This window comes from Macaca fascicularis, chromosome 16 (genome assembly GCF_037993035.2).
Source record: "Macaca fascicularis isolate 582-1 chromosome 16, T2T-MFA8v1.1".
Classification (NCBI taxonomy): Eukaryota; Metazoa; Chordata; class Mammalia; order Primates; family Cercopithecidae; genus Macaca; species Macaca fascicularis.
The window spans coordinates 20,352,825-20,494,497 of record NC_088390.1 but is presented as its reverse complement, the minus strand read 5'-3'; the positions used below and the strand labels follow the sequence as shown (position 1 = coordinate 20,494,497).

The 141,673-nt window shown below is 48.8% G+C and overlaps 3 protein-coding genes and 2 long non-coding RNA genes across 15 annotated transcripts; 1 reads left to right on the top strand and 4 right to left on the bottom strand.

Moving 5' to 3' along the window:
* Positions 1-40,472: 40,472 nt before the first annotated feature.
* Positions 40,473-41,217, bottom strand: LOC135967965 (uncharacterized). Its single transcript, XR_010582340.2, has 2 exons — positions 40,916-41,217; positions 40,473-40,532 (listed from the first exon to the last, which is right to left on the bottom strand). It is a non-coding gene; the product is annotated as an uncharacterized lncRNA (long non-coding RNA).
* Positions 41,218-41,705: 488 nt separating this feature from the next.
* Positions 41,706-84,966, top strand: USP22 (ubiquitin specific peptidase 22). Of its 8 annotated transcripts, none has more exons than XM_074018834.1 (15): positions 42,443-42,922; positions 46,436-46,561; positions 47,441-47,491; positions 56,183-56,315; positions 63,019-63,132; positions 65,001-65,102; positions 66,298-66,467; positions 68,532-68,679; positions 71,470-71,575; positions 73,060-73,218; positions 76,886-77,012; positions 77,900-77,991; positions 79,866-79,928; positions 80,486-80,635; positions 81,471-84,966. In XM_074018834.1, exons 3-15 carry the CDS (start codon positions 47,480-47,482, stop codon positions 81,511-81,513), a joined length of 1,419 nt encoding a protein of 472 aa, XP_073874935.1. In that variant the 5' UTR covers positions 42,443-42,922; positions 46,436-46,561; positions 47,441-47,479; the 3' UTR covers positions 81,514-84,966. The 8 variants fall into 8 exon arrangements, with proteins under 8 accessions (XP_005583192.1, XP_065388962.1, XP_073874935.1 ...); XM_065532891.1 differs by having other exon boundaries at positions 68,532-68,778; XM_074018835.1 differs by lacking the exon at positions 46,436-46,561.
* On the bottom strand, positions 82,869-94,915 carry LOC102142918 (uncharacterized). The gene is given in 16 exon segments (XM_065532190.1): positions 82,869-82,968; positions 83,209-83,334; positions 84,991-85,145; positions 85,147-85,312; positions 85,314-85,335; positions 89,411-89,439; positions 89,441-89,558; positions 89,928-90,028; positions 90,493-90,557; positions 90,900-90,931; positions 90,934-90,993; positions 91,512-91,588; positions 91,693-91,811; positions 91,880-92,028; positions 94,199-94,384; positions 94,849-94,915. Coding segments are annotated over 16 exon segments (1,572 nt in total).
* Positions 94,916-104,057: 9,142 nt separating this feature from the next.
* LOC123569381 (tumor necrosis factor receptor superfamily member 13B-like) lies at positions 104,058-113,317 on the bottom strand. 3 transcript variants are annotated; one of them, XR_010582339.2, is made up of 4 exons: positions 113,014-113,317; positions 109,618-109,863; positions 104,611-107,342; positions 104,058-104,512 (listed from the first exon to the last, which is right to left on the bottom strand). XR_010582339.2 is itself a non-coding variant. In XM_065532889.2 (3 exons), exons 1-3 carry the CDS (start codon positions 113,069-113,071, stop codon positions 107,317-107,319), a joined length of 330 nt encoding a protein of 109 aa, XP_065388961.1. In that variant the 5' UTR covers positions 113,072-113,317; the 3' UTR covers positions 104,058-107,316. The 3 variants fall into 3 exon arrangements, 1 of the variants encoding a protein (XP_065388961.1); XR_010582338.2 differs by having other exon boundaries at positions 104,058-104,847; positions 105,094-107,342; XM_065532889.2 differs by having other exon boundaries at positions 104,058-107,342.
* Positions 113,318-118,852: 5,535 nt separating this feature from the next.
* LOC102128308 (uncharacterized) lies at positions 118,853-133,464 on the bottom strand. 2 transcript variants are annotated; one of them, XR_012425378.1, is made up of 4 exons: positions 133,380-133,464; positions 130,624-130,957; positions 122,115-122,305; positions 118,853-120,625 (listed from the first exon to the last, which is right to left on the bottom strand). It is a non-coding gene; the product is annotated as an uncharacterized lncRNA (long non-coding RNA). The 2 variants fall into 2 exon arrangements; XR_012425377.1 differs by lacking the exons at positions 130,624-130,957; positions 133,380-133,464 and adding an exon at positions 122,592-122,651.
* Between the last annotated feature and the right edge of the window lie 8,209 nt (positions 133,465-141,673).

Genomic DNA, 141,673 nt, shown 5'->3' with positions numbered 1-141,673 from the left:
GTGGGAGCGGGGTGTGGGGGTGGTAGACAAAAGTTTCTTAGGTCAGAAAATAATAATAAAGTTAGTTCTGGTAAACTTTACTACATTAAAACTGCACATCAAAAGCTCTATTAAGAAAATAATTTGGCAAGCCACGCAGGGATCGGGGGAGTATGCAAAAACGTGTGTAAAAGGACTAATGTTACCAGTCAAGGGTCTTGACTACAAGTCATCTAGGTTCTTGACCTTTTGAATAACACTGGGTCAAAACGCACAAATAAAGCAATGAAAGAATGAAGCAACGAAGGCACAGATTTATTGAAAGTACACTCCACAGAGTTGAGAGCAGGCTTGAGCAAGCGGCTCAAGAGCACTGGTTACATAATTTTCTGGGGTTTAAATACCTTCTAGAGGTTTCCCATTGGTTACCTGGTTACACCCTCTGTAAATGAAGGAATGGCCCACGGACCAGTCTGATTGTCTGGAGAAGGCGACCAATCAGAGGCTGAGGTGAAGTCACAAAGTTACACCCCTGTGCATATGAAGACTAGGCCCATGACCAGTCTGATTGGTTGTGGGAGGCGACCAATCAGAGGTACTTTCCATTTTTCATCCACAAGGTAATGCAAACGGAGTAGCCTCGGATTCTTCTGTTACTTTGGTATGGAGAGGTAGGATTTTCCTTTTGATTCAGCTGTAGGATGTCTGTGCTTATCCACCTTAGGTTCCCTGTCTCCAGACCCCATTCCCCTGCCTCATACCCAGTAGTGGAATTGCTGGGTCATACGTTGATTTTTAGTTTTTTGAGGAACCTCCATACTGTTTTCCATAACCCTGTACTAATTTACATTCCCACCAACAAAAGGGAAAATGATTCTCTTTTCTCCACATCCTTGTCAACACCTGTTACCCCTTGTCTTTCTGATAATAGCCATTCTAACAAATGTGAGGTGATAGCTCATTGTTATTTTAATATGTATTTTCCTATGATTAATGATGAGAATTTTTTTTTTCATTTACCCATTGGTCATTTGTATGTCTTCTTTGAGAAGTGTCTATTCATATCCTTCCCCTATTTTTTAATTGAGTTGTTTTCTTGCTATCAAGTAGGGTTCTTTACATATTTGGGATATTCACCCATTATCAGATGTACAGTTTGAAAATATTTTCTCTACTCTACAGGTTGTCACTTCACTCTGTTGATTGTTTCCTTTGCTGTGCGGAAGTGTTTCAGTTTCATGTAATCTCATCTACATCTTTTGCTTTAGTTGCCTATGCTTTTGGGGTCATAACCAAAAAGTTATTGCCTAGACCAGCGGAGTTCATGGAGCTTTCCCCCTCTGTTTTCTTCTAGGAGTTATACAGTTTCAGATATATTTAAGTCTTTAATCCATTTTGATTTTTGTATATGGAGTGAAATAAAGGTCTAATTTTATTCTTTTGTGTGTGGACATCCAGTTTTCCCCACACCATTTGTTGAAGAGATGTCCTTTCTCCACTGTGTGTTCTTGGTACCTTCACCAAAAATCAGCTGGTTATAACTGCATTAATTTATTTCTAGGCTTTCTAATCCTTTCCATTGGTCTATCTGTTTTTATGCCAGTACCATGCTATTTAGATTACTAAGCTTTGTAGTATATTTTGAAGCCAAGTAGTGTGATGCCTCCAGCTTTGTTTTTGTTGCTCAAGATTGTTTTGAACATGCAGCATTATTTTGTGTTTCCATATGAATTTTTCTTTTCAAGATGGAGTTTCGCTCTTGTTGCCCAGACTGGAGTGCAATGGCACAATCTTGGCTCACTGCAATAGTTGCACTCTGCCTCTTGGGTTCAAGAGATTCGCCTGCCTCAACCTCCCAAGTAGCTGGGACTATAGGCACCCACCACCATGCCTAATTTTTTGTATTTTTATAGAGATGGGGTTTCACCATGTTGGCCTGGCTGGTCTCAAATTCCTGACCTCAGGTGATCCATCCGCCTCGGCCTCCCAAAGTGCTGGGATTACAGGCATGAGCCACTGTGCCTGGCCTAGTTCCATATGAATTTTACCATCATTTTTTATATTTCTGTGAAAAAAGTTGCTGGGAACAGGCCCCCCAAATCTGACCATAAATAGACCATGAGAAACTGCCCCTAAACAAAATCTCTGAAGCACTGTGACATGCTTGTGATGGGTATGACACCCATGCTGGAAGTTGTTGGTTTCCTGGAATGAGGGCAAGGAACACCTGGCCCACCCAGGGCAGAAAACCACTCAAGGCGTTCCTAAACCACAAACAATAGCATGAGCGATCTGTGCCTTAAGGACATGTTCCTGCTGCAGATAACAAGCCAGAGCCTGTCCCTTTGTTTCCTGTAAGGAATGCTTTTAGCTAATCTATAACCTATAGAAACAATGATTGTCACTGGCTTGCTGTCAACAAATATGTGGGTCAAACTCTGTTCGTGGCTCTCAGCTCTGAAGGCCGTCAGCCCCCGATCCCACTCTGTACTCTATTTCTGTGTCTTTGTCTTCATTCCTCTAGTGCCACTGGGTTAAGGTCTCCACGACTGAGCTGGTCTTGGCAAGTGGCGCCCATACGTGGGGCTCAAACCTGGGTTGAAGGGTCGCCGGAGCCACAGTTGGAGAACGTGGAACTACACTGGAGAGCACCCGAGGACTCTTAAGCAATCCCCGTGGTGAGTAAGAAGGCGAGCTCGGAAGCATCCGGGTAACAATGGGACAAGGGTCGAGCAGGCACGAGGCTTATGTGAGTCTGCTTCAGCAGCTCCTCAGAAAAGGAGGAGTGAAGGTTAGCACTAGCCGACTTATGCAGGTTTTTAGTGTGGTAGAGAAATATTGCCCCTGGTTTCCGGACCAAGGAACTATGAATGTAGAGGTCTGGGAAAAGGTAGGCAGCGCACTGAAAAAGGCATATAAGGATGGTGCTGAGGATATTCCTATAACTACCTGGTCAGTGTTCTGGTTTGTTCCACCTTAGAGCCTTTCCACACAGATGACGAGGAGGAGGAATCAGAGGAAGGAGAGTATAACGAAGTAACAGAAGAGGTGACACAGCAGGTTTGTTTGCCAGCTAAAGCAGCAAAGGAGGGAGAGGCTTGTCACTACCCCTCTGCACTCCCTCATTATTTTGAAGAAAAAGAGTGGCCTGACCCTCTGGATCTTTCTTTTCCAGAGGACACTGGACAAAAAGTAGTTGCCCCAGTGACTGTTCAAGCAGCGCATCAAACGACCGCTGTCAGTTCTATTCAAGCAGGAATCCAGCAAGCTAGACGGGAGGGTGATATGAATGCATGGCAGTTTCCTGTTAGAATACACCCACCTGATCAACAGGGGAATATTATAGCTACATTTGAGCCTTTTCCTTTTGAAATACTTAAATAATTTAAACAAGCTATTAATCAACATGGACCAGGTTCTCCTTTTGTAACGCAGTTAACTGCTTTTGTAAAGCAGTGAAAGAATGTTGCTTTCTCCAGTCAGATGATTCCTACTGACTAGGATGCTTTTACTCGAGCTTGCCTGACTCCTGCTCAGTTCTTACCATTTAAAACTTGATGGGCAGATGAAGCTTCCATTCCGGCTGCTCGCAACACCCAGGCCCAACCTCAAATTACTATAACTGCAGACCAACTTTTGGGGGTCAGTGGCTGGGCTGGTTTCGATGCACAAGTGGTCATGCAGGATGATACCATAGAGCAGCTTAGAGGAGTGTGCATTAGAGCTTGGGAAAAAATCACTTCAGGAGGAGAACAATGCCCTTCCTTTAGTGCTATAAAACAGGGACCAAAAGAACCATATGCAGATTTTATAGTTCGGTTAAAGGAGTCTCTTAGAAAGGTGATTGCAGATTCTGCTGCTCAGGATACACTGTTGTGGTTACTAGCTTTCGACAATGACAATCCTGAGTGCCAAGTCGCTCTGAGACCTATTAGAGGGAAAGCACATTTAGTTGATTATATTAAGGCCTGTGACAGTATCGGAGGTAATCTGCATAAAGCTACTTGGTTGGTGCAAGCCATGGCAGGACTGAAAGTGGGTAAAGGAAATACTCCAATTCCTGGAGCTTGTTTTAACTGTGGGAAGCATGGTCATATTAAAAAAGAATGTAGGAGGCCGGGTGTGGTGGCTCAAGCCTGTAATCCCAGCACTTTGGGAGGCCGAGGCGGGTGGATCACAAGGTCAGGAGATCGAGACCATCCTGGCTAACATGGTGAAACCCCGTCTCTACTAAAAATACAAAAAACTAGCCGGGCGTGGTGGCGGGCGCCTGTAGTTCTAGCTACTTGGGAGGCTGAGGCGGGAGAATGGCGTGAACCTGGGAGGCGGAGCTTGCAGTGAGCCGAGATCACGCCACTGCACTCCAGCCTGGGAGACACAGCGAGACTCCGTCTCAAAAAAAAAAAAAAAAAAAAAAAGAATGTAGGAAGAATCAGCGAGTCAGGCTGCCACATGGGGGGAGAAAAGAAACCTGCTGAGCCTGAAATATGTCCAAAATGTAAAAAAGGAAAAAAATTGGGCTAATCAATGTCACTCTAAGTTTGATAAAGATGGGAACCCGATTTTGGGAAATGCCATGAGGGGCCCGTCCTGGGCCCTGTTCTAAACTGGGGCATTTCTGGCTCAGGCCATTCCCTTACCCCTGTACAATGCCTGTCCCCCGCCACAGCCAGTAGTGCTGCAGTAGAGTTATGCTGCACAAAAGCTGTGAGCCTTCTGCCTGGAGAACCCTGCAAAAAGCGCCAACAGGAGTCTGTGCACCCTTGCCAACAGGGACGGTAAGATTACTTCTAGGTAGGTCTAGTTTAAATTTAAATGAAGTGCAAATACATACAGGAGTCACTGATTCAGATTACAATGGGAAAATTCAAATTGTTGTGTCTACTTCCGTTCCCTGGAAAGCAGAGCCAGGAGAGCGCATAGCACAGCTCCTGATTGTGCCATATGTGGGAATGGGGAAAAGTGAAATTAAAGGAACAGGAGGATTTGGAAGCACAGATAAACAAGACAGAGCAGCTTACTGGGTAAATCAAATTACCGATAAACGTCCTACCTGCGAAATAACTATTCAGGGAAAGAAATTTAAAGGATTGGTAGATACAGGAGTGGACATTTCAATCATTTCTCTACAGCACTGGCCATCCACGTGGCCAATTCAACCCATATTTTTAGAAGCAGCATTCCCTTTCCAGTGGCAAAATCTGTAACGGTTCCTAGGGCTTCCATAATAAATTGCCACAAACTTGGTGGCTTAAAACAACAGAAATTGATTCTCTCATGATCCTTGAGGCCAGACGTTTGAAATCAAGATTTTGGCAGGGTTATGCTTTTGACAGCTCCGTGAAGAATCTGCTGTTGCCCCTTCCTGATTCCGCTGGCTGCCAGCAATCCTTGGCATTCCTTGGGTTGACTCACCCCAACCTCTGCCTCCGTCTTTACATGGCCTTCTTTCTGTGCACCTGTTCGTCATCAAATCTCTCCCTTTGTGAGGAATCAGCCAGCGGATTTAGGGCCCATCCTAATCCCGTATGACCTCATCTTAACCTGTTTACATCTGCAAAGACCCTATTTTCAAATAAGTACCAGAAGTTAGGACTTTAACATATTTTGGTGGGGGTGGACACACTTCAACTCACAACAAAAATATCTGGATCTCTGACATTCTGCTGCATCCTGCAGCTGGCACCCTCCATCGTCTGTTGTGATTTCTTGATGCCAACAGTTGGATGGACACAAACCCAGATACTACATGGCTTTTTGGTCACTATCTCCTCAAGACTCCAAATTCTTTCTGCTAGCCTGGACTCCCATTTCCCTGCCTGGTGCGTATATTAGCTATTTGTCCTAACTAGCATCCCAGCTCCCAACTCTCTTGTTTTGTTTTGTTTTGTTTTGTTTTTTTGAGGCAGGGTCTTGTCACCCAGGCTGGAGATTAGAAGAGTGATCACAGCTCACTGCCACCTCAACCTCCCGGGCTCAAGCAATCCTCTTGCATCTCAAAGCACTGGGATTACAGGTGTAAGTTACCACACTGGCCTCAACTCTCTCTTTCTGATACGAGTAATTCTGGGCATCCTCCTTCCCGCTCAGTGCAGCTGTGTGGGGCCTGCTTGTCAAGGTGCCTCCCCTCCCCTGGCCAAGATGGGCTGGGTGACTCAAGTTAGCCAATCAGACTCTTCCTGCTAGGGCTTTGGCACCTAGGTAGAGTAGCAAGATGATGGAAAAATAGATGGGATGAATTCAACTTTGCTGTGGGGCCCCCAGGCCACTCTCAGGTTTCATGATTCGCTAGAAGGGCTCACAGAACTTGGAAAAACTGTTATGTTCACAGTTACAGTTTATTACGGGAAAAGAATACATCAAAGACTTGCCAGAACTTGGGGATAAAAAGAATACAGATTAAAATCAGTGTAGAAAAAAAGGACAATAGGGCAGAGTTCAGGAGAAACCGGGAGTGAACTTCCAGGCGTTCTCTGCAGAGTCACAGGGACAACACTTAATCCTCCCAGCAACAACGTGTGACAGTGCACACCAATTACTGTCAACCAGGAAAGCTTACCCAAGTCTTGGTGCCGTGATTTTTTTTTTTTTTTTTTTTTTTGAGACAGAGTCTCGCTCTGTTGCCCAGGCTGGACTGCAGTGGCCGGATCTCAGCTCACTGCAAGCCCCGCCTCCCGGGTTCACGCCATTCTCCTGCCTCAGCCTCCCGAGTAGCTGGGAGTACAGGCGCCCGCCACCGCGCCCGGCTAATTTTTTTTTGTATTTTAGTAGAGACGGGGTTTCACCGTGTTAGCCAGGATGGTCTCGATCTCCTGACCTCGTGATCCGCCCGTCTCGGCCTCCCAAAGTGCTGGGATTACAGGCTTGAGCCACCGCGCCCGGCCTGTGCCGTGATTTTTTTTTTTTTTTGAGACGGAGTCTCGCTCTGTCGCCCAGGCTGGAGTGCAGTGGCGCGATATCGGCTCACTGCAAGCTTCACCTCCCGGGTTCACGCCATTCTCCCGCCTCAGCCTCCGAGTAGCTGGGACTACAGGCGCCCGCCACCACGCCCGGCTAGTTTTTTTGTATTTTTAGTAGAGACGGGGTTTCATGATGTTAGCCAGGATGGTCTCGGTCTCCTGACCTCGTGATCCACCCGCCTCGGCCTCCCAAAGTGCTGGGATTACAGGCTTGAGCCACCGCGCCCGGCCTGTGCCGTGATTTTTAATGGATGTCAGTCATATAGGCATGGAGCTCCTGTCATATAGACATGACCGTCCTTAGCCATTTATTCCCCAGTTCCCCACCCATCCAGAAGTCAAACAGATACAGCATGGCCCAGGGCTCCCAGCAAATAAAAACAGGTCTTCCCCATAAACCACACCGTTAGCATAAGGGGTAGGCAGGGCTGAAGTCTCAGGTCACAAAGGTGTTCTCCTCAGGCATATTCCAAAGGGCCAGAAGTTATCTCCCCAGAGCTGGTCAGGGGCCAGTCCTTCCTTTGAAATGCTCAGGATTTGAGCAACCCAGTTCCACTGAGGTAACCCTTTTTAGCACACACTTATTCCCTGATACTCAACATTTCATGAGAGGATAGGGAGTTTCTACTCCAGTCCTCAGAATGGAGATTGGTGGGGAAAACATACATCTTACGCGAGGCCGATGACTTACCTGATTGCGGGAGTTTGAGAGACAAAACTGAGTTTGTCCTGTTCAGCGCCCCTTAGGATCCCCGCGCAGCACTTCCGGCTTGCTCTCTGCCATGTTGGATCTCAGGCTTGCCCACCCATTCTTGCCTAGGGACTTTTGTCCTTGCTGCTCCTTCTGCCTGGAATGTTCTTCCTCGCGCATCTCCGTGGCCTCCTGCACTTCTTTCAGGCTTCACTAAACTTTACAGGAGCCAGTGTACATTTTCCTCATTATCGCATTTGCTGGTTGTTCCTAATAGAAAAACAGGTCAGCAGCCTCGCTGGAGGGAACTCGGCAGCCTTGAGTCAGGGAACAGCATGTGTCCGTCACAGCTTGGCTCTCACTGCTGCTGTAGAGCCACTGCCTCCAGGCCCAGCTGCAGCTCCTTCTGTTAATTAATCTTCTTTCATTTGTTGGAGCTGAACAAGGCCCACCCACAGACCATATGGGCCTGAGGATGAAATGTTGTGTGATGCAGAAAGATTTCAAATGGGAACTAAAATGTCCTTGACAAGTGGAATAGTGGCAGAAAAGGCTGGTCGTAGGCCATATCCATTCTCCCCTTTAACTCTTAATGTTGTAATAAAAGAATCCTTGAGTTTTAACAAGGTTGGCAGAGGCTCAAGGTTGTGGGGAAAAAAAAGGCTACAGACTCATAATTCAAAAGCAAGACTTTGCTGTTTATAAGAACTGCATCATAGTGAGGAGAGGGATGTTCACCATGCAAGAGTGGGGACCCCAGGTCTCAGTTCCTTACACACCAAAACAACAGGCTTTCTTCTACCCCCGAATATACCCAGGATCCCCCTATGGTCAGTAGGGGAGGAGGCAGGACAGATGAGACAGCAGGAGAGAGAAGGGCATACAGAATTATTTTTGCATTGTCAATTTCCTTTTTTTTTTTTTTCTTAACCACCTGAAGCCATCAGTTAGATTTCAGTAAGCCTTGTTTATTAAGAATAAACAATCACGAGGCCGGGCGCGGTGGCTCAAGCCTGTAATCCCAGCACTTTGGGAGGCCGAGACGGGCGGATCACGAGGTCGGGAGATCGAGACCATCCTGGCTAACATGGTGAAACCCCGTCTCTACTAAAAAATACAAAAAACTAGCCGGGCGAGGTGGCGGGCACCTGTAGTCCCAGCTACTGGGGAGGCTGAGGCAGGAGAATGGCGTAAACCCGGGAGGCGGAGCTTGCAGTGAGCTGAGATCCGGCCACTGCACTCCAGCCTGGGCGGCAGAGCGAGACTCCATCTCAAAAAAAAAAAAAAAAAAAAAAAAAAAAGAATAAACAATCAAACATAAAAAATCAAAATGTCGCCAGCTGAGACTGGGCGTGGTGACTCACGCCTATAATCCCAGCACTTTGAGAGGACGAGGCAGACGGATCACCTGAGGTCATCAGTTTGAGACCAGCCTGGCCAAAATGGTGAAAACTCATCTCTACTAAAAATACAAAAATTAGCCGGGCGTGGTGGCGCATACCTGTAATCCCAGACAATCGCTTGAACCCAGGAGGCAGAGGTTGCAGTGAACCAAGATTACCCCCACTGCACTCCAGCTTGGGTGACAAAGTGAGACTCCGCCTCAAAAAAAAAAAAAAAAAAAAGTTGCCAGCTGATGTCTCGGAATCAGCTGACAACATTTCAGAAGACAAGTGGAAAAAAGAAAGAAAGCAAGCCCTCATCTCTAGGATTGAAACCAGCTCGGGCAATCTGTTTATACCAAGTGCTCATACTCAGAAATCAAAGCCAACTGGCATTTCAACCACCTCCAGTATTTTTCTTTAATTTACAAAGGGCTACGCTGTCTTGCTTGTGCTGTCTCCCGTGTGGATGCGCTTTGCAAAGGTTGTGGATGGAAGCAGATACCGTCTGTGTGAGGCATTCCCGGGCTCCCTGAGACAGCATGGGGCATTCCCTCCCTTCTGCACCCATCTCCCACTTTTTTTTTTTTTTAGATGGTGTCTCGCTCTGTTGCCCAGGCTGGGGTGCAGTGGCATGATCTCAGCTGACTGCAACCTCTACTTCCTGGGTTCAAGTGATTCTCATGCTTCAGCCTCCCAAGTAGCTGGGATTACAGGGTTACGCCACCAGGCCCGGCTAGTTTTTGTAATTTTAGTAGAGATGCAGTTTCACCATGTTGGCCAGGCTGGTCTTGAACTCCTGACCTCAAGTGATCCACCTGCCTCAGCCTCTCAAAGTGCTGGAATTACAAGTGGGAGCCACCACACCTGGCCCCATCTCCTGCTTTCTATACTCGCTTCTGCATGGCACACGTCAGGTTCTAGCTTATGTAAGAGTTACTGGCATGCATGGTTCTTTCTTCATGGACTGTGAATCCCTGAGAGCCAGGAATGGAATGTCTTATTCACCTAGTATCTCCTAGTACCTAGTCTAGTTCTAAATAATAACAATGACTCCCATTTGTCATACCTTGCTATGTACCGTGTACCATGCTAAATGTGCTTTCAGTATATCATCCAGTCATCATATCCTTCTGTCACAGATAGCATAAGGGACTTTTTTTCCTTTTTTGGCTGGCCAATATCCAAACATTCTTCTTATTTGGGGGAATCTTCTGCTGTATGGGGATTGATGGGAGGCAAGGTCTCCTACTCACCAGGGTGGTGAAGGGGACCCTGGTGTTCTAGGATGCAGCATGTGATCAGGGCTCAGCCACCAGAGACCCCCACCACCACCACCAGCTGAGACGTGGATTCTGAAGGATGCTTTAAAGGTGCAAAGGTTGGGAGAGATTGTTCCAGGCAGCAATGCAGACCTGGGAGTCTATTGGTGTCTGCAGAGGGGCTCCAGGGACTGTGGCATCAGCACCAACATTCTCACCAGTAGTGGGACCAAGGCTGACAGCCTGGCATGGAACCTGGCACTCCAGCCTGACTGTCCATACTGCGCACTCTCCCATGGCCTCCCAATAAGGTCTCAGCCTACGTGAGCCTTTGTCAGTCCCAGAAACTGCCTCATGTAGGTACATACCATCATAATCCCCAATAGACACTTAGGAAAGTGGGAAAAGCAGCACAGCTAAGTGACTTGAATGTGGTCATAGTGGATCTTGGATTTAAACTCACGCCATCTGATGCCAGAACTTGAGCTCCAGACTCTGAAATATTGCTCAATATGTGCTTCGATCAAATCGAGTAACTGGACATTGTTGGTCTGCTTGGCCAGGCAAAAAATTATAAGAATTTGTTGAAACTCCCTGCTCCATAGGTTCTCAACATGAAGTCCTCCTTCGTGACTCTTGGTGACAAAATGCATTTGGGGGCTATGCTATTTTCAGTGCAACCTATCTTCTGACACTGATGCCTCTGAATATATACCACTTCAGTAAAACAAGCAGTGAGATAAAAATGAACATTTCGCTTATAGGGATTTTATACACTGCAGTGAGTAGAACTGTGTCTCCCAAAAAGATACACAATGTGACTTTATTTAGAAATAGGGTCACTGCAGATGTAATCAAGTTAAGGTCATACTAGATTAGACTGGGCCTAATGTCATCATAAGAAAAGAAAACAAAGCTGGGTGCAGTGGCTCATGCCTGTAGTCCTGGTTACTTGGGTGACTGAGGCAGGAGAATTGCTTGAGGCCAGGAGTTGAAGGCTAGTCTGGGCAACATAGCAAGATTCCATCTCAAAACAACAATAAAAACAATGAAAAGAAAACAGAGACATAAAAGCTCATGGACTGACACAGCACGGAAGGCCATGTGAAGATGGAGGCAGAGGTTGGGGTGATGCAGCTGCAAGCTGAGGGGACCAAGGAGCATGGCAGCCTTCAGAAGCCAGAAGAGAAGCATGGAACAGTTTCCCTCAGAGCTTCCAGTAGGAACTAACCCTGCTAACACCTTGGTTTCACACTTTTAGCTCCATAACTATGGCGGAATATGTTTCTACTGCTTAATTTTGAGGTGCATGATAAAAAAAAAGTCTAGATTGTCTTGAAGGGATTGTTGCTAGAAACATAGAAATTAAAGGTGATGGCCGGGCGCGGTGGCTCAAGCCTGTAATCCCAGCACTTTGGGAGGCCGAGGCGGGTGGATCACGAGGTCAGGAGATCGAGACTATCCTGGCTAACATGGTGAAACCCCGTCTCTACTAAAAAATACAAAAAACTAGCTGGGCGTGGTGGCGGGCGCCTGTAGTCTCAGCTACTTGGGAGGCTGAGGCGGGAGAATGGCGTGAACCCGGGAGGCGGAGCTTGCAGTGAGCCGAGATCACACCACTGCACTCCAGCCTGGGAGACACAGCGAGACTCCGTCTCAAAAAAAAAAAAAAAAAAAAAAAAAAAAAAAAAAATTAAAGGTGATTCTGGTGAGAGAGCTCTGGAATAAGTGAGGAGAGCTGTAGAGAAAGTTTCCATCATTCTAGAGAATACATATATTGTCATGAACAGAGTGTTGCTACTGCAGCCTGGGATATGAATGTTAAAGGTGATTCTGGTGAGGCCCTAGGATAAAATGATGGACATGTTATTGGATGCTGGCAGAAAAGCAACCTTTGTTATAAAGTGGTAGAAACTTGTCTGAGTTGTGTTGTGCTGTTGGGTGGAAAGCAAAACTTGTAAGAAATGAACTTGGGTATTTAGCTGTGTATATTTCCAAGCAAAGTGTGGAAGGTGCATCCCGGTTTCTTCTTGATGCTTGTGGCAAAAGACAATAGGAGAGAGAGAAATTGAGGCATGAGCTGTTAAGCAAATAGAATCCAGAGCTTGAAGATCTGGAAAATTCTCAGTCTATCCAATTACAAAAGATGCTAAGGCAGGCACTGGCAAGAAAGTGTGACTGGATGATCTTCCGCTGGTGAGATTAAGCAGATGCAGATTAAAATCAGCATGTGTGACTCATGGATCCAGTCAGCCATCTTAGCAGAAGTCAGGAATTGGAGCAGGTTTATCCAAGAAGGACCTGTGGAGGACCCTTTTATTTAATGGAATGGATCCCTCTTGACATGCACAGGAGACCACAATGATTTGGAGAATGTTACCTCACCAAAAATACTGCCAGCTTGGATTGAAGGGGACAGAGACAGGGTGAAACCAAGGAAGGCTGTCAGACTTCTCAGATTCTATGAGTAGGAAATGGGCTGATGGAGCTACTCAGCTGCAAACATGCGTTATCCTTCAAGAAAAGGGAAGAATGGCTTCTCCATGGCAGCTCAGAGGTTGGTGGGGACAGCCAGGTTTCTGCCTCTGCAAGCAGCCCGGAAGCCAGGGCCAATGTAACCTCCATGGCTGGCCCAGAGAGCAAAGCATCAAGCCGCAAGAGATTATTGTCAGGACTTGAATCCGAATTAAATTTGCCCTGCTGGGTTTTGGACTTTCTTAGAACACATGGCTCCTTTATCCTTTCCAATTGATCCCTTTAGAAATGAGAATGTTGATTCTATATCTGTCCCACCATTATATTTCAGAAGCAGGCAACTTATTTTCTAGTTTTCTAGGTGAACAGATGGGGAAGAATTTTGAACCTGGGATGGCCCATACCCAGAGCCTCACCTGGGCCTGATTTAGAAGATGAGATTTGGGACCTTAGCCAGGTGCAGAGGCTCACACCTATAATCCCAGCAGTTTGGGAGGCTGAGGCGGGTGGATCACCTGAGGTCAGGAGTTTGAGACCAGCCTGACCAATGTGGAGAAAATGGTGAAACCTCGTCCCTCCTAAAAGTACAAAATTAGTTGGCCGTGGTGTTGCGTGCATGCAATCCCAGCTATTTAGGAGGCTGAGGCAGGAGAATTGCTTGAATCTGGGAGGCAGAGGTTGCTGTGAGCCAAGATCGCACCTTTGCACTCCAGCCTGGGCAACAAGAGCGAAACTTCATCTCAAAAAAGAAAAAAGAAAGAAAGAAAGAAATTTGGGACTTTTGGAGTTGACAGTATTTAGATGAGATTTTGTAATTGGAGTTGATAATGGAATGGGTTCAGACTTTTAGGGGTGTTGGAATAGGGTGACTATACATCGCAAATGGGAAGAACGTGAATTTATGGGAGCCAGAGGGTAGACTATTTTGGGTAGATTCATATCCCTCAAAAAGACCTGTTGAAGTCCTGTCGTTTTAAGCCACCCACTTTGTGTTGATTTGCTTTGGCAGCCACAGGAAACTACTCCTGTGTGTGAAAGCGGTCAGTGTGAAAGGGTTGTCAGCGGGAGGCCAGGCTCCAGCAGGGGCCAGCATGCAGGAGGCTGTTCCCCAAAAGGGCTGTATGTGCAAAGTGGCCCCCAAATGCCAAAGGAGCCAAGAAACCAAAGAATGGGGCAGACAAATTCAGTTGTCGGTATAGGCTGATTTATTAGCGGCATTTACAGACAGAAGCGTGGTCTTGGGTGGCCACAAGACAGGTTGATCCTCACGTTGCAATCCCCCAGATCCAGGACTTACATCTTGGGTAAGAAGCATAATGCTGGCCGGGCGCGGTGGCTCAAGCCTGTAATCCCAGCACTTTGGGAGGCCGAGGCGGGTGGATCACGAGGTCAAGAGATCGAGACTATCCTGGCTAACATGGTGAAACCCCGTCTCTACTAAAAATACAAAAAACTAGCCGGGCGTGGTGGCGGGCGCCTGTAGTCTCAGCTACTCGGGAGGCTGAGGCGGGAGAATGGCGTGAACCCGGGAGGCGGAGCTTGCAGTGAGCCGAGATCACGCCACTGCACTCCAGCCTGGGAGACACAGCGAGACTCCGTCTCAAAAAAAAAAAAAAAAAAAAGAAGCATAATGCTCTGGAAGGAGCGTGTAGGTGGCTGTGGGCATCACAGCCTATGATGTATGCAGCAACATTCAGGGTTGTTTTGGAAGAAAGGCGAATCTTACAGTGACTAGGTGTGTCTACATAAAGAGCAATATGTCAACCAGACATTTTGGAGGCATTCCTGGACTCAGAGTTAGTCAGAAGTTGTGTGGTGGATTAGTATTTAAAATAGAGTCACGCTTGTCCCCACAGATGAAATGCAGGTCCCTTAGGTAAGAACTTATAAGAGCAAGGCAGGCTGGGCATGGTGGCTCACACCTAGTAATCCCAGCACTTTGGGAGGCCGAGGCAGGCAGATCACAAGGTCAGGAGTTCGAGACCAGCCTGGCCAATATGGTGAAACCCTGTCTCTACTAAAAATACAAAAAAACTTAGCCAGGCATGGTGGTGCATGCCTGTAATCCCAGCTACTCAGAAGGCTGAGGCAGGAGAATTGCTTGAACCCGGGAGGCAGAGGTTGCAGTGAGCCGAGATTGTGCCACTGCACTCCAGCCTGGGTGACAGAGGGAGACTCTGTCTCCAAAAAAAAAAAAAAAAAAAAAAAGTAAGGCAAAAGTCTCAGTCCCAAAGAGCCTTGGTCCTAGGGTGCCACAAACTACTGTGGCTCACAGATGAAAATAAGGCCGGGCATGGTGGCTCATACCTGTAATCCCAGCACTTTGACAGGCCAAGGTGGGAGGATTGCTTGAGCCCAGAGGTTTGACACCAGCCTGGGCAAAATAGCAAGATCCCATCTCTACAAAGAATTTGAAAAATTAGCCAGGCATGGTGGTGCACACTTACAGTCCCAGCTACTTGGGAGGCTGAGGTAGAAGGGTGACTTGAGCCCTGGAGATTGAGGCTGCAGTGAGCTGTGATTGTACCACTGCACTCTAGCCTGGGTGACAGAGCCAGACCTCATCTAAAAAAAAAAAAATCCAGGTAACTTTCAGTGTCTCTTATGGCTGGATGTTGCCACGTGACTAAGTTCTGACCAGTGAAGATTTGAGCACAAGTATCCTGTGTTCCTTTTAAGTGCGTACCCTTTAAGGGGCAGGATGGTACCTTCCCTGCCCTTTCCCCTTCTCTCTTCCTGGTGGCTGTGGCTGGAGGTGGCAGTGTGCAGGGACACCGTGCAGACCCGGCCATGCTGCAGGGATGATGGAGGCAGCCTGAGTTCTGGGCACTGACGCTGCCTCTCTGGCTCAGACTTCTTACACCCAAGGCGGCTCTGAAATAAACAACTGCCTTGTTCAAGCTCTCTTGTCTTGTGTTGCTATTACACATGGCCAAAGCTATATTCTAATACATAGAGACCTGGAATTGGGGTGTGAAATCCAGGCCAGATGGCCTAGGGAGTAGGGGATGTGGTGGGCTGGGTGGCTCAGCTGAGGTGGCCGGGGGGTGGCAGGCAGGGTGGGCTTGGAGCCCAGGCATCGGTCATGTGGAAGGGATGGCTGCAGGAGCTGCCGGAGCGGCCTTAGCTGTGGGCCTAGACACAGTTCTTAGGCTGAGTGGGACAGGAGCCGGGAGCAGGGGTGCCTCTCTCAGGCCTGGATCTCAGTTCGCCCTCCGCCCTGCATCAGTCCTAGGGCCTCACACGTCCTGAGGTCCTGTGTTTTCAAACTACAAGTCAGGACTCAGTAATGAGTCAGGAAATGAATTTAGAGACAAATTCTAATGAAATAGAGGAGAAGATACGAGAGAGTATTATACCTAGTAGGCATAAGCACTGCTTTGTGACATCATTATTTCAGTTATCGAAGTCGGCCCTCTTTATCCACAAGTTCCACATTCTCTGATTCAACCAAGGGCAGATGGAAAACCTTTGAAAACAATAACAATAAAAAATAACATTTCAGGCTGGGTGCAGTGGCTCACACCTGTAATCCCAGCACTGTGGAAGGCCGTGGCGGGTGGATCACGAGGTCAGGAGATCGAGACCATCCTGGCTAACATGGTGAAAGCCCGTCTCTACTAAAAATACAAAAAAACTAGCTGGGCATGGTGGCGGGCGCCTGTAATCCCAGCTACTCGGGAGGCTGAGGCAGGAGAATGGCGTGAACCCGGGAGGCAGAGCTTGCAGTGAGCCGAGATCACGCCACTGCACTCCAGCCTGGGCGACAGAGCAAGACTCCATCTCAAAAAAAATAATAATAATAAAATAAATAAATAAGTAAATAACATTTCTACAATAAAAAATAATATAAATAAAAATACAGTATAACAACTATTTCCACATCATTTACATTGTATGAGGTACTATAGGTAACCTAGAGATGATTTAAAGGACACGAGAGAGCCAGGCATGGTGGCTCACACTTGTAATCCCAATACTTTGGGAAGTCGAAGCGGGCAAATCACCTTAGGTCAGGAGTTCGAGACCAGCCTGGCCAACATCGTGAAACCCTGTCTCCACTAAAAATACAAAAATTAGCCAGGCTTCGTAGAGTGGCCTGTACTCCCAGCTACTTGGGAGGCTGAGGCAGGAGAATCGCTTGAACCCGGGAGGCAGAGGTTACAGTGAGCCGAGATTGTGCCACTGCACTGCAGCTTGGGGGACAGAGTGAGACTCCATATCAAACAAACAAAAAACTACACAGGAGGATGTGCGTGGGTTATATGCAAATACTATGCCATTTTATATCAGGAGGCAGAGGTTGCAGTGAGCTGAGGTTGTGCCACTGCACTCCAGCCTGATAATAGAGGGAGACTCCATCACAAAACAAAACAAAACAAACAAACAAAAATGGCCGGGCGCGGTGGCTCATGCCTGTAATACCAGCACTTTGGGAGGCTGAGGCGGGCAGATCACGAGGTCAGGAGATCGAGACCATCCTGGCTAGCACGGTGAAACCCCGTCTCTACTAAAAATTAGCCGGGCATAGTGGCAGACGCCTGTACTTGGGAGGCTGAGGCAGGAGAATGGCGTGAACCCAGGAGGCAGAGGTTGCAGTGAGCCATGATCACACCACTGCACTCCATCCAGCCTGCGCAACAGAGCAAGACTCCGTCTCAAAAAAAAAAAATCTGCAAAGTGCTTAGTATGGGATGTCGCACATAGTTAGCCTGTCTTCTGCTTCCTTCTCGTTATCATTACCAATCACAGTAATAGTAATTAGTGTTACATTTGTTGGACTTAAAACTTGTGGGGAAGAAGTATTATTATTATCCTTGTCAGTTACACCTGAAGCAGATAGGGAACATTTCCTCTCTGGAGACTAAGAATGCAAAATACATTTATCTAAAACTACAAGTCTAGGTTTGGGATCGGAGGCTTGTATTGATGTTAACCCAATTGACCTAATGCCCTCTACTGCAACCTTTTGAATTTGTGTTTGACCTGGAGGCTTAGAGAGCTCCCTTATTTTATAGGGGGCCCAGACAAGGGAAGAGATTTTCCCAGCCCAGGAGTTGAGGGCCCAGCACAGCCAAGAACAGATCTGTGTCGTGAGGCCCTCCTCGAAGCCCTCTCTGGAGGCTTCTCCCACCCCAGCCCTGCAGTGGCTGCTGTCCATGTTCTTGGTCCAGACCCGTGGCATTAACAACACAGCCCGTTTGCCGTCCTCATGCACACTGCCACTCCTTCCTCCCCTCTTGAGGCCCCAGGACCAGGACATGGGTGGTCTGTGCCCTTGGGGCTTATTCCAGGACCTTGCCCAAAAGCATCGGAGGCCACTCGTAGCCTCCCAAATTCATTCATTCTGTTTGCTTCTCTTGGTCACTTACAGTCAGTCACTCTCGAGGGAACAGAATGACAAAGAGTTGGTGAACAACCGTCGGGGGCCTTTGCTCCCTTGCATTTGGTGGCGAGTCCCTCTGGCTAGTGTCTCTGCGGGGTCCTACCTGGCCTCCTGCTGACTGGCTGGTCCGGAAGGAACATGCGATCCTTTCCTATGGCTGCCGTAACAAGCTACCACAAGCTTAGTGGCTTAACACATTTAATCTCAGGAGAATGTTTCTGGAAGTCAGAAGTCTGAAATCAGCTTCACAGGGCAAAAGTCAGGGTGTAGGCAGAGCTGGTTCCTTCTAGAGGCTTGAGGGGAGAACGAGTGTCCTTGTGTCTTTCAGCTTCCAGTGGCCGCCTGTGTTCCTAACTGAGCCCATTCTCATGTCACTGCATCCCCTCTGTTGTCACATCTCCTGCTGCTGCTCATCCTGCCCCACTTTGATGAGGCCCTGTGATTACACTGAACCCACCTGGTTGGTCCAGGGTCATCTCCCATCTCAAGTCCTGGGGATTAGGATGTGGTCCTTCTGTAACCGTCATTCAGCCTGCCACTTTGGAGGGCTTTGGAATTCCAGGAACTGGGGGAGAACTTTTGCTCTGCCCCTTACCACTCCTGCTGTCTGAACTCCTTCCTCAAAAAGGAAGCAGAAATATTAACATCTATCATTTAACTAAGTGAAATGAAATGATGCTGGGGGCAGTGGCTCACACCTGTTATCCCAGCAGCTTGGGAGGCCGAGGCGGGAGGATCGTTTGAGGCCAGGAGTTTGAGATCAGCCTGGGCAACATAACAAGACCATATCTCTAGAACTCTACCAAAAAAAAAAAAAATTAGCTGGGCATGGTGGCACACGTTGTGTAGTCCCAGATTCTTAGGAGGCTGAGGTGGAAGGACCTCTGGAATCTGGGAGTTTGAGACTGCAGTGAGCCATGATCAGGCCACTGATTCCAGCCTGGGCAACAGAGCAAGACCCTAACTCAAACAAACAAACAAACAACAACAACAAAAAGAAAAAGAGAAAAGATGACTCTGGATTCAGGAGACCTGGGGAGGAGGCAGGGTCACTGTCTGTGGACCTGGCAATGGAGGTGGAGAGGAAAGGAAGTAGATATTCTCCTGGGGAGGAATGAGCAGGACTTGGTAATGGATAAGAAGAAATAAATGTGTGAAAGCCGGCGGAGCTCCTGGGGCAGACAGAATCATGTGAGGGGGTGGCCGGGCGAGGTGGCTCAAGCCTGTAATCCCAGCACTTTGGGAGGCCGAGACGGGCGGATCACGAGGTCAGGAGATCGAGACCATCCTGGCAAACACGGTGAAACCCCGTCTCTACTAAAAAATACAAAAAACTAGCCAGGCGAGGTGGCGTGCGCCTGTAGTCCCAGCTACTCGGGAGGCTGAGGCAGGAGAATGGCATAAACCCGGGAGGCGGAGCTTGCAGTGAGCTGAGATCCGGCCACTGCACTCCAGCCCGGGCGACAGAGCGAGACTCTGTCTCAAAAAAAAAAAAAAAAAAAAAAAAAAAGAATCATGTGAGGGGGTAAACGGGAAGCATTTACGAGTATTTACTGAGGGGCAGGCACCTGCCTATAAAGGGAGAGAGAGAACAAACATGATAAAAGTAATTTGATGTGGACACATAGAAAGCAGGTTAAAGGGAATCTGAGATGCTGAATGAGGAGGTGGTGCAAGTTTAATAGAATGGTCAGGAGGAGCTCATCGAGAAAGGGACGTTTGAGCAACTTGGCAAGGGAGCATGCTGTATCCAGGGAAGAGCCTTCCAGACCACAGGCAGTAGGTGCAAAAGTCCTGGGGCAGGAATGTTCCTGGTGTTTTGGAGGAGCTGGAAGGAGTGGGAATGTGGCTGGAGTGGACAGAAAGGGGACAGTGGAGGAGATGGCCATGGAGGAATGGCTGGTTGTAAAGGCCTGGGTTTGTGTGTGTGTGTGTGTGTGTGTGTGTGTGTGTATGGTAAAATATGCAAAACGTAATATATTTATAATTTTAACCACTTTATGTATATATATATATATTTGTTGTTGTTGTTGTTGTTGTTGTTGTTGTTGAGACAGAGTCTCACCCTGTCACCCAGGCTGGAGTGCAATGGCGTGATCTCGGCTCACTGCAACCTCCGCCTCCCATGTTCAAGTGATTCTCCTGCCTCAGCCTCCCGAGTAGCTGGGATGACAGGCGCGTGCCACCACGCCTGGCTAATTTTTTGTATCTTTAGTAGAGACAGGGTTTCACCATGTTGGCCAGGCTGGTCTTGAACTCCTGACCTCGTGATCTGCCTGCCTCAGCCTTCCAAAGTGCTGGGATTACAGGCATGAGCCACTGTGCCCGGCCCCACTTTTTATAATTTTAATGCAATACTTTAAAACTTTTTTTATTGAGGTGAAATTCACAGAATATAAAACTAACCATTTTAAAGTGTACAATTCAGCGACATTAAGTGCATCCTTAATGTTATGCATCCAGACACTTTCATCACCCCAAAAGGAAATCTCGTTCCCGTTAAGACTGCCCCTTTGGCCGGGCGCGGTGGCTCAAGCCTGTAATCCCAGCACTTTAGGAGGCCGAGACGGGTGGATCACGAGGTCAGGAGATCGAGACCATCCTGGCTAACACGGTGAAACCCCATCTCTACTAAAAAATACAAAAAACTAGCCGGGCGAGGTGGCGGGCGCCTGTAGTCCCAGCTACTCGGGAGGCTGAGGCAGGAGAATGGCGTAAACCCGGGAGGTGGAGCTTGCAGTGAGCTGAGATCCGGCCACTGCACCCCAGCCTGGGCGACAGAGCAAGACTCCGTCTCAAAAAAAAAAAAAAAAAAAAAAGACTGCCCCTTTGCTCCTCCCCCTGGTCCCTGACAACTACTAATCTACCTCCTATTCTGGACATGTTATATACGTGGAATTGTACAACGTGTGGCCTTCTGTCTTGCTTCTTTCACTCGGCATCACGTTTTCGAGGTTCATCCATGTCGTAGCAGGCATCAGTACTTCATTCCTTTTTATGGTAGAATGATATTCTGTTTTATGGATATACCACATTTTGCTGATCCATTCATCTGCTGATGGATGCTTGGGTTGTTTTAAGGACTTTGCTTTGATGCTGAGTGAGGTAGGTGACATTGCAGGGTTCTGAGCAGGGAGGGGACAGGACCCGGCTAAAGTGAAGAAGAGACAGGGAAGGAAATCTGTTAGGGTTTAGAGCAGTCATCTAGGTAACAGATAAAGGTGGCTTGGCCCAGCACGGCAGCAACGAGGGTGCTGGATGTATTTCAAGGTACAGTGGGATTCGCTGCTGGCAACCCAGACGCCTGCAGGGAGAGCCTCCCGCATGCACTGCGAGCCCCTCCACCCCGTGCCCGGCTCTGCTCACTGTCCTGCCAGCTCCTTAATCTGCTGGGGTGCCATCTAGGTGCAGAGGTGAGTGCAAACAAGGGAGAATGGAAAACAGAGCCCTTTATCATGTGAACAGGAATAATATCTGACCTGCAAGGCACATCTGGAGGATAGAAATGAAAGCCAAGTGCTCCATCTCCGTTCTGGAGATCAGCTGAGTCATCTGGCCTAAGACTGGTGGCCAGACCTCTCCCGCCTCTCTGTCCTGCACCGCAAAGCTGGCCCCTGAGCTGGGTAGACCCTGGAAATTCGTGACATGGTGTGCGTCTGTTCAGCTGCCATCACCCTTGGGCCTCAGGCATCCTGATGCCAGAGAGCAAGGCACCCAATGTAGGGCTTTACCTTTGTGGTTCCCTAGCAGAAGAGAGTAAGAGCTGCCTCCTCACCCTGGTGGCACATCTGAGGTCACTGGTGCCTTGCAAACACCAAGGAGTGGCGTGCTGTCTGGTTCCCGCTCCTCACTGAGCAAGACTTTCAGTGTCTGAATAGCCAAGTGTCAAGAACACACTGAGAATGCCCGGCAGGAGGGGGCTGGAAATTTCTGGGGATCTGACTTCTTGACCCCTCCAAAGCTCCCAGTACGGACAACTCTGGTGCTACAGCCCCGGGAAGTGTGAAGTTGGCCAAGTTTGGCCTTGACAGATGCTGTCCCTACTCCTGGGTTAGGAGGCAGCTACTCAGCTCCCCTCCCTGTCTTGCCTAGGGCTTTTGGGGTTACCTTCCATAGGCAGTTTAAGTTTATCATGAGACAATTATGACATTAACAGGAAGTAAGAAAATCAGAGAAACAACCCATCTCTGGCCCACTGTGTGGCAGAGCAGCAGGCACACTGGGAAGAACTGGTGTTGGGGATGTGACATTGTATGAACTTGGGCAGATTGTCTGATTTGCCTGGCCCAGATCTCCTCATCTGTAAAGTGGGGTTAATGACCGCCCCCCGCCCCATGGAATGCCGGATCTCACACGCCTGACGTGATGCCTGGCACACAGCGCTCGCTCAGTCCAGGCTGTTGTGGTGGTGAGGAGGATGCTGGTGTCCATAGGATCCCTTCCAGCCTGTGTCTGTGGACTTCTGCATCGTGTGGTGCATGTAACGATTGGGTCAAATGTATTAAGGGAGGGGACCACCCCTCATACTGTCTTATGCCCAATTTCTGCCTCCAAAGAAAGAAGAAGTAAAAACTAAAAGGCAGAAGTGAAATCCACAAGCAGACAGCCCAGCTCCGTGCCCTGGGCCTGGTAGTTAAAGATTGACTCCTGACCTAATTGGTTATTTGCATTAAAAAGCACTGTGAAAATCCCTGTCCTGTTCTGCTCCTTTCTAATTACTGGTGCATGCATCCCCCAGTCACATACCCCCTGCTCAATTGATCATGCCCCTCTCACACGCACCCCCTTAGAGTTGTGAGCCCTTAAAAGGGACAGGAGTTGCTCACTCCAGGAGCTCGGCTATTGAGACGGGAGTCTTGCTGATGCTCCCAGCCAAATAAACCCCTTCCTTCTTTAACTCAGTGTCTGAGGGGTTTTGTCTGCAGCTCTTCCTGCTATAGTATGATTCATGTTACCATGTGCCAGATTGCCCTAAATTCTGTTTTTTGTTTGTTTTTTGGAGGCAGAGTCCCACTTTGTGGCCTAGGCTGGAGTGCAGTGGTGTGATTTTGGGTCACTGCAACCTCTGCCTCCAGGTTCAAGCTGTTCTCCTGCCTCAGCCTCCCAAGTAGCTGGGACTACAGGGGCATGCCACCACACCTGGCTAATTTATTAATTTTTATTTTTATAGAGATGGATTTTGCCATCTTGCTCAGGCTGGTCTCAAACTCCTGGACTCAAGTGATCCACCGGCCTCAGTCTCCCAAAGTGCTGGGATTATAGGCGTGAGCCACCACACCTGGCCTGCCCTAAATTCTTTACTGTTTGTAACTTATTTAATCTTTATAACAGCCCCATAATGTGCATATTGTCATTACCTCATGTTACAAATTAGGAAACTGAGGCAGCAACTTGCTCAAAGTCATATGCCTGTAAGCACTGCAGACAGAATTGGAACCTAGGCCGTCTGGTCCCAGACCCAGGCTCTTTTTTTTTTTTTTTTTTTTTTTTTTTTTGAGACTAAGTCTTGCTCTATCACCCAGGCTGGGGTGCAGTGGTGCAATTTTGAGACTAAGTCTCACTCTGTTGCCCAGGCAGGAGTGCAGTGGTGCAGTCTTGGCTCACTGCAACCTCTGCTTCCTGGGTTTAAACTACTCTCGTGCCTCAGCCTCCTGAATAGCTGGGATTACAGATGTGCACCACCATGCTTGGCTAATTTTTGTATTTTTAGTAGAGATGGGGTTTCGCCATGTTGGCTGGGCTAGTCTCGAACTCCTGACCTTAAGTGATCCGCCCTCCTCAGCCTCCTGAAGGCATTAGCCTGTAATAATTACTACAGGGCCTGAAGCCATATCCAGCCACTTTCTGACTTTAATTGTAACACAGGGTGCTTTACTTTGCCCCCTTACAGGCATGTATTCCTAGCTATTTTAGAAATTATATCTTCCGTGCTTTCTTTTGTACGGAGGAGAATTCTAATAGTCAAACTATTTCAACACGCCCTCATGTGCTAGGGCCTTTCATGGAGTCAGTATGCAAGGTTCTCTCATTAAGTAAAGATGAATTAGGAGCAAAACAACCAAATGATGAAGATGAATGAGACTGAGACAAGGACTGTGGCCAAAGCCACATTCCACTGACTTCAGGACGTGATCTCCTGCATTCTGTGGGGACAACACCCTCGGATGCTTGTATCCACTGTGACCTTGGGGAGGTGATCTGAGTTCCCAGAGGTTCCATTTACCTGTTCATAAGAATGGGATGAAAGCACACACCTCACAGGATTATGGCAAGGGTCACATGAGATCATTTGTGGAAAAGTCCTTTAAAACCTACAAAGAGGCAGGGTGGTGGGTCACACCTGTAATCCATACACTTTGGGAGGCCGAGGCAGGCGGATCACCTGAGGTCAGGAGTTCGAGACCAGCCTGACTAAAATGGGGAAACTCTGTCTCTACTGAAAATACAAAAATTAGCGGGGTGTAGTGGCGCACGCCTGTAGTTCCAACTACTTGGAAGGCTGAGGCAGGAGAATCGCCTGAACCTGGGAGGCAGAGGTTTCAGTGAGCTGAGATCGCGTCATTGCACTCCAGCCTGGGCAACAAGAGGGAAACTCAGTCTTGGAAAAAACAACAACAACAAAAACCTACCAAGAGTCATGCGCGTGGATGGTAATGCTATTTTTCTTCTCTACTCTTTTTTTCTTCTTCTTAGTGGAAAATATTACCCAACATGATATATGGCAATCTCTGCTTTGGCAATTTGGAGGAATTAATGCAAAATAAATAATCTATTAAGACATTTGTGGGCTGGGCGCAGTGGTCACACCTGTAATCTCAGCACTTTGGGAGGCCGAGGTGGGTGGATCACGAGGTCGAGTTCAAGACCATCCTGGCCAACATGGTGAAACCCTGTCTCTACTAAAAATACAAAAATTAGCCAGGTGTGGTGGTGCACACCTGTAATCCCAGCTACTCAGGAGGCTGAGGCAGGAGAATCGCTTGAACCCAGGAGGCAGAGCTTGCAGTGAGCGGAAATTACACCACTGCACTCCAGCCTGGGTGACAGAGCGAGACTCCATTGCAAAAAAAAAAAAAAAAAAAAAAAAAATTTGTGTCATCAGCACCACTGTTAAGAAAACTTATCCAAAGTTTGAAAATAAGGTAAACTGATTTTTAATGTCCTGCTAGACATTACAGCGTTGAGGGATATGCCTCTGCCTAGCCTACCATTTACTCCTGATTAGAACCCAGACATTTACAACTCTCTTTTTTTTTTTTTTTTTTTTGAGACGGAGTCTAGCTGTGTCGCCCAGGCTGGAGTGCAGTCGCTGGATCTCAGCTCACTGCAAGCTCCGCCTCCCAGGTTTATGCCATTCTCCTGCCTCAGCCTCCTGAGTAGCTGGGACTACAGGCGCCCGCCACCTCGCCCGGCTAGTTTTTTGTATTTTTAGTAGTGACGGGGTTTCACCCGTGTTAGCCAGGATGGTCTCGATCTCCTGACCTCGTGATCTGCCCATCTCAGCCTCCCAAAGTGCTGTGATTACAGGCTTGAGCCACCGCGCCCGGCCCCATACAACTCTCTAAATTTAAAGATTAATGAGCAGACAACCAATAAAGTGTGGTGATTTTCCTTTGTCACCAGCAGAAGAGCCTACTCCAGACCTTTTGGTTGCATTTCCCCGGAGAGTATGATTCTCAGAGTGTGGTGCTTCGCCAGCAGCAGCGCCTGGGAATGTGGATTCTCAGGCCCCGCTCTGGACCTACAAAATCACAAACTCGGGGTGCAGCCAGGCACCCCAAGCTTCTTCTGTTGTGTGCCCTAGTTTGAGAAGGATCGCGGTAGAGCATTAACATTTTCCAGCTGATGAGCAAATATTATCTCAGTATTCCCTCTCCCACCACTGACTATAAAATTCCCTTTTCCCCATATCATCTTTTGTCTTGTCTATGTCTTCCTGCTGGTTCCACCAATGAGTTAAACACAATTTTCACGTGTGCTCACTACTCTGAGAATTATGTTTTTAACATTTTGAAAATTAGACTCTGACACCAACACTAAGGGAAATGCACTGAGTTTCTGTTTCTGGTTGTGCTTCCTGGTGGGTGCCAACGGGGCCTCTGTCACACTCCTGTGGCTTCCCCGCACCTTGTGAGCAGCCACCCTGTGTTTGGGGAACGTTCCACATGAAGGGTCTCACGTCTTCAGGATGGGAAGGCCAGAAATTCACTTTCACAGACTCCATTTCCTCAAGGGTGCATCACATGCTCAGGATCCACCACACGGGCGTGCCTGGGAGGGACTGCAGGAGACAATGCAAACATGCTTCCCAGGCCTGTTTTCCGGTGGAGGTAACTGGAGGGGTTCTCGCTCTCTGGCCTCTTAGAATTCTGGTGGTCTCTTTTTCTTTTCATTTATTTATTTTAGAGATGAGGTCTTGTTGTGTTGCCCAGGCTGGTCTCAAACTCCTGACCTCAAATGATCCTCCTGCCTCGGCCTCCCAAAGTGTTGTTGATGGCAGCGGGGGCCATCCGGCGTGGCCACTGCCATCATGCCAGCTGCAGCAGGGAGGTGCAGGCAGTGGTGGCAGGAGGCAGGAGTGGCTGCAGGAGCAGCAGTGGCAGTGGAGGGTCCTCTGTGCCCCATCTCAGAGGCAGCCCACAGCATCATCCCCACCCTTACATAGCCAGGCAGGACCCTCTCCCAGGCCCGGAGCCTCTGCTGTGGCTTCAACCTCACTCTCCACCACATCCCAGGAGCCCATGAGCACCGAGGTGAAGGCACAGCTGGGGCTTCCAGGGCCAGCCCACAGAGCATCAGGTTCATTTGTGCAGGGTTGGCCAGGGCCACCATGCCACCTGCACCTCACCTGCCACCGCTGCAGGGAAAACACAGAGAGGAGGTGGGCAGTCCCTGGAGCCCCCCTCCGGCAGCCCTTCAGAGCCTGTCACCCTGGGAGCTGCCATGATAGGGCCAGGTTGAGTTGCCTGCCAGTGGGGGAGCAGTGTGGTCAAGCATGGAGGGATGGGCAGAAAGGGGCTCCTAGGCAGAGTTGGACCGGGGGCAGTGCCATGATCCATGGAGCTGGCAGGAGCCAGAAGCAGGCAGGAGCCCCACCCTCCCAAGCACGGCTGCAGCAGCCCAAGTCACAGCTGGGGACCCTGGCCTCCCTGTACTCTTGGAGGCTGGAAGGAGGCAGGAGCCCTGCCCTTCTGGGGGCAGCTGCAGCTGCCCAAGCTGTGGCTGTGGACCCAGGCATCTCTGCACTCTTGTGGGCCATGATGGCCCCCGTTCCCCCCATAGGCTTGGAGTGTCTCCTCCCACTGTCTGGCCTCTCCCTGCTCCTGGCACCCACTACAATCTTGGAGCAAGGTTGGGGCTGAGCCTGGGCACTGTCGCAGACCAGCCAGGTGTGCGCACACTCAGTCCCCTGCCACCTCAGCCCCTTCTGGACTTGGGCACTGATGAGCATGGGAAGGAGGCTGAGAGTGGGCTGAGGGCAGGCTGAGGGCAGCTTGGTGCTGGCCAGCAGGCACCCTCTAGCATGAACATCCTAGGCTTCATGAACAGCAGCAGGAGGCATATAGGCCCCAGGGCAGAAGGTGACGTGTCCCCAGTGAAGCCCCAACTTCAAGCCAGGGACTGGGCTGCCGGTGCTGTGGACTGGAGTGGGAACTTGTGGTGCTTTTTCTGGGCCCACCCATGGCTGCCCATGGAACAATTGGCATGCACTTCCTCCCTTCTGAGGCCCATAAAAACCCTGGACTCAGCCAGAGCAGAAAAGACATTGGAACTGCCAGCTGCAAAGAGGAGCTACCCACTCTAGGGTCTCCTCTCTGCTGAGAGCAGGGAGATGACAGGATGACCTTCTCTGCAGAGGAGCTACCCTCTCTGCTGACAGCTGAATACTCATTGGGACGACCTGCCTGGCAGAGAGGAGCTACCCTCTCCATTAAGGGCTGAACACTCGTTGGGACACCCTGGCTATGGAGAGGAGCTACTCACTGTGGCTCTCCTCTGAGCTGTTCCATTGCTCAAGAAAGCTCCTCTTCGTCTTGCTCAAACCCTTCACTTGTCTGAGTACTTCATTCTTCCTGGACACGGGACAAGAACTCAGGACCTGATAAATTGCAGGGTTAAGAGAGCTGTAACACAAACAGGGCTGAAACACACCCCTTGCTTGCCACGTTATGGTGACAAGGAGAAAAAAAGAGAGAAAGAGAGAAGAGCTGTGGCCCTTTGGGGAGCCCAGACCTAGGAGCTCCCTGAGCCAGGGTTGTGACACCCCCTTTAGGGCTCTGTGGTTCCTGGTGTCTCCAAGCTTCCAGGCATCACTATGTTCCTTAGTGTCAGCTGTGGAAGTTGCTTATGGTATTCCTGGTCTAGCCACAGCCTCGCAGGGAGCTGATGCCTGTGCAGGTGCCTGGAACTGCCTGCCCAGCTGCAGCTGGTGTGCCTGGCTGTGCACAGTGGCCAGGCCCCATGCTTGCTCACACACCCCTTGCCGCTCCTCACCTGGCTCACCCTTGGCAAGCATGAGACCTAAGCCACTAACGCCAGCTGAGCACAGCCTGCCAGGTTGAGTGGGCAGAATGAGCCCAACAGGCCAGAGCAAAACTTGGACAAAGGTGCCACTGGCCGCAGAGGTTTCTGGCTGGTGAAGTGACACTCCAAGGATCCTGTACTATTGGGATTACAGGCATGAGTCACTGCACCCAGCAGTGGTGTCCTTTTCTTCCTTTTCTGCTTAAATAAAAGCGTATTTCTTTTTTTTTTTTTTTGAGATGAAGTTTCACTCTTGTTACCCAGGCTACAGTACAGTGGCACAATCTGGGCTCACTGAAACCTCCATCTCTTGGGTTCAAGTGATTCTCCCGCCTCAGCCTCCTGAGTAGCTGGGATAATAGGGGCCCACCACCACGCCCAGTTAATTTTTATTTTTTAAACGGAGTCTTGTTCTGTGGTCCAGGCTGGAGTGCCGTGGCATGATCTTGGCTCACTGCAACCTCCACCTCCCTGGTTCAAGTGATTTGCCTGGCTCAGCCTCCCAAGTAGCTGGGACTACAGGTGTGCGCCACCATGCTTAGCTAATTTTTGTATTTTTAGTAGAGACAGGGTTTCATCACATTGGCCAAGATGGTCTTGATCTCTTGACCTTGTGATCTGCCCGCTTTGGCCTCTGAAAGTGCTGGGATTACAGGCGTGAGCCACTCTGCCCAGCTTAATTTTTGCATTTTTAGTAGAGATGGGGTTTCACCACGTTGGCCAGGTTGGTCTCGAACTCCCAACCTTAGGTGATCCACCCGCCTCAGCCTCCCAAAGTGCTGGGATTACAGGCATGAGCCACCATGCTGGGCCGAAGAGCATATTTCTTCCTATTTCTTACTGCAAACTTTGATACAAATCAAAAAGAGTCTATTTGATATGGCATTTTCCCGCATATCATTACAAAATTCAAGATAATTTATGTGGAAAGAGACAGTCAAACAATAAGGATTATATCATGTCTAAGCAATGTGTGCTTTAGTAGAAATGAGGTCTGGGGGCCACCTCTCTGCTGTGTTTGAATGGCATGTGGCTTAGGGTTTGCCTCTCGGTACTCTGGACCACCAGGTTCTTGGCAACTGCAGGGAACATGCATCTCCTCACTTTTTTCTCCCTCCCTGGCGGCCTGGAGAGCCCCATCCTGACAGCATGACTCACAGCTCCTTCAGCTTCTGTCTGCCGCTCCCCTTGTGGGAGAAAGAGAGCCAGAGGTATACAATTTTAAAACAAGAGCTTGTTGCTGCATTGCAAGAAGGAAGAAAGAGAATGCCACAGGGTGGTGTGGGACTCTGATCCCCCAAGTTCTTTAACACATCAAAATGACAAACTGTCTTTTACATCTGAATATACCCAAGATATCTACCAGAAATCACTTTGGGATTTGCAGGGAGGAGAGGGCCCTGTGCACCCAAAGTAAAGAAATTTCAGGCCAGGCACAATGGCTCATGCCTGTAATCCCAGCACTTTGGGAAGCCAAGGCAGGACGATCACTTGAGTTCCGGCGTTTGAATAGCATGGGCAACACAGCAAGATCTCGTCTCTCTCGAAAAAAAAAAAAAAAAAAAAAAAGCCAGGTGTGGTGGCTGTGGTTTGTGGTTCAAGCTACTCAAGTGGCTGAGGCAAGAGGATCACTTGAGCCCGGGAGGTCAAGGCTGCAGTGAGCCATGATTGCACCACTGCACTCCAGCTTTGTTGAAAGAGTGAGATCCTGTCTTAAAAATAAATAGATAATAAAGAAATTACACAAGGCTTATGAAATGCATTGTATATAAGGCAATGTGTATAGTGGAATGTATTGTACTAAAGTTAAGTTTCCAGTATATGATAATTGTACCATGGTTTTGCAGAAAAAACTAGTTCTTCTATTTTGTCTGCAAGTAACTCAAACTGTGTCTGTAAGTAACTCAAACACAAAATTTAAATTAAAAATATGTGTGGAGAGATAAGGCAAAGTGGTAACAAAACTGGATTAAAAACGTATCGCTAATTAGAGAATCTAGATGAAGTGTCTTTGGGTGCTCACTGCATAATTCTTATGACTTTTCTTTAGGTTAGAAAATAGTCAAAAGTAAGGTAGAATTGGGGAGTCTGGGTCGAAGCTTATATGTGTAGGGTCTCCCAGTTTCTCCCACTTCCTTTCTGAGAAACAGAGAGCACCTTGGCCACTCTGTGATCTGGCTGGCTGCATGCTTCCCCTGTGGGCTGGAACCTGGGCTGGGGCCCTGAACATTCCCAGGCACTGATAAACTTGCTTACGTTGTTGTCCAAAACACTTCAAGGTCAAACATCTTGCTAAACATGTAGCAACTGACACCTTCCCCCCACCCCTCTGCATGGGCTCCTCTTCGGGGGGCACCCTCTCCATGGGCTCCTCTCGGGCGGGCACCTGTTTCCCTGAAGGCCACCTGAGGACTGTGGGAGCCCTATGTATGTAAACGCCCCAATGCACCCTTTGCACTGGTCATCCTGGCATTCAGGGTTTCTTCCTTTGGAATCCCATTCAGGAATGGTCTGGGGCAGTCCCTTGAGGGGACATCCTTGCCGCAACCCTAGCTGTGGGTTTGGCTGAGAGGATGCAATTTCTGACAAGACTGACATCCTTTCAGTTTTTGGTCATCCTTTCAGTTGGGTGGCTGGCGCTTATCTGAGGCTTCAGTGTAATATTCATTCTAACATTCCATAGAAAAGTTTTTTAAAGGCTGCACATCTGAAAACAGATCTACATGCGCATTTTTTTTTTTTTTTTTTTTTTTTTTTTTTTTTTGAGACGGAGTCTTGCTCTGTCGCCCAGGCTGGAGTGCAGTGGCCGGATCTCAGCTCACTGCAAGCTCCGCCTCCCGGGTTCGGGCCATTCTCCTGTCTCAGCCTCCTGAGTAGCTGGGACTACAGGCGCCCGCCACCTCGCCCGGCTAGTTTTTTGTATTTTTTAGTAGAGACGGGGTTTCACCGTGTTAGCCAGGATGGTCTCGATCTCCTGACCTAGTGATCCGCCCGCCTCGGCCTCCCAAAGTGCTGGGATTACAGGCTTGAGCCACCGTGCCCGGCCAGTACATGCGCATTTTGATAATAAGGGAGCTCTCCTGCATCAGTTCAAAAGTTCAAAGGGGAGGGTGTTACTGAAGGTCTGTACAGGAGTCACAAGTTATTCACGGGAATAACATTAGGGAACATTTTTGAGGTGTTTTTTTGTTTGTTTGTTTTTCTGGAGACAGTGTCTCATTCTGTCACCCAGGCTGGAGTGCAGTGGCGCGATCTCGGCTCACTACAGCCTCCGCCTCCTGGGTTCAAGCAATTCTCCAGCCTCAGTCTCCCGAGTAGCTGGGATTACAAGCACATGCCTCCATGCCTGGCTAATTTTTTGTATTTTTAGTAGAGGCAGGGTTTCACCGTGTTGCCCAGGCTGGTCTCTAACTAATGAGCTTAGGCAATCCGCCTGCTTTGGTCTCCCAAAGTGCTAGGATTACAGGCGTGAGCCACCGCGCCTGGCCACGTTTTTGAGTTTTAAACTTTTAGAATACATGATGTAAAGTTCTGTGATGACAGAGGGGCAGTTTTCCTCTTTGTTCTCTACTCTGTGGATGTAAAAATCCATTCCTGTATATTTGTTAGGCTATAAATGTACCGTTTCCAGGATGGTAATACAACCTAACAGGAACAAACCTGTAGTCCCAAAAAAATGGATTTCTTAGCCTCCTTGCAGCAAAAGAGATCACTTACCGGAGGAACCTGGTGTCCTCCTCAAACAAAGATAGAGGCAGGGGCAGGGTTCTTACAGGATCTGGAGGAGGGTGGAGGTTAGGTCCAATATAAACAAAGCAGTGTTGTAGATAGGTGCGAAGCGAACAGGATTACGTGTGTAAAGCTGTAAAGGAGTTAACATTAGAAGCCGACCCAGGGTTCTGTTCCCTTAGAAACTACAAAGTTAAAATAAATGTAGGATGTTGTGCTTTAAAATCTCCTTTCCTTTTTTTTTTTTTTTTTTTTTTTGAGACAGAGTCTCTGTTGCCCAGGATAGAGTGCAGTGGCAGTGGCGCGATCTCAGCTCACTGCAAGCTCCACCTCCCGGGTTCACACCATTCTCCTGCCTCAGACTCCTGAGTAGCTGGGACTACAGGCACCCGCCACCACGCCCAGCTAATTTTTTGTGTTTTTAGTAGAGACGGGGTTTCACTGTGTTAGCCAGTATGGTCTTGATCTCCTGACCTTGTGATCCGCCCACCTCAGCCTCCCAAAGTTAAAAAGCTCCTTTCTAAAAAAAAGAAAAGAAAAGAGAAAAATTCTGTTTCTGAAGCTCTGCATTTGGGCTGGAAATTGAGGCTGCTTCTTTGTGTCAAAGAATGTTCCCGGCCGGGCGCGGTGGCTCAAGCCTGTAATCCCAGCACTTTGGGAGGCCGAGACGGGCGGATCACGAAGGTCAGGAGATCGAGACCATCCTGGCTAACACAATGAAACCCCGTCTCTACTAAAAATACAAAAAAAATTAGCCGGGCGAGGTGGCGGGCGCCTGTAGTCCCAGCTACTCGGGAGGCTGAGGCAGGAGAATGGCGTAAACCCGGGAGGCGGAGCTTGCAGTGAGCCGAGATAGCGCCACTGCACTCCAGCCTGGGCGACAGAGCGAGACTCCGTCTCAAAAAAAAAAAAAAAAAAAAAAAAAAAAAAAAAAAAAGAATGTTCCCGTCTCACTAACACGGTTTCAAACAGCAAAGTTTCTGGCAGTCCGTGACTTTACAGAACAAGGTTCTCTACAATCCATAGTCGACAGTTTCCATAGGTTGACAATCACAGAGGAGGACTGTGGCTAAGAGACACTCCTGCAGGTGGTCACGGTAAGACGGGGAAGGAGGACTCCCAGGTGGACAGGACAGGACAAAGATGATTCTGAAGCTGTAAGTGGCACTGTGCCCAGGGCATTTTAGGATCCAGTTCTAGCTGTGGTCCTAGGGTCATCCTCACATCTCCCTTCACAGTGTGGCCCTCACTCTTTCAGTCTGGATGCCACCGGGTACCCTGTTTACCCTTCAAAGCTCTCAAGCTTAAGTTGTGTCTGTGTCGGTAGACAAGCCAGGCTCTCCCGTGGCGGTGGCAGTCTTGGTGAGGTTGTGCGGGGTGTCCGTGCGTGGGTGATTCTCATAATGAGCTGCACGAACCCACATACGGTGAGGTTGCACTGCATGGTGAAGGGGGTCCAGGGAGTTTCACAGCCGGCCTATGCGGTGGAAAGCAGTCAGTGTCCTCTGGATTTCCAACTGGAAAGGATGTGTTGCTATGGGACCCAGGGTTGGCCTGGCAGGCCCTTAGTAACGTGAAAAGAAATTGGACTAGAAGAGAGATTTTTGTTTCGTTTTGAGCTAGCATCTCGCTCTGTCGCCCAGGCTGGAGTACAGTGGTGAGATCTCGGTTCACTGCAGCCTCTGCCTCCTGAGTTCAATGGATTCTCCCACCTCAGCCTCCCTAGTAGTTGGGACTACAGGCGCCTGCCACCACACCCAGCTACTTTTTTGTAGAGACAGGGTTTCACCAGGTTGGCCAGGTTGGTCTCGAACTCTTGACCTCAAGTGATCTACCCTCCTCGGCTTCCCAAAGTGCTGGGATTACGTGCGTGAGCCACCACATCCAGCCAGAAGAGAGGTTTTGAAGGAACACCCAGAACCTGCATGGAAAGCCCCACAGCCTCCCTGCAAAGGACTGCCTGGGATCCAAAGCCAAAATCGGTGACTTTGCTTTACATCTTCATCTGACAACTGGAAGGACCCAGGCTGTTTGCAGCCTGTGTGGCTGTGGTTGATCCCAACTATGAACTGAGCTCTGCCTGGGTTCTGGTTTGAGAACCAGAGGGTCTAAGCTGACCACTAGCTATGGTTATTATGTCAGTGATCCCATAACTTGAAGCGGGCAGGGGTCACATGGCCTGGGTCTCTGGATTAGTCATTCGTATGACCTATCCCTTCTGTCCACCCACAGAATTCTGTAGCTCCCACCCAAGCTGACACACTCTTAAGACATGCAAATGTTTGGGGCCAGGCACAGTGACTCTCACGCCTGTAATCCCAGCACTTTGGGAGGACAAGGTGGGCGGATCACCTGAGGTTGAGAGTTTGAGACCAGCCTGACCAACATGGAGAAACCCTGTCTCTACTAAAAATACAAAATTAGCCGGGTGTGGTGACACATGCCTATAGTCCCAGCTACTCGGGAGGCTGAGGCATGAGAATCGCTTGAACCTGGGAGGCGGAGGTTGCCGTGAACCGAGATCACGCCACTGCACTCCAACCTGGGCAACAAGAGCGAAACTCCATCTCAAAAAAAAAAAAGATATGCACATCTGACATGTCCAATACACTAGTTGCTAGCCATACGTGGCTACTGAGCACTTCAAATCTGACTAGCATGACTGAGGAACTGAATGTTTAATTTTATTTAATTTTAATTAATTGAAATTGAAATTGAGAAACTGATTCTTGATTCGGTTTTGGAAAACCTGTATGTTTGGAATGCCTTGGCTACTTGGCTCTACTGACTCTCCTACAGAGACCGTAATTCCATGTAATCAGGTTGCTTGAAGTTGTCCTTCAGCTCCGTTCATTTTTGTTTGCTTTTTTATATCTACCATGTTTCTACTGAACATGTTCAATCTCTCCTCTAGCTTTTTGAACAGACGGAATATATTTGCAGTAGCCATTTTAGTGCCCTTGCCTGCTAAATCTGTGTCCTGCATTTCATTTTGAGGTCTCTTTCGGTGGCCTGAATTTTCTCTTCTTTATAGGTTGCGGATTTCTGCTTCTTTGCGTGCTTGGTAAGTTTTGATTGGATGCTAGACACTGACATTTTTACCTTGTTTGATGCTTCTCCTTCCCACCGCCTTCTTTCTCTTTAAAAAATATTTTGGTTCTGTATTCCTTAATCGTTTCAGAGGCTTTGTTCTGGATCACAGGTAAGTTACTGGAAGCAGTTTGTTCCTTTTAAGCTTTTATGCTTTATAAGAAATGACCAGGTAGATCAGCCTTATTCTAGGGCTACTTTGCCCCCACTACTAAGGCAATCCCCTCCTGAGCTCCCTTCCCGATGACCTATGTATTACCAGGTGTCTCCACTCTGGCTGTTGGGAATGTGAACTGTTTCCAGCCCTGTGAGCTCCAGGAATTGTTCCATCTGCTTTTTTTCTGGCAGTTATTTCCCCTGCCTCGTGTAATTTCAGTAAAAACTTAACTTGTAGCCTCCACGACAGGTCAACCTACAACGGCCTGTAAGCAAAAAGCCTTGAGGGGATCAGTGGCAGATTTCTGAAATGCTGCCTCTGTCCAGCTCTCTTTGGTCATCTGTCCCGTGAATCCCAGCCACTGTTACCTCCCTACATTCTCAACTGATGGAACGTGTTGGTCTCCGTCTGGGAAAGTGGCCGATCTTCCCAGTTTAACCAGGACTGAGGAGTTCCCAGGACCAGGACTCTTGGCGTCAAAGCTGGGGAATCTCAGGTGTCCTGCACTGGGCCGCCTGGCCTCATACTGTAGCCTGTACGCTCTGTCCAGGCAGCAGCTGGAGAGCTGCAGGGCTGGAATCACCGTTCTGCACTTCCTGTTTTCCAGTGTTTGGAAACCAATGTTTCTTATAGTTTGTCTGGGTTTTCATTGTTGTTGTTTAAAGCAGGAAGTAAAATCTGTCCTGACACTCCATTGCAGGGGGAAGTGCAAGACATTTAGTCTAGTACGTCTAGTGGAATTACTGATAACGTTTGTAGTTACATCTGCTATTTCATTACTCGATTTTTGTTTGTTCTCTGTGATTTCGTTCCTCTTTTTCTTCCTTTCCTGCCTTATTTTGGGTTATTTGAATATTGTTATAATTCTATTTTCTGGTCGGGCATGGTGGCTCACGCCTGTAACCCCAGCACTTTGGGAGGCCAAAGTGGGTGGATCATCTCAGTTCAGGAGTTTGAGACCAGCCTGAGCAACATGGAGAGATCCTGTCTCCACGAAAAATACAAAAAAATTAGCTGGGGTGGTGGCACGTGGCTGTAGTCCCACCTACTCAGGAGGCTGAGGTGGGAGGATCACTTGAGCCTGGGAGACAGAGGTTATAGTGAGCCAAGATCCTGCCACTGCACTCCAGCCTAGGTAACAGAGTGAAATCCTGTCTCAAAAAAAAAAAAAAAAAAAAAATTTTTTTCAGTTACACCTAAAAGTGGCTGTTGTGGGGATTATAACATCAACCTTTGTCTTTTCATAATCTATTTAAATTTAATATTGTAGCTCTTCACATAAAATATGAAAATGTTAGAACCTTATAAGTCCATTTACTTCCTGTCCCTTGTGTAATAGCTATCATATGCATTGTATCTATGCATATATTATAAATCCTTGGAAACAATGTTATGATTTTTGCTTTAAATAATCATATGTATTCTGATGCTCTTCATTTTATGCCTTGAATATCTAAGTCTCCATCTGGTACTTTTCCCCTTTGGCCCATAGAACTTCCTTCTCTCTTTTTTTTTTTTTCTCTGAGACGGAGTCTCGCTCTGTCATCCAGGCTGGAATGCAGTGGCGTGATTTCGGCTCATTGCAACCTCCATCTCCCAGGTTCAAGTGATTCTTCAATCTCAGCCTCTTGAGCAGTTGGGATGACAGGTACAAGACACCATGCCCAGCTAATTTTTGTATTTTTTGTTGGGTAGGGTTTTTGCTATGTTGCTTAGGCTGGTCTCAAACTCCGGAGTTCAAGTGATCTGCCCACTTCGGCCTCCCAAAATGCTGGGATTACAGGTATGAGCCACTGCACCCAGCCCTCATTTCTTGTAGCACAGATTTGCTGGAGAAAAATTCTCTTAAATTTATTTTATGTGAAATTTATTTATCTTTATCACTGATGGATATTTTCATTACATATAGAAATAGGTGTTGACAATTTTTGTCTTTCAACACTTTCAAAATACTGTTCCACTGCCATGTGGCACCCACTATTCTCTTATTTTCTTTCATTTCAATAGATTTTTGGGGAACAGGTGGTGTTTGGTTACATGAATAAGTTGAACAAGTTCTTTAGTGGTGATTTCTGAGATTTTGGTGCAACTCTTCCTCTTTTTTTTTTTTTTTTTTGAGATGCAGTCTCGCTCTGTCACCCAGGCTGGATGGAATGCAGTGGCGTGATCTCGGCTCACTGCAACCTCCGCCTCGTGGGTTCAAGCTATCTCCTGCCTTAGCCTCCCAAGTAGCTGGGATTACAGGCACATGCCACCATGCCTGGCTAATTTTTTTTTGTATTTTTTAGTAGAGACAGGGTTTCACCATGTTGACCAGGCTGGTCTTGAATTCCTGACCTCAGGCAATCCACCCGCCTCAGGCTCCTAAAGTGCTGGGATTGCAGGCTTGAATCACTGTGCCCAGCCCTCTTATTTTCTTGATAAGAAAAAAGCCATTGTTCCCTTTAAATAATCTCTTATTTTCCTGTGGCTTCTGTCAAAATTTGCTCTTTACTATTTGTCTTCAGCAGTTAAACGATAATGGGCTTATATGCATTTTCTTCTCATTGATCCTACTTGGAATTCAATGGCATTTTTGAATCTGTAAATTTGCATCTTTCAGCAAACTTGGGAAAATGTCTGCCAGTATCCCTTCAGATATTTTTTTCTCTCTCATTCTTCCACCTTTCCCTCCAGGACTTGAATTACACATATAGCTTGGCCTTTGATATTGCCCTACAGTTTCTGAGACTGTGTTCTTTTTTTCTTACCATTCTGCCTTTAAGCACATTTGGTGACTTTTTTATTGCAGATATTGATATTTCAGTTCCAGGATTTCTATTTGGTTCTTTTGTATAGTTTTCAGTTTTCATTTCACTGCTACATTCTTTTTTTTTTTTTTTTTTTTTGAGACAGGGTCTGGCTCTGTTGCCCAGGCTGGAACGCAGTGGTGTAATCACGGCTCACTGCAGCCTCCAACTCCTGGGCTCCAGTGATCCTCCCACCTCAGCTACCCAAGTAGCCGGGATTACAGGTGTGTGCCACCACATGCAGCTCAATTTTTTTTTTTTTTTTGTAGAGACAGAGTTTCATGATGTTATCCAGGTTGGAATTTGTTTTTTGTAGAGACAGAGTCTCACTCTGTTGCCTAGGCTGGTCTTGAACTCCTGGCCTCAAGCTATCCTGCTGTCTCAGCCTCCCCAAGTGCTGGGATTACAGGTGTGAACTACTGCACCTGGCCTTCATTGCTATTTTCCATCTTTTCATTCATTTCAGACATACTTTCCTTTACCTCATTGTGCACAGTTACCATAGCTACTTTGAATTCCTCATATACTAATTTCAATATCTGACAAACCTTATGGTTGGTCATTTTTGCTGTTTTATTTCTTAGAAAAGGGCACATTTTCCTGTTTCTTCATATGTCAAATAATTTTGGGCTGGGCGCAGTGGCTCATGCCTGTAACCAGCACTTTGGGAGGCTGAGGTGGGTGGATCACCTGAGGTTGGGAGTTCGATACCAGCCTGACCAACATGGAGAAACCCCGTCTCTACTAAAAAATACAAAATTGGCCAGATGTGGTGGAGCATGCCTGTAGTCCCAGCTACTCGGGAGGCTGGGGCAGGAGAATTGCTTGAACCTCGGAGGTGGAGGTTGCAGTGAGCCAAGATCGCGCCACTGCGCTCCAGACTAGGCAACAGGAGCGAAACACCATCTCAAAATAATAATAATAATAATTTTGGATCATATCCTGGACATTACTACTGTTATGTTGTTGAAAATATGAATTTTGTTATATACCTCCAAAGACAGTTAATATTTTTGTTTTAGCAGGCAATTACTAGTATTTTAGTGGTTTTTTGACTAGTAGCTTACATCTCTGCTCACTTCTTTTTGTTCTGGTTTGGCTGCTTGGAATTTACCCCATAGGAGTGGTTTGGTGGTCAAGCGGACCCCTGGATGTAGTTTATGCATAGATTCTGGGGCTTCCTGTCTCTGAATCTATTCTCACTTTTCAATGAGACTACTACAGGGCTTCACCAGGTAATTTTGAGTACCTGCACGTAGCCAATACAGTTCTGGGAACCTGCGGCTGTAGTAGTAAATAAAACATAAAAATATCATTACCCTCTTCGAGGCCGGGCGCCGTGGCTCACGCCTGTAATCTCAGCACTTTGGGAAGCTGAGGCAGGCGGACCACTTGCGGTCAGAAGTTCAAGACCAGCCTGGAAAAATCCCATCTCTAGTGAAAGTTCCAGACCAACATGGTGAAAGCCCCTCTCTACTAAAAATGCAAAAATTAGCCGGGTGTGGTGGCAGGCACCTGTAATGCCAGCTACTGGGGAAGCTGAGGCAGGAGAATCGCTTGAATCTGGGAGGCAGAGGTTTCAGTGAGCTGAGATTGCACCACTGTACTCCAGCCTTGGGCAACAGAGCGAGACTCTGTCTCAAAAAAAAAGAAAAAAATCATTACCTTCTTGGATTTTTTCATGCTATTAAGGGAAGAAACAATAAAAAAAAAAAGTAAATATTCATTACGCCAGATGAGAAAAACAAAGCAGGGTAAGGGAATGGAGAATTTTGAGGGGCTTGCAATTTTCATTAGGGTGGCAGTGGAAGTCCTCACGGAAAAGGAGGTGTGTGATAAACCTGGAAGGAGGTGAGCGATCAGCCATGGAATATAAGGATGCGGGGCGGGGGGGGGGGGATTAGGGGGTGGGGAAAACGTTTTAGGCAGAGGATACTACAAGCACAAAGGCCATGAGGCAAAAACCTGTGCTAGGCAATTTATCTTGGCCACAAAAACTTTATTCCAGTCGTCAGCCCATTAAACCCTGTAGCTTTAAGTGTTGTGAGATCACAATCTTTATTTTTTAACTTGTGATGGCTCTGGACGGCAATTGCTGTTTCTTGCAATCTGTGGATGAATGAGCAAAGCAGTTAGCAGTGGGAGGAGTACCAGGGAGCAGCACCACGCCTCACACCTCATCCAAGTTCCCCCAGATTCTTGGCGCCCTGGCTCTCCCAGAACATTGTTTGCATTCGTCTTTAAAGGTCTTTTCAGTTTGCCTTGGGTCAGTTATTTGTATACCGATTAGACCTGTGCAGCCCATGGCGGTAGCAGCTAGTAGGAATTGGATGTGCTGTTGTGTAAATACCAGATTTCGAAGATTGCAAAAACTGTAAAATATTCCACTAACGATTTCTGCAATACTGCGTACATGTTGAAATATTTTGACCCTATTGGGTTAAGATATTTTACTATATTTAACTTTCTTTTCATTAGAAAAACGTAGCCACCAGCAAATGAGAAGTGTCAGGCGTGTGGCGTGCATCTTCTTTCAACTGGATGGCGCCGGGTTGGCCCTCGCTATCCGCGGGCTCCCGACAGGAGGTGCCGCAGCTTGAGGCAGGGAGCGGCGCGGAGCAGGCAGTTGGCAGTTCCAGCCCCGAGCCGCGGCACTGCAAGGCCCGACCCAGGTTACGGCAACCGGGGGCCCTGCAGACAGCGCCCGAACAGGGGATGCTGTTGGGTGGGAAAGTGCAGGCCCTGGATGGAGGCCCGACCTGCAGGGCTCCAGCTCGTCGCCCCGCCTCTTTGCGGCAGAGCTCAGGCCGGCGCAAACCGGTTCAGTGCTAGGACGGACGCCTCGCGCCGCCCAACCGCAGCACGCCCCCGCCTCCCTAGTCCGATGGAAGAGACAGGGAACGTCTAGTCGCCAGACGGACTGTACTGAGAGCCTATGAAAATGGCCGAAGATGCTAGGGGGGGTGGCCGGCGACCAATAGAGGAAGGGAAGGGGCGGGCTCTCATTAGCTTCCCCTCGCCCCACCACGCTTCCTTGGGCTCCGGTCTACCCACAGCCTGCGGGCGCGCGAGAGGGGGGAAGGGCCTGGCGCGGGCCAGAGACTGCGCAGTGCGGTGCCGGCCGGGGGGGGTGACGTAATCTCCGTCCGCGGCCGCGGCGCCCCGCCCCGCGACGCCCTCCGCGAACCGGGAGAGCGCAGCGCGGGCGGCCAGCAGCAGCCGCAGCTCGGGGGCGGTGCCTGCCCCGCAGCCTCCCCTCAGCGATCGCGCAGCCCCATCTTTGTCTGGCCTCCGCGCTTTGTTCTCGGCGCCCGTGCCTTGGCCGGCCAGGCCCGCCGCCGAGCAGCCCCTACGCCGCGCTGGCGTCGTCCTCGCCCCCCTCGCCGCCGCCCCCCGCGCGCGGCCGGGCCTTGCCCCCCATGGTGTCCCGGCCAGAGCCCGAGGGCGAGGCCATGGACGCCGAGCTGGCTGTAGCGCCGCCGGGCTGCTCGCACTTGGGCAGCTTCAAAGTGGACAACTGGAAGCAGAACCTGCGGGCCATCTACCAGTGCTTCGTGTGGAGCGGCACGGCTGAGGCCCGCAAGCGCAAGGTGCGCCCGGCAGCCCACCCCGGGGCGGGCTCGCGGCCTCCTGCCTCTCCTGAGGCCGGCCGGGGGAGGGGCCCTTTTCCTTCCCCCTTCCCTTTCCCCCTTGCCTTTCCCTGTCCTTCCTCCTCTTCCCCTCTCTTTCTGCTCTCTCTCCTCTTTACCCCTTCCCCCTCCTTTTCGTCTCCCCCTTCCCCCTTTCAACTCCCTCCCTTCCCCCACCTCCTCATCCTCCTCCCATCCTTCGCCTCTGTCCCCTTCCTCCGTCCTTCCTTACCCTCCCCCTCCTTTCTTTTCCCTCCCCCTCCTCTCTCCCCTCCCCCTCCTCTCTCTCCGCCTTCCCCCTCCCTTATCCTTCTTGGCCTGGGAGGGGCGAGTGCTTCCGGGCGGGGGGCGGTGTTCTCCTGCCCGGCTGCCTGGGGAGCCTGGGACTTCAGTGGGCGGTCCCGGTCGTTCGTGCGAGAGGTCCCTGCGGGGAACTCTCCTGGTTCCAGAGGGTTCGGGGCTGGATGGGGGTGCAGAGAAAGAAATATTTCAAAAAAAATGAGTAAAGGGTGGGGGATGCCGTCGGGGTCTGGGCGTTGGTCTGCAGCGATCACCCGCCGCCGGTAGCGACCTTGGACGGGAGCTGGGGCAGGGGGCGGGTTGGGGGACGCTGGACGGCAGCTTTGCGGCTGCCTTGGGGCCCGCGGGGAACTGGAGGTGGAGAGCGGCGGGTGCTGGGGCTGGAGCGAGCCTGTGGGTGCGGAGCCGCCGCCCGGGTTTGCGTTGCGGCCGAGACGTGGACTTGGAAGCGCGCTGTGTGTTGTGGGAAGCCTTAGCCAGGAACGAGTCCCCTTCGGGAGCCCGGTCTTGGCGTCCAGCAGTTAGGCCTGCTAAGGATTTGGAAATCAGAACGTAACATGATTCTTCTATGTGAGTGAACTTTATTTTTACAGTTTCACGCGCTTTTGTAGATTACAGTCCGAGATTGGGAGTTGTGAGGGCAGTTTCTACCTTGAGTGGCATTTTTTTTTATGGGAATACCAACAGGCCTGCTGAGATTGTAGGGTATATTAAGCAGCAACTCAAAAAAAAAATTTTTTTTTTGAGACGAAGTCTCGCTCTTGTTCCCCAGGCTGGAGTGCAGTGGCGCGATCTCAGCTCACTGCAACCTCCGCCTCCGGGGTTGAAGCGATTCTCCTGCCTCAGCCTCCAGAGTAGCTGGGATTACAGGCTCCTGCCACCATGCCCGGCTAATTTTTGTATTTTTACTAGAGACGGGGTTTCACCATGTTGGCCAGGCTGGTCTCGAACTCCTGACCTCAGGTGATCCACCCGCCTCGGCCTCCCAAAGTATTGGGATTACAGGCGTAAACCACCGCGCCCGGACTCAAAATTTTTTTTATCTGTAAAGATATCGGGAAGCACTATGTCTAGATGAACTAAAATCAGAGATAAAACGTTTCTGTTAGGATCGGAGTTAGAGTCTTGCTAGTAGAATTGTGTGTCTTGAAGAAAAGATGGCCTGGCGTGGCGCGGTGGCCTCACACCTGTAATCCCAGCACTTGGGGAGTCTGAGGCAGGCAGATCACGAGGTCAGGAGTTCGAGACCAGCCTGGCCAACGTGGTGAAACCTTGTCTCTACTAGAAATACAAAAATTAGCTGGGTGTGGTGACGGGCGCCTGTAATCCCAGCTACTCGAGAGAGTGAGGCAGGAGAATCACTTGAACGCGGGAGGCGGAGGTTACAGTGAGTGGTGATCGGGCCACTGCACTCCAGTTTGGGTGACAGAACAAGACCCTGTCTGGAAAAAAAAAAAAAGATGACCTGGTTGAAGCCAGCCTTCTGGTGTCTGGATTGGGACGTGACGTGCCCAAGATTCGTTTGTACTTTGGATGAAGTGGGGAATGCCCCACTCTTCCTCTCCCTCCTCCTTTTCTTTTTCCTTTCCATTCCTCTCTCTTCCTTTCTTCCCCCCCTCTGGTATTTTTAACAAAGCTGAAGGAGTCAAGTTTAAACCATTATTAACTAACTTTGCCTAATTTCCTAAAGGAAAGAATTACTTTTTTTTTTTTTTTTTTGCGTTACTTATGGCTCTGATTAATCTTTTCAGATGTCAGTTGCTTAGTTTCAAAACTGTTGAGCCACATGTATGTTATTTACCAGTTAGAAGTTGAGCTGTAGACGGATAGTGAAAAAAGTTTTCAAAATTCAGGTGGGGGCTGCTGCAGTGCTAGTTGACAGTGTGCCAGCAAGGAGCCCCTTAAGCCCTCCATGCTTTTAACTGACTCGGGACTGACTTACCTGTATCACTTCATGTGCGGTGTACTGCGTTTCTAGCACTCTCTAGTGGCCCAGTTAAGCAAGAGTTGGTTTGAGAAATAGTTTAACAAACCTGGTGGTTAACAGTTGGACAACCTGCATAGGATTCCCATCAGATCTGTAAGCTTAGGACAGTTTTGTTTTTTAAATTTTATTTTATTAAAAATCATTTTTTTGTAGAGGCAGAGCCTTGCTCTGTGACCCAGGCTGGAGTGCAGTGGTCTGATCAGTGATCACTGCAGCCTCAGGCTACTGGACTCCAGCCTCTCCTGAGTAGCTGGGACTACAGGCGTGTGTCACCATGCCCGGCTAATGTTTTTTTTACTTTTTGTAGAGACAGTGTCTCACTATATTGCACAGGCTGGTCTTGAACTCCTGGACTCAAGCCATCCTCCTGTCTCCCAAGGTGTTGGGATTACAGGCCAGAGCCACTGAGCCCAGCCATATTTTTGGTTTTAATGATGTGAACTTGACTGTAAAAGTACTTTAAGCTGATGATTGTGCCACTGTACTCCAGCCTAGGCAACAAAACCTATCTCAAAACAAACTTCAACTTGAATTATAATCTTTGTAAACAAACAAAGGTACTTTTTGAGATTGACATCTCAGGTACAGTTTAACTACAGAAATGAATCCCTGAATGAGTAGGAATTACGAGTTTTGTTATCTAAGGACAGGTGGGTTATGGAATTTGTACCCAAACTTTTATTTTATTATTTTTTTTTTTTGAGACGGAGTCTCGCTCTGTCACCCAGGCTGGAGTGCAGTGGCCGGATCTCAGCTCACTGCAAGCTCCGCCTCCCGGGTTTACGCCATTCTCCTGCCTCAGCCTGCCGAGTAGCTGGGACTACAGGCGCCCGCCACCTTGCCCGGCTAGTTTTTTTTTGTATTTTTTAGTAGAGACAGGGTTTCACCGTGTTAGCCAGGATGGTCTCGATCTCCTGACCTCGTGATCCGCCCGTCTCGGCCTCCCAAAGTGCTGGGATTACAGGTGTGAGCCACCGCGCCCGGCTTGATTTTTCTTTTAATAGGCAGAACATGACAAACACATGACCAGGCTCGATAAGTTTCTGTCCAAAAGAAGCTTGAATTGGAGTAAAACTCTTTTTTTTTGAGACGGAGTTTTGCTCTTTTTTCCCAGGCTGTAGTGCAATGGTGCGATCTTGGCTCCCCGCAGCCTCTGCCTCCTGGGTTCAAGTGATTATCCTGCCTCAGCCTCCCAAGTAGCTGGGATTACAGGCATACGCCACCACGCCCAGCTAATTTTGTATTTTTAGTAGAGACGGGGTTTCTCCATGTTGGTCAAGCTGGTCTCAAACTCCCGACCTCAGGTGATCTGTCCATCTTGGCCTCCCAAAGTGCTGGGATTACAGGCATGAGCCACTGCACCTGGCCAGAGTTGCAGTAAAACTCTTGTATTGCTGACTATAAAAATATTTCTGCTGGGTGTGGTGGCTCATGCCTGTAATCCCAGCACTTTGGGAGGCCGAGGCAGGCGGATCACAAGGTCAGGCGATCGAGACCATCCCGGCTAACAAGGTGAAACCCTGTGTCTACTAAAAATATAAAAAATTAGCTGGGCATGGTGGCACGCGCCTGTAATCTTAGCTACTCGCGAGGCTGAGGCAGGAGAATCGCTTGAACCCGGGAGGCAGAGGTTGCAATGAGCTGATACCACGCCACTACACTCCAACCTGGGCGACAGAGCAAGACTCTGTCTCCAAAAAAAAAAAGATATATATATATTTCCATGATTTAGGACTGGCACGACAACAGTGGCCTCTCCTTTGTGTTTTTGGTGTGTGTTAAATATAACAAAATTCTTACCATTTCAGGGTTTGTCTGTAAAGATAGGAACTGGCAGAAAGTGATTGTGATATAACATTCTACGTTATATTTTGAATATAGACACTTTGGAGAACAGGTAAGTTTTGTTGTTGTTGTTGTTGTTGTTGTTTGAGACGGAGTCTGGCTCTGTCGCCCAGGCTGGAGTGCAGTGGCGCAATCTCGGCTCACTGCAAGCTCCTCCTCCCGGATTTACGCCATTCTCCTGCCTCAGCCTCCTGAGGAGCTGGGACCACAGGTGCCCGTCAATACGCCCGGCTAATTTTTTGTATTTTTAGTACAGACGGGGTTTCACTGTGTTAGCGAGGATGATCTCTTATCTCCTGACCTCGTGATCCGCCTGTCTCGGCCTCCCAAAGTGCTGGGATTACAGGCGTGAGCCACCATGCCTGGCCAGAGAACAGGTAATATATTTAAGATCATTTCTCTCTTTGAATCTAAAATTTTATAGCACTGTGTTCTCAAAACACATTTTTAAATTTTTTTATTTTTTATGTATTTACTTTTTTTTGAGACACGGTCTGTCTTTCAGGCTAGAGTGCAGTGGTATGATCATGGCTCAATGCAGCCTCGACTTCCTGGGCTCCAGTGATCCTCCTGCCTCAGCCTCTCAAGTAGCTGGGACTACAGGCATGCACCACTGCACCTGGCTAATTTTTGTATTTTTGGTAGTAATGAGTTTTGCCATGTTGCCCAGGCTGGTCTTGAACTTCTGAGCTAAGTGATCCTCTTGCCTTGGCCTCCCAAAGTGCTGGGATTACAGGCATGAGCCATCCCTCCCAGCCATCCAACAATGCCTCAGTTAGTCTTTACTGGCTCAGCCAGGTGCTGGGATGGTGGTGAGCACATTGTAGACAGCTCTCCTTACTTGTTTTTAATAGTTGAGCTCATTTTCCTGAGACGTGCTATTGTATTTTATTATTTATTTATTTATTTAAAAAAATAAAGACTGGGTCTCCCTATATTGCCCAGGCTGGTCTTGAACTCCTGGCCTTAGGAGGTTCACCTTGGCCTCCTACAGTGCTGGGATGATACGTGCTATTTTAAAAGTAGACTTTTAAACTTCGTTTATTTGAGGAGTGTACTTTTTACTTTATAGTGAACTGGCTCTTTCAAATCATCACAACAAAACATTACGCCGTTCATACTAAGTGGGGTCTAAGTAAAAGATCTAAAATGTAAACATTTTTCTGTTTAAGGTTTTAATTTTGAGTTCATTATAGATTGACATACTGGTGTAAGACAATAGAGTAATCCTGTGTATCTTTCCCCATTCCCCTAAGGGTGACTTCTTGCAGAAATGGAGTGCGATTACCACCAGGATGTTGACATTGGTACAGTCTATCTTTGATAAAATCCACCGTCTCGTTCAGATTTCCCCGCTTTTACTTCTCCTCATTTGTGTTTGTGTATTTAGTTCATTCACTACACTGCGTACTTTATTTGGAACTCATTGGTTTTCATCTGATGGCCTTATTCTGTCTCAGAATCCCACATTACTTTGAGTCTTCATGTCCCCTTGGGCTCTTCTAGGCAGTGACAGTTTCTCGGGCTGTCTTTTTTGGTGACCTTGAGAGTTTTGAGGAGTCCCGGTCATGTAGTTTGTAGAATGTCCCTTAGTTTTGGTTTTCTGATGTTTTTCTCGTGATTCAGCTGTGGTTATGGGTTTTGGGAAGGAAGACCACAGAGGTGAAGTGCTCTTCTCATTCCCGTATATTAAGGATGATGCTGTCAAGATGTATTGGGTTGCTGGGCCTGACTGAATGTCCAAGGTCATGTTTGCCAGGTTTCTCCACTGCAGAGTGACTGTTTCCCTCCTTTATGTACTGTTTATTTTGGAAGAGAGTTACTCTGCATAGGTACTCTACTGGGATGGGGAGTTCTGTTCCTCCTCCTTGAGGGTGGAGTAGCTATTTAAATTATTTGGAACATTTCTGTGTGGAAGATTTGCTCATCCTCACTCGTGTGTTTACTCACTTGTGGATATTGAATATATGCTTTGGGTTATCATCCAGTGCTGTGTGGTTTGTTTTGTTGCTCCCATCATCTGGCTGTATCCACTGGGAGCTCTTTCAGCTGGCTCCGGTGTCCCTTTCACATAGCCACATGATCTTTTGTTTGTTGTTTTTGAGCGCTTCCTTACTTCCTGGAAGGACACTATGTTCTGGGATCATCTTATGTGTTTTCTGCCCCAGCCTTAGACTCCAGCATTTTCCAAGGATCCCTAGTTCCTTTTTTGGGAGAATGGAATTAGAAACCAAGATCTGGGCACTGGTGTGCTCATTACTACTGGGATATCCTGGCTTCTTGGCCCCCTCAAGGGACAGAGCTGGGAAACAGGTGTGTATATACAAATGCGTATATATACAGGTCTGTAATTATTTTGATATATATCCATCAGCATCCACATGAAGCTCTACATGAGTTCATGTTGGTATCTCCAGCTCTCATCCATATCTATAGGGATTATTCTAGCCTTTCCCTCCAGCTTATCTGTAACTTTTCTGTCCAGCAGAGAAAATCCTGGCTCCCACTGTCCACAATCTGTTTACTTACCTCTTCTGCTTTGGTATACCTGAATAGAGGTTTTAGAATTGTTGTCCTGTACTCCCTTGCGAAACGACCCCTTGAAGTACTGTGCTCAGTTACAGTTCCTTTTGCTTTTAGTTGTACACTCTCCCCTCATTTCCACGTTATGTAGGTGCTTCCCTCCCCACCCCTCTTGGCGGAGTTGTGTCCTATGTGTGTAATACAATCTGTTTCTTCTGCCTCAGCCTGCATTCCGTAGGGCCTCATCAATGATTTAAAAAATCATTTACATTAAGGTTTGCTCTTTGTGCTTTCAAGCTCAGTGGATTTTGACAGAGGTATCCACAACTACAGCACTGTACAGAATAGCTGCACTACCCGAAGAAATCCCTGTGCTTCACCTACTGACTCTCCACAACCACTGATCTCTTCTCCGTCTCGGAGGTTTTTTCCTTTCCAGAATGTTATATCATTGGGTTCATACAGTCTGCAACCTTTTCATACTGGCTTCTTTCGTCTAGCAATATCCATTGAGTGGATTGAAAGTTCATTCCTTTTTTTTTTTTTGTGAGATGGAATCTTGCTCTGTCGCCCAGACTGGGGTGCAGTGGTGTGATCTTGGCTCACTGCAAGCTCCGCCTCCCGGGTTCACGCCATTCTCCTGCCTAGTAGAGACAGGGTTTCACTGTGTTAACCAGGATGGTCTCAATCTCCTGACCTCATGATCCACCCATCTCGGCCTCCCAAAGTGCTGGGATTACAGGCGTGAGCTACTGCGCCCTGGCTGAGGTGAACTCAATTTAAAGGAAGGCTAGCCTAAGCTGGTCAGTACCAGGAGGATTTTGCCCCGGCTTGCTTCTGCCCAAGTGTGTGTCCCTCGGCAGCTCCCAGCATCTCTTGGACTTCCTCATTTCCCATTTATGATAATCCAGTACTCACCCCCATCCTTGAGGGATACATTCCAAGATCCCCGATAGATGCCTGAAACCACAGATAATACTGAATCCCTTATGTATTATGTGCAAACTTTTTTCCTTCATAATTTCATGGATAGATTTGTTCTTACTGTAGATCTTAGCAAACTCATCATTTAATACTGTTTTCTTTCCTTATTAAGAATTTTCACCTTTTCATGTAAAAGAAGCCCTTTACAACTTTTCTTGGCATATCCAAATTGCAGCATCAGTACTCTCAAGCTTTGGGGCCATATTAAGCTAAATAAAAGTGGCTTGAACACAAACGACGGCAACAGTTGATGTGATCGGCAAGATAGCTACCAAGTGACTAGCGGGCAGGTGGCTTAGACGGCATGGAGAAGCTGGACAAAGGGATGGTCATGGGACAGAGCGGGATGTCACTCAGTTTCATCCTGCTTCTCAGAACGGCAGGCAGTTTTAAGCTTCTGAATTGTTTATTTCTGGCATTTCCATGTTACTATTTTCAGACTGAGGTTGACTGTGGGTAACTGAAAGCACAGCAAGTGAAACTGTAGGTAAGGGAGGACTGCTGCAATATTTTATATTTCATACATAATTTCATTCTGGTTTTGGTACTTGGGATACACTTTTTAGGTAGGCCTGGCAAGTAAGTCTCCTGACCTGTCCAAGGACATCACCAGTAACTGCTGGGTCCCAGCCTTAAATGAGGTCAGTCTGAGGTCTTGCCCTTGCTGAATGAAATTACCCCTTTTATAGATTGAAAGGTCTGTAGTCGCTGTACCCTTAGATTGATTTTGGCTCTGAGATTGAGGGGCCTGAGTCTGTACGCTGAGGTTTCTGAGGTTGGAGAACTTAATTTGAGAAGATTATCTAATTTTGGTGAAGTCTTTAGCTTTTTAGTGCCATATTTTTTTCCGATAAAAGATAGAATATTTAGGCCAGGCGTGCTGGCTCACGCCTGTAATCCCAACACTTTGGGAGCCCGAGGCGGGCAGATCACCTGAGGTCAGTAGTTCAAGACCATCCTGGCCAACATGGTGAAACCCTGTCTCTACTAAAATACAAAAAAATTAGCCGGCCATGGTGGCACGCGCCTGTAGTCCCAGATACTCGGGAGGCTGAGGCAGGGAAATCACTTGAACCCAGGAGGCGGAGCTTGCAGTGAGCTGAGATTGTGTCACTGCACTCCAGCGTGGTGACAGAGCAAGACCCCATCTCAAAAAAAAATTTTTTTTAAATTTTATACTTGTCACTTCACTTATGTCAGTATTTGAGTCCTTGAAAAAGTCGCTGAGGAGAAAGCACAAGAATTAAACTTACCTTCCTAAGATGCTCAGGTTTTAGACCAGTAGGAAATCATGGGTAGTGTGTGAAAAGTGTACTACCTCTTAAGGTGGTGTGTCATGTTTGCACACTTTTAAAAACTGGACTCAATTCAATGTACTCTTGAGTCATCCCATAGGGTAAGCTCACATCTGGTTGACTACAAGGCCTCCGAACCTCTTGCTCCTCCCCATCCTTCTTGGTTGGGGTGGGAGGTAGGATGAGTAAGGAGGTAAGAGAATAGGATATTCAGAGGAATATTCTTAATATTGGGACCGAATTAATGAATTTGGCGGGTGTTTCTGCACTGCGTAAGATGAGCAACAATTAAATTGCTGATTCTTCTCCTAATTCCTGTCATATACAAATCCTAGTGATGTTTCGGGATTTACTTACAGTCTACTGAATCTAGTTGAATTAATTTATAGGAGAAAGGGATTTAATTCAGAAATCATTGCAAGGGCTATGGGAGTAGTAGATTCTAGGTTGAGTTTCTAGGAAAACCCGCCAGCCTGGGGAATCCTGCCTCTGCAGGAGCCACCACACCAGGAAGTGGTGTACTGGGCTGCTTAAACAGAGCCACCCCTCCGGGGTCCATTTTAGCATGTGGGTGCCCCCACTGGGCTTCTCTCCTTGGCTTACTCACCAGCCCCACTGTCTGCAAATGTGTCCTAAGATATGTTTGGAACATGAGCCGCACGGTTGCCTGGGGAATGAATTTTTTTTTTTTTTTGAGATGGAGTCTGGGTCAGTCACCAAGGTTGGAGTGCAGTGGCGCGATCTAGTCTCACAGCAAGCTCCGCCTCCCTGGTACACGCCATTGTCCTGCCTCAGCCTCCCAAGTAGCTGGGACCACAGGTACCCAGTACCATGCCTGGCTAATTTTTTTGTGTATTTTTAGTAGATACGGGGTTTCACCGTGTTAGCCAGGATGGTCTCGATCTCATGACCTTATGATCTACCTGCTTTGGCCTCCCAAAGTGCTGGGATTACAGGCGTGAACCACCACGCCCGGCCGGGGAATGCATTTTCAACTTTTCTTTTTTTTTGAGACAGGATCTGATTCTGTTGCTCAGGCTAAAGGGCAGTGGTGTGATCTTGGCTCACTGCAGCCTTGACCTCCCGGGCTCAAACCATCCTGAGTAGGTGGGACTACAGGTGTGCGCCACCACGCCCAGCTAATTTTTGCATTTTTTGTAGAGATGAGGTTTCACCATTTGGCCCAGGCTGGTTTTGAACTCCTGGCCCCAAGCTGTCCGCCCACCTCGGCCTCCCAAAATGCTGTATTCCTGGTGTGAGCCAACGCGCCTGACTGTGTTTTACACTTTACAGTGCTGTGAAGGGAGATAGAATAAAAATGAATGTGAATCCCACGTGAGTGACCCGGGCCTGCTGTAACAAACCACCACAAACCAAGTAACTAAGCACCACAGAAATTTCATCTCAAATTCTGAGACTAGTAGTCCGAAATAAAGTGTTTGCAGGGTAGCCGCTTCAGAGGCTATTCCTGGTCTCCTCCAGACACCGGAAGACGCGTGCTACCTCACTCATGCGTCTGCCTCTATTACATTTAAATCTGATACAGTATTATCAATGGAAGTGCTGTTCCACAGTGTAGATTGGGGAAAAATAATAATACAGTTTTGGCATTGTTTAAATACATTCTGAGAAATGCATTGTTAGGCAATTTTGTCTTTGTGTGAACGTCATAGAGTGACTTAACACAAAGCTAGATGGTACAGCCTGCTGCACACCCAGGCTGTGTGATGGAGCCTGTTGCTCCTAGTCTGCAAACCTGTACAGCATGTACTGTACTGAACACTGTAGGCAATTGAAACACGATTGTAAGCATTTGTGTATCTATAGCTAAACATAGAGAAGGTTACAGTAAAAATATGATACTAGAATCTTCCAGGACCACAATTGTACATGCAACCTGTCATTCACTGAAACATTGCTATGTGGTGCGTGACTATACCAGACATTAAGGTTTTATCGGTATGTCAGAGACAGCTGTTTATTGTATTTAGCGCCAATTGTCTTGTTGGTTGGCTGCTTGAATAATGTGAGAGAAGCTGTCTCTTAGCTATGTTGGCTCCATAAGGCCTGTAAACTGTGTCTTCCCTGGTGATTGGTGAACCCGTGCAGAAGAGCATCCTAGGTTGTGTAGTAGAGATAGAATATAATGGAGTGTGTAGCACAGCAGGAGCTTATTGTGTTTAGCTGTTTTGTTGAGTGTTACATTTCTGAGATTCATCCACGCTGTTGAGTATATCATAGGTTCCTTTTCATTGCTGTCTACTGAATTAACTGTACTGTAGTTTATTCTTTTTACTAGTAATGAACATTTTTGTTTATTTTCAGTGTTGGAGTGTTGCAAGTAATAATGCCACAAAAGTCCTTGTACGTGTCTTTGGTTGTATATAAACCCATGAGTTGAATGGTTAGGCTGTAGGGTACATATGTTCAGTTTAATAGTTTTTGAAAATAAGAAACCTACAACCATTAGCAAGAATGCTAAAATGAATATTGTATACATTTATATGGATTCATTAGTTGTTAGCTTCTTGCTAACTGGTTTTATTTCCGTATCTTTTTCTGAATCACCTGAGGGCTGATTGTAGACATCATGATAGTTTACCTCCTAAGAACTGGGATAGTCTCCTACATAAGCACAATACAGTTATCACACTCAGAGTTTAACTTTTCAAATAGTATTATCTAACATATATTGTCCAACTTTAAATGCCTGAATTGTTCCAATATCCTTTATGCCTTTAAAAATTTGCATATCGGATTCAATCCAAGATCATGGATTGCATTTGTTTTCATATGTCTTTAGATTTGGGTCATCTAGAAATTCCTAGCCTGTTTTTCTTTCATTACATGAATATTTTTGAAAGAGCTCAGGTCAGTCATTTTGCAGAAGTCTTTCAATTTGGACACGCCTCCCTACTTCTCAGGAGCAGATTCCAGATGGATCATGTTGGTCTGAGCACCCCACAGGCGCTGCCACGTTGTCCTCTGCACCTGCGTGCTCCGCGGCAGGGATAAGTTTGGTTAGGGTGGCGTTGGCCAGAGTTCTCTATTGTAGAGGTAATCTTTTCCTGTTTAATTGACTGAAGTAGTCTGGAGTGATACTCTGAAACTGTAGGTATCTATTGCCTTAATACACAAGTACACGTGTACATGCATACGTACGTACATACATACGTACATACATACATACATACACAAGCGGTCTGAATTCCATCTCTGTGGATTCAATCACAAATCAAAGATATTTGGGGGAAGAAAGGGATAGGTGCATCAGTAATGAACATGTACAGACTTTTTCTTATCTCATTATTCCTGAAACAATACACTGTAACTGCTAGCATAGCATCTACTTTGTATTAGGTATTGTAAGTAATCTAGAGATGATTGAAAGTTTATGGGAGGATATGCATAGGTTCTTTGCAAGTACATTTTATATCAGGGACTTGAATATCCATGGATTTTGGTACCTGAGGGGATCCTGGAATCAATTCCTAGATACTGAGGGACAGTTGTATATGTAACTTAATGTATTTTTCTATCCAGGTGACATTCACATAATACAATTAACCGTTTCAGAGGAATTGTTCAGCAACATTTTGTGATTCACACTACTGTGCAGTCACTGCCCTACCTCTATCAAAATTGAAAACATTTTAATTTGTTCCTTGTTCTACCTGTTCCCAGCCCCGGCAACGTCCCATCTGAGTTGTGTTGGTGGATTTACCTATCCTGAGTATTTCATATAAACAGACTCATAGGATATGTGATCCTTTGTTTCTGGCTTCCTTCACTTAGCATGATGTTTTCAAGGCTAGTCTGCACTGTAGTGTGTGTCAGTACTTTACTCCTTTCTGTGGTGGAGTAATTAATATTCCATTGTGTATATGCTACAGTTTGTTTATCCACTCATCTGTTGATGAATATATGGGCCATTTCTACTATTTTGACAGTTGTGAATGACACAAATTTTTTTTTTTTTTTTTTTGAGACAGTCTCGCTGTGTCGCCCAGGCTGGAGTGCAGTGTCCGGATCTCAGCTCACTGCAAGCTCTGCCTCCCGGGTTTATGCCATTCTCCTGCCTCAGCCTCCCAAGTAGCTGGGACTACAGGCACCCGCCACCATGCCCGGCTAGTTTAGTATTATTTTTTTTTTAGTAGAGATGGGGTTTCACCGTGTTAGCCAGGATGGTCTCGATCTGACCTCGTGATCCGCCCGTCTCGGCCTTCCAAAGTGCTGGGATTACAGGCTTGAGCCACTGTGCCCAGCCAACACAGTATTTTTTACCCAATGGTTCTAGCATCCACTGATGATTCTTGCCTGAATCAGTTATTACTATGATAAATATAAAATGAAGATCTTGTATTTTTGTCTTTCTACGATATTTATTAGATGGAATTCTGTGAAGAAGACTTTGTGTTTGTGTAGTATTAATTTCTTTTTAAAAAAATCTGAGGGGTACATAGTAGGTGTATATGTTTTATCAATCTGGACTTAGGGATTCTTTTAAAACTCAGTATAAATAAGTCTTCTTACTCATTTCTGTGCTCAAATCATGCAAATATTGGCAGTAGTGGCGTCCCTTTTCACACATCCTGTTAGTATTGTGAGTCAGTGGCGCTCCTGGGTGGTTGGGGGTGTAAGGATTGGTTAGCACTGTGCTCATCATTGCCATGATTAACATTTCAGGTTTCTGAGGTCTGTTTCTTGATAGTGCCCTGCTCCTTTTTCTTTCTTCTGTACTTTGCTTTGATTCATGTCTCCCTCCCTTTTTCTTACTGCTTCTAAATTTGCTGTGGTCCTGGAACCTGGATTCGCAAACCTGAAATGACGTCTGGGTTAAGGGTGACTAGGTGTGAGTTGCTGGCCTGCAGTGGGGATGGGAGCTGGGCTTGGGGTGCCCGTCAGGATCAGGAGGAGGAGGTGTGTGAACATCCCCGTAGCTTACAGGGTTTTGGCAGTTGTGGTTGTGGGCTGAGTTTTCTTATGGGGAGCTAGTTTTCAACTCAATGAAGTCCCGTTTGGGAGAATTGAAAGGATTAAACTGATCCTCTAGAGTGATAAGCCTTGGAGATGGAATTCAGTTCCCTTGTCCCTTCCTCCAGTAGCTGTCTTGGGGGAATGCTTTGCTTGACTGTTTCCTCAGAGCACCCCTGTCCTATCACACAGTGTTCACCCTTCCTCTTCTCTGAATTTCAGGCCAAGTCCTGCATCTGCCATGTCTGTGGCGTCCACCTCAACAGGCTGCATTCCTGCCTCTACTGCGTCTTCTTCGGCTGTTTCACAAAGAAGCATATTCACGAGCATGCGAAGTCAAAGCGGCACAACCTGGGTGAGGCGAGCTTCTGGGATGGGTGGATAGTTGTGGCCCCTAAATTGCTACTGTTCAATTTTTAATTTGCAGTTCCACTCTTCCAAAAGTCCACTTTGTCATTTATCTCAAATAACGCATGCCCCTCACTGGTCACACTTGGCAAGGGAAGTGAAAGGGACAAGCCGAGCTCAGCTGAATTGCGCCCCCAGTTTGTCTTAGCATCACAGGGTTCTGAGTGAATGGCCTGCTGTGTCCAGCTGACTTCCTGTGAAAAGTTACACTGTCCCTGCTAATGAAACATCAGACCCTTTGAAACACATAGTTAGGAATCACCTTAGGCAAACATTTATAAGGAAAGAGCTCCATGCAATGTGAGGTCCCTGAGGCCCGCGAGGGGTTGGATGTGCATTTTATGGCATTCAGCAATGGCCTTCAGCAATGGGTTTCATTGTTTCCAGTCACACAGTTCTTGAAAAGGCTCCCTTAGTACTGTGTGTGGCCTCAAGATTAATTTACCTTTCACAGCCTTACAAAATCAAACTCATTCTATATTCTAGAAGTTACATAAAACTCAGTTGTGCTCTTGACTTTTTCTTTTTCTTTTTTTTTTTTTTTGAGATGGATTCTTGCTCTGTCACCCAGGGTGGAGTGCAGTGGTTTGATCTTGGCTCACTGCAGCCTCTGCCTCCTGGGCTCAAGCAGTTCTCCTACCTCAGCCTCCCAAGTAACAGATTACAGATGCCTGCTACCACGCCTGGCTAATTTTTGTAATTTTAGTAAAGACGGGGTTTCACCCTGTTGGCCAGGTTGGTCTCAAAACTCCTGACCTCACATGATCCTCCTGCCTCGGCCTCCCAAAGTGCAAGGATTACAGGCATGAGTCACCGCACCTGGCTGGCTTTGTTTTCTGACTTTGTGCATTAAATGTTTTTTCTTCTACACGGTAGTGTTTTCCTTGGAATGCTGATGGAGTTGGCAGGATAGCCTTCAGAATAGCATTTTCAATGGGTCCAAGCCAGAGACCTGTTTAGCTAATAGTTCATGTGAGCTTAGCAATTCCAGGTAAAGATATTTTTAGGCCTTTCCACCTCGAAGTTCTGTAATTTGATGCTCTCTTAAAAGCGTTAGCCTAGAAAGACCTATTGGAAACAACGTGTGAGTCCATTAGGTTACTGCACCTACGTCCCGTACAGCTCTCTACAAGGAGTACTCATAGTAAAGGAGAAGACCCATGGATTTAACTGAGGCTGACACGAAAAGTATGTCTGAATTTTTTTTTTTTTTTTTTTTTGGAGACAGGGTCTTGCTTTGTCTGGAGTCCAGGCTAGAGTGCAGTGGTGCAGTCCTGGCTCCCTGCGGCCTTGACCTCCTGGGCTCAAGAGATCCTTCTACCTCAGCCTCTCATTAGGACCACAGGCACACACCGCCACACCTGGAATCCCAGCACTTTGGGAGGCCGAGTGACTTCCTATGTTTAAAAATTTTTTGTTGGCCGGGTGCGGTGGCTCACGCCTGTAATCCCAGCACTTTGGGAGGCCAAGGCAGGCAGATTATGAGGTCAGGAGATTGAGACCATCCAAGCCAACATGGTGAAACCCCGTCTCTACTAAAAATAACAAAAAAAATTAGGTGGGTGCAGTGGCGGGTGCCTGTAGTCCCAGCTACTTGGGAGGCTGAGGCAGGAGACTTGCTTGAACCCAGGAGGCGGAGGTTGTGGTGAGCTGAGATCGGGCCATTGTACTCCATCCTGGGCGACAGAGCGAGAATATGTCTCCAAAAAAAAAAAAATTGTAGAGGCAGGGTCTCACTGTGTTGCCTAGGCTAGTCTTGAACTCCTGAGCTCAAGCAATCCTTCGGCTGTGGCCTCCCAAAGTGCTGGGATTACAGGCCTGAGCGACCATGCCTGGCCACAGTGTGTCTGATTTTGTTCCTAGTAATTTTTTTTCTGTTGTGTTTTAAAGAAGTGAGACGAGGGAGGAGCGGTGTGGCTTGCACCTGTAATCCCAGCACTTTGGGAGGCTGAGGTGGGCAAATTACCTGAACTCAGGAGCTCAAGACCAGTCTGGGCAACATGGTAAAATCCTGTCTGTACAAAAAAATTTAAAAATTAGCAGGGCATGGTGGTGTGTGCCTGTGGTCCCAGCTACTCACTCACTAGGCTGAGGTGGGAGGATCACTTGAGCCTAGGAGGTCAAGGCTGTGGTGAGCTGTGATCAAGCCACTGCACTCGAACCTGGATGATAGAGCAAGACTCAAAAAAAATAAAAAAGAAGTGAGATGATTTTAAGGCAAAATATACCTTTGTCTTCTATGATGTGTTTATGATCCAGTTGTTTTCTTATGGACATCTGGAAGCTGTCACCTCAGTATCACACTGTGTAATGGCGCCGTCTCAGCTCACTGCAACCTCTGCCTCCCAGGTTCAAACGATTCCCCTGCCTTAGCCACCCGAGTAGCTGGGAGTATAGATGCACACCAACATGCCCAGCTAATTTTTGTATTTTTGTAGAGACGGGGTTTCACCATGTTGGCCAGGCTGGTCTTGAACTCCTGACCTCAGGTGATCCATCCGCCTCAGCCTCCCAAAGTGCTGGGTTTACAGGCTTGAGCCACCACGCCTGGCCCAGTTAACCATTTTTAAGTCTACAACTTGGTGACATTTAGCACATTTACAGTGTTGTGTGTCCTCCACCTCTCTAGTTCAAAACTTTTTTGCACCGTAGAGGAATGCGCTATTAACAGATCACCGCCTGTCGCTCTCTCCTGTCCCTTGGTGACTGGAATCTGCTTTCCGTCTCTGTGGGTTTGCCTATCCTGGATATTTCATATGTGTGGAATCATATAACACGTGGCCCTTTGTGTCTGGCTTCTTTCTGCTAGCATGCATTTGTGATTCATCCGAGTTGTGTTATGGATTAGTATTTCATTCCTTCCTATGGCTCAGTCACGCTCCATTGTGTATGTAGACCACATTTTTCATCCGTTCATCTGCTGATGGACGTTTGGGTTGTTCCCACCTTCTTGGCTCTTAGGAATAGTGCCACTATGGACATCATGTGTAATTCTAGGGGGACATGTTTTCATTTCTCTTGGATGTACACCTAGAAGTGAGCTGGCAGGGTCATCAAATCACTCTGCTTAACTTATGTGAAGCACCATCTTTTCTTTTGTGGCTGCACCATTTTAATTCCCACCGGTGATGGACAAGCTTTCCAGTTTGTGCACATCCTTGCCAACATTTATTTTTTAATACCCCTCATAGTGAGTGTGAAATGGTATCTCATTGTGGCTTTTGTTTTCATTTTCCTAATGACCAATAATGTTTAATATTTTTTCATGTGCCTTTTGGGCCATTTGTATGTTTGGAGAAATACCAGTTCACATCCATTGCGTTTTTTTAATCGGACTGTTCGGTGGTGGTTGCTCTTTGTATGTACACATGCACATTATACAGTGTGTGCGTGTGTTGCAGTGCGTGGGTATACTCTGGATGCTGGACTCTGCGCAGATGTATGATTTGCAAATGTTTTCTCCCTTTCTGTAGGTTCTTTTTAGTTTCTCGATAGTGTCCTTTGAAGCACAAGATCAGATGTTTTTAATGGTGATGAAGTCCAGTTTCTTTTTTCTTTTCTTTCTTTTTTTGAGACACTATCTCACTCTGTCACCCAGGCTGGAGTGCAGTGGCATAGCCACAGGTCACTACAGCCTCAGCCTCCCAAGCTGAAGTTGTCCTCCCACCTCAGCCTCCTAAGTGGCTGGGACCACAGGTACGCACCCCCATGCCTGGCTAATTTTTTGTATTTTGTGTAGAGATGGGGTTTCACCATGTTTCCAAGGTGATCTTGAACTCTGGGCTCAAGTGATCCTCCCGCCTCCGCCTCCCAAAGTGCTGGCATTCCAGGTGTGAGCTGCCGCCATCCAGCCAAGTTTATTCTTTTTGTTGCTGGTGGTTTTGGTGTCAGATCTAAGAATTGCTTACCAAATCCGAGGTCGCGAAGACTTGCCCCTGTGTTTTCTTCTATGAGTTTTATACTTTTGGTTCTACTATTTAGGTCTGTGATCCATTCGAGTTAATTTTTATATACGGTATGAGGTAAGGATTTGTATGTGAATATACAGTTGTCCCAGCAGCATTTGTTAAAGAGATATCCTCTCCCCTCGAATGGTCCTGACGCCTTGTGGATGTCAGTTGGTTTTAGGCAGTGGGAGTGTTGCAGTGTGAAGGCGTCTTAAAGAAGGCCTAAATCTAGAAGGATTTACATAGTAGGCCCTGGAATGGTGATCTGTCTTCCCAGGGTAGAGTTTTTGTTGTCAGCTATATGTGTGGGCTGTTTTTCACAGAATGTCTCGGCCTTACTGTAAATTCTCATCACCCTTATTGTAAACTTGTCTCTGTCAGGATTTCTCTGTGATGTCCATGTGCTGGGGCTGTACTGCTGATGAACAGGAAGTGGCAAAGGGTTGATGGCTGAGCTCTGCGACAGCTCCCACCAGGACTTTAACATCGTTGTTGGCATTTTGTGAATTTTTTGAGTAGGGCAGAAGGTAGCCTTGGGAATCTTAAACTGCTATTTTGAGTTTCAACAGATCTGCTTTGGAAGACTTCAAAGAGCTACCACAGTCTAAGTCATAGTAGCTTAAGACATGAAATAGAATAAAACTGATGTTCCAAGACTTCCCTGTTTATCTGGGGATGCACTTAAATTATATACTAACCTAACCATCACACAGCCCTGGGAAGCACTAGTGCAGTTGCTATCAGCATCTTACCGCAGAGGAAACTGAGGCTCAGAGGCGTGGAGTAACTGATGAAGGGTACACAGTTGGCAGGTGGCAGAGTGAGGGCTGGTGCCAGTTACTCTCAGTCCCTGCTCTTTCCTCTGTGCCTTGCTGCTTCCCAGGTGTCTGACATTGCGTGGATTTAAGCCTCACTCTTCCCCCCACTTTTTTGTTTTTGGGAGACAGAGTCTGCCACTCTCGCCCAGGCTGGAGTGCAGTGGTGCAATCTTGGCTCACTTCAGTCAAGCCATCCTTCCACCTAAGCCTCCTGAGTAGCTGGGACCATAGACATGCACCACCACACCCGGCTAATTTTTGTAGAGATGGGGGTTCACCATATTGCCTAGTCTGGTCTTGAACTCCTGAGCTCAAGTGATCCACTCACCTCAGCTTCCCAAAGCGCTGGGATGACAGGTGTGAGCCACCATGCTGAGTTTCTCTTCCAGTTTCACACCTTTCTCCTTCTCAGCCTCCCGAGTAGATGGGAGTACGGGCACGTGCCACCATGCCCGGCTAATTTTTTGTACTTTTAGTAGAGACAGGGTTTTACCGTGTTAGCCAGGATGGTCTCCATCTCCTGACCTTCATGGTCTCCATCTCCTGACCCGCCTCGGCCTCCCAAAGTGCTAGGATTACAGGCGTGAGCCACCGCGCCTGGCCAACCCCGGTTGTTTTTAAATTGTTAAATGGAGACAGTACCTTTTTTCAGGCACTCAGAGGACTTTATCTCACTTGCTTTTATAAATAAAATAATGAAGAGCCCAAGCTATTAGTCCTATTTTATTTTATTTTATTTTATTTTTTTTGACTTTTTACAAATTATTCCTTTTAACAAAGAAAGCAGAAGTGGATATTTCCATAAAATAAAGGTTTATGTTGACAATTAAAAACCGGACATGCACACGATTAGAAAGTTCAAATGACACGAAAAGGTATACTTCTCCTCGAAGGAAACGACTATGAACAGTTTCTTGTGACTGTTTTAGAAAATTGAAATTCATACATACATATTGTATCTCTTCTTGTTTGTAAAAAGAATATACTAGTATTACTATAATTTTTTTATTTTTATTTTTTGAGACAGAGTCTCGTTCTGTTGCCCAGGCTGGAGTGCAGTGGCAAGATCTTGGCATACTGCAACCTCCCCTTTCCAGCTTTCGGCTATTCTCATACCTCAGCCTCCCAAGTTGCTGGGGTTACAGGCGTGTGCCACCATGCCTGGCTACTTTTTGTACTTTAGTAGAGATGGGGTTTCACCGTGTTGACCAGGCTGGTCTTGAACTTCTGGCCTCAAATGATCTGCCCACATCGGCTTCCCAAAGTGCTGGGATAACAGGCATGAGCCACAGCTCCCAGCCTATTAGTCCCGTTTTATAGAAGATGCAGTTGAGAAACTGTGGTGGAAGACCCACCTTCAGGTAACTCTGGGTCAAGATGTCAATGAAGGTCATCTGATAAGAAACTATTTTCCCCCTGTCCTTAAGGTAAGAGTAGCAAATGCCGCCAATCACAAAAGTCACAGCAAGTTGCTGTCACATTCTTCATGGTGATGGTGTCAGGAATCTAGATGGAGGGAAGCATAGTCACTCCGTGTCAGGTGGCCAGGACTGAAAATATCCAATGCAGTTGTACCAGTTTTAAATACCACGCAGAGAAGGTGGCAGAGGTCCCGATCCTGGAGTATTGGCTGCTTTGAAAAGTATGTGTGGGTTGCCTCTGTTTTTTAGACACCTCAGCCCTGGGTGTGAGCTGCCAAACACAGTGCATGCTCCTCACCTGCTCAGGATAGGAGACCCCACTGGACTGGCTTCCCCACTTGTGCATAGGAAGGTGCTATGGACAGTCAGTGTCTACAGAACCTCACTGTGTTTAACTCTGCCTTGCAGCCTTACCCTGTGGTTTTTAATTCAATCGGTTTCTCCTCCCTCCTTTCTCTCCTCAGCCATTGATCTGATGTACGGAGGCATCTACTGCTTTCTGTGCCAGGACTACATCTACGACAAAGACATGGAAATAATCGCCAAGGAGGAGCAGCGGAAGGCTTGGAAAATGCAAGGTTTGGTTCCGCCTCAATTTACCTGCTTGATCCTGCAGTTCCCTCATGTCCATCAAGGGCAGACCCAGTAGGAGAAAGAGAAGTAGCTAGGTGGGAAGTGGTGGGCTGGTGGGAACAGGCCCCCTACCTTCCCCTAGGGCCCACAGTGGAGTCAGCTGAAGCTGTGCACGGCAGGGGAGGGGACTAGCGTTGAGGCATGCATAGCTGCCTGTTTGCCTGGGACTGCTTCCAAGGTGTTCCCTTGCAGGTCCCCCAGGGCCCGCAGCTGGGTCAGGGGAACAACTCCAGCAGTACTTAAGCTCTCCCACAGCGCACCTGCAGATGTGGGGCTGAACCAGTGTGGCGAGGTCACACCTCTCGGGGACAGGCGACTCCGTATCTGGACGTCCCTGAGTGGTTTGCCCTCAGCTCTGTTGAATTCTAGCAAGCGATCTCTTTGCAGTAATGTTATGTGTAAACATACCTCCTTCCTCCCAGGAGAGCAGACTATTTTCTGATCAGTTGTCGTAGAATCTGTTTTAAAACTCTGGACTGTTTGGGTGATGTTAAATCCATGTCAACAGCGTGAACCCACCACATGGAAACAGAGTTTCCCAGCAGCTCCACCGCACAGTCAGATCCTTGCAATCCTGTGAGCTGCCCTCGTGGCTCTTGCACCAGTGTGGGTTTCGCACTTGCTGTTGCCTCTCTGTGGCCACACGCTCTGGTTATTGGCTGCACGGAGGGAGAGGGGCAAACATTTGCTTTATCATTTATTTCGTCTTGGCTTCCCTGAGTTTGTTTGTGTTTTTTTTTGGTTTTTAATTCTGACAGATGCTCGTAGTGGTTGACAGTGATAGCGACATAGTGGCAGGTGTGGTTTGCCCCAGTTGACAGGTGAGCACCTGATCTCTCCAGTAGCAAAGCCATCGCTGTTGGCAAAGGAAACATATGAACCTGACACCTGTTTTACGTTCTTGCCTTGATTACTCTGCATTGAACACACCGCAGTGTTTTGAGAAGGGAGGAACAGCAACAAGGGCTCTTTCAGTGAGCAGAGTTACTTGTGTTTAACAAGTCTTTTCTGGAGCAGTCTTTGACTTGTGTTCCCTCTTCTCAGGGAACACTCTCAGAAATGTAATAACATTGTGACTAAGTGTGGGTGTATTGTTTTGTGCAGAGCATTTAAAGCACAGGCCTAAGAAATGTATGTCCAGGATTAAAATGGAATTCTTCTAGAATCATTTTATAATTCCATCTATCCAACATGATGTGTCTCTTAAAGTATTTTGAAGTATTCATAAATGTTGGTTGGCATGGAACAAGTACCTCTGAGTGCATAGGGTATGCGTTGAATGGAATACGATGCCGATTAGCATTTATACCACTCTCTTTAAATATTTTGTGGCACGCACATTTTTAACTGTTGGATCTATTTTAGTTTGGTAACTCTACGCTGTGTTCTTGCTATTTCAGTTTGCTGAAAAGTGCATTGCTCTCTCCTTCAATTTCACTTGTTTGCAGGAGAATCCTTCATGTAAGTTCCCGTTGGTGCTGATGCTGCCATCTGTGTGCTGAAGGATGGAAGACATTTGAAAAACAACTGTTTCGGCATTGGCTTTGGGGTAGTTTTGACTGGAGGTGCTGCTTTTCTTCTTGCAGGAAACGTAGCTCACGTGCTCATGCCCTCTGTGAGAAGCTCCTTTAAGTGTTGTGTGTAGCCCGTGTCAGCACAGTCGAGTTTGAGAAAGCTGTGGTGCTGTGGATGTCGCCCACTGAAATATGCACCCTGACAGACAGCACAGCGCCACAGCTTTTATGCGTAAGCACACTTGATGTGAAAATGTAGCTAATAGCACTTGGAACTATCCTTCATCTGCTTGCTTTAGGCGCTGGAGAGAAGTTTTCAACTTGGGAACCAACCAAACGGGAGCTTGAACTGCTGAAGCACAACCCAAAAAGGAGAAAGATCACCTCGAACTGCACCATAGGTGGGTGGAGGGCGTCATCACTCAGCTGGGTTTCTTTCCGGGCTTTAAAAGTAAATACAGAATTGTGAGTTTCGTAAATCCACATGATTGTGTTGAAGCCCTGCATAACTGTCACTCATCGATGTGCTCAGCGACCAGCTCTTGAGCACCTGTTTTCTGCAGGGACCTGCAGTGGGCGTGGGGTGCAGAGTGATGTGTGGCAGTGGCCCTGCCCTCACAGCCTTCGGTGTCTGTGTGGGTAAAGGGACTCAAGTTGATTCTGGCCAGGGTGAGGCTGGGCACAGTAATCTTCAGGGAGAGAAATGTGTGTGAGTGTAAGTGTTCGCTGAATTTTCTACAAATTGAGGGAATACCCTTTAGAACTTTTTTTTTTTTTTTTTTTTTGAGACAGAGTCTTGCTCTGTCGCCCAGGCTGGAGCGCAATTCACTGCAGCCTCCGAGCAGTGATCCTGGGCCCAAGTGATCCTTCCATCTCAGCCTCCTAAGTAGCTGGCATTGCAGGTGCACACCACCATGCTTGGTTAATTTTTGTGTTTTGCGTAGAGACGTTTCACCGTGTTTCCCAGGCTGGTGTCGAACTCCTGGGCTCCAGTGATCCTCATGCCTTGGCTTCCCAAAGTGCTGGGATTACAAGTATGAGCCCCTGCACCTGGCCCTAGAACATTTTTTTTTTTTAATTATTATACTTTAAGTTCTAGGGTACATGTGCACAACGTGCAGATTTGTTCCATATGTATACATGTGCCGTGTTTGGTGTGGTGCACCCATTAACTCGTCATTTACATTAGGTATATCTCCTAATGCTATCCCTCTCCCCACCCCACGACAGGCCCCGGTGTGTGATGTTCCCCTTCGTGTGTCCAAGTATCCTAGAACATTTTTAAAAAGCTGTTTTGTTTGTTTGTTAGGCTCCACTCTGACCTGGCCTGTTGCCGTAGAAACTATATTTGTGTAATTCTGTCAAAGCATACAATGGCCGAAGTGGGAGGGGGCGATGGTGGTGGACATTCTTCAATACCGTTCGTGTAGAAGTGGCGTAAAAACTAGCAAAATGTGATACCTAATCGTTTTCCGGCTTCTTGAATGAATGAATGAAAGAAAATGAGTACGTAGAGGTAGAGGAAGCCGCTGGGATCCAGCGGCACCTGTGGCTCAGCACATGGGTAACCCTGGCTCTCCGGCGACTTGTGTCCAGGTCTGCGCGGGCTCATCAACCTTGGGAACACGTGCTTCATGAACTGCATCGTGCAGGCGCTGACCCACACGCCACTTCTGCGGGACTTCTTCCTGTCTGACAGGCACCGCTGTGAGATGCAGAGCCCCAGCTCCTGTCTGGTCTGTGAGATGTCCTCACTGTTTCAGGAGGTGAGCACCATTGACTAATGCAGGGGAGCATTTCTGTTACTTTGTTTCCACTTTAAAAAAAAAAAATTCAATAGGGTGGACCCTGATAAAGAGAGATACATTTAGAACCTTTTGTAGTAAGTTACTGTTTAATATGCATGTCTATTATGGAAAACACAGTTTTCCAAAAAGGGAAGACCTGACATGATTTGGGGGGACGGGCTGCTGACTCAGAACGAGGAAGAGCTCTTTGAGAGGCGTGTGGCAGAGAGTTCCCTGGCGGGTGACATTTGTCTCTAAAGGCGGGTGATTCTCCCCATTCCTCTTCCTCCATGGTCTACCTTCCTGGCTCAGAAAGGCATGCATGTGCCACCCTCCTGCGCCCTGGTATGTGGGTCTCCTCCGCTGCCAGGCCTCTCTAAGCATGCCCACTCAGAGCCTCTGTCCTCATGAGCTACGTGCTACACGTTGGCAGTTCTTGTGGGCTGCATGTGTAGCATTCCTGTCCACGTCTGTCCCTGGCGTCAGAGCATGGCAGCGCTCAGGGCAAGGCGTATCACGGCTGCCGCCTCAGCCCCCACCGGCTCCATGACTCAGACATGCTTCTCAGAGCTGAAGCAGCTCAGTTACCTCAACTAATAACCAGGCTGGTGCCTGTTCTTCAGGTGCCTTGCACAGCAGCCAGCCAACAGCCCTGGCCTGTTTCTGTTGGTAACCTCTGAGAGACGCAGCCATGCCGGCTCACTCGTGTATGTCTGGTCATTGGTCACTTTTGTGGAGTTGCAGAGTTGAGCTCTGCAACACAGCTGCAGAGTTGAGCGTTTGGACAGAGGCTATTCAACCTGGAAAGCTGAAATTATTTACTGCCTGGGCCTTTCAAAAACAGATTGCCAGCCTCTGGTTGTGCCTAAGCCATTTCCTCAAAGTACCTGCAATGTGCCATAACTGCTGGGGGCACGGCCCAAATAGGAGAGAGGAGGGGGCAGCTGGGAAGTTGGTGGGTGGTTGTGTCACTGACTTTAGTGATAAGCTACTTGTGTTAGATTGTTTTTAGACTCAGGTTTGTTAAGGTGTAAATTACAGTCACATCCACCTTTTAGTGTATAGATAGATGGGTTTTGATGAATGCATAGTTTTGTAACTGCTGCTACTCAAGATGAAGAGCCGTCACCTCCCCAAACTCCCTCATGCCCCTCTGAAGTCAACCCCTCGTCCCCAGACCCCGGCAGCCGCCGATCTGTCTTCGGTCCCTTGAGTGTCCTTTACCAGCACATCATACGGATGGATGCATGCAGGAAGTAGCCTTTCAGAATCTGGCTGTCCCTACTTAACATAATACTGGGTGGATTCACCCGTGTCTTGCGCGCATCCATGACGTGTGCTTTCGATGGCTGAGTTGGGTTCCATTATGTAGATGGGCTATGGTTGTCTGTTTCCCAATTCAGACACATTTGGGTGGTCTATGGTTTTGGGGTTTTTTGATGAGGAATAAAACTGTCATGAATTCTGTATTTGCACAGGCAAGACCCTTCTGTGGGTCTGACCTGGTGAGGAAGCCGTGGGATAGAAGGTGTGCTGCTGGGTCTGGGTCCTGAATGGAGCTGGTGGAGAGGATTGATTGGCTGGCAAGCCCTGAGCTCATTCCTATTAGCCTCAGAGCCAGAGAGTCCTGTGGCTGATGCTGGTGAATTCTGCATCATCACAGTGATGTGCTTCCCTTTGTGGCGGTGCTGGTGTCCATGGGCCGGAGTGGTTTGGCTGGTGCTTTGAGGAAACTAGTATTGGGCAAATCGAGTCACTTTTATTTGCATGTGATCTCATAGTAGCAAGTCATAATTCATCTTTTAGGCTTATATGTGGAAAACTAGATGGTGGAAAGGTAAAAATTCATATGAGGACTCAAAAAGTCCAATGAGCCCAGATAAAAATAGACTTTGCAAAAAGTAGAAAAGTAAAATTGAACCATTTGTGTCAAATGAACCACAGCCAATGGTAGGCATCTGATAAAGGTTTTGATTGTGTGTACTCTGTGTTCAGAGTCTACATTTATTCCTGACAAGGTTTCCTTTCCCCTCCCTCTGGCAGTTTTACTCCGGACACCGGTCCCCTCACATCCCTTATAAGTTGCTGCACCTGGTGTGGACCCACGCGAGGCACCTGGCAGGCTACGAGCAGCAGGATGCCCACGAGTTCCTCATCGCGGCCCTGGACGTGCTCCACCGACACTGCAAAGGTGGGCGCTGGGCTCTGTGCCCTCCACCAGCGCAGGATGTTTTCCTCGAAGGGGAAGGAAGCAAAGCGAGCGTGTGCGCTCGTGCAGAAAGGGGCACAGGTGACACGTTCCATTGTTTTGTAGCCTTTGTTGTCATTTGTTTCTGAGGTCACCATAACTAATGACCTCAGAGAGGCTCCTCCTGGTTTGTTTTTAAGAGGCGAGGAAGTAGTTCCAGCAGTATGGCAGGTCCTCAGTGACCCATCACAGTGAACAGCAAGTTCTTGGAGCCCTCTTGGGCCTGTGCTTTGAGGCCCCTGCCTGCCTTGGCATTTCTGGGATCCTGTGGGTTATCAGGCCTGAGGCTTCTGGACATCCCCCAAACACATTCAGCCAGCCGTCTCCTTCCCCTTGGGGGCTCTCCAGAAGGACTAGTGGTTGCTCTGAAATAGCCGGAGAGCTGGGACACAGGACGAGCAAAGCTTCTCTTGGGGTCTCATTGGGCCTGGGCCATCTCCCACAACATCGTCCCACAGCCTGGCCCCAGGGTGGGGCCCTCACGAGGTTCTCAGAGGTGTGTGCTGTTGATAGTTGGCGGGGGCAGCTCTTAGGGCTGGAGGTGGGAGGCTAGGACTGAATGACTTCAGCCAAGATCGGCTCCTCAGCACTCCTCACGGTGGAGATCCCAGTGTGAGAGACCTGCAGCTGAAGTCTGTCTCTACAGGCAGAGAGACTGAGGGGTGATTCTCACACAGTGGGCTGGTCACTTGCAGGTCTTCCTAAAGCCCGTGCTGGCGTTTCTGATTCAGCAGGTCTCCGGGGGGCGAGGGCTGCTTCACTCCTACTTGGTTGCCAGCCGATGCTGATGCTGCTGGTTCAGATGCCACACTCTGAGAAGCCATGCCCTCAGCTAACAGGGCACCTGGTTGCTTGTGAGTTACCTGTGGCTTCTGGGCTGGCACAGCTAGTTGTAGGCGATATCCTACCGGTTAATTTTAACTTGGAGTCTTTTAGAGAACAGAGTCCTGTTCTGACAGTTCACCGAGTTGAACAGCCTGGTGGGCTGGCCTTCCCAACGCTTCTCACCAGTCTCAGGGCTGTGCAGCCGGGGCTAGGCGCTGACGCACACCCTATGGGTTCTGAGATCACAGCCCAGAAACAACCCACAGTTGAGCTAAAATGGCTGGTTTTGGTCAAATGTGACTGGATTCTGTTTTCTTCTGGTGCTTTTTTTTTTCCTTCTGAAAAACTGCGTGATCCTTTTAATTCTTACCCTAGAAATCAAATGAAAGTTACTTAGTGTTTAGTAGCTTAGGTAGAGTTTTATTTCCTAGTATGATTTATGAGAGGAAAGAGCACTGTGGAAGTCGACTACGCTGTTATCTCAAGCACCTAGTCAGAATAACGAAGAGCCTTCTGCAAGCAGCAGAAAGATGTTCTAAAAATCACTTGTTCAAAAATGCATCGCTGTTAAAATAGTCATATGACCAAAAATGTGACCAAACCACTGACGTGCTTCTGGCAGAATTCCCTTGGAAATGTCTGATGTCGGGTTCTTCTGTTTAGAAACGTGGTTGCCAGAGCCATTTAGCAAGGTGGCCTGGCCATGTGCCCTTGGTTACGTGCAGTTGTTTATCCTTTTGGCCTCCACGGCATCTTTCTGTTTATCGACTTTTGTTTTGTTTTCTTTTGTTTTTGAGTCAGAGTCTCACTGTCTCGCCGTCTCGCCAGGCTGGAGTGCAGTGGTGCGATCTCAGCTCACTGCAACCTCTGCCTCCTGGGTTCAAGTGATTCTCCTGCCTCAGCTTCCTGAGTAGCTGGGACTACAGGCGTGTGCCACCACACCCAGCTAGTTTTTTGTATTTTTAGTAAAGATGGGGTTTCACTGTGTTAGCCAGGATGGTCTTGATCTCCTGACCTCGTGATCCGCCCGCCTCGGCCTCCCAAAGTGCTGGAATTACAGGCGTGAGCCATCGCGCCCGGCCATTCTGTTCATCATTCTTTGCGTCTTCCTGTATGGATATTCTTGTCCCCTAACATTTTGTCCCATGAATTTGAGATCCCTCTCAGAAGACTAAATGGCCACTCTCTATTCCTCTGTCATGATTCAGTGTCTTTGAACTGTGACATATATACAGGTGGCCTCGTGCCCTGTCCCCACTGTCTAGTGAAGTTATTTAGAATATGTATTCCACGTATGAATTAAGTTCTGCTACTTAAGTTTCTTCTTTGCAGATCCGCACACATGAATATGAATGAAGCGTGTATTGAATAGAGAGGATGGGAGTGGCACTTCCAGATGCAACTGACTGGAAGACACCCTGTCCCCCGGGGGCTCCAACTGATGAGGACAGCCTGAGAGTGTCCTGCGGTGTCACTTTCTGAACTCGGGGCACCATGCTACCTAGTCAGGGAGCGGGGTTGTATGGGGCTTCCCCAGGTGTACCTGGCCCACCGTATGTTCAGCTGTCTCACCGGAACAATATTGATTCAGTCATTCTTTGTATGAAAATGGGAATCAATTACCCTGCTCAGTCATTGGGCTTTAGGTGGGTTTTCTTGGCGAGATTGAAGCTGTGGGGCTCTTAGGGAATGAGAAAAAGGAACATTGAAAATCCAAGTGCTGTAATTTCTCATCACATTAAAATAACAAGGAGACCCTCTGCTAAAATGAGGCATGTCCTCATGTGGCCTTTTAAAGCACCGGCCCTGGCTTCCCCAGGCCTCTGCAGGGTGAACTGCTCTTTCCATAGAGACTCCCCATCTTTGGGGCGCGCAGATGCTAATCCCAGAGCCGTGGTCTGTCCCCAGGTGATGACAACGGGAAGAAGGCCAACAACCCCAACCACTGCAACTGCATCATAGACCAGATCTTCACGGGCGGGCTGCAGTCAGACGTCACCTGCCAAGTTTGCCAGTAAGTGAGAGGCTGCATGCTCGGCAGTGTCAAACCCTCTGGGGCCGTACTGACATCCTCCCAGTCTCCAGAGCTGTGTGTGCTCTGAGAGGTCTTTAAGGAGGCTGCAAGAAAAATGATTAACAGCTGCCCTGAGAGTGAAGGCTGTGGGGTGGGGGTGCTTCCTCTTGGTGGAGGTGTCCCCTTGGGATGCGAGCCCTTTGTGTTGAGGTCTTGGCTGTTGTCCACAGCCAGCAGTGTGTTCTTGGAAGCTTCCCCCATTTCTCATCTTACAGCCCTTGACCCAGGGACCAAGTAAAATAGCCCTCTTCAAGAAGGCGTGGCTCATGCATGATGGATTGTTTGCATATGTGTTTCAGAGTGTGTTGGTTTTCATTATTTTATGGTTTCTGGTTCCATTTTCTCTGCTGTAGTGGCCCTGATTCTTCTCGGGTGTGGTCTCTGCTTAGAGCCCCAAGCGTTGAGTGCAGGGAGAATCCACTGCTTTGTTAGGTCAGAGGGACCCTCTCATCCAACCTCAGTGCATGCTGCTGGTTTTTTTTTTTTTTTTTTTTTTTAAGGCATGGGGTCTTTTTTATTTTGCCCAGGCTGGCCTTGAACCCATGGGCTCAAGCGATCCTCCCTCCTTAGCCTCCCAAGTAACTGGGACTACAGGCATGGGCCTCTGTGCCTGGCTCTGTTCTTTACTCTAGTTGAAGTTTTAAAAACCCTGGACGTGATGCGCCGAAATTTTTCAGAACCCGGAATGGATCGTCACTTCTAAACTGTTTAAGACCAGCAAATATCGGGAAAGGCCAGTGCTGCCTGTGTCACGGGGCTGTTTTCTGTAAGGAGCGTAGACCGTTAGGGGCCTTGGCTCTGAGCATTAGAAACCGAGTTTGCTCTGAGCAATTTGGACCCTCTCGCTGTCCCTTAACTGCTGAATTCCATTAGCAGGAGATTGTCTCAAGATTTAAATCCTGTGTAAATATCAAGAGTAAATTTCCCAGTCTGTGAGTTTTCATTTTTTGTATTGTTAAATAAATTTCTAGCAAGGAACTGGCCTTGTGAAATGCAGCATTGAATAGCCACACTCCGTGAAGAAGTGTGCGTAGGTCTCCAGTGTCACCTAGGGTCACAGGCCCCAAGTTCTAGATGCAGCTGAGATAGACCTGCGGATTCAATTCAGAGCCTCTGACGGGACCCATGAGTTTATCCTCCTCCTAAGTCCCTCGGTGACTGTGATGGTCTCCAGACTGGGAAGCCCTTGTTTGAGGAGCGCCCCTCGCCTTCCGAGTTCACACATGCCCCTCCCCAGGGCCACCTTGGGAACTAGGACACGTTGGGTGTGAGCACGGCTGCTCTCGCTCCTGCCCCATCCCACCTGAGTGTCACTGCAACAAAGGGCACAGCGAGGAAGGGATGTGGGAATGGCCTCCCCCGCAGGCTGCCTCAAGCTGGGCTGGTGTCAGTCCTCACAGCCATTGTTTTCCCTCTGCTTCCAGTGGAGTCTCCACCACCATCGACCCCTTCTGGGACATCAGCTTGGATCTCCCCGGCTCTTCCACCCCGTTCTGGCCCCTGAGCCCAGGGAGCGAGGGCAACGTGGTAAACGGGGAAAGCCACGTGTCGGGAACCACCACGCTCACGGACTGCCTGCGACGGTGAGAGGCCTGCACCCACACGGCCAGGGCGAGTCTTCTGGCGGGAAGGCTGTGCTCCATCAGGACCAAAGCAGGCTCTTTCACATGCCCAGGACAGAGCCTGGGCAAAGATGCGGCATTGCCTGGGTTGGCTGCAGTCTCTGGTGCTAGTTCGTCCTTTGTTTTGACCAGATGACTCGATATTTCTGTCCCCCAGCTTTGCACAGCACCAGGTGTCGGTGTCAGCATCTGCTATTCCAACCTCCGCATGTAAATGAACCCAGAGCCAAACTGGATGCTCCCTTAGCCCTTGTTCTAATCACCTACCCCGGAGTGTGAGCTGAGACGCGCCTGGCCCTCTCCCCATGGTCCACAGCCTTCTCTGCACATGATTGAAACTTAGTTGTGATGTTCTGTACTCTTAGGGCTGTTTTTGAAATTGTGCATGTACTGCTTCATTTGGGATAAGTAGTAATATTTACAAAGTGATTTTTTTGTTTGTTTGTTTTTGGAGACAGAGTCGTGCTCTGTCGCCCAGGCTGGAATGCAGTGGTGTGATTTCTGCTCACTGCAGCCTCTGCCTTCCAGGTTAAGGTGATTCTCCTGAGTAACTGGGACTACAGGTGTGCACCACCATGCCTGGCTGATTTTTGTATTTTTAGTAGAGCGGGGGTTTTACCATGTTGGCCAGGCTAGTCTCGAACTCGTGATCTCAGGTGATCCACCCGTCTTGGCCTCCCAGAGTGCTCACAGGCGTGAGCCACCACAACTGTGAGTGATTTTTTTAAAAAAATGTATTTAAGTAGCTGTAGCATACAATTGTAAAGACAGCGGAAAACCTTCCTAAACTTTATTGTTTTATAGTCTTGTATTTGCATCAATTAAACATAATGCAGAAGAGTCCTTGTTGAATGGAAGTATCCCTTAGAAGAGGTATGAGCCTTTGGTTTCTGTCTGGCTGCATAGTCAGCAGGACCAAAGTTGCATGTTTATTTTATTTTTTGAGATAGGGTCTTGCTCTGTCATGCAGGCTGGAGTGCAGTGGTGTCATCATAGCTCACTGCAACCTCGATCTCCTGGGCTCAGCCTTGGTCTCCTGCCTCGGCCTCCTGAGTAGTTGGGACTACAGATGCGTGCCACCATGCCTAGCTGATTTTGTGATTGATTGATTGATTGATTGATTTTTGAGACGGAGTCTTGCTCTGTGTAGAGTGCAGGCTAGAGTGCAGTGGTGTGATTTCGGCTCACTGCAAGCTCCACCTCCCAGGTTCAAGCAATTCTCCTGCCTCAGCCTCCCAAGTAGCTGGGACTACAGGTGCCCGCTACCATGTCTGGCTAACTTTTGTATTTTTAGTAGAGACGGGGTTTCGCCACATTGGCCAGGGGGTCCCAAACTCCTGACCTTAGGTGATCCACCTGCCTTGGCCTCCCGAAGTGCTCGAATTAGAGGTGTGAGCCACACCGCGCCAGGCCTTTTTTCTTTTTTTGTAGAGACAGAGTCTTGCCACATTACTCAGGCTGGTCTTGAACTCCTGAGCTCAAGCGATCCCCCCACCTTAGCCTCCCAAAATGCTGGTATTACAGACATGAGCCACTGTGCCCTCCTGAAAGTTTGCATGTTTCGAATTTTGAAAGCATCAACTTTGTTACCTTGTTAAGGCCACATAATAGAGTATCATATTTTTTAATTTGGAAAACTACCTCAGATAAACAATGAAAACCAAAACCTTTTTATTTATTTATTTTTTTCTTTTTGAGATGGAGTCTTGGTCTGTCGCCAGGCTGGAGTGCAGTGGCGCAACCTCGGCTCACTGCAACCTCTACCTACCAGGTTCAAGCGATTCTCCTGCCTCAGCCTCCCAAGTAGCTGGGATTACAGCGCCCACCAGCATGCCCAGTTAATTTTTGTATTTTTAGTAGAGACGGGGTTTCACCATGTTGGCCAGGATGGTCTTGATCTCTTGACCTCGTGATCCGCCCGCCTTGGGGTCCCAAAGTGCTGGGATTACAGGTGTGAGCCACCACGCCCAGCCAACCAAAACCTTTTTAAAGAAAGTCTTTGCAGCTAAATTAAATTTAATCATAAATTCCAGTAAAATGAAAGCTTTGCCAAAACAGCAGGCCATGAGGGAGAAACCACACTTCCCAAACTATGATGTGTAGAAAGCCTGTGTTAGGAGAGACGTGACGTGGTGCTGGCTCCCGGGAAGGCGGAGGAGAGGTAGAGTGCGCCCTTCCCCACTGTGTATTGCAAGCAAAGGCTCCTTTTCAAGTCCTTTGGAGAGCAGATCACAAAGCTAGCAACGCAACAGGTGCAGCTTTGCCCAGAGGCCCCCTCGTCTTGCCCTAGGTAAGATGGCAGAATTTCCAGAGCATAAACAAGGGCTTTCCAAATACCTGGTTGTTAATAGATTGAATTTTTTACTGGTGTTTCAGCTTCAAAATTTGGCGTGCGCTTTGTTGAATCATCTGTTGCATGTGTTTTGTCAGGGGCAGCTGACACCTGTGCCAGACACGCTTCTGATGCAGCCCTCCTACCTCCTGCCTCTGCACCGTCAGGAAATTACCTTTCCCAGACTTTTCGCCTCTCTTTTTTTTTTTTTTTGAGATGGACTCTTGCTCTTGTTGCCCAGGCTGGAGTGCATGGAGTAATGTGATCTTGGCTTCACTGCAACTTCCGCCTCCCGGGTTCAAGTGATTCTCCTGCCTCAACCTCCCGAGTAACTGGGATTACAGGCATGCACCACCTTGCCTGACTAATTCTGTATTTTTTGTAGAGGCGGGGTTTCTCCATGTCGGTCAGGCTGGTCTTGAACTCCCAACCTCAGGTGATCCGCCCGCCTTGGCCTCCCAAAGTGCTGGGATTACAGGCGTGAGCCGCCGCACCTGGCCAGCCTCTACATTAAACTGCTTGTGTTGAGATCACATACAGTTGTAAGAAGCCATTAGGTACCCTTTACTCTGGTCCCCCAATGGTGACCTCCTCAGCCCTGTGGTGCGATGCCCCGGCCAGGATTCAGACATTTATACAGAAAGTACCCAGCATCTCCATTGCCTCCCTGCCCACCACCCGCTCCGTAACCCCAGTCACCCCGTACTTCTCCATTTCCATACACCTGATAATTCCAGAATGTCATGTCAGCCGAATCATGTAACAGGGAACCCTTTGAGATTGGCTTTTCTTGTGCATCCTAATTCTCTGGGGATGCATCCAGGGTGCAGCTTGGGATCAGTAGTCCTTTCCTTTTTTGCTGCTGACTCATATTCCATGGTACAGTGTTCCACAGTTTCTTTAATTATTCACCCATGGGAAGACGCGAGGTGTTTCCAGTTTTGTGACTCTTACGAGTAACACTCTGGTACACGTTTGTGGACAGTTTTTGTGTGAACGTTAGTTTTCATTTTTCTGGCTTAAATTCAACTGCTGGGCCATGTGGTAGTTAGAAAATTGTTACCATTCCCCTAGGCCTATCCTGGAAATAAAATATTTAAGATAAATGTTCTTTAAAGAGACAGGCAGCGAAGGTGGACAACATTTTCTCTTTTTTTCATTGTTTCATTTTTAGTTGTATGTGTATGTTTTTGGTAGGGAAATGAACCCATTGAAAGAGATAAAATACCTCTTTCCTCCCATTTTTCTGTCTCTTACATCTCCCTTACTGCTTCTGTCTTCTTTAAACGCCTGTAGATTCACCAGACCAGAGCACTTGGGCAGCAGCGCCAAGATCAAATGCAGCGGTTGCCATAGCTACCAGGAGTCCACGAAGCAGCTCACTATGAAGAAACTGCCCATCGTAGCCTGTTTTCATCTCAAAGTAAGTTTTCCAGAAAGCCAACTCTAATGGCAGACTTAGTTTTTAGTCCACAGTACGGCCCTCAGCCTTTTGGTTTGCTGTGCCGTTGCATTTTTCATAACTGCAGCAAGCAGGAAGAACACCTAGGAAGGGTGGATGTGAGTGAATTGTCCTCCTGTCTGTGAATTGTCCTTTTGTCTGTGCTGCGGTAAACAAAATCAGTGGCTTCACAGTGAAAGTAGGATGAGAGTTACTTTTCTTGGGAAGCGGAGTGGTTGTGACTTTTTTTTACTTCTGCCATTCCTCCAGCTACCCCTCCTCTGGTTTTCTGTTTTCTTTTAAGACAAAGGCCCTCAGCATTCAGATCTGGTCCAGGAGTCGTCAAGCTCTTTCTCTGAAGGCCCGGATCGTAAAGATGTCAGGCTCCACAGGCTGCGTGCGATCCTACGATTCTCTGTTGCATGTTCTTTGTTTCATTTTACCACCCTTTAAACATGGAAAGCACCCATTCCTAGCTTGCTGGCTGGAATGGGTGACTCCTGATCTAGGCAAAGGAATGTCTTCTGTCTGGTGAAAGGAACAATTTGCTTGTTTTTGCTGCCACGAGCCATGGATCTTTGTTTTGTTTTCTGTGCTTTGCTGGGTTTGCTGTGAGATTACTTCTTGTACCCTTGGTGTTACCACTGAACAGTCCCATCATTTGAAGACTTGACTTGAACCCTGTACATGAGGACTTGGGTGGATTACCATTATGTTTTTGAATCTGTAATTCTAGCTGTAGCTACAAGGCAATTCAATAAAATACAAAGAGATACACAGACACCTGTCATTGGAAGAAGCCCCTGAAGCTTCCAGTGACATTTCTGGTCTTCTTTCCTCTTCCCTCTGCCCCTTTCCTATTTCTGCAGCGATTTGAACACTCAGCCAAGCTGCGGCGGAAGATCACCACGTATGTGTCCTTCCCCCTGGAGCTGGATATGACCCCTTTCATGGCCTCCAGGTAGGTGGGGGTGTAGGCCCGTTCTGTGTCCGGAGGGGCTGTGATCTTATCAGGACAGGAATGCAGCTCGGATCTCCTATGGTAAGATGACTGTTGGCGGGTGCGGTGGCTCCCGCCTGTAATCCCAGCACTTCAGGAGGCCGAGGAGGGCAGATCACAAGGTCAAGAGATTGAGACCATCATGGCCAACATGGTGAAACCCCGTCTCCACTGAAAATAGAAAAATTAGCTGGATGTGGTGGCAGGCGCCTGTAGTCCCAGCTACTTGGGAGGCCAAGGCAGGAGAAACGCTTAAACCTGGGAGGTGGAGGTTGCAGTGAGCCAAGATCGCGCCACTGTACTCCAGCCTGGTGACAGAATGAGACTCCATCTCAAAAAAAAAAAAAGATGTCTGTTGATATTAATATAAACCCCACCTTCCCAAAATTTATTTATCCTGATCTTAAGATATGGCACATGTTAATGAGTGGTTTTTCATCAGATACTCTGTTTTTGTTTTGAATGTTTCTCTTAACAATTCTCAATCCACTTTCAAACCGGCAAAGTCCTCGAGGTAGGATCACAGCGAGAAGGCAGCACTTCAATTCATGGAACAGATGTTGAAGTTTGCAGCTGTAGCTTGCATTTTCCTTTCCACATCTGCCTACTATGGGGCACTTGGCATTGAGCTGCTTACCAATGCATGAGACAAATAGGAGTTTCCTGTGGCTCTGTGACAAATGACCAAAAACTTGGTGGCTTAAAATTAAATTTCCTCACAGTTCTAGAGGTCGGAAATCTGAAATCAAGGTGTTGTCAGGGCCCCATGGTCCTACAGGGGTCTGGGGGATTCCATTCCTCAGCGCCTCCAGCTGCCAGTGTTTCCACGTGTTCCTTCTGTGGCTGCGCCACTCCCCTCATTTCTGGGTCACGTGGCCAGCTCCCCTGAGTCTGTGTCCAGTTCCCTCTGCTTCTCTGTCATGACAGTGGTCACTGGCTTTAGGGCCCAGGCAGATCATCCAGGAGGATCTTATCTCAACATCTTTACTTCGAGTCTCTGCAAAGACTGGTTTTACAAATGAGGTCCCAGTCTCAGGTTCTGAGGGTCGAGACGTGGGTATTGTTATTTGCAGGGTGTTATTTTTTGGCGGCCACAGTCCCGGCCCCAGCACCGTGGAAAGCATGTTGCCTTTTGGTAGTTACTGGCCTGTCCCACCGCTGTAGCACACAGCTGACCTCCTGAATAAAACAAGACCACCAGAGTCAGAGCTTCATGCCATCAGCCTGACCACGATGGTCACGTACTGAGGGAGGTGACGGTACTGTTCTAAGGTCAGGGTCTCAAAGATCTTAGTGTTTCCTGCCAAACACAGCCGTGGGAAAATGCAGTAAACAATGCTCATGGCTTCCTCTTCCCAGCACCGCCTCTCCCCTGTCTCACTAGGAGAGGTGCTGGTCATGAAACAATGAGCAGCAATCTTTGTCCCTTTTGAGGAGGCACCTGCCTAGGTTGTGAAATGGATTCAGCTTACCCTTTCATGCTAACCCTTTACATGTGGGAGGAAGGGCGCCTTCACCATCTACTTTGTCACAAACCAAACTCAGATTCCTCCAGATCCAGCTCCCATTACCAGCCCTATTCAGGACCCATCTTGGAAGAACCAGGGGCCACACCAGGTGGCCCCAGGACCCAGGTGTGCTCTGAGGCAGAGGCCTCCACAGCTCGAGTGTCAGTGTCCTCACGAAACCTGGGGAGATTTCTACTTGAAGCATAAAGCGCAGCCCGGTGCAGTGTCTGCATGGCCAAGCCTGGATAAGTGTCAGTTTCAGGAGAGGCTTGTATCTCTGGGCCTGATGATTTTAACGATGCTGAATACTGCTGTTGTCTGTTACAGCAAAGAGAGCAGGATGAATGGACAGTACCAGCAGCCCACGGACAGTCTCAACAATGACAACAAGTAAGTGGTGCTCAGCGGTGTGGGTGTCCGAGGCCTCGGGCCAAGAGCTGGGGTGGGTTCCTGTCTGCCCTGTAGGGCACCCCGCAGGTCCCCCACCACTGACCTGCTTCCCGCTTGGCTGCCCGCAGCTCCACTAGGAAAGGCCGCTCCACGCGGCGCCACAAATGCTGCCTCCTGTTGGAGGAGCCCAGTCCCACTCCTGGCCTCTGGCAGGAGGGAGGTTCCATCTGGAAAGCTGGATGTCCATTCTTCTTGCCTTGGGGTGGTAGAAAGAATGAAAGGCTGGGGTGTTCCAGGATCCCCACTGCTGACTGCAGTCATCACTCCCACGAGATGCTGTTCCAGGAAGCGCCTGGACCCAGGCTAGAGCCAGGGAGTGTGACCAGGCTCCCTTAGTTCCTGCAGCCTCCTGTGCATCAGCCGGAGGCCCTGGGGGTTGACAGCCAGGCCCACAGGCCTCCCACTCCTTCCCTGGGCTGCCTGGTTTCTGATGGTGATGGCCTCGAGTGGCGGCGTTGAGCCACCTGCGCCCTCCCTCTCCTTTCCTCCCGCACTAGGTATTCCCTGTTTGCTGTTGTTAACCATCAAGGGACCTTGGAGAGTGGCCATTACACCAGCTTTATCCGGCAGCACAAAGACCAGTGGTTCAAGTGTGACGATGCCATCATCACCAAGGCCAGCATCAAGGACGTGCTGGACAGTGAAGGGTGCGTCCTGTCGGGTGGGAGGAAGGCCCTGTAGTGGCCACGGTGCTCTCCCCTCTGGTATAGCTGAGACCAGCCCACGTCTGAGCCTAGGACCACTCAAAGGTGTTGACCTTCATTTACCAAAGTAATGAGGCCTGTTCTGGATAGGATGCCAGCCTTGATGGTGGCAGAAGAGGTGCCTGTGCAAAGGCCCTTTCTGGAGGCATTTCCTTAGCACAGAGAACATCAAAGCAGTTGTTTTTTAACCGCGTGAACTGAACACATCAGTTCTTCTTTTTTTTTTTTTTTTTTTTGAGACGGAGTTTCGCTCTTGTGGCCCAGGCTGGACTGCAATGGTGCGATCTTGGCTCACTGCAACCTCTGCCTCCTGGGTTCAAGTCAGTCTCCTGCCTCAGCCTCCCAAGTAGCTGGGATTATAGGCACCTGCCACCACGCCCGCCTAATTTTGTATTTTAGTAGAGATGGAGTTTCTCCATGTTGACCAAACTGATTTCAAACCCCTGACCTCAGGCAATCCTCCTGCCTCGGCCTCCCAAAGCATGGGGATTACAGGCGTGAGCCACCGGGCTTGGCCCACATCAGTTCTTTATCAGCTCCTCTCTTCTCTCCAGTTTCGTTCCTTCATGGCATAGAAACCTGTTGACCCTCCAGGGGTCGGGGGACCCCAGCTGCCATGAGCTCCCTGAGGGCTTTGCACTTCACATTCTGAGCAACATGGAAGCCCTCTTGAGAGGTTTTATTTGGAAGAATCTGGGATTAAGGACAGCCTTCAGGGCGATGAGGTGGATCTGGACTGGACCCACTTGAAAACTCCTCCCTGTCTTTGCCTCCACAGGTACTTGCTGTTCTATCACAAACAGTTCCTGGAATATGAGTAGCCTTATCTGTAGCTGGTCAGAAAAACAAAGGCAACGCAAGCCTCACAAAGTGATCCTCCCTGCCTCTCCCGCCTCCCGCCGCCTCCCCGGCCTGGTGACACCACCTCCCATGCAGATGTGGCCCGTCTGCACCTGGGACCCATGGGGTCGGGATGGACCACACGGACGGGGAGGCTCCCGGAGCTGCATTGAAGATGGATGAGATGAGGGGTGTGCTCTGGGTGGGAGGAGCAGCGTACACCCGTCACCAGAACATCTCCTGTATCCTCATGATATGGGGGTGCAACCGGGGCCTCACAGCACGGAGTGGCCGCCGCCTGGCATTCCCCAGCACTCGGTGTGGAAAGGCCCCTGCCTGCCGTAAGATTATGGGTCCATTGAAGCAGTAAGCTGAAGACACAGCAGCGTAGTATGTGGGACAGAGGGCCTTGCAGATGCCTTTCTGTTCATGTTTTAGTGTTAAAATACGGAGAGTATGGAATTCTTCACCTCCGTTTTCTCAGCGGCTGTGAAGCAGCCTCCAGAGCTTCGGAAGTAAGGATACTACGTCGCGTTTTCAAGCGTGTCTGTTCCGCAGGTAACTTAGCATCAAGCTGCACGTGGAAGCATCTCGCAGTTTTCTAAAGACAGGCATTTTCTTATCCCTCTCCCTCTCCTTTTTCCACAAAGGTGAATTTCATAAATGTAATACTAGTAACGTGAATGAATTACTGAGTTTATACTGAAATTTAGATAACTTCTCCTTTAGTCTTGAGTGCGAGTCTTGCTTTTTAATCGGTGCCGTTTATGTTGCTGCCCGCCCTGTGTGCCTGGCTCCTCTGGGTGCCTTGGTGTCTGCTGGGGGCTGGCAGTAAGCGCAGTGGAGGAGAGTCGTGCTGCAGCTCATCCTGTGTCTCTGGTATCTCAGGCTGGAGTAAATGCAGCCTCTGCCGGTGTCTGATAGGTTCCCTCCCGCATATTTTCTTTGTCTGCCTTCTGTCCCATTGCCTGGCTACCACTGCCTGGCAGCCAAGTGTGTTGGTCGCAAATCTGGAGTGGCCTCTGGTGGAGCCTGCATCTTGTCTCGTCTGCCTCTGCTTCACGTTTGGTGTACTTTCGGGCATGGTGGCGGTAAAATGACATCGTGATTGAGCTTGTCAGCAGAACTGAAAGAGAAAGTAGAAGGATATGCATTGTTCCTTGTAAGATATTTTGCATGTATCTGTGTATTCAGAGATGGTTTGTCCATTTGTCCACTGAGAAATTATAAACTAGGGGCAAGAGGGAGGAAAAGTACTTAAACATAGTTTATGAAGCAACTGTGTCTCAGGCTGGCTTGTCCCAGGAGCCCCAGCTGCATTTGAACTGAGGCTTCTTCAGTCCTGCAGGAACAGGATCATCTGTCTCGGGGGTGGGCGGATGTTTTTATAGACAGCCAGGGAGTCAACACTGTCGGCTCTGTGGGCTATGTGGTCTCTGCCATAAATAGTGCAGAAGTGTGGCTATGTCCAGTACAACTTTTAGACACAGAAATCTGAATTGCATATAATGTTCCGTGTCAAGAAAGTTAGATTTTTTTTTTTTTAAACTATATAAAAACATGAAACGTATTCTTAGCTCACAGGCCATGGAGAAGCTGGTGGGCATCAGACCCAGCTCCTTAGCTGGCTGGGCTGGGGAGGGGGCGGTGACAGTGGCAGCTGAGTAGCTACTCACTGCTCAATGTAGAAAATACGAGAACACAGGACTTGGCGATCACAGCCCGCAGAACCGTCATGGGCGGCAGAAGCCTTAGGGATGCAGTTTCTTGCCCACGTGCTCAGTTCATTTTCTGTTGTCTTTCTGCATTTAATTCACGTGGAAGCATGCTTTATAAAATGAAACAGATGGGCTGAGATTTTCAGAAATGGCCCCTTGTGACCAAGTTTTGCTGTTTCGATGACAGTGCTTTGAAGATCTCTTTTGAGGATGAGCAGTCTTTTTTTTTTTTTTTGAGATGGAGTTTTGCTCTTCTTGCCCAGGCTGGAGTACAGTGGCGCAGTCTCGGCTCACTGCAACCTCCACCTCCTGGGTTCAAGCAATTCTCGTGCCTCGGCCTCCCACGTAGCTGGGACTACAGGCATACACCGCCACGTTGGGCTAATTTTTGTATTTTTAGTAGAGATGGGGTTTCACCATGTTGGCCAGGCTGGTCTCGAACTCCTGACCTCAGGCAATCCACCCACCTCAGCCTCCCAAAGTGCTGGGATTACAAGCATGAGCCACTGCGCCTGGCCTGTGAGCAGTCTTTTAGTCAGGAACAAATCTAATAGGAGAGTTGACTGAAGTTGGCCCACAGGATTCTGAGCTGGGCAGTGCCTCCCTGAAGGCTTGCTACCTTGGGACGCCCTGGTTTACTGCGGTGTCTTGCGGAAATGCAGAAGGCAGTGTGTGGGCCTTGGGCCTTTCTGGCAGCTGCCCGGGTTTGGCCAGGCCCTGCCTCCCCTCCCCACTGCCAACCCCTGGTCCCCTTCCTCTTTCCACTTGCATTCGGGGGTGTCTGCTGTTCTGAGAACATTAGAACTGGGAAGAGAGGTGGAGTCACATGCATTCTTGGTGGGCATTATTCTAAACTTTGGTATCCAAGTTCATCCCCCTTCTTCCACGGTGGCATTGCCGTTCTAAGCAGTTCCCCCATGCGTGCTGCTGAAGAGCTGCTCACCGGAGGCAGGCAGCGGCCCCGGCACTGCCCCTTGCATTAGGTCTTGTGTTTGATGTGCTCTTGTGAATTTACTTTGTCGGAACAAAATATTTACATGTTGGGTTCAGGAATCTCTCCTTTTAGCTCCCCATCTGGCTATGAAATTCAGGAAACCTCTTCTCCCGTTGCCTAGTAATCACCCCATGTAGGTGTAAATTGTGACAAAGTGCATCTGACCACTAAGGGGCCCCCTCGGTGACCCCAACACATTCACAGCAGTGTTAAAAATGGCCTGTGTTTCGGAGATGCTGGCTGGCCTTTCAGTGCTTCCCAGGAAGCCACATGGCCTTTCCCTCTTCAGATGCCTGAAGGGAGTGCTTTGAGACAGGGGATGTGCTGGGAATGTGGGCGGCCTCCCTCCGGCCCCGGGGCCCTCTGTGGACCTGGGCTCCCTGGTGAGCACTGCAACCTCCCTGGGCGTTCCCTCCGGCGCCAGCGCCACTGCAACATATAGACCCGAGTGCTATTGTATTTTGGCTTGGTGTGTATGCTTTTCATTGTGTAAAATTGCTGTTCTTTTGCCAATTTAAGTGATTGTTTTGTTTACTGTAAGTTTGAAAATAAAAATTAAGAAAAAAATTCCAATTGACTGTGCTGTGGTTGGAGACTTTATTTACCAAGATGTTTACTCTTTCCTTTCCCCTCCCATTTTGAGGAGCTCTGTGACTCCTCCTCTTCCCCTAATGCTTTGTAGTCTCTTTTCTGTCATAATAAAGCTACATTTTCTCTGAAAACTGGCCGGTTTTCCTTTTATTGACACAAGCAGCCGAGGAGAGGGTGGCAGGAGGGAGAAGAGCAGCCAGGGCAGACTGGCCTGCATGGGGGCGTCGCTGGTCTGAGTCAGTGGCCAGAGCTACAGCCTGGCTTTGTGCCTAAAGACTTGTCTGGGTGTCAGGAAGGCCATGCACTCAACGTTTCGTCCCTTTCTGTGAGTGGCCTGTTGCTGCTTGAGCCTCGTCCCTCCTTTTTTGGGCAGGAGGGTGACATCCTGGATTCAGGACAGCCATGGACCTTCAGACCTGAAGCCCTTGACATGCTGAATCCTTGCCAGGCTTGGATTACAAGACCCAGGCTGTGGTTATGTGCATTTTGTAGCAAGCTCCCTGCATGGAGAGTAGCAAATGGATAGAAATACTGTCATCAGTGGAGAGAAGATGTGAACAGCTATTCAAGTGCATGGTTCTGTGACAGGTCACGAGGCCATGGTGGACCTCGATGACATCCTCTCCCAGCCGCCCCCACATACTTCCCCTGCCCTCAGCGGGTCAGGAGTCTCCTGCTCAGCCTCATCTTCAATTCTGAAGCCTCTGAGTTCTGAATAGTTCTGCCCCCTCCTTTTTCAGATGCTTCTGTGGCCAACCTTTATGGCAAGTTATTTGACTTCCTTTACATGGAAACACCAAGAGCACCAGAGAACACTCCGGGTTTCAGACTTAGTTCTGTCTCCTCATATTAAATAGAACCATTGTTATGTCGCCTGGGGGAAGCTTCACTCTGCCTGGGTCCTCAGACCTTCCAACCAGCAAAGCTCCATTTCTCCGGAACAGGCGTAGGAAAACTTCGAGACATTTGGGTACAATACTCAACATCGTCCACTTTCACACCTTCACTCTCACAACTACACCTGGTTGTGGGCAAGTCAGCACCATATACTGGTTTCCAGTGGAAAGCATAACATTCATCTCGTAAGACAACCTCACCACTTAAGCATAACCCGCGATCGTAAGCCCAGTTGCTTCCAGGTGGCGGCTGACATAGTGAGAAGTTAGTTCCCTGGTCAGGGGCCGCGGCTGCACATCCCTCACTGTGAATAGGGTACCCTGGTAGCAAGCAATGCCCTGTGGGCTGCTGTGATGGCAACAGGCAGGGCCGGCGAGTCTGTGTCCAGGTAGGGGCTCCCTGCAGTGAAGGCCGATCTCAGCCCTCTCCACAGTGTGGGCAGCCTGCCCATAGGTGGCCAACCGGTCCTCCTGGGAAACAGTCATCGACACCAAGTCTTACAGGGATCGACACCAAGTCTCTCATCAGCAGATGGGGCACTCGGCAGTGGTGTCGGCCTGGTCAACCTGGTCAGGGCACGAGCAGGATGCTGAGCCTCTTCCCTCCCATGTCTGTCTGATGGCCACTTTGTCCGTGGGTCCATCCAGCAATCGTGGTGGCTGGGGAAAGGAGCTGACTCCATCCACCTGGCGTGCCGTTTTCCCCACCTCAGGATCAAGAGCATCCTCTGCAGCGATTCTCTTTGGTGGGAACATGGGAATGTAGATGAAACTATCTTCACAGTGTGAGCTGCTGAGGCAATGACTGCAGGGCACCCCTGCCCTCTGGGAAGCCCGGCTGGAAGGCGCTTGGCAGTGGTCCCTGCTGTGGCTGCGGCAGGGGCTAGGCTGCAGGACAAGGCTTCCAGGAGGGGGGTGATGTGGCAGGCAGGGCCTCAAAGCCTCCAGGTGCCATGTTGGCATAGCAAGCTGGGGCACTCGGGGCACCGGTGGGCCAGTCTCCGGGGTGCAGACTGCCTGCACTGCAGCAATGAGGCCGGGAAGAGGCTGCAGTGTTCACAACTGTTGACCCCCTTGAGCCAGCCCCCCACATCCTCATCACTGCACGGGCTCAGCGTCTCTGGCCTGGCTTGCCCAGGTTCTCCGATGTGAATCCTTACAGCATCAGGGCTCACAGTGCCCTGGTCCCCTACGTGGTCACCTGGGGGCCCGTGGTGCCCCTGTCCTCCTAGGACTGGAGTTGAAGCCAGGCCCCTTGGCCTGGGACTCAGGACCTGGGGGATGGGCTCTGACCCACAGGCCTGGGCCTCTGGAGTCCTAGGGGTCCCCGTGTGGCCCCCTGGCCTGAGGCTGGCTGGCTGGGGCTGCAGGACCCCCATGCTCAGCCTTCCCTCCAGAGGCCTTGATGGGACCAAGTTCCCCACTAAATGGGATTTCCCAAGGCCCAAAGGCCAAACAATAAAATAGCAATAACAACCAAGGTCCAGCAGCCATCTGGGGCTGTAAGGCAGCTGGGCGGGTACCGTCTGGGCTCCTTCCATTCCAAGTTCTTCTTCTACCGAGGGGGGTTTGCAGGCAGGCGCCACCTTGCTGCTGGGGGGGTCTCTCGACCTGCGTCCTCTCTGTCATAAGCCCAGGCAGGGCCTGGTGTCAGGGTCCCAGGGGGTTTGCTGGACCAGGCCTGGCCTGTGGTTCCAGAGCTGCCCAGGTAAGATGTTGGAAGTGACGGGCACAGTAGCCCTGTTCAAAATTGTAGCTGGGGAACCATGGGCTCCCAACGTCCAGGTCTGTCGGGCGCTGTGGCAGAGTTCCAGCACAGGCATTTTCATATACAAGGCCTGACCTCACTGGGTGACAGGCTGGCCTCATCTTGAGCCTCTGGGCCCCTCACAGAGTGGCTTGCTGCCCTGGGTTCTGGTGAAGCCGCCTTGTGCTGCTGGGCCTCGGCCTCAGCCTTGAGGATAGCCCAGTCAGGCCAAGCTGGGGGAGGACAAGGCTTTTGTCCTGCAGGGACTGATGGCATGAGTCCCTGGAGCTGAGCTGGTGGGGTGGGGAGAGCCAGTCTGTCCCCCTCACATAGGGGCCCAATGCCAGGGGACGCCCTTGAGGACGCTCACTTGAGTTCTGCTGGAAAAAACGGACATGGTTGGCATCTTCACTGAGCCCATGGGGCCTCTCCAGGGCTGGGCCCCACAGGCCTGGGCCTCTGGAGTCCTCCAGGTCCCCGTGTGACCCCCTGGCCGGACACTGAGGACGCCCCTGCAGGCTGCTGATCCCAGGGTGAGGGCTGTGTGCAGCCTGGGGTGGGGGAACTTTCAGGGAACCTCAAGTCGCTCCTGAAATGGTCCCCAGGGTACCGGCTGGCTCGGGGCTTCCTGCCTCATGCCCTCATCTCAGGGCTGTTCAGCAGCCCCGAGTCAGAACTCAGGTGAAAGGGACCTTCACTATCACCCACCCCCTTGCCACCTCGCATGGGGTCTGTCTCCACAGTGGGTGGGAAGTGAGTGGGCACGGGTTTCCCTCTCTCCTCCAGGCCGTCCACCCCATGCCAGGGCTGGACCGATCCCACGCCCGGCTGAACTCTTGGTTCTGGCTCTGGGTCAGGGCTTCCCCCCCGTGCCCTCTGCCCAAATCCTCTCTGGGTCAGGGACACTGATTCTCTTGTCCACCTGGTTTGTTGTCTTGACACCCTTGGAGGGGCACTCAAGAATGAGGGGTTCCTGCTGCTTGGAGGTGGGGGCAGGGGCTCCCACACCTGGATCTGACTGTCCCAGTGCCCTTCAGGGCCCTTTGAGAGGGCGATGGGGACAATGTGGAAAGTGGGGGAAGGAAGTCGGGGGTCCTGCCCACAGCCATTGCCAATCTGTACCTCATGGCCAGGACACATGCGCTCAGTGCCTGCCCTGAGGGCTGGCAGACCCATTTTATTTCCTTAGAGTAGAGGAAGAAGGCCGGTGCGGTGGCTCACGCCTGTAATCCCAGCACTTTGGGAGGCCGAGGCGGGCGGATCACAAAGTCAAGAGATCGAGACCAGCCTGGCCAACATGGTGAAACCCCGTCTCTACTAAAAATACAAAAATTAGCTGGGTGTGGTGGCGTGTGCCTGAAGTCTCAGCTACTCGGGAGGCTGAGGCAGGAGAATGGCGTGAACCTGGGAGGCGGAGGTTCCAGTGAGCCGAGATCGACTCACTGCACTCCAGCCTGGCGACAGAGCGAGACTCTGTCTCAGAAAAACAAAAAGAGTAGAGGAAGGCCGGGCGCGGTGGCTCAAGCCTGTAATCCCAGCACTTTGGGAGGCCGAGACGGGCGGATCACGAGGTCAGGAGATCGAGACCATCCTGGCTAACACGGTAAAACCCCGTCTCTACTAAAAAAATACAAAAAACTAGCCGGGCGAGGTGGCGGGCGCCTGTAGTCCCAGCTACACAGGAGGCTGAGGCAGGAGAATGGCGGGAACCCGGGAGGCGGAGCTTGCAGTGAGCTGAGATCCGGCCACTGCGCTCCAGCCCTGGCGACAGAGCGAGACTCCGTCTCAAAAAAAAAAAAAAAAAAAAAAAAGAGTAGAGGAGGAAGAGATGCAGGAGGAAGACCAGGTAGGAGGGCTGGTGGGGCCAGGGCACTCCCCACCACTGACTGTCCCAGAGGGTGACTCGGGAGGGGACCTGGTGCTGGGGCTCACCTGGGGGTGACAGGTCCCAGTGTTTCCTTGAGTTCCTTCATGGAGGTTTGAAGGTTCCTGAGGACCGCGTTGTCCTCCAGGGCCCAGCTCTGAGACAGTCGCTCCTGAAACTCCCAGACGGTGCTCTAGCAAAGCTTCATGAGGCACTCTAGGGACAGGGTGGGCATCAGGCTGGGAGGGTTCCCTGCAGGGGATCGGTGTCTGCTCCCTGTTTCCACCAGGCCCACCTCCCACTGGGTGATGCCAGGTCCTTTTTGGCCACCCCAGGGTCTGGCTGTGCACAGGAGGCCACCGCTGGGGCAGGCCGGGCAGGGAAGTGCTCACCACACTCCTGACTTTCATCTGGGTCATGTACAGGGTGGGCTCAGTGTCATCATGCCTTGCCCAGCCCACCAGGCCAGACCCCTCCTTGAGACAGAGCAGAGAGTCACAGGAACAGTGTAAGGACACGTCCCTCAGGCCAGCCGGGGTCTGTGCCTCGTGCTCCCCAAGGCACCCTCGGGCACACGGGACTTACCCCTGTGTATTTTGAATGACGCATGCGCCATGGCCATCAGTACCCGCTCGCCCTCCAAGACGAGCACATCCCACAGTTACAGGGTGAGCCCGAAGGATTTTGTGAGGACAGCAAGTGTGGGAGGACCTGTCTTTCTGGGCTGGGATCGGAGGCCTGAGCAGAGCCCCCTGGGGTTTCAGTCCCCTGGAGTGCTGGGGACTCCTCTCCATGGGATGAGACCCCCCTATAAAGCTGGGTCAGACCAGGTCCTGCAGCTCCTCATGGGGGACACACCTCAGCAGTGATGTGGCTTCCGGAAGGAGGGGCTTCCTGAGGACTTTGGGCTTCCTTGGGTCCTCCCAAGTCGGGTCCTGGCCCAGTCTGCCCATAAGGCTGGGCCTAAGCCCTGGCCTCTGCCATGGGATGCCCCCTCTCAAGCAGGGCCTGGTGTGTGTGTCATGCAGGGACCTGCCTGTGCCTCCTACGGGCTGGGGGTGAGCCGAGTCCTCCTGGTGGAGCTGGACCCCTGGGCTGTGGCAGCTGGGCACTGTGTTCATGGGCTGGGGTCTCCCTGTGCCTCCTTGCCCCATCAGTGCAACACCGGAGGAACCACTGCAGCATGAAACCATCAACGCACAGCCCTTCCTTGTCCTAAAGGGAGGGCACAGGTGCTCAGGGCCCCTTGAGTTGCCCTGCAATCCTCCCTTCCAGGCCCCTCTGCAGACCCTTCCTCAGGGGGCAAAGCCCAAGGGTCTCCCAACACATCCATGCACGACGCCTGGTGGACACACTTCCCTTAGCCCTGCTTAGCCAGAGCTCAGCCCTGCTCCCAGCGCCTCTGGATCCTCTGGGGCAGGAAAAGGACACCCAACTTCGAATTCATGGAGAATCCCCATCCCAGGTCGGGCCGTGGCTGGGACTCGGCCTCTTGCCAGCCCCATGAGGGGCTCGAGTCTCCCCTGGCCCATGGGACCCAGGGTGTCGTTCACTCACCAGGCGTCTCATGATCTTCGGGAAGGACTTTGCAGCACCTGCTCCTGGTGCGATAGGCGCCTCCGGAGCCAGGCAATATTTGGGCTGTAGAATACTGAGAAGCCCCCGACCCATCACCCCATCAGAGCCCACGCCCAAGATGTGGAGGCGTCAGCTGGAATTGCTGGGTAGTGGCAGGGGACCCCGGGCCCCAAGGCCTCCCTCTCTACCATCCAGTGATCCCACCACACAGCCTCAGCCCTGAGGAGGAGGGCCCTGGCTGGAAGCGCTGCCCAGTGGCTTCCCGGGTCGAGGTGCCAGGAGGACAGGCCTCCTCTGACACCATGAGGCAGGGCTGAGGCAGGTGGGTGCCAGCAGGGAGAAGGGGGTGGGTGTTGGGGTGCTGGATGTGGGGTCAGGCTAGGGGACATGGGATGGGCAGACATTGCTATCTGGGCTTCGTCGGCCCATTCATGTGCAGGGAGGGTGGCTGGGAGCGCAGCCAGCTGGGAGGCAGGAGGACCCTCAGGGAGGTGAGTGGCGCCTGCACAAAGTCGGGGCTGGCTTTGGGCGACAGAGGCGGCCAGGGGGAGGTATGGGTCCCTCTGCTGTTGGGGATGAAAAGCGTCTGACTTGAGGTGAGAGGGTCCCCGTCCAGGCCCAGGCTGCTGTGGGACCTCAGCAGGGACATCCTGGAGACTCCAAACAAGCTGGGATGCAAGGAAGACACCTTGCCTGGAAGTTGGGAATCACCGGCCAGGGTGGCCGTCCCCTGGCCTTGCTGTGAGAGGCCCGGGGGCAGCTGTCCACCTACCCTGCAGGGAGTGCCTCGATTGTCCAGCAGCTGTCCAACACCCAGAAAGCATCTTCCTCCAGCAGATACAGGAGGAGGGTGGCGGTGACGCGGCTCGGGTCCCTGTGGTAGCCCACCTCCTGCAAGAGCCAGAGTCACCATGGAAGGATGTCACCTGGGAGGGCTGAGGCCACCTGGGAGGACTCACGTCACCAGAGATGGCAGAGGTCCTCAGGGACACCTGCCACAGGTCCCCGGGGATTTGGGGTGCAGAGGCTGCACCTCTCCCCCTGGCACTCAGAATGAGGACTGAACAGGTCACACGTGACTCAGTTGACAAGGAGCCTGGAGGGATTCCTGCAGCGAGCACCCGAGCTCACATGGCCCGAAAGGGCACAGACAAGGATTGCTCATGCCCCCTATCCTGGGCCAGGCTGGGGAGGCCACTGTGGTAAGCCTGGAGTAGCACCTGTGGACTGCACCCACCATGAGGGCAGGTGGCAGGGTGCTGACCACCACACAAAGGGTCCTGTGATGGCCCAGGGGCTGCCCGCTGGGCACAGGAGAGCAGCTGGGTGCACAACAAATGTGGGCAGCCCATGGAGTCGGCTTAGTGGCTCTTCCTGCCTGGAATGGTCTGGAAAGCGGGGGCTGAGCAGGAGCAACCACCTGGGTGACCCCCTCCCTGTCTGCTGGGCTCCTACGGGGTTCGGGCAAAGGGGAAATTGGATCCCTTCCAGCTTTCTGGTGAAGAAGAGGCTTCCTCAGGATGCAAACTCATTTCATGACAAGAGCCTGGCCCATCAGGCACCTCAGCCACTTGTCAAACCTGTCTCCTGTGAGGACCATCTGCATGCGACCCTGCCAAGCTCCTGGGCCTCGGGGCAACACCAGGAGGGGAAGGTCATTTCTTCGTCTGAGACGTGGTGGTCGGGTGCAGGTGACACCAGGATTCTGGGCCTCAACCCCTTTCCATCTCAGTTTGACCCCTCGCGCCGCCCCCTTGCTTGGGTGTCCACGCCAGCAAGTGAGCTTGAGTCCTCCTTACTACATCCTGGTGGGTCACGAACACTGAATTTTCAAGAAGTGCTGACACCCCCGGGAGACACCCATGCCTGTGAATATGGGCACAGGGCCCAGGAATATCGCTGCCCAGGAATATTCACAGGGTTATATGCAGAATAGGCCACGAGGATGTCACATAATTCCTGCTGCCTAGAAAAGAGGGAAAAGGGGGTTTTGTTTTGTGTGGATGCTGTCAGTTTCATTTTGTCTACAAACCCTGACAACGAACACAATTCTGGGTTCAGATGATCTGTGAGCTCCTCAGGACACCTGAGTTTTTAGGAGTTTTTTCAGTAAAACCCACATTCCTTGCAATGCAAATATCACAGGGGTGCAGTCGGATCAGTGATCATTTTCACTCTGGTTGATTTTTTTCTTCCCCTTTTTCTCACTTTGCACACATTGAAGTCCAGTCTTCGGGACATGCAGTTCCACGGTTCTTAACTAATGTGCAGAGCCTCCTGTCCACCACTGCAGCCCCTCCTGGAGCGGCTCCTTCATCCTCATCCCCAGCGTGTCCCTTTTGCAGTCTCCCGGCTCTGTCAGTGCCTGGCCATCCTGACCTGTTCTCTTGTCTCTATGGTTTGCCCTTTTCCAGAATGGCCAATGAATTGGAATCCTGTGGTGGTAGCCTGTTGGGTCTGGCTTCGTTCCCTCAGCAACACACATCTAAGATCCACCCATGTTCCTGCGGGCATCAGGGGTTCGCTCCTTTTCCTCACTGAGTTGTCTCTGTCTGAAGAGTGGAACCCCCTTCCTACCCAGTTCCCATGTTGAAGATCATCTGGGCAGCCTCTGGGTATGAGCGACAATCAGTCAAGCAGTAAAATGTGGCATGTGGGTTTTATTTGCAAGTCAATTTTCAAATCAATGTGGTCAATATCTGTGACACTTTGGGGACATGTGGTACGAGGCCACTGAGCTTTGTGAGCCACGGCCCATCTGACTTACAAAGTGGCTGTGCCCTGTCGCATTCCCACCAGCCATGGATGAGTTTCCGGGGCCCTGCATCCTCCCTGGTATTTTGGGCTGTCAGTGCTGCCCAGGAAGGCTCCTGAGCCCTGCCATCTTGCCACCTTCCCGTGGGTCCCTACCCTGGGTTGTGGCTCTCATTTCTGTACAGCACCAAGCCTGCCACACCCCCTCAAGGGGACACCTCCTCCTGGGCTTAGCCCTGAAGGCCCCGCATCCTGAGAACCCTGGGCCCAGGCAAACCTGAAGGCCGGCATCCCACACCCACCCTTCCCGGGTGCCACTCTCCTGGATATCTGCCTGCCAGGATGTCTTAAACTGATTTTATCAAGCTGCAGCGAATAACAGGGATGAGCCCCGGGCCTGAACAACAGGGATGAGCCCCAGGCCTCTCCACTTAGAAGCAGGGGCAATGACAGGACGGAGGGATGGCCTGAGGCTTGTCACCCAAGCATCGAGAAGGGCGAGGACCCCAGTTTCACGCACTCACGCTGGGACGACTTGGCCAGATTTTGACAGGACCTTGAGCGGGGCTGGCAGGAGCAGGGACCCCTCCTCTTCTTGAGGAAGCAGGCCACTGTCACCAGGAAGCAGCAGAGGACAGCACATAGGCAGAGCCCCAGCGTGCTGTAGACCAGGGCCAGCTGATCCGCACTCAGCTTCAGCCCCAGGAGAGCTGCAAGACAGCGTGAGACCCCTCTCCGCAGTGCCTTCTCCTCTTCCCCTCCTTAGGCTCAAGCAATCCACATCCTCCCATCTCCCTGCTGCGGGCCCGTCTGGCTCCTGGAGAGGCTGGGCTCCTTTCCTGACCCTGAGGCTGGCTGGGATGCCCTCTGGGTCCTGGAGGAGGTTGATCCCTCCCCCGATCCTGGCAGCAACTTCCCAAGGCCTCGAAACTGGAAACGGGAGCTGGAAATATGAGCTGGGCCTTCTTGTCTCCACTTGCTAGGGCTGTAATTGGGAGAGCGCTGGAGATGGGCGGATGGGTGACTGGACAGATAAACAGACAGCGCTCCAGGGAGCATGTCCCTGGGCATACTGAACTGGGCCCTTCCTCCAAGGAGAAACCTTTCTGGGTGAGCGTTTATAGTCGTCCCTTGGTATCCATGGGGGATTGGTTCCAGGATCCCCCACAGATACCAAAATCCACGGATGTCCGAGTGTCTGATACAAGATGGCCTCGCATTTGCATATAACCGATGCACATCCTTGTGTACAATTAGAGTCATCTCTAGATTACTTATAATACCAAATACAATATAGATGCCATGTAGATGGGTGTTATACCGTATTGTTTAGGGAATAACGACAAGATAAAATGGCTGCAGAGGTTCAGTATAGATGCAACTATTCACTTTCTTTACTGAGTATTTTACAGCCGCTGTTGGTTGAATCCACAGGTTTAGGGCACATGACACAGAGGGCCCACTGTGGTTTGAGAGTAGGACAGGCGACATCACACTGAGACCCAGGACTGCAGGTGCCACCAGGTGGGCCTTGGGCATCAGGGCACCTGGCCGCCCTGTGACTCAGGACTTGTGCCTCCAGGTTTGGATGCCAGAGACAGGCCTAGCCCAGGCAAAAGCCCTCCCCTTGGAAGTTCTCCTTATCCCAAAAGCTCTTCCCTGTCCCTGGAGCTGGGCATCCTCTAGGCACTGGGTGAAAGGACAGATGAGCCAGATTTAAGACGACATGTCGAGAAGAGCGAGTCCCACTTTGTGCCGGGCACTTCCCCTATAGCACCCCCCTCATCCTCCCGCTCTGATGGTGGACAACTACCCCTATTGAAAAAATTGAGCCTGGACATGGTGGCTCATACCTGTAATCCCAGCACTTTGGGAGGCTGAAGCCGGCGGATCACAAGGTCAAGAGATCGAGACCATTCTGGCCAACATGGTGAAACCCTGTCGCTACTAAAAATACAAAAATTAGTTGGGCATAGTGGCATGCATCTGTAGTCCCAGCTACTCAGGAGGCTGAGGCAGGAGAATCTCTTGAACCCAGGAGGCAGAGGTTGCAGTGAGCCGAGATCGCGCCACTGCACTCCAGCCTGGCGTCAGAGTGAGTCTCCGTCTGGAAAAAAAAAAAAAAAAATTGAGACAGAATTTGTATAGCATCAGATTTGCCATTTTAAAATGTACAACACATCACAAGGTTGTGCAGCCATGGCCACTAATCTGAGACCATCTTTATCCCAAACAGAAACCCTGTCTCATCAGCAGTCACTCCCCATCCCCTCTCCTCAGCCCCTGGCAACCGCTCATCTCCTTTCTGTCTCTATGGATTTGCCTATTCTGGACATTTCATATTAATGAAATCGTACAACACGTGGTCTTTTGTGCCTGGCTCCTTGCACTTGTGTTTTCAGGGTTCACCACGTCTTGCCATGCTATATATTAGACCTTCGTTCCTCTTTAGGCGGAACGGACAGACACATCTGTTACGCATTCATCAGGGAAAGGGCATTTGGGTTGATTCCACTTTCTGGCTATCATGAATATGCTGCTGTGAACATTCACATCCACATGTTTGTGTGGACAAATGTTTTCCATTTTCTCGGGTATATACCTAGGAGAAGAATGGCTGGGTCGCATGATAACTCTGTTTCATTTTTTGAGGACCTGCTGGACTGTGTTGCACAGCATCCGTCGTTCACACTCCATTTTACAGATGACAAAACTGAGTCTTTAAGATATTGTTCCCAGTCACAGAGCTGCACCTGGGGGTCGGTCTGACCAACTCCCAGGTGGGTGCTCCAAGCCTGAGGGCCACACAGCGGCCCCAGGGCTGGTGCTGCCCCTCTTCCTCACACACGCTCTTAGATTCAGGAATCTTTAGTGACAGAGCTGCTAGGACTCTTAGGGGTCATCAGTGTCACTCTGACATTTACAGGGGGGAGATGGGAACTTGGGATGAGTTAGTGTCACTCCACCAGCCGGTGGCTTCCTTCATGTCCGGTGCCCAGAGCTCAGAGAGGCCTAAAGGAGGAAAGTAAAGCCCCCAGGACCAGCAAACTTGGTGCCACACACCCAAGGCTTACTTGCTCCTACTCACCTCTGGAATCAAACACAAACTATGCCCTGGAAGCATGAGCAGGGGAGACGCTGCCAGCCCTCAGAGCACAGACAGAACACCGGGCTACAAGATGTTACTAAGTGAAAATGAACTAGATTGATTCAATCAGGAAGACTAAACATGTGCACACATTTCAAATGTTTCAATGTGAGATTCTGAAACCCAGACCACACTCTGAGGTTGGGGTAGTGAGTGTTGAGAGACCACGCCCAGAGCACGGTCACCCAACATCACTCCCTTGTGGACTATCTGGGACTCATTCCAGGAGAGTGCTGTGGGGGTGAGGCTGTGCCACTCTGGGCCTCCACCTCAAGAAGGCCTGACACCCTTGGTTTTTGTTCCCTTAGGAGCTTTGAGCACCACTCAGGTCGTCCAGGTGGAGAGGCCCCATGAAGAGGGACAGGTCCTGAGATCACCTAGAGGAGAAGCGAGGCCTGACCATCGCAGCATCAGAGCCAAGCCTCCAATGGCTCCATCCCCAGGACCATCTGCTCGAGAGACCCCAAGCAAGAGCAGCAGAAGATACACCCAGCTGAGCCCCGCTACCCCACAGAGCCATGCAAGGCCACATGATGGTCATTTTTAGGGCACTGAGTTTGAATGACCAGAACAGAGACTCGCTGCTCTTGAGGACATGAAGAAGGTGCCCCAGCTTCTCATTCCTCTCTGCCCAGGCCAACGATCCGAGGCTTTCTGTGGAAAATGAAACATAGCTCTTGCCTGGCCCCTAGGATACACATGTGATTCAAAATCCCTAGCCTAAGAAAATCAATGCAAATTAGAACTAAGAAAAATATCACTTTCTACCTGTCACGCCAGGAGTGGGAGCACAGGCAGCTTGCATATTGGTGGTGGGGTGGACTCTCAAGGGCCATTTGGAACCACCCCCCACCATTTACAACATGCCTCCCTGGCTCCCCTTGCTGCATCAGCTTCACTTCTAGGGCTGCATCTCCCCCAGCACACAAATCGTATTCCTCCAACATTGTTCAGGTTGCAAAAGACTGGATCCAGCCTAGCCTTCCATCTACAGGGGATGAAGGGTTAAATGCAGCATGGCACGCTCCCGAGAGGGAATACCACACAGTCACTCCAGCCAATGAGGCAGGGCCATGTGTCCTAAGAGAGAACATCCCCAAGAAATGTGGGGTGAGAATAGCCAGGCAGGCACTCTGATGCCACCCCAGTGGAAGGCAGACAAGGAGCTGTAAATAAGCCTTGCTTGAGATTATGTGAGAAAGGACAGGCGGGAATCCACAGCATGGAGAGGCCCTGCCCTGCGGCTCACTGTCTACTGTTCCCCAGGACCAAAGGGGCCTAGTCGCAAGCTTTTGCCAAAAAATGCAAATTAAAAAAAATTGCTCATTCTCTAGACTTGTCTGAAAATCAAGTCCGGGGGAAGCGTCCCAGAGGCGCAGCTTGCAGGTATTACCACCAGGAGGCAGCACCCACAGTTTCCGCGGCCTTGGGACCAGGCGGGCTGGCACAAAGTTTATTTCTACGCTTTTTCTTTTTTTCTTTTTCTTTTTTTTTTTTTTGAGACGGAGTCTAGCTCTGTTGCCCAGGCTGGAGTGCAGTGGCCGGATCTCAGCTCACTGCAAGCTCCGCCTCCCGGGTTTACGCCATTCTCCTGCCTCAGCCTCCCGAGTAGCTGGGAGTACAGGCGCCCGCCACCTCGCCCGGCTAATTTTTTTTGTATTTTAGTAGAGACGGGGTTTCACCGTGTTAGCCAGGATGGTCTCGATCTCCTGAACTCGTGATCCGCCCGTCTCGGCCTCCCAAAGTGCTGGGATTACAGGCTTGAGCCACCGCGCCCGGCCTTTCTTTTGTTTTTCAAACTGTTTTCAAAGCCATTTCTCACCCAAAAATACTTTCCCCAGCCTGCTGCGGCTCCCAGCGCAGGCTCGGTTCAGCCCGCTAGGCAGCACTGGGACTTGTCATTTAGGGGTGGGCCTGGCGGGGGACAGGGAGGGGGCAGGAGGGCAGGGGGCTATGGTTCTGGATGTTTGATTCAGCCGCCTTCGCCTTCAGTGTCTGCATCTGCAGAGTGGGGCCCGATACCCCTCTCTCTCCACAGACGGGCTTGGCTTTAGCAAAGGTCCCTGCAAACATGCAGGAGGCAGGGGACCTGGGTAGAAAGTTCCAGCCCGTGGCCATGCACTCACACCTTGGGGGCCCAGCCAGCAAGGGGAGCCTGGTGGCAAGGTGGGCAGGGGTGGGCAGGGGCTGCTGGACCTCTTGCCCGGCCAAGGTTTCTGCCACCCTCCTCGGGGGTCCTGGGCTGCAGTTCCCCGTGATAGTCCCCATTTCCTGATCCCTCTGCTCTGCAAGCATCTCTCCTTCCCTCCCTGTGCTCTTGGCGCCCTGAACATTCCAGGTGTGTCCCTGACACATAGTGGGCTGCCAGTGCTTAAGAGGGGCTTTTCTACGTGAGGTACAGCCTCCCTGTGAGGTCATCACAACCTCCAAATGTGCACACCTTCAGGCCTTCCCTGCAGAGGACTCTACATCCTCCGGGTGTCTGTGTATGTGCATGCACGCGCGTGTGTGTGTACACGTGCGTGTGCGTGCATATCCGCATGTGCGTGCATGCATGCGCAGGTGTATAAGTTCAGGAAAAGGCAGGAGGGCAGGCTGGGTGTAAGTCTCCCGTCTGGTGTGTGGCCTTGGACTGAAGTGGTTTCCAGAGTGTCACCTCCTTCTCTCCTTTGGGCCTGGGGTCCCTGGGTCTTTCTGGGGCCACCTCTCTTTAAGGTGAACCTCCATCTTGCTGGGGGTAGGGACACATAGACTTCAGCCCCTGTTCCCAGCACCCAGATCACGCCCATCGAAACAAAGCCTCCCTGGTCCCCACATCTGACTCCAGCTTCTTGTGCAGCATCTCCTTAGGGGCGTTCCTTCGCCCCTGCGACACTGGCCCACCCTGTCCCCTGTGGTTCTGTCCCCGCCTTTGCAGGTCCCTGGACCTTGGCTTCAACCCCGGGAAGCAAAACCGGAGCATCCTGCTGCCCCCTTGTGAGGGCACATGGTACAGTCAGGACAAAAGCAAAAGCACCCTTCCAACCCAAGATACACAAATGCAATGCAAACCAGGAGGCCTGCAGCCAGGGCCACCCCATCTAGTTCTAGCACCTAAAATAAATGACATCTTGAGCAGTTCCTGGAGCAAAAGCAATGTGACTCCAACCCCCGACTTCCACCCCGGCAGAGCTGAGCTAAGGTCTCAGTGGAGCATTGACTTGAAGCTGCCATCCAGGCAGACTCCTGGGGCCCCTGCTCCTACCGGCCACGGCGCTGCCTCTGCTCTCAAGGCTACCATGATTCCATGTCACGTTGGGGCTCCCTGGCCCGTCCTTCCTCCCCATGATCGTGGGGCTCTCACTCACCCCATGTCTGGCCTGACCATAGTGTGCACTGGCTTCCAACCCCCTGGCATCAATTCAACCACTTCTGATTTCTTCCAGATGGGGCCGGGCCCCCCAGACACCAAGGAGGTCCTCAAGGGTGGTTCTGTGCTGCTCTCGTCCACCCACACCCCACCCCTGCCACATTTGTATCTGATTAGGTTCTCATGAGCCAGAGGGAAGGGACGGACGAATGATGCATCTAAGCAGGAAAAAAACAGGGCAGAGGAAGGGTCCAGTTTGCCAACCTTTGTCAGCCTCCCAGGCAGTGAAACAGGGCTCCTAGCCCACAGCCCCATCATGCCCCTGGCTGGAGCCACCAAGGGCAACCTCAACTTGGGGGCACCTGAAAATGACCCTTTATAGCATCCCCTGACCTCCTTGTGGCAGAGCTGGGGACACATGTAGGCGTCTTATGATGTCCCTTCTATGTGCGGTTAAGTACGACCTTCTAGAACTTTCTTTGTGGACACAGCCCTGCTGGAGCTGCTCTGACCTCCCCACCTGCTCTTTCTCCATGTCTCTGTGGGACCCTCTTCCTCTTCTGACCCCTCAAATGCAGATTACCCCACCTAGGACCTTCTTTTCTATCCCTTTCTCTCCTTATACCTCCCAGTCCCTACACAACCTTTTCCATTTTTGTGACTTCAACTGCCACCTTCTAGGCCAACACAATCTAAGCTCTCCAGGTAAAAGGCTCCCCAGAACTCTGAATCCACATGACTGACCCCAAGGCTGGCATCACCCTCACATGGAGGGGGGTGGTTCCTAGCTCAGAGCTCCTGGTCTGTATGGAGTCCCTGGCAGGCGACCCTGTCCCTCACCCTATGTAGTGAGCTGAACGGTGCCCCCCGGCCCAAGGATATGCCCCCTGCAAATGTGACTTTATTTGGATAAAAGATTCTTTGCAGACATATAAATACAAGGATCTGGAAATGAGAACATCCTGGATTAGGGTGGGCCCCAGATCCAGTGACAAGTGTCCTATACGAGAAGAGAAGGCAGAAGACATAGAGAGAAGCCATGTGAAGACAGAGGCAGAGATGGGCGTGAAGGGGCCACCAGCTCGGGAGGCCTGGGGAAGCCACCAGAAGCTGGAGGAGGCAGGGAAGGATCTGCCCCTGGGCTTTCCGTGGGGCGCTGCTGACGTGGAATCTGACTGGAGTGGGGTCCTGCTGACGTGGAATCTGCCTGGAGTGGGGTCCTGCTGATGTGGAATCTGCCTGGAGTGGGGTCCTGCTGACGTGGAATCTGAGTGGAGTGGGGTCCTGCTGACGTGGAATCTGACTGGAGTGGGGTCCTGCTGACGTGGAATCTGAGTGGAGTGGGGTCCTGCTGACGTAGGATCTGACTGGAGTGGGGTCCTGCTGACATGGGATCTGACTGGAGTGGGGTCCTGCTGACGTGGGATCTGCCTGGAGTGGGGTCCTGCTGACGTGGAATCTGACTGGAGTGGGGTCCTGCTGACGTAGGATCTGACTGGAGTGGGGTCCTGATGACGTGGAATCTGACTGGAGTGGGGTCCTGCTGACGTGGAATCTGACTGGAGTGGGGTCCTGCTGACGTGGAATCTGACTGGAGTGGGGTCCTGCTGACGTGGAATCTGACTGGAGTGGGGTCCTGCTGACGTAGGATCTGACTGGAGTGGGGTCCTGCTGACGTGGAATCTGCCTGGAGTGGGGTCCTGCTGACGTGGAATCTGCCTGGAGTGGGGTCCTGCTGACGTGGAATCTGACTGGAGTGGGGTCCTGCTGACATAGGATCTGACTGGAGTGGGGTCCTGCTGACGTGGAATCTGCCTGGAGTGGGGTCCTGCTGACGTGGAATCTGACTGGAGTGGGGTCCTGCTGACGTAGGATCTGACTGGAGTGAGCCCTGCTGACGTGGGATCTGACTGGAGTGGGGTCCTGCTGATGTGGAATCTGACTGGAGTGGGGTCCTGCTGACGTAGGATCTGACTGGAGTGGGGTCCTGATGACGTGGAATCTGACTGGAGTGGGGTCCTGCTGACGTGGAATCTGCCTGGAGTGGGGTCCTGCTGACGTGGAATCTGCCTGGAGTGGGGTCCTGCTGACGTGGAATCTGACTGGAGTGGGGTCCTGCTGACATAGGATCTGACTGGAGTGGGGTCCTGCTGACGTGGAATCTGCCTGGAGTGGGGTCCTGCTGACGTGGAATCTGACTGGAGTGGGGTCCTGCTGACGTAGGATCTGACTGGAGTGAGCCCTGCTGACGTGGGATCTGACTGGAGTGGGGTCCTGCTGACATGGAATCTGACGTCTGGCCTTCAGTCTGGAGAGAATCGGTCAGTGTTATTTTAAGCACCCGGCACGTGAACACTATCATAGCCCCAGGAAGCGAATTCAGCCTGTCCCAGGGGGGCATCCATCCAACCAGGGGAGTGGACCCTTGAGTCCCGGGCGTGGTTCTGTACTTCACAAACCCCAAGTCACTGAGGCTCCACAAGGGCCCTGCGAGATGAGAGCCATTATGATCACTACAGGGCCTCTCCCTCCAGTTCTAATCTCATGCCAGTGCACTGTTCCTCCATCCCCCTTCCAGGTCCTTGTCATCTCTGGTTCCCATTATTGCCAGAAACAGCCTTTCACAGGGCCCCTGCTGCCATCACCACCACACAGGAGCAACAGCGTGCTCTCCCAACAGCTCTGCTCTGACCTCTCTTCCAGTGGCCGCCCCTGCCGCCAGCAGGATATCGTCCTCCCAGCCTGGCACGTGGAGCTGTCACCCGGTCCCTCCTGGTGCCATCTCCAGCTGCCCCTGAATGCTTACTCTTCCCAACTCAGTCCTCTGCAGCCCTCACATGGAGGAACAAGGTTGTGCCCTTGGTGCTCCTCCTCCCCCTCTACCGGGCAAATGAGTAGCCCTACTCTCTGGGGCAGGCTCCGTCCCCTCAGGGAGACGCAGATGCTCCCTGCACCTGCCCGTAAGCCTGGACAGGGAGCTCCTCGTGTCAGCCTGGAGTCGTCGCAACAGAACCCCAGGTCAGTCAACTCTCCTAATCAACATCTCAAGCGGGGGCCAGGTGCGGTGGCTCAAGCCTGTAATCCCAGCACTTTGGGAGGCCGAGATGGGCGAATCACGAGGTCAGGAGATCGAGACCATCCTGGCTAACCCGGTGAAACCCCGTCCCTACTAAAAAACATAAAAAACTAGCCGGGCACGGTGGCAGGCGCCTGTAGTCCCAGCTACTCCGGAGGCTGAGGCGGGAGAATGGCGTAAACCCGGGAGGCGGAGCTTGCAGTGAGCTGAGATCCGGACACTGCACTCCAGCTTGGGCAACAGAGCGAGACTCCGTCTCAAAAAAAAAAAAAAAAAAAAATCTCAAGCCATTTTCAGTCCAGCTTGGGAGCCTGCCCTGCTCTCCCCACGAAGCCCCATGTGTGAGCAGCAGGTGGATTTTGTTAAATGTTCATAATACTTGTGAATCCCTCGTAAATATTTGGAAATAACTGAAAAAACATATTGATTCTACCCATCCATGAACATGGGATGTGTCTCCCTTTGTTGGTGTCATCTGTGATTTCTTTCGGTGGTGTTTGTAGTTTTCCTCGTAGAGGTCTTTCACAGCCCTCTTGCTGTGTGTGTGGAAGGTCTTTCTGTGCCCTCTTGGTGAGCGTGTGGAAGTGTCTCCACCTTCAAAGCAGATCTGGGGTGGGGTACCCCCCGCTTCTGGATGTAGAGTGACCCCCACACTCCCGCAGGCTGGGAGTCCCAGAGGAAGGGATTTAGCTCAGCCTCCAGCACAGAGCCACTCACAGCCTTCCCCGCCCCTAGCAGCACCTGTGAATGCTGTTGCCTTTGCCTGGAACCCCCTGCCCCCACCATGTAGTTTCAACATGGTTGCTTTTATTTATTTATTTATTTATTTGAGACAGAGTTTCGTTCGTTAGCCAGGCTGGAATACAATGGCCGGATCTCGGCTCACTGCAACCTCCGCCTCCTCCTGGGTTCAAATGATTCTCTTGCCTCAGCCTCCTGAGTAGCTGGGATTACAAGTACCTACCACCACGCCTGGCTAATTTTGGTATTTTTAGTAGAGATGGGGTTTCGCCATGTTGGCTAGGCTGGTCTCGAACTCCTGACCTCAGGTGATCCACCTGGCTCGACCTCCCAAAGTGCTGGGATTACAGGTGTGAGCCACCACGCCCGGCCCATGGTTGCTTTTTGAATGAGCAGTTCCAGCGCACAGAGCTCATGATCCCCTCAAAATGTATTCTCCCAAATCATCCTCACAGCAGCTCCATGAGGTGAACAACCTCAGGCTCACAGAACCGACAGGCAGTAGCTTGCTCCAGGCCACACATCTAGTAAGGGACATAACTCAGGGTCTGGCTCCACACTCCACACCCCTGCCACAGCCTTCCCTGTCCTCCTTGGTGAAGCCTTCCCCTTCCCATCTCACCTGAAGCTGGGTTACATGGCCTCCGTGCACTGAGAGGAATGTGTCACCTGCATGGCTTGTCCACGGCCTGGCCTTCCACAAGATGGTGAACTCCACCGGTCTGGGACAGGACCTGCCTTGCTCTTCCCTCCTCACACACAACTAGCCCACCACAGTTCCAGGTCTCACTAAGGAGTGGCAGCTCTCAGTGGGATGTGAGAGAAACCTGGAGTCGGGGTGAGGTGGGGCCTGGCAGGGCTGGAGAGAAAGGACAGCAGAATTCAGGGAGCCCATGAAGCGGGCAGAGGAGAGGGTCAGCCCTTCCACCGTGCGCAGCTACACAACTTGGTTACATGGTGTTCTCTGCTCCCTCTCCTCAAATAGGTCTACCTCTGGATCCCTCCCCTGGCCATGTGGCTCTGTACTTCCTGTTTGCAATCCACAGCAAGCTCCCCTCCTGCCCCACCAGCCCATGCAGGCATCAGAGATCAGAACAGAACAGACCTTAGCCCCGGGCTCCTGGAGAAACACGGGGCAGGGCAGTGCACAGCGACAGTCACACAGCCACCAAAAGCCGCGCCATGGCACCAGTGTGGCAGCTGATGCGGGGTGAGGCGTGGTAATGCCGACCCCACTGGCACCAACACGTCCTCACAGCCCCCTTGTTCACAGCCTGGGGCTCTGTTACCTGGAGCCAAGATGAAGATCTGAGGTTCTGCCCAGTGCCCTCGGGGAACGGGGCGTAGCTGATGGTCACGCACAGGAAGTGGCTAACCTTGTCCCAGGGGCGATAGCTCACACCCAAGGAACAACAGCTCTGTGGACGCCACTGGGTCATTCTGCGGTTGCAGAGGGGACAGACTCTGGAATCCATAGACTGTGCGCAAATCTCAACTCAGCTGTGCATTCTCTGCGTGACTGTCAGCGAGTCACTCCAAATTTGAGACTCAAGTCTCTCGATCTGTGAGGTGGGTAGGGATGACCCAAAGTGGAATCCATTGCACTGGAGGTGGGCAGGTAGCCAGACACCAGGGCGGCAGCCATGGCCACTTGCATCTGTGGCTGGGCTCTTCAGACCCTCTGTATCCACACTCCCTCCAGGTGAATCTGCGCTTCCCCTCAGGAGAGGCTGTGCTAGAGTAAAATCCAGGTAGTGAGCATAATACCTGATTGGTAGTTTTTCAGCCCTTGGCCCCTCCCTGCCTCCACCCCAGTAGGCCCCAGTGTCTGTTATTCCTTTTTTTTTTTTTTTTTTTTTTGAGACCGAGTCTCGCTCTGTCCCCCAAGCTGGAGTGCAGTGGCGCGATCTCAGCTCACTGCAAGCTCCGCCTCCCGGGTTCACGCCATTCTCCTGCCTCAGCCTCCCGGGCAGCTGGGACTACAGGCGCCCACCACCACGCCCGGCTAGTTTTTTTGTATTTTTTTAGTAGAGACGGGGTTTCACCGGGTTAGCCAGGATGGTCTCGATCTCCTGACCTCATGATCCACCAGTCTCGGCCTCCCAAAGTGCTGGGATTACAGGCTTGAGCCACCGCGCCCGGCCTGTTGTTCATGTCTTTATGTCCATCTGTACATAAGGCTTACGGTTCCGTTTGTAAGTGAGAACATGTGGTATTTGGTTTTCTGTTCCTGCATTAATTCACTTGGGATAATGGCCTCCAGCTGCATCCATGTTGCTGCAAGGAACATGATTTTTTTTCTTTTCATGGCTATGTAGTATTCCATGGTATATATGTACCACATTTTCTTTATCCAATCCACTATTGATGGGCCCCTCGGTTGATTCCATGTCTTTGCTATTGTGAATAGTGCTGTGACGAACACACGTGTTATGTGTCCTTTTGGTAGAAGGTTTTATTTTCCTTTGGGTCATACCCAGTAATGGGATTGCTGTGCTAAACGGTAACTGTTTTAAGTTCTTTGAGGAATCTCCAAACTGCTTGCTACAGTGGTTAAACTAATTTGCATTCCACCAACAGTGTATAAAGCGTTCCCTTTTCTCTGTAGCCTCACCAGCATCTCTTGTTTTTTGACTAACAATAGCCATTCTTAACGGTGTGAGATGGTCCCTCATTGTGCTTTTGATTTGCATTTCTCTGATGATAAATGATGCTGAGCTTTTTTCATGTTTGTTGGCTGCTTCTGTGTCTTTTGACAAGTTGTCTGTTCATGTCTTTTGCCCACTTTTAATGGGGTTGTTGCTTTTTGAATTGTTTGACTTCCTTATAGATCACGGATATTAGACCTTTGTTAGATGCAGTTTGCAAACATTTTCTTCCATCCTGTAGGTTGTCTGTTTACACTGTTGATTGTGTGTGTGTGTGTGGATGGGGGGGGAGGGGGCGCAGGGCGGGTACAGAAGCTCTTTAGTTTAATTAGGTCTCATCTGGCAATTTTTGTTTTTGTTGCAGTTGCTTTCATAAATTCTTTCCCAGGGCAGATGTCCAGAACAGCATTTTCCAGGATTTCTCGAGGATTTTTATAGTTTAGGGTCTTACACTTAAACCTTTCATCCATCTTCCATCTATGTTCCTCAGGGATATTGGCCTGTAGTTTTCTTTTCCTGTTGTGTCTTTGCCAGGTTTTCGTATCAGGGTGAAGCTGGCCTTGCAGAATGAGTTAAGCAGGAGTCCCTCCTTGCTATTTTGGAATTAGTTTCAGTAGAACTGGTACCAGCTCTTCTCTGTGCATCTGGTAGAATCTGGTTGTGAATCCATCAGATTCCATTTAGGAATTCCTAAGAACGAGGCTTCCTAAGAAAGAGAAGGGAAAAGTTTTACTAAAAAAGTTTATGTGGGCCGGGCGCAGTGGCTCAAGCCTGTAATCCCAGCACTTTGGGAGGCCGAGACGGGCGGATCACTAGGTCAGGAGATCGAGACCATCCTGGCTAACACGGTGAAACCCTGTCTCAATACAAAAAACTAGCCGGGCGAGGTGGCGGGCGCCTGTAGTCCCAGCTACTTGGGAGGCTGAGGCAGGAGAATGGCGTAAACCCGGGAGGCGGAGCTTGCAGTGAGCTGAGATCCGGCCACTGCACTCCAGCCTGGGCAACAGAGCCAGACTCTGACTCAAAAAAAAAAAAAAAAAAAAAAAAAGTTTATGTGGTTCATTAGGCATTGCCAGAGGGGAAAAAAATTGTAAAAAGAAAAGGCCAGGCGCGGTGACTCACATTTGTAATCCTAGCACTTTGGGAGGCAGAGGCAGGCGGATCACTCGAGGTCAGGAGTTCCAAACCAGCCTGGACAACAAGCCGAAACCCCGTCTCTACCAAAAATACAAAAATTAGCCAGATGTGGTGGTGCATGCCTGTAATCCCAGCTACTCAGAAGGCTGAGGCAGAATAATTACTTGAGCCCGGGAGGCAGAGGTTGCAGTGAGCTGAGATCACACCACTGCACTCCAGCCTGGTTGACAGAGTGAGACTCTGTCTTGAAAAAAAATAAAATAAATAAATAAATAATGTCCAGGCACGGTGGCTCACGCCTGTAATCCAGCACTTTGGGAGGCTGAGATGGGCGGATCACAAGGTCAGAAGATCGAGACCATCATGGCTAACATGGTGAAACTCTGTCTCTAATAAAAATACAAAAAATTAGCCAGGCGTGGTGGCGGGCGCCTGTAGTCCCAGCTACTCAGGAGGCTGAGGCAGGAGAATGGCACGAACTTGGGAGGCAGAGGTTGCAGTGAGCTGAGACTGCGCCACTGCACTCCAGCCTGGGTGACAGAGCAAGACTCCATCTCAAAATAAATAAATAAATAAATAAAATAAAAAAGAATTAAAAACAAAGAAAACAAAGGCCTTATGGCTGGAGATGGCCACTTTGAACATAGTAAGAAAGTTCCTGTTGAGTTGGGCATCTGCTAAATGCCAGGCCTCAGAAATGATCTAATTAATCCTCCCAGCAAACACCTCTTGGTGCACCTGCCCTGCTCTGTGGCATTAGAAAGGATGGGAGGGGGATGCCGTGTGGATCCATAAACACGAGAGATGGCATTTGCCCTGCTCTCGGCCTGTCCTGGAGACACAGCAGGCCTGCCCTTCTCCGGGGGCTGACTACTTCCTTTCCTTTGCAGTGACTTTCCTGTGATAACATCATTTCCCTGAGGCCAGGCCCCAGGGCCAAGGTCCCAAGGGCGGGGCTGTGTGCCTGATGACGCGGGTTGCCCAGCACCCTGCTGTCCCTGCTTAGCCTGGCATCTCCTGCTCTCGTCTGCTGTCCTGCCAGTTAGCTGCTGCTATGTAACAAGCCATCCCCAAATGCAGGGACGTGTGCTTCCTCCCGAGTCAAGGGTTTGGCTGGGCTCAGCTGTGCCGGACTGGCTTTGCTCCATGTGCCTCTCATCCTCCTCCTGGGACCCAGGGACTGGCCACGAGTGTCCATCTCATGATGATGCTGGAGTGCAGCAGACTGGAGCACGCAGGCCTCTGGCCACCTAGGCTGGGAACTTGCTTTTCATTAGTGCCGCTGCATTTCATTCAAGTCACAGTGCCAGTGGATTCCAGGGAGGGGAACCAGACGCCACCTCTTGGTGAAAGGAGCACGCGGGTAGGTTTGTTACATGGGTATATCAGCATCAAGCAATATACCCGTGTAACAAACCTACACGTGTACCTCCAGATCTAAAATAACAGTTGAAATTATCAATAAAATAATAATAGAAATAAATGGAGCCTGCGGCACTGGTGGAGGGCAGGTGGTGGCTCTGCTCAGGTGCTCACACGGGTGGGTCTGCTGCTTACTTGTGCCTGTGCTTTGAGAACTGGCGCAGCCTCGGCAGCCTCCAGTACAAGTCTCTTCCTCACAGGGCAGGTCCTTTCTCCTGCTTTCTTCTTGTCCACAGACTTCTGGAAATGTTGCCTACATTTTTATTTTTTTATAATCCTAGGATGATCTCCCTGGCTTCTGGCCATTTGCCTGGACTCTGGGCTTCGGGCATTGTGGGCTCTCCTGTTCTAGGCCTGGCATCAGGCCTCCCACCCTTTCTGAACCTGTGTGAAACCATGCAGGTTCGCCTCACGTGGCTTACCAGGACTTGCTTCTGAGCCTCTGTGCTCCGATCCTTGGTACCTTCCCGAGTCGTCTGAATTGTTTTCAACTTCCCCACTCCGCTGTCTCCTGAGCTCTGGTGGGAGGTTCACGGGGCTCCTGAGCTTGTTCTCACAGAAGTATGCACATTGCTTAGGGTGCTGTCCACAGATGGAGGCACAGCTGATGCAGTCCCTCAGGAGATGGTCATAGAACCTGCCTTGCTCCTTGCGGCAGTTGAGTGACCCTGGGAGACAGAAGTGCGTAATACTGCTGGGTAACAGACTAGCAGGAGTTGCAGGTTTGACCACAAAGGACATCAAAGTTAAAAAAAAAATTACGGTAAAATTCCAGCAAGCAATTCCAGAGTAAGCCAAGTACTTTTACAATATACACATTGAAGACTGTGCATTGTCCTCTAAGTGACCCCGGGAGACAGAAGTGCATGATACTACCAGGTAACACAGACTGACGGGAGCTCTGGGTTTGGCCATATCAAAGTAAAAAAGAAATTATGGTTAAATTCCCAAAAAGCAATCCCTTAAGCCAAGTACTTTTACAATATACACATTGAAGACTATGCATTGTCCTCTTAAGTACTATTTTAGTTGCATTGCATTTTGATGTATTTTTCCTATGTCTAGTTCAAAATGTACTTATTTTTCATTATTATTTCTTCTTTGACCTATGGGTTATTTACAAGTGCATTTCTTAGTTTCCAAACATATGAAGATTTTTCAGCTATCATTTAAAATTGAGATCTAGATTACATTGTTACATAAGACCTTTACTTGCATTTTTCAAGCCTCATCAAGGAGAAATATATTTCAAATCAGCATAAGGAATGAAGGGGAAAAGCCAGAATTCTCTTTGGCAAGTTGGGGCAAGGCGCTGGAAGGAAGGTGGAAAGGTCCACATGAATAGTGTTTCTTCTCTCTTAATGCTAAATGAGAACTACAGCAGCTTACACAAGTATCAGCGCCAAGGCACAGAAGCCAAGGAAGCTAAAGCCCAATCACACTTGCCTTAAGAGAGCACAGCGGACCCAACTTTGAACAGAAATCTATTTAGGACAATCAATTACCTTATCCAATGCCTCAGAATATTTCTACATGAAAGTTTTTACGTAAAACAGGCAAGTTTCCTTTGTCTTTAGAATAAGGTATTTATGTGAAAATATGGCTCACAGAGATATTTTAAGGACATATTTCAGAGGCAGTGCAGGAGAGTGGATAAGAACCCAAATTTCAGAGCCTTCCTCGGCTGTACCATTTGTAGCCAGTGTGGTCACAGCCTCTCCGTGCCTCCGTTTCCTCATTTCCAATATAGGGAAAATAACAGTACTGACTTTTTAGGGTTGTTGGCAGAGCTGAAGTGCCCAGCACAATGCCTGACACATACTAAATAAATGCTCACTTAATGGAAGGCTTGAGTAGAATATTCATTTGAGCCTCTTCACAAAGTAAATACACACCTGTCCTTGTGGATTTGACAGAGTAAAGGAAGGACCTAAAAGATGGAGTTGGAATCTGGAGGAAAACTCAGATGGCCCACATGGGGCCGTCCCCTGCTCTAGCCCTGCCATATCCCCAGAGCTCCAGTGAACTGCACAGGAACTGATACCTCCACTCCTGGCACAGAGTCAGCCCAGCAGTGCTGTCCTTGGGGCTTTCTGTGACCTCCTCCCCTCCTCAGTGGTCCCAGCATGGCTGTTGCAGGTGGTGCCTGAGCGCCCCAGACCACTGACCCTCCCTGCCTGACCTCACACCCCACCCCGCCCCCACCCAGGACTCAGTCTTCCCCGCTGCATTTCCCACCTCTGCTCATGCTGCCCTCTCTTCCAGGCAGTCTTCCCCCTCATCTGATTTCTGCATTCTGTGGCCTCTTAACAATCTGCCTCTGATGGTGCGTCCTTCAGGGACACCTCCCTACCCCCCCACCCCCAGCTGAAGGTGGTCTCTCCTGACTGTGGCCTTTTTTGTTTTGTTTTTGAGATGGAGTTTCACTCTTGTTGCCCAGGCTGGAGTGCAATGGCATGATCTCAGCTCACCGCAACCTCCGTCTCCTGGGTTCAAGAGATTCTCCTGCCTCAGCCTCCCCAGTAGCTGGGATTATAGGCACCCGCCACCATGCCCGGCTAATTTTGTATTCTATTTTTTTTTAGTAGAGACAGTTTCTCCTTGTTGGTCAGGATGGTCTCGAACTTCCGACCTCAGGTGATCTGCCCGCTTTGGCCTCCTGAAGTGCTGGGATTACAGGCATGAGCCACCGCACCCAGCCCCGACTGTGGCTTTCTACCTTGACACATAGTCATTTCTCCCATAAGAAGACACTGTCCTTGAAGGGCCAAGCCAGATTCCTATTTCCTTGGGGCTGGAGCACTCCATCTATGTTTATAGGATGAACCAATACGAACGTTCTAATTTATTAATGGGTAATGGTTCAGGGCATGATTTAGGAGTCAGAGTCCTGGGTTCAAACCCTGACATCTCTGCTTTTAAGCTGTGTGATCCTGGGTAAGTCACTCAGCCTCTCTGAGTTCCCCTCAACAAGTATTCATGAAGGACTGAACTATGTGTCAGGCACTGTGCTAGGCTCAAGTCAGACATGGTTCCTGCCCCCAGGGAGCTCCCAGTCTAGTGGTTGAGTCAGATGTGAAAGAACAAAACAGCAAACCGTGGCAAGTTCTACCAAGGAAAAGAACAGGTTATGAAAAAGAACAGCAAGCAATGGATAATTTTCAAGACAATCAGGGAAAATTGGATCTGGCCTGAATATTAGATGATGTTAATAAATGATTGCTGGCAGTAGCAGGATATTTGGGTTGTTTTTACAGATCTTTATGGTCCAGTATCTGCAGGTAAAATGATATGCGGTCTTGGGCTTTGCTTTAAAATACATAAGCCAAAACAACTGGTTGGGAAAGTATGAGGCAAATTTAAATGATCTGTGAATCATTTAATGGGTGCCGAGGGCATCACTGCGCTGTCCTCTCTATGGATATGTGTGGTAAGTTCTGTAATTAAAAGTTTCAACAGAAAGTAACACTAGCAGTACAAAGGAGGGCCCAGTACTACTGTGTGGTCAGAGGAGACCCCGGATGTTTGGGCTGAGACCTGAAAGTTGGGTACGAGGGAGCCGAGGGAAGATGATAGAGGGAATGCATGCCAGGCAGCAGGAACAGCACATGCAAAGGACCGGAGGCAGGAAAGAACATGGCATGTTTGACACTGAAAGGAGGCAGTGTGGCCAGAGCGGGAAGGTGGAAGGGTAAGAGGTGCCACACTGTACATCTCCTGCCACCCTCTCCTCAGCCACCTGTGGGGCGAGAGGGTCCTCTGGGGGCAGGCGGGGGGGGTGATCACACTGTCCCCTGGGCTCAGGTCCCAGAACTCACTCCAGGAAGCTGCACAGGTGCACTGGCTCTGATGGTTGCAGATGGCTTTGCAGGACATGCAGTTGCCCAGTAAGGGGATACCAGTACTGCTCTTCAGGGCAGGATCCCATAGCCAGCCCTGTTCACAGGCCCTGTGGAGTTGAGAGACCAGGAGCGTGAGGGCAGCTGGCAGGTGGTTGCAGCCCAGCCTCTTGCTGTCCACATTCCCGTAGACATAAGCGCTGTCTCAGGAGGAGAGAGGGCAGACAAAGCTGGCTTCCAACTCCCACTGTGCTAGCTGGAGGCCTAGGGCAGCCACGTCCCATCTCCAGCCTCAGTTTCCCCATCTGCACATGGTTGTTTTCAGGCCCCCTGCTCTCTCACATCAGCAGGGCCCTGCTCCTTGCCCTCCTTAACGTGCCATGCCTCTCCCTGCCACAGGATCTTTGCACATGCTGTTCCCTTGCATGACGTGCCCTTCTCCCCAGCCCCTGCCCCTTAGCTGCTTATTCCTCCTCAGCCTGAGACCTCTGTCTAAACCCGATCTCCCAGGGAAGCCTTTCTGACTCCCCCTAGAGTAGGACGCGGTCCTTCTTCTGCACACTCACACTGCCCTTTACTTGCTGCTGTGGTCACTTTCCTCTTCTATGCATGTGGTTATTTGATGCTGGCTCCTGTACTAACTGTGAGCACCATCTGGCAAGGACTGTGCCTAATTTTTTTTGTTCATTGCTGAGTCCTCAGAACCTAGATAGTGCTTAGGATATAGTAGGCGCTCATAACATGAATGGTTTTTTAAAAGCAGACCAAGTCAGTGCCTAGCACACAGCAAGAACCAAGAAATGTCAATTTCCTTCTTTACTGAAGTATGAAACCACCACAATGATGTGTGTAAAGTGCACAAAAAGCAGAAGAATACAGCTTGGTGACATGTGATGTATGTATGCACCTGTGTCATTACAGCCCACATTGAGATGAAGAACATTTCCTGCACCCCTGAAGACTCCCTGGGGTCCCCTCCCACCCAATGCCCACTCCTAGAGGTGGCTCCTGTTCTGTTGTTACCCCCATAGGTTAATATTGCCCCTTCTGGAACTTCCACGTCTGGTTTTGTCCCTCCACGTGGTGCCTGAGACTCATCCATGTGGGCGCTCTCCACCTGTCTGGTTTTGTGTTACTGTGAGTCTTCCACTGTGTGCAAGCATCACCTTCTCTATCCTTTTCTCATTTCATGACATTTGCTTCCCCCAACAACTTTGTAAACATGTTTAAAAGCATTTTGCAAGACATGTGTTTGTCCTTTAATGAAAGCAAGCCGAGGGAAGACCAGAGGTGGCTGGACACCATGGCTCATGCCTGTAATCTTAGCACTTTGGGAGGTTGAGGTGGGAGAATTCCTTGAGGCCAGGAGTTCAAGACCAGCCTGGGCAACATAGTGAGATCCTGCCTCTACAGAAAGATTTTAGAAATTGGCCAGGTGCTATAGTCCCAGCTATTCAGGAGACTGAGGTAGGAGGATCGCTTGAGCCTGAGTGCTCAAGGCTGAGGTGGGCTACGACCACATCACTGCACTCCAGCCTGGATAACAGAGCGACACCCAGTCTTTAAAAAAGAAAAAGAAAAAAGACCAGGTGCCTCTCATTTAACACAGCCGCGTAAACACAGGGGTTTATCTTCCTTCCCTCCTGAAACCATCCTAAATGACAGTCAAGTGCATTTGCTTCAGAGATAAAGGGGATGGCAGAGGTTTCTACAGCAGAGAGATGGAAGGACTGGAGTGCCTCATTGCCCTGAAGATCTCTCATTGTTGATGCCCACAGGGGAAGGAAATTGTTTTGAGTCACAAAACTCAAGGAAGTCTTCAGAATTGGAGGCACCAAGTATCTCTGACAGCAGGGCCTGGGCAGAAGGCGTGAAGCTCTGAAAGAGCATTGGTTGGAAACTTAAAAAAAAGAGGGCGTGACCCCAGCACATCCCCATTCCAAGGCAGGAGCCAGTCCGTCACCCACCCGGGCATAAGAGTGGGGTCTCCTTGGACACAGCTGAGGGTAGAAACGTCCTTCCTGGCAACAGGGGGACTGTGAGAATCTTCCTCTTGGATGGTCAGTCTCCCCTCTCCTCACTCACCCCAGCCCCTACCTCAGGAGTGCGGCAACCAGGTTTTTAAAGACACCTCCCTCCCTACCCTGTAACTGGCAGGACATCAGAAGTCTCTGGAAAACAGACCCAAAGGTAAAGACCCAGAGGCACTGACAGCTGGAGATTCCGGAAAATGTCCAAGTCCCTGCCTGATCCTGCTGGAGCAAAGCTTCTCCATCAATGAGCCCATCTGCTTACCCAGAACTTCCAGGCAGCTGTCGGTGCCTCAGTCTGACTTTTGAATCAATGGCCAAGGGTCCCCTGATATGGGAGCACCGCCTCTAGCAGGAAAGCAAACTCAGACCACACAGAAGACAAACACCCGGAACCAACGAAGACATGCAGGAAACAGAGGCGCATTTTAAAACAGCAGCAGCAACAGTTGAGATCCCCAGACATGTAAGAGAGGATTGTGTATCTGTGAAACAAAACAGTGAACGGTTTGTAAAGAACATTCGTAGAACAAATGAGAATTATTAGAAATTATTTTATAGTCAGAATAAAAACATCAGTAGAAAGGTTGAAAGACGTAATCGAATAAATTGTCCAGAAAATAGGAGACAAAAGATATATAATTATGGAATCATTTCAGGAGCTCCAAAGGTTGGCTAATGATTTGAAGGACACTGGCTTCCAGATTGAAAGAGTCAATCAAGCATCAGTGCAATACGGTCTCACAAAGTAGGATACATCATCATGCAATTTAGAAGCACGTAACCCCAGCACTTTGGGAGGCTGAGGCGGGAGGCTCACAAAGTCATGAGATTGAGACCATCCTGGCCAACATGGTGAAACCCCGTCTCTACTAAAAATACAAAAAATCAGCTGGGCGTAGTGGCAGGTGCCTGTAATCCCAGCTACTCAGGAGGCTGAGGCAAGAGAATCGCTCGAACCCGGGAGGCAGAGGTTGCAGTGAGCTGAGATCGCACCTCTGCACTCCAGCCCGGGTGACAGAGTGAGACTCCGTCCCAAAAAAAGAAGAAAAAAAGAAAAAGTGTTCAGTCTCCCCAGCCAAAAGAAAAACGCAAATCAAACCACGGTGAGACACTACTACACATTACCCACATGACCTCCAGTAAAAAGACTAACACACTACCAGGTATTGATGAGAATGCAGAGAAATCGACCTCTCATAAATTGCTGAAAAGACATGAACTATACAGATACCTCAGTCATCTGTTTGGCACTATCCTGGAATGTATGCATACCCCATAGCCCAGGAATTCCATTCCTAAGTATGTAACCAACAGGAACGAGTACATATGTGTTTCAAGAGACAGCCACAAGAATATAACAGCGCTATTCACCTTAGCCCCAAACTGTACATGACTCAACTGTCCATTAATGACGGAATGGATAAATAAAGTTATAATCATACAATGGCTTACTAAACGGTGAAGAAAATGAACAGATTACAGTACATGCAACAACATGGATACATCTCACTAAATAATGTGTAAAAACAGCTAGATGTAAATATTACGTAGTTTTAAAATTCCATTTGTAATAAAACTCAGATGTAAGGACAAGTAACATAGTATTTAGGGCTGCATAGTTTTGTAAAGATCTGTTACGGAGAAGAATTGCGAGGACAATGGTTATCTTAGGGAGTAGTGAGGGTTGCGATGGGAACACCTGGGAGAGGTCTGGGGGAGCTGGCGCTGCTTCTTTTCTGGGTGGGAGTGGTGACTGCATGACTTTTCACGTTCTAATCATTCAAGAAACCACCATTTGGCCGGGCGCGGTGGCTCAAGCCTGTAATCCCAGCACTTTGGGAGGCTGAGACGGGCGGATCACGAGGTCAGGAGATCGAGACCATCCTGGCTAACACGGTGAAACCCCGTCTCTACTAAAAAAAAAAATACAAAAAACTAGCCGGGCGCGGTGGCGGGCGCCTGTAGTCCCAACTACTTGGGAGGCTGAGGCAGGAGAATGGCGGGAACCCGGGAGGCGGAGCTTGCAGTGAGCTGAGATCCGGCCACTGCACTCCAGCCTGGGCGACAGAGCGAGACTCCATCTCAAAAAAAAAAAAAAAAAAAAAAAAAAGAAACCACCATTTACATTTTGGTCACTTTTATCTTTGTGTACGGTATTTCACAAAAACGCTTAAACGTATAAGGTATCAATTCCTTATCTTTTATAGAAAAAAAATAAAAACTTGCTCTTCGGTGCTCTCATAATGTTTAACCTTGTCTTTTACTTAAAGACCTCCAGGAACTGGCCTTAGGAGAGCCAATATATCCAAACAAGGTCGTGAGTGTCCCACCTCAAGAAGGAAAACTGAACAACTGGTTCATACAGCCTTGCTGCCACTGGTCGGAGCACCAGGTGGCCCATGACTCAAGACAGCCACCGCCAGCAGACATGGTGACCTGCAGCTCCCCACCTCACGTGCTCTACACAGCCCAGCCCACATTGCCTACCTTGATATCAATTCCTGCATTTTGCCTAATAAAAAAATCCCTACGCATGTTCTCACTTATAGGTGGGAGCTAAATGATGAGAACACACGGACACGTAGAGGGGAATAACAGACACCAGGGCCTACCGTCTGACGCTGGAGGGTGGGAGAAGGCAGAGAACCAAGAAAAATAATCAGTACTGGGCTTAATACCGGGGTGATGAAATAATCTGTACAACAAACCTCCGTGACACGAATGTACCTATATGACAAACCTGCACATGTACCCCTGAACTGAAATTTTTTTTTTTTTTTTTGAGATGGAGTCTAGCTCTGTCACCCAGGCTGGAGTACAGTGGCGCGATCTCGGCTCATTGCGAGCTCCACCTCCCGGATTCATGCCATTCTCCTGCCTCAGCCTCCCGAGCAGCTGGGATTACAGGCGTCCGCCACCAAGCCCGGCTAGTTTTTTGTATTTTTAGTAGAGACGGGGTTTCCCCATGTTGGCCAGGATGGTCTCGATCTCCTGACCTCGTGATCCGCCCACCTCGGCCTCCCAAAGTGCTGAGATTACAGGCGTGAGCCACCGCGCCCGGCCCGAAAAGTTCTTAAAAAGGGAAGATGATAAATATAGAAACTCATTCTATTTTGTGTACAGTGATAAAATAAAACGTGGCTATAATTTGAGGTTCTAGATGATGTAATCTTCCCCCAGAGTATTCATTTCTGATTCCAGAAGACAGTTAAGATAGGAGATCATCATCAAATCCAAAGCCCAGGTTTCCATGGGTTGTTTTTTTTTTTTTTTTTTTTTTTTTGAGACGGAGTCATGCTCTGTCGCCCAGGCTGGAGTGCAGTGGCTGGATCTCAGCTCACTGCAAGCTCCGCCTCCCAGGTTCACGCCATTCTCCTGCCTCAGCCTCCCAAGTAGCTGGGACTACAGGCGCCCGCCACTTCGCCCGGCTAGTTTTTTGTATTTTTTAGTAGAGACGGGGTTTCACCGTGTTAGCCAGGATGGTCTCGATCTCCTGACCTCGTGATCCGCCCGTCTCGGCCTCCCAAAGTGCTGAGATTACAGGCGTGAGCCACCGCGCCTGGCCCGAAAAGTTCTTAAAAAGGGAAGATGATAAATATAGAAACTCATTCTATTTTGTGTACAGTGATAAAATAAAACGTGGCTATAATTTGAGGTTCTAGATGATGTAATCTTCCCCCAGAGTATTCATTTCTGATTCCAGAAGACAGTTAAGATAGGAGAAGATCATCAAATCCAAAGCCCAGGTTTCCATGGGTTTTAAGCCTGAACAAATAAAAGGCTTCTTAAAGATGCTAAGGAAGAATATTTTAATAAACTAATGGCTAGAAAGACATTTTAAAGAAGGAAAGAAAACACTTAAAATCATAAAGAAAAACACACACAGAAAGGCAACATTTCTCTTCAGTAAAATATAACCATAAACAAAGTTAAAAGATGACTAAGAAATAATAGCACTACATATGAAAAAACGTTAAAAAGCACAATATATCAAGATTTCTTATAAACAGGAAAAAGACTAACACCTCAAAAGAAATACAAGCCAAGTCTATGAGTCTCCATAGACACATACAAAAGATAAATTGCCTCTAAACATATGAAGAAGTGCTCATATGATGAACATTTACTGATGAACAAAGCAAAACAAGTTACATTGTTCATTTACTTAATCTTTAAGATTATTTATAGAGTGTGAAAGTTCTGGGAAAATAGTACCTTGCATGCTGTGAGTGGGAGGGCAAACTGAAGGGCAATGTGTCTACCAAGTTTTTCAATGCGCTGGGACAGGTCACATCCACTTCCTTTTCTAGGACTCCATTTTCCTTTTCTAGAACTCAATGTGTGGAAGATCTCAGGACAGGCTCACTCGACTCCATCCTCGCCTCTTTGCAGGGTGACTCTTATTGAATCATAAGAGACCAGGATGTATTTGTCTAAAGGGCGTATTTGCCAAGGTCTTTAAAGCTTGGCTCATCAAGTGGCCTAGTTTCTGTCCAAGAGACCTCCTCTTAGAGGATCTGGAATGTGCAAGGGAGCCTAAGGCCGTCCTTCTGCAGCGTCTCCTGGCAAGCAGGGCTGGAGAGGGATTTGCTATTCTGCGGCAGGGGAGCAGAGGTTCCGGGGCCTGCTTCGCCATCATCTGGGCAATGGGAGGCAGGCACAGAGCCTGCTTTGCTGGTGCGGACCGCACCTGTGGCCGTATGATCCCGAGGCTGATCCTGTATCTTGGCAGCAGTGGTGGTCCTGAGCAAGCACCTACAGAAAGACCTCCTGATTCTGGCAGAACCAGAAGGTCTTTTAATGGGTCAGCGCTGAGATGCTCTGGGACCCCTTCCTGGAGGCTCACTGGAGCCTACTGCCTTCTCCAGCCCTTCCAGTACAAAATGCCCTGGATTGAATTCCTTTCTGCTTAATGACAGTGATCTCTGATATCTGCAAATGAATCCTGACACACCCTTACATAGAAAGAGCCCCTTTAATGGTCAAAAATTTGTACAAGGATCTTCCCTGCATTGTTTTTGTAATAAGTTAAATCCAAAACAACCTAAATGTCTGTATCAGTAGGATAGTGGCTAAATAAATCACCACGTATTATGTAACCTTCTTTAAACAATGAATCGTTTCTCCAAATATTGAAATCTGAAGATGTCTTGGATGTATTTTTTCATTCATTCAACAAATATTTATTGAGCTTCTACTGTGATGTGACCATGTGCCAGCCACTGTTATACAGACAAGAGCTACAACAGCAAGCACAACAAACAAAAATCTCTGCACTCACAGAGCTTACGTTCCAACGACAAAGTGAAATGGATGTCAGAATAAACGCACAGTGTAATCAAATTTACAAAACACACACACTCTCTCTCCACACTCACTAATATGTGTAAAGAAAAACATCTAGAGGAATACACAGTAAACCACAAGCAGTGGTTATTTCTGAGGCTCATCTATCTGACTGCAGAGACAGCAGCTGCTCGTGAGGTCCTCACTGGTTGGTATCCCACTCTGGGGGATTCTAACAGTCTTATGGACAGAAATATTCAGTCCAGCTCCACCTGCCAAGAAAAGAGATGGGAACATTTATATGTTGATCTAGTTCAAAATAGCAAATAATACTTCTTGATTTGTTGTTACGTTTTTGGTAACTTAAGAAGTATCCCATGATGTTTAGTGTAACATTTACTCGATTATCCTTCTCTCCTCTGGACTAAAGCTGAATTGCAGAAATGAGAGGGCAGGAGGAGTCAGCTGAGTGGAGGTCAGTCTCAGATGTAGGATAACTGAGTAAAATGAAAATGTTTTTACATAATGACATGCCTAGGGGAGGAAGGAACAGGAAAGTTCCCGCACAAACTTACTGTTAATTCATTTCCCATCTTCACAGACTCACTCACTGGGCTTTCGGCTTGCATGTCTTCCTTCCTTTCTTTTTGAGATGGAGTCTCACTCTTGTTGCCCAGGCTGGAGTGCAATGGCACAATCTCGGCTCATTGCAACCTCCACCTCTGGGGTTCCAGCCATTCTCCTGTCTCAGCCTCTTGAGTAGCTGGGATTATAATTGTGTACCACCATGCCCACCTAATTTTTTTTTTGTATTTTTAATAGAGACAGGGTTTTACCATGTTGACCAGGCTGGTCTTGACCTCCTGACCTCAGATGATTCACCCGCCTCGGCCTCCCAAAGTGCTGGGATTTATAGGCATAAGCCGCCGCACCCAGCCCTTCCATGTCTTTCAATATGCATAGTCTAATCATCTAATTTAGCTGCAAATTATTTTAGCAGAGACAACCAGGTGCATCCTAAGATTAACTTTTACAACAGTCTTCCAATACAATGGCATGCTTGCTGCAGTCCAGGGAAGAAAGATATTGTTACTGTAGAGAGATGCACATTCTGTTTCTTCTATTTGCTATGTTTATGTGTACAGTATATGTATGAAGTATAGCTATGCATCGTTCTCATATAGGAAGATAAGCATGACTAAAGTGGAATTGTGAGACCATCAGACAATTCCAGGAAAAGCTGGGAACACACCTAGATCAGGAGTGACAGATTAGCACGGGTGCTCACGTACAAGACCGGATAGAAAAACGTCTAGCAGGTTGCAAGATGGGGATGGCCAGGGGTACCTATGAGAGGGCCAGGTGCACAGATGTGATGCCTCATTTCCTAGGAGATGAAGTCTCCAGCTGACCCTTGTAATTCTCATGAGATGACAAAAAGGCAAATAGCAGTGACCTGAATTTAATGGCTATGAGAGGCAGAAAAGAAAGGTAGCAAGGCAGGAACTGGATGGAAGGAAGAGGCAGAGAGGAAGAGGCTGCATTTGTGTTATTCACGCGCCAGTCTCTCCATCAGTGTCTCCCCGGAGCCTCAGCCAGGCTCCTGCAGGCAGTGGCTGCACCGGGTAGGACCCGGAAAGCGCTCTTGTGATTTTAACAGCCAGCATGGAGCCAGGGTGGAGTAGAGATAGTAGACATATCAAATGTCAGGCCAAAGTTTGAATTTGGAGCTTTGCTTATAGAAAAACTGTGATCAAATACCTGGGCGTCCCAAGTCAAATGACTTGATAAGTGACTTCATGGTGGTTTTGGACTCTGAGGGCGTTGGAGATGTTCAGTTAACACAGACACCAGGTCACTGGCCAGAAACATTTACCTTGGAGGACTCCGGCTCTTCACCCACAGTTCTGCATGGCAATGAGCAAATCAGATTGAAAAGGTGGAGGACATCCCTATGGAAAAAAAAAGACAGAAGAAAACACAGCTGATCTGACATGGAGAAGATAAAGCTGGAAGGAAAATTCAAAATTCAACATCCTGTTTTCTCTATCAGCTTTGACTCTTTAGGAAATAATGTAGATATTGCTCTCAATTTTAAAAAAGTTGTTTTCCTCCAAAATGGTCAGAAATAATATTTTTATCTGTAGAGTGACTTGATAGTAGCTCTAAATAAAATGTACAGCTATGCTGTAAATTGTGGAAAATGCAAATGTTACTGATCATAACTATCTCACTTACTGTCAATGGTGGTTGCAGGGCTTGTCAGCAAGTGCTCCAACCCCCACGTAGCACACGGAGGCTGGAAAGACGAAATCTCAGAGCTCTCCTGCAGCTGGGATTTTGGGTGTGATCTAAGTTCCACCAATCAGAAAGATGTGGGCAAGACCTGGAGTGGGACCTGAGTCAGGGACAGAGAGGCAGGGCACGGGGCATTCACTATGTGGACAGAGACTTGGCAGAGACAAGATCCTTCTGGTGCTGATAATTGCGGTGGCAGGTTTCCCAGTCCCGTCCTGGTGGAGGGAGCAGGTTCCCTGGTGGTCCAGTCGTGTGTGGAGACTTTGGGAGCTGCTCCTGGAAGCTCAGCCTTCCCAACAATTCTGCAAACCATTTAACACCTTTCTGCCTAAGCCAACGAGAGTGTGATCCATTACACATGACAGAATCCTGATTCAGACACTCTTGCCTTCTAAACATAAGAATGGTGAACAGTACTCTAAAATCACACTGCAATTCTGCACGAGGTGAAGCTCCTGCTCTCCCCCAAATACCCTGGTGTGATCTTTGTGAGGTTTCTAAGTTTAAGCACAGACTCATAGAAAGTCTTAAACGATAGATTATCAGCCCAATCCTCAATCCTCTCAGGCATGGCTTCCTCATCTAGGGGACTTTGGCATGTCATGTGATCTCCCTGTGAGTCAACACGAGAACTCCCAGTCTTCTCATTGCTAAATCACTGCTCTCTTCATTGTATCATATTGCCACAGCTGTTTTGCAACATGACTAATTTATGAGAATAGTTCAAACAGAATGTTTCTGGAAGCGTATTTTAATAAGGTCAGTGGAAGTTTAAAACATTTACTGATGGTTTTGAAGTTAATCTAGCTGCTCATAAGCTTCTGTGATTAACTTTATGTGTACTTAATTCTCTAAGCTTTCTTCTGTTGCTTTGTAAACATGAATAGAATTCATTTAACAGAAACAGAATTTGAAACATTTAAACCACACTGCCTTAACACTGTTGACTTCACAGCCCTTTCTGAGTGAAAAAAAAAAAAAAAAGGCCAGGCGCGGTGGCTTAAGCCTGTAATCCCAGCACTTTGGGAGGCCGAGGCGGGTGGATCACGAGGTCAGGAGATCGAGACTATCCTGGCTAACACGGTGAAACCCCGTCTCTACTAAAAATACAAAAAACTAGCCGGGCGTGGTGGCGGGCGCCTGTAGTCTCAGCTACTTGGGAGGCTGAGGCGGGAGAATGGCGTGAACCCGGGAGGCGGAGCTTGCAGTGAGCCGAGATCACGCCACTGCACTCCAGCCTGGGAGACACAGCGAGACTCCGTCTCAAAAAAAAAAAAAAAAAAAAAAAAAAATCAGTAAACTGAAAACTCCATTGGAAAAAATTACCAGGAACTTTGGAAATTGTAGGCGGCTGGGTTTTAAACAATGTTTTAAAAGGTTTACTGAGAGGAACTGGTTTTCATATTTTCCCCTTTATGTTACATAATAAAATTCATCTACTTAAACGACAAGGTAAGACATAGAAAAGTCAGACCGGGGTTCATACTTTACGGAATAAAATCAGGTGGTGAAGGCAGAAAGACAATGAAATCAGGTTAGGAGCAGAAATACGTTTCCTCTGTCTGTGCCAGCCACTCTCAGGAAGGTAATGGACAAACAAAATGGGCTACCTCCTTACCAGTCCATTTAAATGACTCAGTACCCAAGACCTCCCAGGAGGATTATTTTAAACAATGCATGCTCATTTCCTTCTTTGATAATTTAATAAGAACAAAACAGAGAAGCCTACATTCTGCTGAGGCATTCCCTTCAGTCATCCACGTTTCTCTGGAATTCAAAATATCAAATAATAAATAGACTAATTTAGACTCTTCATAAGAAAAAAGCAAGGACACAAGAAATCCATTTCCAGTACCCCTGCCTTCTTGCATCCCAAGATGACATTTCAAACACAGTCTCCTTGGCGAGAACAGTAAGAGTCAGTATAATAAAACCCTGTCTTATTTAAGCAGATTAGAGAAATGCCCACTACATACCCACCGTCTTATATAACAGCGATGTGTGTTGTGTGCGTGTGTGTGCGTGTGCGTGTGTGTGCGTGTGTGTGTGAGGGAGTCACAAAACAAAGCCTGAATTGAATAACCAAAGAAAACACTTATTAATAAAGCTACTGGGTTCATTAGTATGTACTTTAATTATAAATAAGCTTGAAATTCCTTGCAGAAGCCTATCTATAGAATTGTTTAGAAACCACTAATAACAGCCCTAGCAATAAATGAAGTATTACATTTCCTCTGTTCCAATGAAGAAAACTCTGTAGTTGGCCGGGCGCGGTGGCTCAAGCCTGTAATCCCAGCACTTTGGGAGGCCGAGACGGGCGGATCACTAGGTCAGGAGATCGAGACCATCCTGGCGAACACGGTGAAACCCCGTCTCTACTAAAAAATACAAAAAACTAGCCGGGCGAGGTGGCGGGCGCCTGTAGTCCCAGCTACTCGGGAGGCTGAGGCAGGAGAATGGCGTAAACCCGGGAGGCGGAGCTTGCAGTGAGCTGAGATCCGGCCACTGCACTCCAGCCCGGGCGACAGAGCCAGACTCTGTCTCAAAAAAAAAAAAAAAAAAAAAAAAAAAAAGAGTATTAATAGAGAAACAAATCTTTATTTATTTATTTATTTATTTATTTATTTATTTTTTGAGACAGAGTCTTGCTCTGTCGCCCAGGCTGGGGTGCAGTGGCCGGATCTCAGCTCACTGCAAGCTCCGCCTCCCGGGTTTAGACCATTCTCCTGCCTCAGCCTCCCGAGTAGCTGGGACTACAGGCGCCCGCCACCTCGCCCGGCTAGTTTTTTGTATTTTTTTAGTAGAGACGGGGTTTCACCGTGTTAGCCAGGATGGTCTCGATCTCCTGACCTCGTGATCCGCCCGTCTCGGCCTCCCAAAGTGCTGGGATTACAGGCTTGAGCCACCGCGCCCGGCCGAGAAACAAATCTTTAAAACAAATTTCTAAATAATTTAAAAAAATATTTTGCAAAATCTTTAAGGATATAGCCAGATATATCTTAGCAAATTCATTAAGTGCCGGAAAAACTGCAAGATACCACTACAGGATAAACATTTGTTCAAGGCTAGCTACTGCCCGTAAGGCTGAGGTTAAGTTCTAAACTCAACCTGTAAAGCAACAATCACACATGTGGTCAAATTAGCCTTGAAAATCCCTCCAGTCACTCAGAAATATGTGCTTTTGTAAACGTGACTGTTTATAAACACACCATCTCTCTGTAAGTCTCACACATTCACTTTCCCTCCAGCATTTCAGAGTTGGCTGCTGCTTCTTTTTTTTTCTTTTTTTTTTTTTTGAGACGGAGTCTCGCTCCGTCGCCCAGGCTGGAGTGCAGTGGTGCAAACTCGTCTCACTGCAAGCTCCGCCTCCCGGGTTCACGCCATTCTCTTGCCTCAGCTTCCCGAGTAGCTGGGACTACACGTGCCCGCTACCACACCCGGCTAAATTTTTGTATTTTTAGTAGAGATGGGGTTTCACCGTGTTAGCCAGGATGGTCTCGATCTCCTGACCTTGTGATCCACCCGCCTCGGCCTCCCAAAGTGCTGGGATTACAGGCATGAGCCACCGTGCCCGGCCTGGCTCCTTCTTTAGCTATTTCACAGATGAAATAGCTCCTTTGTGTTTAGGGGCCACATTTAAAACAACAAAAATGAAGCATGTGTTCTACCCACCCCCACCATATAAAGTTATAATAGTAATAGATAATTTCACTGAAACAAATAAACATGTGTCTATGACTCCACCGTACATGCCAGGCATGGTACCACATGTCTAAAGTTATCCAATTTAATTTTCCACAAAACTCCCACATATTAGCCTTTATTTTAGATGAAAATTTGACGAGAGTCATGTGGTTCATAAACGGTGAATCTGGGATGCAAATCCAGCTGTATTTGGCCATGCTTTCTCAAATTTTCTCTAGTGCACAAGTGTTCTGTGAGAAGTATTCACGGTTCTAAAAACAATACTGACAGTATTTCTTCTTAAAATTTATTTTAAGCATATTGAAGAAAAAACACTCCCGATATTCCAGTGTTATTTTTATATAGTAACCTGCTCTTATGAGGTGGCAACCCAAACCTGAGAATGACAGTTGGAGGCCAGACCGCCCGAGGCTGTGTCACACACAGCAGGTGATGTGCACCCCACAGGCAGGCAGTGTCTCCAGGGAGCAGAGCAAGGTGCATGGCCTTCCTCACTGAACGCCAGTCTGCCTTCTGTGTCTGCTCATTTAAGCACAAACACATAGATGTCTGTATATGTCTGTAATTGTCTTCCTTTAAAACTTTTATTTAACATCTCTAATTTGTGGCTTTCCTTGTTATGTTAGAAAATAAGAGTCTTCAAATGTCAGTGATTGTCTGCAGCATTTATTGGTAAGTATAGGCTGGTGCCGCAAAAGTAATGGCAAAAATTAATTCTGCACCAACCTATCCTTCCTCAAGTCACCGCTTTATGTTGTTGTTTATTCTGACCCAGGCACAGGTGAGCTCCTGGTCTATGATGATTTTTAAAGTATTCAAAGGTTAACTGTGTTTGGGAAGCGCTGCATGGCACCACTGCCACCTTCACAACAGGCAGATTAACATTTGTGAAGGGGAGGGCCGTGCCAACCACATGCTCATGCCTGCTGGGCTCTTTCCGGAACACCTGGATGAAGCCCAGCCCAGGCCTTTTGGCTTTTGATCTCCCAAGGCTCCTCTGTGCCCGTCTAGTTTTTGGACTATTCACCCAGCCACCTGAAGTGTTTTTTGTTTTGTTTTGTTTTTTACTTTTATGTCCTGCCTCTGTGCCTTTGCTCATTCCATGCCCTTGCCTGGAATGTAATTTTCTCTAAATACTTCTTGTTTTGCACAAATCTTAAGAGAAATCTGTCACTCTATCATGAGACAGAAATGATGAAGTATTCCGTCTCAGGTGTCAAAAAATTATCTTCTGAATTTCACTTTCAAATGTCTAGATAAGCATATGTAACAATAAAATCACACAGGATAAGCCAGCAGTTTGACCACCAGCATCTTAATCCACAAATCCCAACAAAAATAATCAAAGACACAGTAAAAACCTTGTAGTCGGGTATCATCTACAGGCTTAGACTTGGAAGAATTTCTACTGAGAGAGTGAGAGACCATGGAAAGAAAATACAGGACTTTCCCCCAATTCCCTTCCAGAGAAAATGGAGATACGGGAATCCCTCCACTAACGTCCCCCACCCTAGAGGCCTAGGGCTGGGGAGGAGCACGGGAAGATCCAGGGCATTCTGGCAAAGGATCGGGAACAAGAAGATTCGACATCACAGGAGGCCAAGGGCTCCAGGCACAAAGGACAGCAGTGACAAGGAGGAGGGCAGGAAGAGCCACAGTGTGCATCTAAAAGGGAGGAGGAGGGGCACGCAAACATAGACTCAGTGAGAGCCGGTTCTGCGTTCGAGGCTCACCAAGCAGAGAAGACACTGGGCACAGGTGAATTTCCCTACTAAGCACTCGCCCTTCTCCAGTCTACCTGAGCTTCTGTTCCTCCCAATATGTAATATAAATGCACCTTCAAGAGCCTTCCATCGCATTTAAGTCACGAGAAGATCTGAAGCATTGTCAGGCAAAAGCAGTGGGTCTCAGCAGAATCCACACACTGACCCTGGGCAAACGTTGGATCTGCTTTAGCAAGAGAAGGTGACAGACAAAAATCATGCCCTGCAAATAGCTCATAATACAAAGGGAAGGGGATGCAAATAGCTCATAATACAAAGGGAAGGGGAAACTGCACTCAAGAGAGGACCGGCATTTCTAAATTCATGACTGGAAACAAGAGCTTGACACTGACAGCATCTACCTTAAAACTCAATAAAAGCAGCAAGCAGGGCCCAGTGGCTCATGCTGTAATCCCAGCACTTTGGGAGGCTGAGGCAGGCGGATCACCTAAGATCAGGAGTTCAAGACCAGCCTGGCCAACATGGTGAAACCCTATCTCTACAAAAAATTAGCCAGGCATGGTGGTGCACTCCTGTAGTCCCAGCTATTTGGGAGGCTGAGGCAGGAGAATTGCTTGAACCTGGGGGGCGGAGGCTGCCTGAGCCAAGGTCACGCCGCTGCACTGCAACCTGGGTGACAGAGTGAGAGTCTGTCTCAAAAAAAGGAAATAAATAGATACATAAATAGATAAAATAAGAAAACCTAAATGGAGGATGACAATTTAAAATAAAGAAGATAAATTAAAAATAATATAAGCGATCTAATAACCTGTGAAACATATTTCAAAGCAGAACTCAAAAGAAAAAGAAATAAGGGCATATCTAGGGCAGGTCTCTGAATGTAGATGAAATAAACCAAGTCAAGGTAGGATTTCAATTCAGTGGGCAAAGAATGGTTGTGGTAATAAATAGTGCTGGCACGATCGGCTGTCTGCCTGAGGCAGAAAGACCCACACCTCACATCAGATTAAATAAAGAGAGGCGGATCAAACATCTCCATGTATGTACATAAAATAGATGAACACATTTAATAGCATATTTGCATAAGACTGGGGAGGGTAAATCTTTAAAAAACCAGAAACCAGGAAAACACTGGCAGTTTACATAACAATATAAAATTGTCTATGACAAAGATGCTAAGGCCAAAAGGCCCATAATATACTGAGGAGAGAAACACAGCCTTGGCTGGGCATGGTGGCTCACAATTGTAATCCTAGTGATTTGGGAGACGAGGCGAGAGGATCACTTGAGCTCAGGAGCTGAAGACCAGACTGGGCAACAGAGTGACGCCCCATCTCTACACAAATTAGAAAGAATTAGCCACACGTGATTGTGCATGCCTGTAGTCCCAATTACTTGGGAGGCTGAGCTGGGAGGACTGCTTGAGGCTGAGAGGTTGAGGCTGCAGCAAACCGTGATCGCAACATTGCACTCCAGCCTGGACTACATACAAGAACCTGGCCAGTGTCTCAGAATACATGTAAGAAACACGGCATCTCATACAAGATTTACCCTCCCCAGTCTTATGCAAATATGCTATTAAATGTGTTCATCTATTTTATGTACATACATGGAGATGTTTGATCCGCCTCTCTTTATTTAATCTGATGCGAGGTGTGGGTCTCTCTCCCAGGCAGACAGCCGATCATGTCAACACTATTTATTACCATTCTTTGCCCACTGAATTGAAATCCTACCTTGACATGGTTTATTTCATCTACATTCGGAGACCTGCCCTAGATATGCCCCTATTTCTTTTTCTTTTGAGTTCTGCTTTAAAATATGTTTCATAGGTTATTAGATCGCTGGGTGACAGGGTGAGACCCTGTTTCAGAAAAAAAACAAAAACCTTCCTCCAAATAACAAAAGAACTCACATCCCTAATAAAATGCTGACTTATAAAATGATGAGAAAAAATCAAAAGAACCCACATCCCTTAATAAAATACTGACTTGTAAACTGATAAGAGAAAACGATCAGCTCAGTGAAAAAATAGGCAAAAGTGCTAAACTACCAATTCTGGAAGAGAAAATTCCAGTGTTAAGGCTGGTACTGGAGTTTCTGACTCTCCCACCAGGGAAAGGTCAGCCGACTAGTCCAGAGAACGGCAGAGCTTAAGGAATCTTGAAAACTACCTACTCTTCCCATTTATTTTAACAGAGGCAGGAGGCAGGGCTGGGAGTGAGATACTGCTGGTTGACTACGAAGATAAGACTGCTACCACCTTCCTTCCCCACGTACCTTAACATCAGTTATTCTGACTCTGAAATAAAATATGTGTGAAAGTGTCACAGGACTGAAGATCATTGATGAGTTAGACACATTCCACCTGTGTAGTTACGGAGTTCCTGTAGTAAATGCTGACTTGCATTCCGGCTTGGGCACTTCACCTCCTGCCCATCGGCCTGGCTGCAATCAACCCCGTGAGTGCCCATGGACGCAAACAGAGCTTAAGAACCAGGCAATCCCGTGTTAGGATCCAGGTGCTTTTGGGGTGATCTTACCTTCTTCTCAGTCGTCCTTGACCTCGTCAGAGAATGCTCTGCAAGTTCTTTGACTGTGGCTGAACCAGGAATGACTTTTGAGTTCTCATTAGATGACTGTCAAAGTCAAATTGGGTTTCAATCAAGAACTCACTCGGCCAAGATGGAAACACTGAATGGCTTCTGGAGCTTGGAGGGTGTGAGTTGGTTTCAAGTCTTGCTCTTGGGGTAGGTTCTGGAAGTGGCTGAGCCATCAGCGAGTAACTCCCCACTAGTCAACTCTTCAGAGGCGGCAGCTTGCCAGAGAAGTGCAAAATCAGACAAGAAACCAGCATTGCCGGCACTGTCTGACTTCCTGCCAAATGCAACGACAGGCAAAAATGTTCTGAAGCCTGATTTCAGTACCATGACATGTTCTCACTGGTGTTAGTTCTAAAATTTTGAAATGTTTTGTGGTGAGGGATTAAACTGCTAGATTGAGAAGGTAGGTTTGTGAATCACTGTAATATCAAAAAAGAAACATTCTGTGTTAAAAAGAAAAAGTGACATTAAGATTGAAGATGCAGGATGCAGCATAGGGAGTCCTAAACTGCCAGGACGCATGCAGAGATTTCCTAGAATATCAGGGTTCACGTTGCATAGTCTGGCCTGTGTCTCAGAATATATGTAAGAAACACGGCATCTCATGCAAGAATCTATTCGGGGCCACCATAGAAACTCAGGACTTGTCTTTTACCATTTATCATTAAAATAATGTCCATGTGGTCTGGGTGTGGTGGCTCATGCCTGTAATCTCAGCACTTTGGGAGGCCGAGGCAGGCAGATCACGAGGTCAAGAGATAGAGACCATCCTGGCTAACACCGTGAAACTACGTCTCTAGTAAAAAATACAAAAAACTAGCCAGGCGTGGTGGCAGGTGCCTGTAGTCCCAGTTACTCGGGAGGCTGAGGCAGGAGAATGGCGTGAACCCGGGAGGTGGAGCTTGCAGTGAGCCGAGATCGCGTCATTGCACTCCAGCCTGGGCAACAAGAGTGAAACCCCGTATTAAAAAAAAAAAGGAAAAAATTGCCATTCTGACTGGCATGAGGTGGCATGTCATTGTGATTTTGATTTGCATTTCTCTGTCGAGCTTTCTTTCATATGTTTGTTGGCCACATGGATGTCTTATTTTAAGAAGTGTCTGTTCATGAACTTTGTCCACTTTTTAATGTTTTTTTTTTTCTTGTAAATTTGCTTAAGTTCCTCATGGATTATGGATATTAGACCTTTGTCAAACAGATTGCAAAAGTTTTCTTCCATTCTGTAGGTTGTCTGTTCACTCTGATGACAGTTTCTTTTGCTGTGCAGAAGCTCTTTAATTAGATCCCATTTGTCAATTTTTGCTTTTGTTGCAATTTCTTTTGGTGATTTCACCATACAATCTTTGCCCATGTCTATGTTCTGAACGGTATTGCCTAGATTTTCTTCTAGGGTTTTTATAGCTTTGAATTTTACATTTAAGCCTTCACTCCATCTTAATTTTTGTATAAGGTGTAAGGAAGGGGCCCAGTTTCAATTTTCTACATACGGCTAGCCAGTTCTCCCAGTACCACTTACTGTACAGGGAATCCTTTCCCCTTTGCTTGTTTTTCTCAGGTTTATCTAAGATCAGATAGTTGTAGATGTGCAGACTTCTCAGTTCTCTATTCTGATCCATTGGTCTATGTGCCTGTTTATGTATGAGTATCATGCTTTGGTTACTGTAGGCTTGTAGTATAGTTTGTCCTCTACAATCCTGTGCTTAATATGCCCTGGTAGCTTGTTTTTAGCTTTGTTTTTGCAGTGTATCCATACTGATACACATCCTGCTAGGTAGTTACTTTAGTTGCTGCATAGTATTCCACTGTCTGCAAAAGAAACTATCACCAGAGCTAACAGACAACGTACAGAACGGGAGGAAATATTTGCAAACTATGCATCCAATACAGGTGAAATATCCAGAAATCCATAAGGAACTTAAATAAATTCATTACCAAAAACAAAACCGTGCCATTAAAAAGTGGCCAAAGGATGTGAAAAGACACTTTTCAAAAGAGGACGTACACCTGGCCAACAGGCATATGAAAAAATGCTGAACATCACTAAACATTAGAGAAATGCAAATAAATCAAAACCACCGGGAGATACCATTTCTCACCAGTCAGAAAGGCTATTACTAAAAAGTCAAAAAATAATAAGATGCTTGCGAGGTTGTAGAGAAAAGCAAACACTTGCACACTGCTGGTGGAATATAGATGAGTTTAGCCACTGTGGAAAGCAGGTTGGCGACTTCTGAAAGAACTTAAAACTACCACTGGACCCAGGAATTACATTATTGGGTATATACAAAAGGAATACAAAACATTCTACCATAAAGACATATGCATTCATATGTTCATCACGGCACTATTCACGGTGGGAAAGACATGGAATTGACCGAAAGGTCCATCAAAGGTAGATTGAAAAAAAGAAAATGTGATATATATACACCCTGGAACATTATGTATGCAGCCACGTAAAAGAAAGAGATCATGTCCTTTGAAGAAACTTGGATGGAGCTGTAAGGCCATTATTCTTAGCAAACTAACACAGAAACAGAAAACCAAATACCACATAGTCTCACTTCCAAGTGGGAGCTAAACATCAAGTACACATGGACGCAATCAAGGCAACAACAGTCACCAGGGCCTACTTGAGGATGGAGAGTTGGAGGAGGGTGAGGATCAAAGAGTTACCTAGCGGGTACCATGCTTATTACCTGGGTGATGAAATTATCTGCACACCAAATCCCCATGCCATGCAATTTATCGATGTCACGAACTTGCACGTGTACCCTTGAACCTAAAAGAAAAGTTAAACAAATAAAAGAAAAAAGAAAACGCTGTAATAAATATCATTGTCTTTTCTTTAGTCCATTAATTAACGTTACTAAATAGCTGTGTATTTACCAGGTAACCTAAGCTTGATGCCTAATAGATTTCTTTCTAGATTGGGGTGGAGGGTGCCTTTGCATGAGAAAATATTTTCCAGTTACATTTCATGTGCAAAACCTGACTGTAAGCTCTAAGGGGACAGGGACCTTGTCTGCTTTATTCACCACTGCATTCCCCTTGTCTACACAGCGTCAGACATACGGGAGGCACTTAATGAATATTTGATGAATGAATGAATGAACACTGGGAAGGCAGCACTGCAGGGTCATTCATTGGGAAGTTGTGATAAAGAATAAGGAAGGGAGGGGAGACCTGGAGACAGAGCAAGACGGCCAAATAGAATCCTCCAGTGATTCTATTCCTCCCTGAAGTAACACCAAATGGAACAACTACCCACATAAAAAAGCATTTTCATAAGAACCAAAAATCAGGTGAACATTCACAGCGCCTGGTTTTGACATCGCATCAAGGAAAGAGGCACTGGAGAAAGGGGGAAAGACAGTCTCAAATCTCCTACACCACCTCTCCCTCATCCCCTGGTTAGCAGCCACGTGGTGCAGAGACAGAACCTGTGGCATCCAGGGCAGGGAGAGCTCAGTGATTGTGGGACTTTACCTTGAAACTCAGTGCTGCTCTGTCACAGTGGAGAGCAACACAAGGCAGAATTCGGCCAGCACCCACGGAGGCAGCATTTAGACCAGCCCTAGCCAGAGGGGACCCCCCCCCTCCCGGTGATCAAAACCCGAGTTCCGGTAACCCCACCATCACCACTGCAGGCTAGAGTGCTTTGGGGTCCTAGAGAAATGTGAAAGCCCGTCCAGGCCACAAGGACTGCCACTGCCGGGCGAGGGCTGGTGCTGCACTGGGCTCAGAGCCAGTGAACTTGGGATGCAGGTGACCCAGTGCAACACCAGGTGTAGCCAAGGGAGTGTTAGCATCACACCTCCTCCTGGAGCTGAAGGCAGCCCAGCTCACAGCTCCAGGAGAGGGAAGAGTAAGAAGCACTTTGCCTTGCAACTTGGATACCAGCTCAGGGGTGCTTGCGTCCTCCCTCCTCCAACTCCAGGCAGCTCAGCATGAAGAGAGAGACAAGAGGAGTCAACACAAACCACCAATATCAGGGATCAACACACACACTCTTTACAGAGCCTGTAGACCTTCATAAGAACTAAGAAGATCTGAGGAAATACGTAGGTCTAAAAATACAACAGAGAACACAATGCACCACATTTTACAAAGTAACGTACCCAAACTAACCCAAACATAACATGAAATAGAAAAACTCCTATGTCTATTAAACAAATTGAACAAATTCTTGGAAAAAACCCAACAAACAAAAATGTTTCACAAGTAAAACTCCCAGCTCATTTATGGACTACTCCATACATTTAAGGAGCAAAAACACCAACATTTCCCAGACTGCTGGGAAATAAGAGTATTTTTAAAGTTTTGTGTGGAGCCAGTATTAGCTTGAGGACACAACTGGACCAGGACACATTATGGAACAAAAAAGAAGAAAATTATGTCACCTCTTTCATTTTTTAATTTCTTATTATTATACTTTAAGTTTTAGGGTACATGTGCACAATGTGCAGGTTTGTTACATATGTATACATGTGCCATGTTGGTGCGCTGCACCCATTAACTCGTCATTTATATTAGGTATATCTCCTAATGCTATTCCTCCCCCCTACCACCTCCCCCCTCTCCCATCCCCACAATAGGCCCTGGTGTGTGATGTTCCCCTTCCTGTGTCCAAGTGTTCTCATTGTTCAATTCCCACCTATGAGTGAGAACATGCGCTGTTTGGTTTTCTGTCCTTGTGATAGTTTGCTCAGAATGGTTTCCAGCCTCATCCATGTCCCTGCAAAAGGACATGAACTCATCCTTTTTTGTGGCTGCATAGTATTCCATGGTGTTTATGTGCCATATTTTCTTAATCCAGTCTATCATTGATGGACATTTGGGTTGGTTCCAAGTCTTTGCCATTGTGAATAGTGCCACAATAAACATACATGTGTCACCTCTTTCATAAACAGTATCTCCTCTTTCATAAACAGAGCTACAAATATTCTAAGCAAAATATTATATGAATGAAGCCTTCTACGAAAACACAGATTAATACCAAGTGGAATATACCCCAAAATGCAACGGTCCTAAACATTCAAAATAAATCATGTAAGTCATCTCATTAGCAGAAAAATACAGGCAAAAATAGTAAGATCATTTACGTTAAGTTTTTTTTTTTTTTTTTTTTTGAGACGGAGTCTCACTCTGTTGCCCAGGCTGGACTGCAGTGGCCGGATCACAGCTCACTGCAAGCTCCGCCTCCCGGGTTCACGCCATTCTCCTGCCTCAGCCTCCCGAGTAGCTGGGACTACAGGCGCCCGCCACCTCGCCCGGCTAGTTTTTTGTATTTTTTAGTAGAGACGGGGTTTCACCGTGTTAGCCAGGATGGTCTCGATCTCCTGACCTCGTGATCCGCCCGTCTCGGCCTCCCAAAGTGCTGGGATTACAGGCTTGAGCCACCACGCCCAGCCTAGGTTAAGTTTTAAAAAAAACATTTAATAACGTTTAAAACTGAACCATAAAAACAACTTTGAGTAAAATATAAAAGAAGGCAACTTCCTTAATTTGATGGTTTGTCTAATATGAGCCTGTAACAAACAACATAATCAATAGAGAATTACAGGAAGCTTTTCCCCCAGTGCAGGATCAGACGAGATGCCTGCTATCACTCTCTATTCAGCATTGTACTGGAGAAACAATACAGCAAGAACAAACAAATAAAAGGTATTAGGATTAATTTTTAACGCCCCCAAAAATTGTCAATATGTGTGTGTGACACTATTACATGCTTAGACAATCCATAACCCCAAAACTGTTACAGTAACATACTGGATACATGATTGTTATCAACCAGATTACTGTATACTAGTACAAAATCAACAGAAAGTAACTAAATAATGATCGAACTAGAGAACAAGTATCTATGACAAAAATGAGGCAATAAAGGATTAATTTACAGATTTAAGATAAATCCTTCAAATCAATATAGAAACCAAAAAAGCACCCTACAGAAACTTGCACAACACGAGCAAGGCATATGAAGTAAGGCACAGAAGCCAATCAACATTTGCTAAACTCTACCTCACACGAAACCCGCCACAGCCAGGTCCAGGTGAGAAGATCCTTGGAGAAACACTGCAGGGCAGGATCCCCGGAGGCAGGACCACTGCGGAGGTGATGGAGCCCCTGCAGTGGGAAGGGTGTCAGGCCCAAGAGGGCCGGGTGGCTCCAGACCTCCTGCTCCAGCTTCCCCTCACTCCCCGCACCAGGCACAGCCCCACGTGAGCGCCCCAATGCAGGGAGGATTCTGAGTGCCCGTGTCTTCTCCGCCACTGTGTGTGCCCTCCGGTGGCAGCTCCTCGCCCACCATATCATTCTAGCCTTCCCTTTTATGAGTCACGTCTCTCTCCCCAGTCACAATGCCAGAATCCACCCAGGAGGGTAGAGATGGGAAATCAAACCGTGGCACCACGAGTGGAGACCCTGGAGGCAGACATGGGTGCAGGCACTGAGAGCGGAAACACGCGAGGCCTGGCCGACCAGTGACAAGCACAGAGGATGGGGACATTCAAGGGCAGACACGGGCTGCAGGCACAGGAGAGAAGACCTGGACTAGAGTCATAAGGGATCCAGATACAAAGGGAGCTCACTGGCTACAGAGGCATGGCAGAGAGGCACAGCAGGGACAGACATGGGTACGGGTGCAGGACAGAGGAGTAGGTGAAGGCCGGCGTGGGCAGGAAGCACAGAGATAAAAACACCCGAAGGTAAATGTGGCTGTAGGCTGAAGGATGGAGTCACAAGAATCCTGCTGTGGGCTGCACGGACAAGGGCTGGAAACACAGGAAGACAGGGCTGGGAAGCAGGCGCACTCAATGACAGGCCTCTGCTGCAGTAACAACAGACGGAGACACCCAACGAAAGAGACTGGCAGCAGGTACAAACACTGGGGATAGGAGTTTTGGGCACAGTCTCCTGGGAGAAAGGATTCAGAAAAAGAACAGAAACGGGCTGAAGGCACAGGGGAAGGAGACACACGAGTGCAGACATGACTGAAAAGCATGGATGAAAACAGTGACTGTGGACATGGATTAGAGGGACAGAGAACGCAGCAAACACAGGCTGGCATGGGGAGAAGGTCAGGGGACAGACAGACAAACATCGGAACGGGCTGCAAGCACAGGGATTGAGGCACTGGAGGACTGCTACTGCCTGAAGGCTGAGGAGATGGTAACACTCGAGGCAAGCAATGTGCTGCAAGCACACAGGATGGAGACTCACACGGCTGGCACAGGCTGCAGGCGCAAGAAATGGAGACTTTTTTTTTTTTTTGAGACGGAGTCTCGCTCTGTCACCCAGGCTGGAGTGCAGTGGCCAGATCTCAGCTCACTGCAAGCTCCGCCTCCCGGGTTTACGCCATTCTCCTACCTCAGCCTCCCGAGTAGCTGGGACTACAGGCGCCGGTCACCTCGCCCGGCTATTTTTTTGTATTTTTTAGTAGAGACGGGGTTTCACTGTGTTAGCCGGGATCGTCTCTCGATCTCCTGACCTCGTGATCCGCCCGTCTCGGCCTCCCAAAGTGCTGGGATTACAGGCTTGAGCCACCGCGCCCGGCCAGAAATGGAGACTTTTGATAGCTGGCATAAACTGCGGGCAGAGGACAGACCAGGACAGAGGACAGACACACAAGGGCAGACGTGGGCTTCAGTCATTAAGGGATGGTGATACTGGAGAGAGGATACAGGCTTCAGGCACAAGGATGGAGGCACACAAAGCCTGATATGGCTGCAGGCATACAGGGCGGAGACACTAAGGGAAGATGTGGGCTGCCAGGTAAATCCCCGCTTAGAGAGAAATGGGACACACATTAAGGGAATGTGTTAGAATAGAAAAAAGATTGAAAATCAATCACATAAACCTCTCAAGAATTAAAAAGGATCAGAATGAAAGAATACAGAATGAAAGTAATAATAAAGAGCAGACATCAATGAAATAGGGAAAAAAATGCAATGGAAACAAATCAAGGATAAAAGTTGGTTTATATAGCCAGGCATGGTGGCGGGTGCCTGTAGTCCCAGTTACTCGGAACTGGGAGGCTGAGGCAGGAGAATGGCATGAACCCGGGAGGCGGAGCTTGTAGTGAGCCGAGATCGCACCACTACACTCCAGCCTGGGTGACAGAGGAAGGCTCCATCTCAAAAAACAAAAAAAAAGTTGGTTAATAAATATTAATATACTAAATAAACCCCTAGCAAAACTGATTAAGGCAAAGAGAAAAGACACAAAAGACCAATATCAGGAATGAAAACAGAGGCCTGCTCTACAGAGCAGTGTATCAAGATACTACGAAATTTTGAGTAATACTTAGGACTACAAGCTTGACAACAGAGATGAAATTACACCACACTGCAGCACATATGCACCATGGAATACTATGCAGCCATAAAAAAAGATGAGTTCATGTCCTTTGTAGGGACATGGATGAAGCTGGAAACCATCATTCTGAGCAAACTATTGCAAGGACAGAAAACCAAACACCGCATGTTCTCTCATAGGTGGGAATTGAACAATGAGATCACTTGGACACAGGAAGGGGAACATCACATACCCGGGCCTGTCATGGGGTGGGGGGAGGGGGGAGGGGGGAGGGGGGAGGGATAGCATTAGGAGATATACCTAACGTAAATGACGAGTTAATGGGTGCAGCACACCAACATGGCACATGTATACATATGTAACAAACCTGCACGTTGTGCACATGTACCCTAGAACTTAAAGTATAATAATAATAAAAAATAATAATAAAAAAGAAATTATATCACATTGAAAAATAAGCTTACAAAACTAGACATAGAAATAACATAAAACAAGAAAACCACCAAATATACTAAAGGATTTGAATTGTTAAAAAGAAAAAAAAAAAAAACCAGCTAACAAATAATGTTCCATAAGTCAAATTCCATGCCCAGACTAAAGAAATATTCCAAATATTTAAGGAAGTAAACACCTAAATTTCTCAGACCCTTCCAAAGACAAGAAATACAGGGACTATTTTTCAATTTTGTTTTGTGAAACCAGCATCACGTTGGTACCACAATCTGAACAGGACATTAGACAAAAAGAAAATTCCAGACCCACTCTTTCATTAACAGAAACACAAATATTCTTTTTTTGAGATGCAGTCTCGCTCTGTCTCCCAGGCTGGAGTGCAGTGGCACAATCTCAGCGCACTGCAACCTCTGCCTCCCAGGTTCACGCAAGTCTCCTATTCACCCTCCAGAGTACCTGGGATTACAGGCACCCGCCACCACATCCAGCTGATTTTTGTATTTTTAGTAGAAACAGGGTTTTGCCATGTTGGTCAGGCTGGTCTCGAACTTCTGACCTCAGGTGATCTGCCCGCCTTGGCCTTCCAAAGTGCTGGGATTACAGGCGTGAGCCACTGCATCCGGCCAGAGATACAAATATTCTAAGAAAAATCATATCATATGAATTAAACCACATGTGAAAACATAACACGTGGATACCAAGTGGGATATACTAAAAAAATGCAGGATTGGTTAACATTAAAAATAGATCATGTAAAATATTCTATTTGCAGAAAAATAGGAGAAAAACATTATTACTTACAATATATGTAAAAAAAGCATTTATTCAAATTCAACAATTAGTCATAACTCTTAGCAAATGTAAAGTAAGGCAGCTTCCTTAATCTGATTAAGCTTGTCTAAAATGAAATTACTGTACAGGACCACCGAAGATTTTCCCCTGTAAACAGAACCAAGTAAGACTTCCTGGACACATCCCCCCTATTTCACACAGTGCTGAGGTGTAATTGGGACAATATAACAAAAATAAAGGTATAAGAACCAACATTTAAGCAATACAGCTGTTATTGTATGTGGCTGACACTATTATGTACATGAAAAATACACCACAATCCAAAAATGATGGCTATGAATATGTCAATTAAGCCAGGCTGCAGGATGCAAGATGAACACATAAAATCAATTAGATTCCTATGTACCAGCAAGAAAGAAATGCAAAATAAAATTAAGGAACGATGACCAGACTAGGAAACAACTATTTACACTAGAAATGAGCCCATAAAGAATTAATTTATAAAATACCTTTTAAAATTATTCAAATCAATGTAAGAACACAAATGACCCAACAGAAAAACCAGCATTGAAAATGAAGAAAAAGATGCAAGGGCCAATATTCACGAAATTTGGCTTCGCTAGCTTATTTCCAGTGCCAGATGACAGGAGGCCCACAGGGACCCAGAAAGCAGGACCCCAGGGTGGTGACAGTGCCAGCAGCAGGAGGGCTGGACTCTGCCTTGGCCCAAGAGGGGCCACAGCTCCCGGCGGCCGCGGGGCGAAGCCTGGGCAGCCTGGCGCTCCGGGCCCCTGCACACGCTTCCCTCCCTCTACCGCGTTCCTTTCTCTCTGTGCCTCGGGCCCCATGGGATGCGCTCACCTCCAGACTCTCCAGGCTCGAGAGGTAGGGAGAATGGACAGGGGCTTGGGACGGTCCTCCAGGAACACATGAAGGAAGCTCCTCCTGCACCTGGGACACCTTTCTCTGGGGCTAGTCTCAAGGCACGTGCGCACCGCACGCGCTCCCGGTCGTCGCTTCCGGCCCATGACGACCACTGCGCAAGGAAACTTTTGGACAACTCTTATTGGATGATAATCTCCATCTCTGATTGCATAATCTTAACCAATCAGAGTTGGAGACTATTATCCAATCCGTGTTGTAGTACAGAGTCCGCTCTCATCCTATCAGAACGAGGCTTCCAGGATACCGTACTCGAATAAGCTATTATAAAAGGGAGGCAAATGTCCCTGCCTGCAGTGTGGGTGCGGCTCACATGCGTCTTGTCTGCATTGGGGTCAGCCAAGGAGCGTGTGTAGAGCGCCTGCTTTGTAGACCAGCCGTAGAGAAGGATGTCCCAGGTGCAGGCCACGTTTCATTCTTGTGTTCCCGGAGGATTTTTCCCGTGGCAAGCGCTTCTCCATCTTTCAACATCTCAGGCCTGGTGAGT

Excerpts from the sequence above, each read along its gene's own strand:
- LOC123569381 (XM_065532889.2), bottom strand. The coding sequence starts at position 113,071 with ATGTCCTGCAAAGCCATCTGCAACCATCAGAGCCAGTGCACCTGTGCA. Across the intron at positions 109,864-113,013 it reads CACCTGTGCAGCTTCCTGGA|GGTCACTCAACTGCCGCAAG; the intron begins GTGAGTTCTGGG and ends TCTGTCTCCCAG. Across the intron at positions 107,343-109,617 it reads AGGCTCAGAAGCAAGTCCTG|GAAGCCTCGTTCTTAGGAAT; the intron begins GTAAGCCACGTG and ends TCTCTTTCTTAG.
- USP22 (XM_065532890.1), top strand. The coding sequence starts at position 41,843 with ATGGTGTCCCGGCCAGAGCCCGAGGGCGAGGCCATGGACGCCGAGCTG. Across the intron at positions 63,133-65,000 it reads GAAGGCTTGGAAAATGCAAG|GCGCTGGAGAGAAGTTTTCA; the intron begins GTTTGGTTCCGC and ends TGCTTGCTTTAG. Across the intron at positions 77,992-79,865 it reads ACCCCTTTCATGGCCTCCAG|CAAAGAGAGCAGGATGAATG; the intron begins GTAGGTGGGGGT and ends TGTCTGTTACAG.